The sequence below is a fragment of the Primulina tabacum genome, chromosome 5 (genome assembly GCF_025594145.1).
Source record: "Primulina tabacum isolate GXHZ01 chromosome 5, ASM2559414v2, whole genome shotgun sequence".
Classification (NCBI taxonomy): Eukaryota; Viridiplantae; Streptophyta; class Magnoliopsida; order Lamiales; family Gesneriaceae; genus Primulina; species Primulina tabacum.
The window spans coordinates 16955022-17099200 of record NC_134554.1 but is presented as its reverse complement, the minus strand read 5'-3'; the positions used below and the strand labels follow the sequence as shown (position 1 = coordinate 17099200).

The following is a 144179-nucleotide window of genomic DNA, read 5'->3' as shown; positions in this document are numbered from 1 at the left end:
ATCTAAAAATATGATAAGCTTTTCTTTTAAATCATTATCATATCATATAAAAGTAACCTCTAACAAAAAAAATTTAGGCAAAAATTTGGGTGAGACGGTCATACGGATCGTATTTTGTGAGACAGATTTCTTATTTGAATCATCCATGAAAAAAATTATTTTTATACTAAATGTATTATTTTTTATTGTGAATATTAGTAGGTTTGACCCGTCTCATAGATAAAAATTCGTGAGATCATCTCACAAGAGACCTACTCAAAAATTTTACATTTTTATATAATTATACACCCAAAATGTTTTATATATAAATATATATATATATATTTATATAGACACTTGGTAAATCATTTCAATTACTATTTTTGAAATTTCTCATTTCAAAATCCGACCCCTACCTTCAATTAATCATTATATCGTGCAAAAGTTACTATATATATATATATATATATATTAATAATCGATCTATTATAGTATTAATATCCTCTTGGACATTTGCGCAAAATAAAATTAGTCACACATAATGTGCGTGACCAAATAAACATAGTCTAATCTAATCATTTCAAAGTGAAATTAAAATGACAAACACCTTTCCGTGAAATAAATATTTGATTTGTGTGTGACAAACGAGAGGGAGCCATTGTTCTGCGGGCTTAAATTTTTTTTTTCTTTTAAATAAATAAATTGCCTCTGCTCCAAATTTCAATCCGATTCTAGCTAGCTCTAGTTTCATGCTCTCTCTTGCGCAAGAAAACAAAATCCCTCTTCCATGGAGCTGGTTTTGAGCTTGGGTGACACCCCAAAGCCATTCTCTTTACATGAAAAATCGCAGAAAATTCTGGGGATGGATTTAGGGTTCTGCATGGCTGTGGACAAGGATGAAAATAATGGTGGAAGAGGAGAAGAAACCGGTTGTTCTGAAAGTGAGAGGAGAGCTTCATCGTCAGATCCAACGGTTCAGCTCCGTCTTCTTCCTTTCTCCCCGGTTCACAGAAGTCAGCCTCCATCAAATTGCAAGTTTCCTTTCCCATGGCCTATTGATCATACCTGTAAATGCTATAACTTCGTTATTAATTCTGTACTTGAGGAAATTGTTTTTCTTTTTTGGGTTTTGGTTTTTGGTTTTCTTCTGGTTGATTAATTAATCTTCATATTCACTGTGAGTAATCTCATAGCCTATCTGGACTTGTGTTGTTTTTCAACAATTTATCTGACCACATGGACATTTTCTTTTAGATTAACGGGTTTAATTAATATTTTCACAGTGGTCAGTGAAGCTGCGAGAGGGGAGAAATGCGAAGAATGGGCGGCTACGCTTTCATCTTCTAAGAATAAATCATATCAGATGGATTATTTTTCAACATTCAAAAGTAAAAGGAGAGAGTTGGAAGAAAGCACAGCGGCGGATCTAGGGTTAATCACAAATTCAAGGGGAACTAGTGATGAGGAAGAAAACGGCTTGGCAAGAAAAAAACTCAGACTTAGTAAAGAACAATCTGCATTTCTTGAAGACAGTTTCAAAGAACACAATACCCTCAATCCTGTAAGCTTCTATTCATCTACTGACTTCTTTAAAACTTATTTCACATGTAGAAAAATTTCGATCACTTAATTTCTCTGTAAAAATACTTTCATGCTGTTAATCGTGTAGATCCGGTAATTCAATTCAGAGGTAAATAAGGGTTCGATTTTTTTTTATTTTAGGATAGGATTCGAAATTTTAATATGAAAGAAAAAACATTAATTGTCACTTATCTTCCTTTAAACAATACGCAGAAACAAAAGCTTGCACTTGCCAAGGAGTTGAATCTTCGTCCTCGCCAAGTGGAAGTATGGTTCCAAAACAGAAGGGCGAGGTGCGTGTGCAGTAGTAGGTGAAAAATATGTATAAAAGTTTGTTGATTATTTAATATGTGAAGATAATTATTTGTGTGACAGGACGAAGTTGAAGCAAACAGAGGTAGATTACGAGTATTTGAAGAGATGCTGCGAGACGCTGACAGAAGAGAACAGGAAGTTGCAGAAGGAGCTCCAAGAATTAAGAGCGCTTAAGGCTACTCAGCCATTTTACAAACAACTTCCTGCTACAACTCTCACAATGTGTCCGTCTTGTGAAAGAATAGCCACGGCCGCCGCCGCCAATAAGCCTGTACACTAAACTGCAGGCTAGGCTACTTCTTGATATCAATCAAAAACAGCTTTCAAGATTCTCGAAGTTGCATGAATGAATGGCTTTCTTTTCTTTTATATCAAAGTAAAAAAGGGTTTGAAGTAGAAATTACAGAGCTCTTTGAATTTTCATTTCAATATTTTTTTTTCTTCCTATTTTAGTTATGTACATGTGGAAAAAGTAATGATCACAAATATTGATAATAAATAAAGCCAAACTTTGTACTTTCATCACGCTATTTAAATAAACACAAAAAATTTGTTACACGGTTTCATGCCTCAATTTAGTGAGATAAATTTTTTATTTGTGTTATTTATAAAAAAAATAGTATTTTTTATGTTAAAAATATTATTTTTTACTGTAAATATGAATAGAATTGATACATCACACGAAAAAAAATGTATGATTACGTCAAAGATATGATATGAGTATGTTTTTTTGCATTTAAAGTTGATCAAGCGACTGTTTTTATTAGCTTTTGAATGCATTATGGCATGTTCACTTAACCTTATTTTAAATTCCGCCCAAAAACGAGCAGCTGATCACGTGATTCTCAAGTTGCGGAGCTTATTTCTGCCATGCGACGTGTTGTGTGCATACATTTTTGTGTTTTCTAGAAAAATTAGAGAATGAAGTAATTTTTTATTTTAGAATAAAATTTATTAATTTTGAAAATTGAAATGTTAGGAAACAAATTAAAGTGTAAAGAAAAATGTGGTATCTATAATTGGATGGCTAGGCATTATTTTAGGGATTATGTTGAGGATCGAAGTTGAGTTTAGAGGGGGGTGAATAAATTCTACTCGTTTTTCCTTTCTTTTGATGAGGTACTAAAATCCTGTTAGAGATAGTAGTTTATCTTGTTGCGTATACCTTCACCTAGATTACAATTATAGGTGCGGAAACAATCTGATGAAGTAAGTGAAAGACAATAATAACAGTAGGCAGTAGTTGTTTATGGAAGTTCGAAGATGAAATCTTCTACGTCTCCCCTTCTCCTGTTTCCAGAAGGTATAACTAAAAGACTTTGGATATTACAGTACAACTCTTGTACACACCCACTTCAGAAGGACTTACACCTTTGCCTACTGAAACTCTTAGTTACTCAACTAAAAAAGAACGTGATACAAAAGGTTCTGAAAAGACTCTTTTCAGATTACAAGCTCTTCCTGATAAAGTATAAGTGTTGTAAAAGATTGTGAAGAGTGTAAGAATTAGTAGCACAAGATGATCTTCAAAAGATCATATATTTGCTATGAAGCGTGTGCTACTTTTCTTTGTGTTGAACTCAAAGTTATCAAGGAATTTCGAGGTTGTCTCGTTGAGTGAAATAGCGTTGATCCTTGAAAAGATATTATGCGTAGAGTTCTCTTTCTGTAAGGGTTTGTTCTATGTATATATAAGCGACTGAGTTCAACGTTTATGATCAGAAGATGTCTTCAGATTTCTGATAGAGTCAGCTTTATTACCAAAAAAAAAGTTCCTGCAGGAAAGCTATAAAACAATCAGTCCTGTTTTATACTAAACTCGGTAAAGTGAATTAAATGACTCTGTATAGTATTTAATGCTGCAATTAATACTAGTACTTGCTAACTTTAACGGTAACATTTAAAGTAGTCACGTTAGGCAACATCTTCTACTGATTCTGTTTTTCCATCCTTTCTACTGCTTTTGTTTTACTAGACCAGTAGCTTCTGATTTTCTTTTTGTCTACTGTTTTCTTAAAGAGTGCTGCTGGTCTGCTGGTTTTTATTTTCATCGCCACAATTAATTCATGTCTATCAATTTCCCCCTTTGTGGTGATGCCAAAACCTAAACAGTAGGAAAGCGTTAAATAACAGATAATCAGTTAGCAAAAGGATATTATCAATGAAATTAACACAGTAAATTGTCAATCAGTTCCAATGTCTCTGTAAATGACTTCTTCATCTTGAGGATCCTGAAATCTTCTATCTGAAGGTTCAGCTTCTGATTGCCTTAGTTCTGCTTCAGATGGATCTCTTCGTTTTTCTTCCCCCTTTTTGGCATCAGCGGCAATCACATGGGCCATAAGATCATTCATTCTTCCAGACAAGTTTTGAATGTCATTCATTCATTCAGCATGCATTTTATCCACGGATTCCGTCGTTTTATATATTTGTTTGCTCATTCGTTCTCTGAATAACTGAGCACCAGTAAATTCTGATATGCTTTCACAGGACATCCGCTTGACTAAATCAGATAGGTTATTGAGTTCCCTTTGCAGAACGTCAATCTGAAACTCCAAATTGAATAATTCTGATTCAGGTGAGGGGGTTCGCGCAAGCATGCGTTGCCTCATTTCAGCAGCGCGAGTGTTCGTGAGAGTTTGAACAGGATCAGTGACAATCAGTGCAGTAGAGACTTGATTGGTGGTGAGGGAAGTGGTGTCCATCACAGCAGTAGAAGGAGCAGGGTCAGCAGAGGTTTCATCTGGAATAGCAGAGACATTTGGTTCGGCAGCAATTATGGTAGGAACAATCTCTTCATCAGGAGCAACCAAGTTGGAGACCAAGTTCTCTTCTGTTGGAGCAACGGCAGTAGGTGAAGCTGATTGTTCTGCAGTTATGGGTTCAGATTGCTGGTTCAGAAGAACTTTCATTTCAGCTTGATGAGCAGCATAAAATTTCTCTAGATTTGGCAAAAGAGATACAGCATCTGATTCTGCCATATGTTGTTCTGCGGTTGGAGAGGGTGATTGTGGCAATGAAGTAGCTGGAACTGCTTCCTGAGTAGTAGGGGACGTGGGAACAATTGACTCAATGAATTTTTCAACGGAAGCAGTTCATGCACAGACAAAAGAGATGATGACTGAAGAGGCCTTGTTGGTGATGCAGGAGTACTGAGAACAGAAGCTTTTGGTGAAGCTGTAGTCCGTTCCTCAACTGTCTGGATCTGTGGAAAGTCTGGAACAAGGCCGACTTGATATTCAATTGGCTCGCCAAATCCCTTTTCTTGATCAAGAAGTTGCTCACTCATCTGTTTCAATTTGTCAGTTAGAATCAGAATGATGTTTTGATCCTGAACAGCAGTAGGAATTGTAGGATCAAAATTTGATTTAAGAATTTTCAGAACCGATTCCAACTTCTGACATTTCAGTTGTTCGAGGATGTAGCTTCTTCTACGCAAGGCCTCGATTACATTTTCTGTTTTGGCAAGCTGAAAGACCCTCTTCTCAGCGTTCATTATTTTCCCATAGGATCCTTTCTTCTTGAAGTAAGCAAAAGAATGAAAAATTCGGACCTTGTGCCACTCATCAAAGAAATTCATGTCATCATTGGCAGAGCTTTCTATTTCTGCCAAATGAAGATCAACACCTGTGGTCACAGTTGTTCTGAGTCCAAAAAGTTGTGGTTCTTCAATCATCTTTCCTTTGCCTTTGTCGGTTGATGAAATAGGCAAAATGGGTCGAAATGCAGAAGACCCCCTTGTTGGTTCTCTAATCACTATTCCAGACATTGGTCTGAAAGTAGGAGCAGTAGATGTTGCTGGAACAGATGCAGCAGCTTGCACTGAAGTAGGAGCATTAGATCGTGCAGATGGAACCACTTCTGGAAACACCTGTCTGATTGGCACTTTCTCAATTTCAGAAATTGCTGCTGTCTTCTTGATTTTAAGAACAGTCCGTGCTTTCTTTTTTATTGGAGTTGGTAGGGATGGTTGAACATCAGCAGCAGACTCTTCTGATACTGTTTTATCAGAATCAGTAGAGATGATCACTCTTTTCCTTTTAATCTTTCGTTGAGGTTTCTGAGTCTCGGAAAGAGTCTCTCCAATCTCCTTTTTCAAGGCAACAAATTCAGCCACGGTTGGCTTGGGCCTTAAAGTGAGTACATTCTCAGCATCAATCAGTGTTACCGAAACAGCATCCTGTTCACTTGTAAAAGCGAAACCAGCATCCTTGAGCATTGTGCTGATCTGAACAGCAAATCCAGAACTTTTCTTGATGACCATGTCTTTCATGATTCTGAATATGAAATGATTCCAATCCACTTTAGTTCCCTTAGTGATGGCAGCCATCACTTGAACTTTCTCCTTTGTTAACTTGTCGAACGTGCCAGCTTTGACTAATATAGCCTTCGCCACAATATCAGCCAGAATTTGATATTCCATTTTGAGTAACTTTTTGTGGCAAGAAGGAGACAATTCTTCTCCAGTGGCTGAGAAAGTGCTAAGAGCAATAGACATTTCTAGCTTGAAAATATCAGATAGTTCAGAAGTACCTGAAAGTGGGAGGAGAAAAGTTGCGCCCAATAGTGCGGCATCAATGGAGATGGATGCATATCCTTGAGAGTGGAGGATCTTTCCTTCATGCACAGTTGCCTTAGCGTAGAAATCCAGAAGAGCATTTTTGTATATCACAGCTGGTGCTTCCAAGAAGTTTCGAAGTCCTGATTTCTCAAGGTCTTGAAACATTTTAACAAGATTCTTATCTTTGACATTGAGAACCGAAGCAAAGTTGACTTGATATGCATTAAGAGTGTATGCTCCGGCCATTTCTCTACGATGAAAGGATCAGATAAAATTTGCAGTAGATAGAAGATGATTAAGAGAAAGCAGTAGCTGAGTAGCAACAGTTTTGAAACGGTAAAAGTGAAAAATGAGAAGGTGATATTTTAAAATGAATGTACAGCCGTCAAGTAAACATAAGGACACGTGTCAGTATGTTCATGGTTGAATGTTTGAAAAGACTTGCAAAGTTTGTCAGAGACGCGAATGATTTAAAAATTTGAAATAGGCGGGCTGTCCAGACGGTTACTAAAAATAATCAGAAGAAGATTTTTCGTTTTATGATAACGTCTGCTGGAAGTTTCAGAGTGCTGAAATATTTGAGCACTGTGACAAAACCAGCAGACTTGTTGTTTTATCGAAAAGACAAATACTCTATCTGTTTTCTGAAAAAGGTATAAAAATCTTAGTCTGACTAAGATACTGTTCCCCCTCAGTAAATGCAACTAATAAGTGGATATTAAACACCAAACGACTTTTGGTAATCTTTCAATCTGAACCGTTGAAAATGAACAGTCGCAAGAGTCTTTGTGTCTTCCGAAGATTACTATAAATGCCTGCACAATTTAAACGAAGTTAAACATTCATAATCTAAAATGAAAGCTCAAGTTAAAGAAGAGTTAGAGTCTGATCCAGGGGCCGAAGCAAAAATGTTCTGAAGGAAGTTTGAAGATGTCATTCTTTACGTAATGATCATTGGATCAAACTCCTGGAGTTGTAATGTCAACAATCAAAAAGATTTGTTGCTTCCATTTAGTCGGAGATGTAGCATCGATCTTTTCCAGAGGCTTTCTAATGCAATAAGAGAGTGCTGGTTGATCGATGAAGCTGATGCCCTGTAAAGTATCTGATTATACATTAGTGCTAACAAGACCCAAGCTTGCTAGATTCTTACTAGACCCAAGCTTGCTGGAATCTTTTCGAAGCAGGCCATCCTTTTCCTGCTGAAGATACTACGATCTGCTGATATTACTGAATGCAAAAAGTTTAATGTAAAGCTTCTTGTTAAAGAGCATTTGTTGATCTACTGCATTTACTTCTGCATCGTTTAATGTATTGGAATGGTTTCTAATAAAATTTCAGTTTAAGTACTTGATATTCCCTTCTGCTTTCCTACAAATAACTTACTGTTGGCTAAATAAGATAAATAACTGATGAATGATGAATAAAATTCAGAAGAAGAGAAGTCGTCTTGATAGCTTCTACTGGAAGATAAAATAAGCCTTGTTTTGTTAATGAGACAAAATACCTTTTGCTTCTGACACAGAATCACAGAATATCATAGTAAAGTTTTTCCTAAATTAGTGCAATATATGGTAACAAATGATTAGAAAAACCTGGAGGCTGTTCAACATAGACTTCCTCTTGTAGTAGACCATTAAGAAACGCACTCTTTACGTCCATTTGATATACTTTGAAGTTTTTGAAAGCAGAAAAGGCTAAGAATATTCTGATAGCTTCGAGCCTAGCTACTGGTGCAAAGGTTTCATCATAGTCTATTCCTTCTTCTTGTCTAAATCCTTGTGCCACCAGTCTTGCTTTGTTTCTTACAACTGTTCCTTCCTCATTTAGTTTGTTTCTGAATACCCACCGAGTTCCAATGACAGCTTGGTGAGAAGGTTTAGGTACTAGAAACCAAACTTTATTCCTCTCAAATTGATTCAGCTCTTCTTGCATAGCTTCTATCCAACTGGGATCCAAAAGAGCTTCTTCAATCTTCTTTGGTTCATCTTGAGAAATAAACGCAGCATGTATGTATTCATTTATCATTTGCCTTCTGGTTCTCAAAGGCGCTGCTGGATTACCAATAACCAATGATGGAGGATGAGATTTTCTCCAAATAAAAGAATTTAAAAGGATATCTTCCTGATTTGATATGTTGAGATTGTTCTCGACGGAACCAGTAGTAGGTTCTTGAGTGTCTTCTGCTGGTATTGGCAGATCTAATGTCTGTACTTCTGGTTCCACTATCGGAATGTCTGGTTCTGGATTTTGAAGATCCTTGATGTTTGCTTCTACATCATCTTCATTGTCCAGTTCCAAGTGGATCCTGTCTAACCTGTTACTTAAATCTGACGTGTTAGATATTTCAGGAGCACTGCTGTCTTCATCGAAGACAACATGAATCGACTCTTCAACATTAAGAGTTCTATTGTTGAAAATTCTAAAGGTTTTTCTTACAGCAGAGTAACCAAAAAATAGTGCAGCATCTGATTTTGAGTCAAATGCAGTTAAGTGATTTTTGCCATTATTTAGTACAAAACATTTGCAACCAAACACATGAAAATAAGATACGTTGGGTTTATCCCCTTTCCATATTTCATACGGAGTTTGATTGTGCCTTTTGTTGACCATAGTTCTGTTTTGCGTGTAACAAGCAGTGTTAATTGCTTCAGCCCAGAAGCGCTGAGAGATGTCTGCATCTGCTAGCATTGTTCTAGCTGCTTCTTTTAGAGTTCTATTTCTCCTCTCAGCTACTCCGTTTTGTTGAGGTGTTCTGGCAGCTGAATATTCATGATGAATCCCCTGTTCATCCAAATATAACTCAAGATTTTTGTTAGTGAACTCAGTACCCCGATCACTTCTGATTTTAATGATGGAAGAAGATTTTTCATTTTGAATCCTTTTCCGAAGCTTGATCAGGAGGCTACTGGTTTGATCTTTTTCTGCGAGAAATATTACCCAAGTGAATCTAGAAAAATCATCAATAACAACAAGAGTATATTTCATTCCCCCTAAGCTCATGATAGGGATTGGACCAAATAGATCCATATGCAGTAATTCCAGACATCTTGAAGTTGACTTGCTATCTTTGTTCTTGAAACTAGATCTTATCTATTTCCCAAGCTGACAAGCAGAACAAACATGATTTTTAACAAAATTAATATCAGGTAGGCCATCAACTATATTCTGCTTTTTGAGATGATTGATTGACTTGAAATTCAGATGATTCAATTTCTTGTGCCATAGCTAGTGTTTATTACTAAGCGAGGAAACTAAGCATGTAGGAGTGTTGACATGATTTGAGTTCCAAGAGACTCTGTAGTTGTTGCCTTCTCTCTTTCCAGTTAATACAGTAGTTTCAGCAGAATCTCTAACTACACATGAGTGTTTCTGAAAAGCTACAGAATAACCATTATCACATAGTTGACTAATGCTAATTAGATTGTAACAAAGGTTGTCAACTAATAACACATCATTAATGGTTATGTTACCATGGATAATCTTACCTTTACCCACGGTTTTACCTTTTGAGTTGTCTCCAAAAGTTATCTTTGGTCCAGTGCAACTCATTATCTCGGAGAGTAGGTTTTTCTGTCCAGTCATGTGTCTGGAACATCCACTGTCCAGATACGATGTAGAGTTACTGATTTCTGTTTTCTTCTGCTGTTCCTGCAAACACAAATTTTAGTATCTGGTACCCAAATCTATTTGGGTCCAAGCCTTATCAGTCATTTGGGGACCCACATTTGTACAATTTTTGTACTTCGGGTATCTATGGAAGTGTGTGCAACAAAGGGTCTGTTGTTTTTAACATTGTGAATCCTAGTATGTTGTTCTTCCCTTCTGTTTCTGTTGTCCAGCCTGTATCTCTTCTGAACAGGTTTAGAATTATAGTACTGGTAGTTTTTAACCTTTATAGGAGGTTGTCTTCCTGAGTTGAATCCACTCATGATTCTAGAACTCTGGTCAACTTTTTCTTTAGGTTTAACATAACCCAGACCATAGTGCATTCTTCTGTTCATCTGATTTACATTCCTTTCTACTGAAACAGTAGGTACTTCTGGTTTCTGTACCACACTGGATTTCACAAAGTGAATATACTTCCCTTTGCACATATCCAGTTTTGGCTTAGTATTTGTTTAAGAGGTTCCTTCATTATTACAAAATCCGAGACCACTCCTGTCTCCAAATTGTTTTTGTAACTCTTGCATCTTTTCCAGTGAAATAGAAGACTTGTTCCAAGCATTTACCAGTAGTGATAACTTCTGGTTTTCAGAAAGCATCTTCTGGTAATCTGCTTTTGCTCTTTCATTCTCCGTTTTTAATTTACTCATCTCAACTTGTAAATCATTACAGCTGTCTACTTGCAAGCAAGTTAACTTACTGTTCTGATCCTTTAAGTTCTGATTTTCGATCTTAACTTCTTCGAATGATCGAGAAAGTCTAGAATACTCTTCTACCATGTCATGTAATGCATTAACCAGATCAGTTCGTGTGAATTCGTTAGAATCAAAATCAAATACCTCTCCAGATGTCGAGGTTGAATCAGTGTTTGACATGAGACATTTAACTTCTTCTGCATCACTATCACTGGAATGACTTTCTGAATCAGATGACTCAGAACTGGAGTCCGCCCATTTGGATTTGCTTTCTTCAGCAATCATTGCTTTTCGATCTCTTCTGGACTTTTTGTCATTCCTCTTGTGATCCTTTCTCTTCTGGTCATCCTTATTTGGTTTAGGACAATTAGCAATGAAGTGATCTATTTTTCCGTAGTTAAAGCATCCCGTATCACCAGATGGTGAATCTTTCTTGAAGTTGCGATTGGGACCCTGATAAGTTCGATGGTTCTTTCTCATGAACCTGGAGAATTTCTTTACAAACAAGGACATAGCATCACTACTGATTTGTTCAGCAGTCTTCTCCAATGTACTGTCAATGATCACAGTAGGTAATGCTTGAGGTACAGCTGTAGCAGCAGTAGAAGAGGTAGTAGCAGTAGCAGTAGCAGCAAGAGCCTTGGTAGGTAGACTTGAGGGCTTTTCTCCACTTCTTACCTCCAGTTCGAACTCGTATGCTTTCAGGTCTGCAAACAAGTCGTGCAGTTCCAACTTGTTTAGATCTTTGGACACTCTCATAGCCATTTTTTTACATTCCATTCTCTGGGTAAGGCTCTCATCACCTTGAGAGCTATTTCTCTGTTGCTATGCTCTTTACCCAGAGCTGTTAGCTCATTTACCATGCTACTGAATCTTTCATCGAACGAATTTAGAGTTTCACCAGCTTTCATTTTTAGATTTTCGAACTTCTGCATTGCTACAGACAGTTTGTTTTCTTTCATTTGCTCATTTCCCTCACATATCTGGATGAGCTTTTCCCAAATATCTTTTGCAGTAGAACACATTTTAATCTTGCTAAAGGTATTCTTGTCGAGAGTTTTATATAATATATACTTTGCAACATTATCAAGGTTGGCCTTCTTCTTATCTTCGCTGGTCCATTCACTTCTTGATTTTTCAACCATCTGCGGTGCACCCTCAATAACAACAACAGCTGTGTTAGGCTTTAATATTTTCAATGGACCATCTGTGATGACATACCACATGTCATCATCTTGTGCTGCAAGATGAGCTTGCATTCTAATCTTCCAATCATCAAAATCTTCCTTAGAGAACATAGGGATCTTGCTAAAGTGTGCCATCTGTTGTAGTTTTTCACGAACAAGAATAACCTGCTCTGATACCAATTGTTGAGGATCGAAGTTGAGTTTAAAGGGGGGGTGAATAAACTCTAGTTTATGGATGGCTAGGCATTATTTTAGGGATTATGTTGAGGATCGAAGTTGAGTTTAGAGGGGGGGTGAATAAACTCTACTCGTTTTTCCTTTCTTTTGATGAGGTACTAAAATCCTGTTAGAGATAGTAGTTTATCTTGTTGCGTATACCTTCACCTAGATTACAATTATAGGTGCGAAAACAATCTGATGAAGTAAGTGAAAGACAATAATAACAGTAGGCAGTAGTTGTTTATGAAAGTTCGAAGATGAAATCTTCTACGTCTCCCCTTCTCCTGTTTCCAGAAGGTATAACTAAAAGACTTTGGATATCACAGTACAACTCTTGTACACACCCACTTCAGAAGGACTTACACCTTTGCCTACTGAAAATCTTAGTTACTCGACTCAAAAAGAACGTGATACAAAAGGTTCTGAAAAGACTCTTTTCAGATTACAAGCTCTTCCTGATAAAGTATAAGTGTTGTAAAAGACTGTGAAGAGTGTAAGAATCAGTAGCACAAGATGATCTTCAAAAGATCATATATTTGCTATGAAGCGTGTGCTACTTTTCTTTGTGTTGAACTCAAAGTTATCAAGGAATTTTGAGGTTGTCTCGTTGAGTGAAATAGCGTTGATCCTTGAAAAGATATTATGCGTAGAGTTCTCTTTCTGTAAGGGTTTGTTCCATGTATATATAAGCGACTGAGTTCAACGTTTATGATCAGAAGATGTCTTCAGATTTCTGATAGAGTCAGTTTTATCCAAAAAAAAAAAAGTTCCTGCAGAAAAGCTATAAAACAATCAGTCCTGTTTTATACTAAACTCGGTAAAGTGAATTAAATGACTCTGTATAGTATTTAATGCTGCAATTAATACTAGTACTTGGTAACTTTAACGATAACATTTAAAGTAGTCACGTTAGGCAACATCTTCTACTGATTTTGTTTTTCCATCCTTTCTACTGCTTTTGTTTTACTAGACCAGTAGCTTCTGATTTTCTTTTTGTCTACTGTTTTCTTAAAGAGTGCTGCTGGTCTGCTGGTTTTTATTTTCATCGCCACAATTAATTCATGTCTATCAATTTCCCCCTTTGTGGTGATGCCAAAACCTAAACAGTAGGAAAGCGTTAAATAACAGATAATCAGTTAGCAAAAGGATAATATCAATGAAATTAACACAGTAAATTGTCAATCAGTTCCAATGTCCCTGTAAACCCTAATCAGTTCCAATTTTCTCTTCACTTCACCAGCTCTCTCCCGTCTACATCTCATCTGCGTGTTAACCCTAACGCCGCTTCATCATCACCTCACCGTCACCGTCGTGCACACCCTAGCCTCGCTTCCCCCCACGCGCGCGCGCCTGCTCCAAGCCTTGCCTCGCCCAGCCGCAGGCTCGCCCCTTCCGCGCGCTCGCCCATCCGCAGGCTCGCCCCACGCCGAGCGCTCACCCTCTCCCCCTCCACGCGCTCGCCCAGCCGCAAGCTCGCCCAAGCGCGCACCACCCTCTCCCGGCGCACACCACGCCCTGCACGAGACGCACTGCCGCGCACGCCCAGACGCCCTCACGCTCGCCCCTCGCCCTGTTGCACGCTCGCCCAGCACCTGGCCGCACGCTCGACCCTGCCGAACGCCCTGCCCAATCACTTGCACGATCGCACCATGCGCTCGCCCAAACCATCACCTTCGCCCAACAGCTCACCCCAACGTCCAAACTGGCCCTCGCCTAAGCACTTCCTCGATGGGCCTGTCTTCCATTTGGGCTAGGGATGGGCCAGGGGTAGTGGGCCCATCCCTGGGGTATCACCTGGCGCCGCGTCTGGGCGTGCGCGGCAGTGCGGGGCGTGGTGTGCGCCGGGCGAGCGTGGTGCGCGCTGGGGCGAGCATGCGGCTGGGCGAGCGCGTAGAAGGGGCGAGGGCGAGCGCTCGGCGTGGGGCGAGCCTGCGGATGGGCGAGCGCACAGAAGGGGCGAGCCTGCGGATGGGCGAGGCAAGGCATGGAGCAGGCGCGCGCACGCGGGGGGAGGCGAGGCTAGGGATTGTGCGAGGGTGTGGCTTGCTGGCGAGGCTGGCGACGGTGCTGGCGCGAGGGTGAGGGCGTTTGGGCGTGCGCGGCAGTGCGACTCGTGCGGGGCGTGGTGTGCGTCGGCCGAGCGTGGTGCACGCTGGGGCGAGCTTGCGGCGGGGCGAGCGCGTGGAAGGGGCGAGGGCAAGCGCTCGGCGTGGGGCGACCCTGCGGATGGGCGAGCGCGCGGAAGAGGCGAGCCTGCGGCTGGGCGAGGCAAGGCTTGGAGCAGGCGCGCGCGCGTGGGGGAAAGCGAGGCTAGGGTGTGCACGACAGTGACGGTGAGGTGATGATGAAGCGGCGTTAGGGTTAACATGCAGATAAGATGTAGACGGGAGAGAGCTGATGAAGTGAAGAGAAAATTCTGTAAGGGAGAAGTGAAATTGAAACTGACGGACGGTTGGAAGAAAATGCACAACTTTCACCCGGTAACCCGAGTACAGCACAACTAATCGAACTTTGAACCTGCAATTCAGTTCGACTCGGGAGGGGGAGATTGGTGATACCCCAGGGATGGGCCCACTACCCCTGGCCCATCCCTAGCCCAAATGGAAGACAGGCCCATCAAGGGTCGAGGTATTCTCCTATAAATAACAGGTTTGAGTGTTCAGTTCATTCATTCAATATATTGTTTTCAGCATCGCCCTTAGCTGCTCCCCCCATATATCCTTAGTCACTGACTTGAGCATCGAAGAGGCTACGCTAGTACACCCTCATGGCCCCATTCTAGGGATGGCAATTTTCCCCAGGGTTTCGGGGCTCCGCGGGGAAAACTCGAAATAGGACGGTTTCGGGGATATGTTAATGGGTTTGGTTTCGGGTTCGGGAATTTTTAAAAATCCCCGAAATATATTGGGACAGGTTTGGGAATCCTATCCCCATACCAAACCCTCCCAAACCCGCCCCGATAACATATATATATACATATACAGTTATATATATTTATAAATACAGTAATATATATATATATATATATAAATTATATACAGTAATATATATATATATAAATACAGTAATATATATATATATATACACAATAATATATTCGGGTATTTCAAACGGGTTCGGGGACATGGATTTTATCCCCACGGGTTCGGGGACGGAGATTCCCCGATTAGGTAGATCCGGAGATGGGTGCGGGGATGGGAGCGGGGATATAATTAGGGGACGAGGATGGGGATGGCAAACCCGCTCCCGCCCCGTCCCATTGCCATCCCTACCCCCTTCTAACGGTCTTCTTTGTGATTTCAGGCTCAGGACAATTTCAAAGCCCTGCGTCTGTACTAGTGACACTTATATATATATATATATATATATATATATATATATATATATATATATATATAGACATGCATGTGGCTAGAAGTGGAATGTGGAGGGAATGCACATAGTGGCGGAGCCAAGAATCCGATTCTACTCGGGCTAGAATTTTAAACTCTAAAGGCGTGAAAAGCACACTAGCTCCGCCCCTGAATGCACATACTAACGTGTTCCCTTTATTAATGATAGAGATCGCAACGGGACGGAGAAGGAAAAGAGAGGGTTTGTTGTCCCCATCTCCACCCTGAAATCTATTCCTGCCCCATACTCGTCACTATCTCCGCCTCGAGTTATTTTGAGGATTCAAAAAAATACCCGAATCCAAAAATTAGTCCCCAAAACCGTTCAGATTCGAGTGTTCCTCGTGGGTCTCAAACCTACGAGATAAATTGTCATCCATAATTATTGATTGAACATTTCATTTTATTATACTATATATTTACTTTTTTTAAATAAAAAAAACTGGTGAGACATAGTATGGGAGTTATATAAAATAGCTATTTCCACACCTCCCTGGAAACCGGCAAAATCTCGTTCTAACAAAGAATGTTGTCTCGATCAATGTTTCCCATGTGAAGCAGAGGAAAAAATGAAGAATAAAGTGTGAAATCTATTATCAATTTAATGTCGGAATTAAATGTACATTCATGGAAAGTAGCAGACAGTTGTGTGTCTAAATCATGTTATTTATGAAAGTTAAAGGCATGTAAAAATTTAAAATAGATCTGTTGTGAGACCATATCACGAATCTTTATCTGTGAGACGGATCAACCCTTTCGATATTTACAATAAAAAATAATACTCTTAGTATAAAAAATAATATTTTTTCATGGATGACTCAAATACGATATACATATAATAAAATACGACTCGTGAGAACGTATCGTACAAATTCTTACCAAAATTAAAGTGCTTGTGAAGATAGAGAAGCAACAATATTAATTAATTGTAGATAAGACATACTTTTTATTTATATATATATATATTTGACAAACAAATAATATTATTAATTACAATTCTTCCAGCCATTTTTCATTTCTCTCCTCTTTTTTACTCATGGAAACATATCAAGAGTTGTATTTTTCGTTTATATATTCTCGGATTGTAATGCACATTTCTATAAATAAGCTCATTTCAATGAACAGAGCACACCCCTCATGTAGAATATTCACTGCTTCTTTGATCCTTTCCTGGTGATCGGGAGGATCGGGAGGACCGGGATAACCAGCCTGTGTGATCCACGAGTCGACGGTTTCCATCGAGACGCCATCCAAGAATCTCATGTATAATTCGCCTATGATTGCTTCTTCTGCTGCTTAAACTTGTTTAATTTAACTAAAAGCTCTGTATACAGGATCTCGTTCCATGCATCCGGCACCCCGGGGAGGCACCAATGGCTGCAATCTTGGAAACTTAAAGGCGATCTCCTCTCTTCTTCCGAGAGATGTAGTTTCCGGTATATTGATGGATGGCCATCCTTCCGATAATCTGTCATTCTGGTGACGTTCATATATGTTACATGGGTCTTCATTCCTTTAAAAACCTTCTCCAAAACAGTCATCTTCGGCGGATAAGGAGTTAGATACGTTTCGTTCTTTATTGGCTCGGTTTCGTGGTCGCATTGCCCCCCTGAATTCCATTGCCCACCACTACAAGCAAAATGCAATACTTCATTGAAGAATCTATGGATGTACAACCTTCTATACTGAAGAAATCAATAACTAGAAACTAGATAATAGCATTCTTATTCCACGGTTTGATCTTATCGTAATGCTTGAACTCGTATCGTACAAGTGAGCATTTTGGTCAAATTACTACCTGAAATGAGATGCTGAATAGCCCCTGAAGAACACGAGAGATTTCATGGGACTGATATTGGCATCCACCCATCTTCCCCACGTCGTTAAAGCCTTTCGAAATGCTTCGTTCACGTCTAGATCACTGTAAATATGGCTCCCTTCTTGGTAATAGTCCTTCCTGATTTATATGAATGATAATTTAGCGCATTGTAATGATAGTCATGCAACAATAAACTCATCGAACAGAGACAGAATTAATTTTTTTACCCTCTAGAAGTCTTCTCATGAGTCCACCAGTGTCCAGTGTTAAACACAATTACGTCTGCATTTTTATATTTATCAGCTGAACTCTCAATCATATCAAGCCTGAGTGTTTCCTTCTTCGTTCCATTTTTAGACGAGACTTCCCACTCTTGAACCAAGAAAGGAGATACAAAAAACTCCACCCTGCATTTGTAGTCCTATAAAAATCACACAAAGTAAGAAAACTGTCAAAACAAAGATAAAGATCGTATCTCTTGAAGACGGAAAGGAAACACACAGACACACATACACATACACACTAGTTTAGCGATTTACTTCAAATATGAAGGCATAAGAAGCTTCTGCCCGAAAATGGTGCCGGCCGGATTCTTCATAAACTTTTTTCTGATCTTTTACAGAGTTCTTGAGGATGCAGATAAGAGATTCCCACATGTTCCTGTTGAGGGAATCGCCAACAAAAACTAGCCTTTTTCCTCTCAACAACTCCAGCATATGGCTGCCGTTCAACCTGAATAACATTCAAAAGATCAACAACGTATATCAATTATAACATTACAAGAAAGTGTGAGATCAAATAATTCACTGTCATAATCCAATCCCACATGAACAGAAAATTGAACTCATCAACCTGAGAACCCAAACTTTCTTTGAGACAGTAGACTGTTCCGGGATTGCGTTATCATGGGGTAATTATCTAGAAATGTAAATAAAACAAATTTAAACCAAACCAATACAAGAAATTATCAAACTGATGTAGCAGTTAGAATGTCACTCTCAGTGAATGATCTACCCATAAAATTCATTCTTCAGAGACCCAAATTTTTTAACTTGGAGACAAATAAATAAACACATTAATCACAAGAATCTGAGTATTTGAATAAAGGAAGACTAGATTTTGCCACACACCTTGGAAGAGCGCAACCTTTTGGCTTCCACTTAAGTTTGTGGTAGCCATTGTCAGGTCTACCGTTAAGAAAACAGTTAAATTGCTCATCAATCAGAGAACAAGAACCGGGCTTGTACAGCGGGTAAGAGTCGTCTCTTGCCCAATTCCCATCAAACAGATCACAATTCATCAGAGAATTTATGAGGTCATACATCCCTTGTTTCCCATTTGAAGTATTAGCACTAGTGTTCGGCTTCTTCATCAAAGAAGAAGTGAGATTCTGAATCAAACCCTTATCTGAGGTTCCTTTTCCTGATATCAAAGTAGAATTTTTCAACGAATTCGGTGGCTGAATGACAGTTCTGTTCGCAGCACTGCTCTGATTTGCCTTCAAGACTTCAACTTTGTCTGCAGACGTTTCCCCCCGAGTCTGATTTTGCTCCACGGCTTTATTTTTATCACTCAACTGGTAATTTTGAGTCTGATTCTTGACACCTGAAGACCCTTCACTTGATTTTGTTGGGGTTGCATCGTTTTGCACCGTCTCACCGACAGAAGGCTTCTTAGACAAACTCGTAGCATTATTAGACTTCAAGTCATCAACTTTATGAGTTTCCACTTCGTTTCGAGTCTGGTTTTTTGCGAGAGGAGTCTCTTTATCCAAACGCGGTGCCAAAGATGACGAGTTTTGAGATCCAGCACTGTCGGTACGCGAAAAATTATGGGATTGCGAGGGAGACGACGAGTTTGTGAAGAAATAAGAGAAAACTGAAGATACGCGAGATCTATACGACTCATCCGAGAAAACCGAAAACGAAGTGGGAGAACTCGAACTAGCCTCGCCGCCGCCTCTAGTACTTACGGCATATATGTTGGTGAACCATGGAGAAGAAGAATTTGAAGAAGGGCTGAAGGCAAGAAAAATGGTGAAGGCAATGAAAACAAAAACAAACCCATACGCAATCGCAAAGGTTCGCTTCGTTCTGAAGATTGAAAAGTGGATTTTGAAGTCGGAGAACAGATTCCCACCATTAATCGGCCCATATTTCTTTATGTCCGCCATGTGAGCAGCGAATGTCTTGCAGCAGCAGCAACAGCAAAATCCTTGAGAATATATGAGAATTTTCTTGGAGAAATGGAGAGAGAAAAAGAGAGAGATTTTGTTGTATGGTGATTGGAGTGTTATGATACAGACTACCACTGAGATAGAGGGAGAGAGTGTTTCTTTATCAGAATAAGAAATGTTTTCCTGCGTATGTATATATATTGCATGTATACGTATATATATGTACACTCATGTTAGATGATTTTTATTTTAAAAACAAAACGAGATATACAATATTAAATCAAATCGCAACGTTAACATACTAAATTAAAGAAGAAGAAAGCGAAACCCTTCCTATCACATCACACATAAAATGGTTTAAAAAACAACACATAAATTGACCATTGAAAATATAATATTCCGAAGTACTGTACTCTTCCCATAAAATAGAGCAAAACAAATACATAAAAATACAACATGACTATTTTGCAATTGTTATGATTGCATTTCAGTAATTTGGTAGAATTTCCATATTGATCTTCAAATGAATAGTGATCTCCAAAATAGAGTATGAGTTGAAGATGCTCGAACGTTGATTTATATATATATAAAAAAATTACCAATTCGAAGAAAATTCTCGAGATAATAATTTGCAATCTTCTGTCATTAAGATCAGACTAAAAAATTTTAGTTCTGAACTATTCACGCTTCAACGAGCAAAAAAATCATCAAGATTATTGATGATATAATATAAGTTTCACATAAAATATAATTTTGTAATATATTATTGAAAATCTATTACTTATTACTATGTTTTACCTTTAGAAATGACAAGAGTGTGAAGAAAAGATTGTAATATCTTATTATGTTCTTTTGTGGAGCTTAGAAAATTTCTTCGGTTTTATATCTTATCAAGTCACATTATGTATATATCAACAACAAAAAATTTCGTGATGCAGTTTTACAGATCAATTTTATGAGACATGTTTAAGGCGAAGAGTAAGTCTCTTGTGAGACGGTCTCACGAATCTTTATCTGTGAGACGGGTCAAACATATCGATATTCACAATAAAAAGTAATACTCTTAGCATTAAAAGTAATATTTTTTCATGAATGACCCAAATAAGATATCAGTATCACAAAATACGACCCGTGAGACCGTCTCACACAAATTTTTGCCTAAGGCGAAAGCCATTTCTAAAATATTTAAAATCATTCATTAAAAAATTATTATTAAAAATTTTATGAGACAATTTCACGAATCACATTTTTAAAATCATTCATTAAAAATTATTATTATTTATTATTATAAATATAAACATAAACTTTCAATGTGAATTGAATTGGACATGTTTAAGGCAAAAACCATTTCTTTTGAACAAATTTATTTCAGATTGAATAAAATTTCCCACTAGCGTTTGATATCGCCCTCGATGGTTTGATGTTCAACAACATAAATGCCACTGACGTTGGACGGAATTACAACGAGTGCCACCACCGTCAACTTTTTTAACTACAAACCAATCACTCGCGTGCCTCCACGTGTACACTTGTCTCCCGTCCTATCTATACCAATTGGAATTTCCACAGACTCTCTCCTCCTCATAACTGATTATATTAATTAAATAAATCCCATCCAAACAAGGCCCAATTCCAACACACAATTAATTAATTACTAAATATTCATTAAGAATTAATTCAATCGTCATTTCGTTTTCTTGACACAGATTTCCTAGCAATGTCAAATTATTTCTTCGTTCTTTGACATATGGTATTGTGTCATAAGTGCAAAATTATAATCATAATTAAACAAATCAAATCAATCTTTTACATTAAATAGTTCTCAAAAAAATCTACTAAATGAAATAATAATTTCTCAAATTTATTAATCTCCGTCAAAATACGAGGGATCTACATGCACCAGTGTGTTAAGATACGGATGCTTCAGTTTCAGAACGATTGATTAATTCTGTGAAAATAAAAATATTGATTTATTAGGTTTTTAAAGTTTTGCATGTATAATTTTAGGTAAAAAATTGTGTGAGACGGTCTTACATATCGTATTTTGTGAGACGGATTTTTTATTTGGGTCATCAATGAAAAAATATTACTTTTTATGCTAAGAGTATTATTTTTTATTGTGAATATCGGTAGGTTTGATTTGTCTCACAGATAAAGATTCGTGAAACGTCTCACAAGAGACATACTCACAAATTTAAGGATGCAGTGAGAGAGCCACACAATATCTTACAAATATTTCCCTCAACGAATGAATTTTTAAGGGGAAAAAAAATCATAGGAGTATACAATAACTACTTACATAATTGGAAAGGAGTAATTAATGAGAAATTACTCAATTTGTTCGGTGTGTTGATACAATAATTACTTAAAGTATTATTGATTTCTATATCTGTTGAAGAATCTACGTCTCATTCACGGCATTTGATTTCGGCTTACCGGTGGAAAATTTTCAAAATATATATTTAATTTCCAAGATACACGACAAAATACCAAAAACTAAAAAAGGTAAAACAGCAGCCTAGCCTAATCAAATCGAGTCGAATATAAAAAAAATTTGAATGATCAAATTTTTTTCGAGTTCGAATTTGTTTGAAGTTCAAGCTTGAATTCGAAAATAAGTACTCGAAACTTATTTATTTTTTATATACTTGTATAAAATAAATAAAGTATTTTAAAATTTTCTTTAATTATTTTTATCATTATTATCAGAACTTTTAATTTATTTCATGGTAAATTTTTTTTAAAAAAAAAAACAATTTTCACCGCCAATTTTAGATATAATTAAGGTTAATGAGAGAATAATTGGGAGAGTAGAATAATGAAATGTGGACCCAGTGACGCTTGTAAAAGATCATCTTCCGTACGTAACGGTACGTTTTAGCCGTCAACGGCCGTAGTGTCATCTTATTCTTGCTTTTGACTGACTTGAATATAATATAATATAATATAATATGTTTTTTTCAATATACTTTTTTACCCACAATTATATATAATAAAGTTTTTAAAAAAATATATGTGTAATAAAGTTACCGACGCCACGTACTTGCATAGGTGTAATGAGCAGGAGTTTGTTGCAATAAATAAATATTAATTTTGTCCAATGTTTCATTTATTGAATTAATATATTCATCGGCCACCTACGGACACCCACATTGGTTGGTTAATGGGTGTTAATAACAACTATTAATTTTCGCCCACCAATGTGGGCGCAAGAATTAATAATCTTGGCTGACATGACAGTCAAGAAATTCATCAGAATGAACGACGTTATTTCGAAATTTGCGACGGTTTTTCGTAAACCATCGCAACTTTGCGACGGTTTTTCGTAAACCGTCGCAAAGTGAAAAGCGTCTGTTTTTTTTAAAAAAAAGGTCGCTATTTGCGACGGTTTTTTAACACCCGTCGCTATGTGCGACGGTTTTTGAAAAACCGTCGCTAATTATCACCAACGACTATTTTCAAACGGCAAAATTATGCACCAACGGCTATATTCGATTATCGTAATTCGTTTTTTTTGTATTTTGTGTTTTTTTTAAAGAGATTGTGTTGAATAATATTTTAAATAAAAGAGTCCAACTTTTTTTCATTTCTTAATAATATTTTAATGAATATTGGAATTAAGTTATTTTTAAAATAATAAGATTATTTATTTTTAGTAATATTTGTTGTAAAATTTTAAAAATATTAGAAAGATATTGAAATATTAAAAATAAAATAAAAATGAGTAAGTGGACAGTGAGACCCATAAATAATGAAAGTTGAAATTAAATGAATGTGGGTGTGTGTTAATAATGAGGAAGTGTTAATGTAATGAATATGTGGCTCGTGGACCCCGTCATTTTTTATGAGATGGAGAGTTATTAACATGGATTAATTCTGACGGATGCGGATGCCCTAATAAACATCTCCTCACAAGTTAAATCGTTAGATTTACATAATAATAGATTTATAAGAGATAATAACCAAAAGCCAAAAGATTTCTAATTTTTGTGTATGAATATAAAAAAAAAGGTTTAATAAAAAATTATTTTATAACTCGAATAAATTTTTTTAATGAAATACAATTTTGATGGAAAAAATATTTTCTTAAAGAGTAAAATTCATTTCCATACATAAACTATTGATAGATTAACAAATTCGTCTACAAATTATTATAAACGACTTAATTGGTATATGATCAAATTTAAAAGTCAATTTGATATTTAATACTAATTACTTTTATATTAAATTATTATTAATAAATTTAATCATGCACACATTTTTGTTTTCAAACTTATTTTATTGATTATTTAAAAACAAAATATTTATATTTATTTAAAAATTATACTACGATAAATAACAATCGACTACGTACAACTAAAAACTATTTAATCATGTTGATAGAAATATAATAAAATAAAATATTTGTCATCAGAGCTCAGACTTACTGTTGTCGGATGGATGACTGAAGCAAACATAATCACCAATTTAGTTTTTCGAAATCTTTTATTGATCTTTTAGAAGACATAAAAGTGTCAAACATGAAAAAAAATTATAGATCATAAAAAAAAAAAACAATTCTCTGAGAAAAAAAAAAAGAAAAGAAAAAAGACATGTCCGTCATAGTACGACAACGCATGTAAATCTCACTCGTTATCGTGATTTACATTATGTCTACGACACAGAGGATAAATCCACTTGATTTAGACAATTCTAATAAGAGTACAACTCATACCTTAACTTATATATAAATAAAACAATATTTATTTTATTATATTATATTTTGTATCAATATATTAAAATATTTTAGTTGTGTATATAATTTTTTTGTTGAGTTGTAAATTTTAGTAATATATAATAATAATAATAATAATAATATTATTATAATATAGATAGAGAAAAAAAATTATTTTATTATATTTTTATAAATATTATGAAAATATATTATATTTCAGTATATAATTTATAAGTTGATATACAGTTGTATTAATTAATGATTATATATATATATATATATTATCAAAGAGTATAATACTTAGTTATTATAATATAATTTTAATTAAACAATAATTTTTTTTTGAAATTTTAATCAATAAAATAACTTTTAAAATAAAATTTTTATATAGTTGAATTTAAGAACAATAATTAGACATAAAATCAATTTCAATTAAGTATAAAATTGACTTTCTATTTAGATCATGTATATCAATAAATTCATTTACAATAGTCCGTGTATTAATTTGCTAATCTATAAATAATACATATATCAAAATAATTTCTGTGTTTAAGTGTTCAAAAATTAATGAGTTCAATGGGTCAGAAATCAAACCACATATCATAATAAAGAGAGCTATTTATAATAATCACATCAGTGATAGTATATTGTTGGCCGAGAGTATGATAATGAATCAAAAGTTGATTATAAACATGTGGAGAGTTCATTATTAGTCGTAACATTTGAAAGAATTATTGCGCATAGATTAACAGGAAATAAATATTAAAAACTGGTATATTAGAATTGGGTGTTGTGCTCGGTGTTGTCAACACAACACACAACACATCAGCGGAAATTTATTATTTAACATGGACGTAATTTCAACAAATGAATACTTGAATTTCAATTATGCACCTCATGGCAAAAAATTCACTAGAAAAATTATGTAAATCGTTTACACCAAAACAATCCCAGTGAGAAAACAAAATCAATTTCCTTGACACTCCAAGGAATTAAAAACACATCAAAATAAACCACTTAAAAACTAGATGCATAAACCAAACACGTATTGCTTAAAACCAAATGAATTCACTCTTCGATCAACACTCTGCGTCAGTGTTGTTCTTGAGTGTTGGCAACACCAATTGGCAACACGGTCACTTGACTGACGAACCCCCGTGCTTTGTATGCAAGTCTTCACGAGCAAAACTCCTACGGCCGTCAAGGTATATGTTTCTCTCACATATTGATAATAGACCCTTGTATATATAGTCACTTCTTTGAGCTAGATCTTCATGGATCCTTCACACCTATAAACAAGGAAACTAGAGTTTAATAGGAATCAAACGCCAATTTAAATACCATACCTTATATCTTATAGATAATTTTTCAACTAAATTGAATCATTCCTAATGATAGGATATAATAAATCTTGGAAAAACAAATATATTAAATTTGTCTAGAAGTGCCAAATCAAAATAATATCTAAAATGAATTCGGAATACAATATTCCTTTAATTCTCCCCATTTTTGCAATTCTGGACAAAAACTAACAAATTGACAAAAATACTCCAACTCCCCCTGAGTCATGACTCCCCCTGAGTTCTAAATTGCTTCTCCCCCTGAATTATCAAGACACAATAACAAAGAGAAGTAAGCATAAAACAAGTTCATTAGAAACAAAACAAAGTAGGCATAAAACAAGGAGAAACACATGAGCCTAATCAACTTGTTCATCAGTGTCTTCCTCATTATCACTGCCTTCCTGAATAGCACTCGAGGGACCAGCCTCTGAACCAGGTACATCATCGCTATCTCCCCCTTTTTGGCCAGAATGTACGCCTACCGCGAGACGCAGCCGATAATCCGCAATTAGTTGTTCAAAATAGGCAATTGTGGCATTGGATTGGCTGATCATCTTGGTTGCCGAGACAATGGTATCCCGGGCATGTTGAATCTGACGAAGACCAAAAGTAATTTGTTCATGAACCTCGGGGACCATCAAAGCGATATAGCCATTAGAGTTCGAGTGGGTCGAGGTAGGAGTGTTGCCAACACCAGGGGCAACACTGGGGGAAACACCAGCAGTGGGGGCAGCAGCATCAGTTTCCACGTTGGCCGACCAGGGAAGGTCCACTTTCCGATTACCTTTGAGGAAAGCAGGAGAAATTTTTAATGGTTCTCCAATCTCCGTTAGTTGATCATCTTCATCCGGCACAAAACCTGGAGATTCAAGGATCCCAAATATAAGAGAGGGAAAGGGCAATTTCACAGACTTCATCTGTCCTTCGGCAAACTGCATGACAGTGGTGAAGACCAACTGTCCAAAATTAAAAGGACGCCCGGTGCCTATAGAGAACAAGACAATGGTTGTGGCCGTGTAACCACAGTAGAGTTTGTAGATGGGGTCCAATTACGAATCGCTGTTTTGTGTAGCACAGAGTAAAACGAAGTCAGGTTTGCTGCAGAAAGTCGTTGAGAGAGGTATGGAAATGTAGTGACAATTCCGCCAGTGAGCACAGAGGTGATTGTATCAATGTGAGGAAGGTCACCAGTATCGTCTTCTGATGGGGTTTTGTAAAATTCATTTATCGAGGACGGAGAGAAATTGTAAATGATATCCCGAACAAATACTCTGCCGTACATGACCGAACGCCCATTTCCAATAGCGGAGACCAAATTTCAGTAGAATTCAAGTACTGGTCTTCTTGCATAAGGCATGACTGAATTAACAGTGGAGCTCAGCCTTCGTTGTTGCAAAAATATGGATACGTTATACCTTCCGTATGCCTCGAAGTCGATATTGCATTCTTCGATAAATTCACGATGAGCATAAAGAGCCAATCAGCTGACAGCCGCCTCAGTGTAGAATCATGTTGAGAAGGAGTGGGCAAGATTGTAGTCTGTGTTGTCAACATTATCTGCAGCACCTGTGTCAACACCATCAGTAGGGTCTTCAAGTTCAACTTCAGGAGCAGGGGCACTCACTGATTCTTTGGCTTCAGGGTTAGGTTCAGTCTCCTCAGGGATAACTGGAGTGCCTTCATCCCTAGTAGATCCCACGGTCTGCCCGCCTTTCGCCTCTTTCAGACTGTTCATAAAGTCTGCCAGAGATTGTTCATCCTCAGAAGAGAAACATACTTCGTTAGGGGGCTCAGAAGATTTATCAGTTGGAGGAGCGGATGAGGATGATGAAGATGATGTTTTCTTTGTACGAGTTGACCGCTTCCGATGAACCAACTCAAAATTTTCATCATCTGAGTCATCTCCAGACGAAAAATCTGGATCAAGTGTAAAATAGGTGGCCATTCAGGGTTTCTTTGGCGCATCGAAGTTAGGTTTGTACCCTGCTTGCCGCTTTGATTGCCTTCGAAACACTGGAGGTTGAGTGGGAAAAGCCCTTCGATAAATCTCGTTGTCTATGGGGTTGTCAGCATCCAATGGATTACCAGGCTCTCCAGGGAGAATTTCTTCCAATGGGACTGCTTCTGGGTCAACATCCACCATTTGCAATGGTTTTTCAGGAGGGTTCTCAGACGGTGGTGTTGTTGGAGGTGTTGTTGCCAGAGGAGAAACACCATGACTTGCCGCCATTTCACTTCATATGTCCTGTGGATCGAATTGATGATCTGCCATTTATTTTTACAAAGAGTGAGAGTGAGACAGTAAATTGAGAAGGGCAATTTTCACAGTTAAGGGATGAAACAGGAAGCAATGATCAAATTTGATAAATCTGAAAGAAAAGAGCAAAAACGAAATTGATCAGAATTCAATTAGGTTGGTATAAAAACCCTCACATCAACGGTAACAAATAATTTCAATTTTGGAACGTTGCACAGTAACGGTAAAAATTTCCGACTCAACGTTTACCATTTTCGAAATTATCTTACTAAATTGCACTTTTACTCCTTATATCCAACGGCAAAGGACAATTCAAATCACAGTAACATCAAAGACCAGCCTGAGCAAAACCACTTCGAGTTCACCCCATATCCATAAGACGTCACTTCTTTTCAACATGGTCAATTAAATTTTCCATCAATCGTCACTGATATGTCACTGAATATGATGAGTTCACGAAACAAAAAGAACAATATGCATGACTTACATATGCCTATAATATGATGATTTCTCATAAAATGTTAGGCAGTGTATAACTTTGTGCAGTGTCTGAACTTGGTGTTGGCAACACTTCTGGCAACACCAATGAGTTTCATTCAAACTTCCATAAAATTTCCTTTTGATTCAGAAATGGTAGCTCCCACTATAGAAGAACGGTCTTCAAATGACTCATCTAGGTAGCTTTTTCCATTATTATTTTTACTTAGAAGTGGTAGCTCTCACACTAGAAAAACGGTCTTCAATGGACTTCGCTAGGTAGCTTTTTCCATTTTCTTCTAACAATTTTTTTTTATTTTCCTCTTTTCTGTTTTTCTCCTTATGCTCACATTTTCCAAAGTCACTTTTTCACATTTGACAAGATCACGATTTACATGAACATCCTCAACTACTCAATGCCTTGGAGTGAGCATAATTTACTCCTCATCATTCTATTGGAAGTATGATCACTCAGAGAGTGTCTTTCGGAAATTTGCCTTCATTGTTCAGTCATTGCACAAATAAATAGGATGATTATGAATATGCAGTATGCCTAATATCCTAGTAATAGTCATGCACAAACGGATGTTGTCCCTGGTGTTGGCAACACCATGGACAACACTGAACAAATGTTTTTAAAGTACACACATGCTGAGAGATTTCCGAAGATTCGAAAATCTCTCAAAATCCAAAGGTTTCGTGAAAATATCGGCCAGCTGGTTTTCAGTCCTGACAAACTCCAATCATATAATACCTTTTTCAACCAAGTCTCGAATAAAATGATGTCTTATATCTATGTGTTTAGTTCGAGAGTGTTGAACAGGGTTCATAGAAATGTCTATGGCACTAGAGTTGTCACAATACACAATCATTATGTCACTATGAAACCCATAATCATTGATCATTTGATTCATCCACATAAGTTGAGAGCAACAATTGGCAGCTGCCACATATTCAGATTCAGCTTTGGACAGGGAAACACAGTTTTGTTTCTTGCTAGCCCATGATACAAGATTATTTCCTAAATAAAAATACCCTCCCGAGATTCTTTTCCTATCATCTAAATCACCTGCCCAATCAGAGTCAGAGAAACCTACCAAGTTTGTGTTTGTGTCATGAGTGTACCACAAACCAAATTCTAGTGTACCTGCAATGTATCTTAGTATACGTTTCACAGCTTTAAGGTGCGAAATTTTTGGATCTGTTTGGTACCTAGCACATAAGCACACACTGAACATAATATCGGGTCTAGTAGCAGTCAAGTACAGAAGACTCCCAATTATGCTACGATAATGGTGTTGTCAACACCCTCGGCAACACCATCCTTAGATAACTTGTCACTCGACCCCATAGGTGTTCTCACATGTTTTAAGCTGTCAGTAGAGAACTTTTTGATCAGATTTTTTGCATACTTGGACTGACACAAGAATATACCATCATGCAATTGCTTAACTTGTAATCCATAAAGAAATTTAGTTCTCCTACCATGCTCATTTCGAATTGAGACGTCATGCAGTCCACAAACTTACTCACAAGTATTTGGGATGAGGCACCGAAAACAATGTCATCAACATATACTTGACAAATCAAAATATCATTATTTAGTTGTTGAATGAAAAGGGTTTTGTCAACCTCACCTCGTTTGAACCTCAGGTCTATCAGATAGTCAGCTAACATGTCGTACCAAGCCCGTGGAGCCTGTTTCAGTCCATACAGGGCCTTTTTCAGTTTGTAGACATGGTCCATGTGGTGAGGATCTTCAAATCCCTTAGGTTGACAGACATAGGCTTCTTCATTTAAAATGCCATTCAAGAAAGCACTTTTCACATCCATTTAATACAATTTAATATGCATATGACATGCAACAGCAAGTAACAATCGGACAGACTCCATTCGTGCCACAAGTGCGAAGGTTTCATCAAAATCCACCCCCTCAACCAGTGTATACCCTTGAGCTACCAATCGTGCCTTATTTCGAATAATGTTACCGGATTCATCTGTTTTATTTTTGAATATCCATTTTGATCCAATAACATTGATGTTCGAAGGTCTAGGAACTAAGTCCCACACATCATTGCGGACAAATTGTTCTAGTTCTTCATGCATGGCATTAACCCAAAATTCATCCGTTAGAGCCTTATTCACATTTTTAGGTTCAATTGAAGACACAAAGCATGAGTGGCTTACCTGGGCGAATGTGGAGTTCATACACGCTAATCCGATCATTTTCCGGTAGTCAACCTTCTCCTTTTTCCTTGTTTGCACATCCTCATGTATTTCACCAATAATTTGTGACGATGGGTGATTCTTTTGAATTTTGCTGGGAATATCTCTTCCTTCATTGTGTATTACTTCATCATCGTCGTCGTTTTAATTTTCCATGGCTTCAGTTCTGTTTAGTGGCGGTGTTGTACATGGTGTTGCTTCATTGGTCTCAACACTAACCTCAACACCAATGCTGGTTGATGGCTCACTTGAATCCAACAGTCCCTCATTATCATCCTCTTTAGATTTTCCTGTTAGTCCTGCAAGATCATCAAAAACGACATTAATAGATTCAATGGTAGTTCTTGTTCTTAAGTTAAACACACGATAAGGCCGACTATTCATTGAATAACCGAGAAATAGGCACTTATCACTTTTGGAATCGAATTTTGCGAGATGTTCTCGATCATTTAGGACGTGGCAAATACATCCGAAAACATGAAAGTATTTGAGGTTTGGTTTCCTCCCCGTGATAATTTCATAGGAGGTCGTAGTGATCCACTTCTTAGAAACACACAGTTAGAAATGTGACAAGCTGTGTTCAAGGCTTCAGCCCAAAACCTTTTAGACACATTCTTTGAGCTCAGCATGACTCGTGCCATTTCTTGAAGAGTTTGATTCTTCCTTTCGGCTATACCATTTTGTTGGGGAGTTTTAGGAGCAGAAAATTCATGAGAGATTCCTTTCTTTTAACATAGGGAAGTAAAGAGAGAATTTTCAAATTCTTTCTCATGATCAGTTCGTATTCTAACAACTCTCTCATCATGCAAGTTGGTTATTCTTGCATGCAGTTTCTTGAAGACATCAAACGTATCCGATTTTTCTCTTATAAAACTTACCCAAGTGAAACGAGAAAAATCATCAACACAAACGAGTGAGTATTTCTTACCTCCCAAGCTTTCAACATCCATTGGACCCATTAGATCCATGTGTAGAAGTTCAAGACACCGTGTTGTCCCAAAGTGTTGCAACACCGGGTGTGCAACATGGGTTTGTTTACCTTTTTGACATGATCCACAAATATATGCATTATCTGAACACAAATTAGGCATACCTCTCACAGCTTCATACTTACAGAGATTTTTCAAGGTCTTGAAGCTCACATGACCCAGTTTTTGATGCCATAGATCCAGATTGCTTACCTTGGCACTTCAACAATCATTACTATCTCCCACAAGATAGCAATTATCAGCAGACCGTGTTCCTGTCATAACACAAACATTTGCATCATTAAAAACTTCACAATTATTCTTGTTGAACCTAACATGTAAGTCATCGTCACAAATTTGACTTTGCTTATTAAATTCGAGTTAAGTCCTTCAACATATAGGACATTGTGAAGCATGGGAAGCCCATCAACATTCAGGGTTCCTTTGCCTACAATTCTCCCTTTGGCACCACCTCCATAAGTTACACGTCCACTTTTTAGTTCAGAATAATCAATGAGGTGTTCTTTAGAACCTGTCATGTGACGGGAACACCCACTGTCAAAGTACCATGCTCCTGCAATGTTAGTTTTCAGCGATGTATAAATGACATTGCATTGTATAACAGTTTTTGGTACCCAAATTTTCTTAGTGGAAGAAATTTTGGATGTGGTGTTGGACAACACCTTATGCAACACCTGATTTGAATGCCACCTGAGATAGTCAGTTCTGAGTTTGTAGCAGAAAGGTTTGATGTGCCCAGTCTTACGAAAGTAGTGACAGATGAAATTATGCTTTCGCTGCTTGGGATTTGAGATTGATACATGCTTCTTGTCTTGAGCCATCTTTGCCGAGGAGTGACTTTTTGGCGGTGAGGAACCTGAATTGGATGTTTTCAGCATCTGTTCAGAGACCAACTTTGAGCTTTGTACAGTTTTCATGGGTGGATTTTCTATTTTAGTGACAGCATCGACTCCTGCACTCTTCACAAATACTGTGGTCCTTGAAATGGAGTTAGACGACTCACCATGTTCATACATACTTGCAACATAACCAAGGCCAGATCTGCTGTCCTTTCCCATAGTCAGTACTGTGTCAAGTTTTGATGAGCTTGTATTGAATTTGGCAAGAGTTTTTGATGCTTTCTCAAAATCATCTTTGACTTTACACAGTTCAAGATCCTTCCTACTCAGCAAAACTTCTAGACGAGACAAGTTGCTCTTCAACTCAGTGTTTTCTTTTGAAAGTAATGAGTTTGCCTTATTTCTTTTGAGCCAGTCATCATAAAGTTCTTCATACATCATTTGGACAATTTCCATAGTAAGCTCTTCTTGGTCAGATTCCTAAATTTTGTCAGCTTCTGAAATTTCGAGAGAGTTAGCATTGAGACACAGTGATTCTGACACAGTGTTGCGCCCTGGTGTTGCAACACCAGTGGCAACACCAAAGGGATTGACCTGCAGTTTGTAGGTTTTATCCTGGACGGCAGATAAAGAGGTGCAATCATCTCCTTCCTTGGTTTCAAAATCATCTTCAGGGTCCTCATCACTCAGTGTAGCTGCCATATTTTTGTTTTTGCGAAGCCGATTTGTGCACTCATTTGCGTAATGACCAAATCCAGAGCATTCTCTACATTGTACTGAATCAAGTTTCTTTGTTTCTGTTCGAGCTGATGAATCATTTCTCGATCTGAAATTCCCTTGTGTTGATGCAGTTATTTTATTTCTTTCATAAGGAACAAACTGTGGTCTTGATGTTGATACAATCTTCTTCTTATCTCTCATTCTTTTTAGGTAGTCACCAAATTTTTTTGTGATTAAGGAGATTGATTCCTCGCCAAGATCAGAGTCCTTTGCCTCCTGAATTAGACTATTCACAGAATCATCAGTAGTTTGTAAGGCAATAGCCTTCCCCGTATTTCTTTTCTGTAGGTCTAGATTCATCTCAAATGTTCTGAGAGAGCTAATTAGGTCTTCCAGATTGAGTGTAGAGCTGTTGTTGGATTCGTCAATAGCACAGATTTTGATATTAAAACGCTCAGGAAGAGATCTCAGGACTTTGCTAACCAGTCTTTCGTTTGACATAGGATCACCGAGACTAAAGGCCTCATTTGCTATCTCACGCAATCTCCGATCATATTCCACAATAGTCTAGTTTTCCACCATCCTTAAGCTTTCAAATTTAGAGGTCAACATCCTGAGTTTGGTTCTGCGAACACTTTCAGATCCTTCGCAGTGCTTTTGAAGAATATCCCAAGCTTCTTTGGCAGAAATGCAGTTGGTGATGAGACTGAACATGTTGACATCTACAGAGGTGAATATAGCATTTAGCGCCTTTGAGTTGAAGTTTGAGGTTTGAACTTCATCATTGGACCAGGAACTCTCTGGTTTGCTTCGACTATCTCCATCATCATCAACTATCTTTGGTGGAGACCAACCATCTAAGACTCATTGCCATGCCCTTTCTTCGATAGATTTGATGTATATCCTCATCTTGAATTTCCAGAGAGCATAGTTCGAACCATCCAAGACTGATGGTCTAAAAGTGGTGTTAGTCGCTAGTGGATCCACTCAGCTATCAGTGTATTTCCTGTAAAACAACAATAAACCAGAATCAGTCACTTAGTGTATCAAGTGAAGGCTCTGATACCACTTGAAAGAATTATTGCGCATAGATTAACAGGAAATAAATATTAAAACTGGTATATTAGAATTGTGTGTTGTGCTCGGTGTTGTCAACACGACACACAACACAGCAGCGGAAATTTATTATTTAACATGGACGTAACTTCAACAAATGAATACTTGAATTTCAATTATGCACAAGTACAAATACTTGTGTGATGCCTCATGGCAAAAAATTCACTAGGAAAATTATGTAAATCGTTTACACCAAAACAATCATAGTGAGAAAACAAAATCAATTTCATTGACACTCCAAGGAATTAAAAACGCATCAAAATAAACCACATAAAAACTAGATGCATAAACCAAACACGTATTGCTTAAAACCAAATGAATTCACTCTTCGATCAACACTCTGCGTCAGTGTTGTTCTTGAGTGTTGGTAACACCAATTGGCAACACGGTCACTTGACTGACGAACCCCCGTGCTTTGTATGCAAGTCTTCACGAGCAAAACTCCTGCGGCCATCAAGGTATATGTTTCTCTCAAATATTGATAATAGACCCTTGTATATATAGTCTCTTCTTTGACCTAGATCTTCATGGATCCTTCACACCTATAAACAAGGAAACTAGAGTTTAATAGGAATCAAACTCCAATTTAAATACCATACCTTATATCTTATAGATAATTTTCCAACTAAATTGAATCATTCCTAATGATAGGATATAATAAACCTTGGAAAAAATAAATTTATTAAATTTGTCTAGAAGTGCAAAATCAAAATAATATCTAAAATGAATTCGGAATACAATATTCCTTTCAACATTCGACATACAAAATTTGAAAACCCTTAATTCCGTTCATAGTAGTAATATACAAGAATAATCATCTCCACTACAAACATTCGAAATATTTGGAGCCATACCCGTGTGATTAGCTTGGAGGTAAAATATAAAACACCTTATGAATAGTTGTTTATTGCATTATATGATCCATACGAGCATCCAAGTATTTTATATAATAAAAAAATTAAACTTTCGATACATGTTGGATGCGATGAACATTATTTCTGACAATCTAAATTGTTTGATTACTTTAAACATAATTTAAAATTAATAAACTGATTATTTATTATAGATATACAAACATTGATATTTATACAGTATTATACCATTAAACATTGTGATATAAATTTTGCATAAAAAATTATAAATTCTGAAAATAGAAATTTTGTAAGTTTAGTGTAGGGATTAAAATTTAAACTTTGGCTGCTTTTGGTTGCGGGATAAAATAAACTAATGATTATTATGTAAATAATAAAGAAAATTATTGTCGTAGAAATGTAATATATGATAATATGTTTAGTAAGATTTTTAAGCATATGATAATTTTGAAATTTTTTATGAAAGGACAAAATTGTCCTTCCTCTTTTTTTTTGTTCTTCCACTCCGGCGGCGGCGGTCCGGCAGTCCGGCGGTGGTCCGGCGATGGCGGTGAGTCGGCGGTCCGGTGACGGCGATGGCGGTCCGACGAAGGTCCGGCGACGTCTGTGCGGTGGCGGTCCGGCGAAGGTCCGACTGTCCGGTGACTTTTATGTTAATTCAGTTAACTGCATGTATACATTATTTATACTGGGATTTATTCTCACCGGAGTATCCGGCTGTTGTCTTGTTTGTATGTGTGCATGACAACAGGTGGGACAAGATCGGGGTCAAGAAGATGATGAGAGATCGAGATTAGAGTGGTGATTCCGGACTTGGATGTAGACTTGGTTTAATACTGGAAATTTAGTAGTTAAACCTTAGACTAGTTTGAACTAGAAGCATGTTGTACAAGATTTGTATTATTATACTGGTTTGTATAATAGATTGATTCCATTACCTTCTGCATTTTAAAAAAAAAAATTTTAGACCCTGTTTATCTTAATTGATAATTAAATTCCGAAGATGATTAGCGTCCGGGTCCCCACAACATGTGGTATCAGAGCGATAGATCCTTTAGACTGAGATAGAAGAGAATGAGCGGGGTAGATTGAGTTTTCTTTCCTTGCATGTGATTGCTAGCATGAGATTTATTTTAATGTTGACTTACATTGTGTGTGCTAGCATGACATTATGCTTTACTGCTTTGAAATACATGGTTACCTGATTATCTGATTTAAGTTGGTATTATGTATTATTGAGTATGAATCAGATCTGATTCATGATCAGCAGTAAGATGATCAGAAAAAGATTTGGAACAGATTTGTAGTATTTGAGTACTAATGTTTTGATAAGCAGATATACCTCCACGGAGAATTCCAGAAAGAGGTAGTACTTCGACTGAACAGATAGATGTATCAGAAACTCAGATAGAAATACAGTTGAAAGAATTTCAAGTATTTCAGCTGCCAATCCTGAGTGGTATCGAGACGTCTGAAGATTGTGAGAACTGGTTTGATGACATAGAAATACTGTTTGATTTACTTGATTATTCAGATGAGCAGAGAATTAAACTGATATTCCACCAGTTACGAGAGACGGCCAAAAGTTGGTGGATTACAAGTAAAAGAATGCTAGAACAGAGAGGTACATTGATTTCGCGGGAAATATTCAGAACTGAATTTTATCGAAGATTTTTCTCAGTTTCGTACCGAGAGGACAAGAAAGCAGAGTTTGAGAATTTGAGACAAGGTCAACTGAATATTGAAGAATATGTTGCTAAATTCTCTACTCTACTGCGTTTTGCTCCTAATATAATTGGGAATGATGAAGCTGTAGCGGATCAGTTCATCAGAGGATTGAACTCGGAGATAGTTGCATTGATGAATATGCAGCGACCTTATCATTTTGCTGATGCCTTGAGTAAAGCGAAGAGAGCGGAGGCGAGTCTGATTAGACAACTAAAAAGGGTGTGTGCGATGCAACCCCAGACACAGCAATCCCCTCTCCGATTTGATCGCGGCAGCACGAGTATAAAGCAAGATTTGCTGAAAGCTCGAAAGAAACCATTCAAGAAGTTAAGGAGCGGACTGAGCTGTTCAACTAGCTCCAGTGGTTCCAGCCCAAGTTATACTGGAGTGTATTGCAGGATTTGCGGAGGGAGACATTCCACAGAGCAATGCCAGGGAGTGACTGGTAGTTTCCATATTTGTAGACAGCCTGGACACTTTGCTAGAGTTTGTCCTCAGAGAAGTTCCCGAAAATTTTAGGGAGCAGAAGACCGAGGAACAGACATAGGACACACCTGAGGATAGAGTGGCATGTATTGTTCTTTTGTGATTATATTGCATAGGTATTGATATATACTAATGCATTCCCTACGATTATCTTTGACTGAGTTGCATTGAGATATGCGGTATCTGTTGAGTCTGATTGTACTGTAGTATTTATTTTTTATCTTTTGGGGGAAATGTTAACATCAGATATTTCTGTGAAATAGCGTATACTACAGTAAGAGGAGAATGAAATCGAGTTGAATTATGATGTACTTGTGTTTTCTGATTTGATTGCGTTATTGATATTAATATGCTGAACAAGTACAAAACTATTATAGATTCCTTTCGGGAGATTATAAGATTCAGACCAGATATGGCTGATGAGTAGAGATTTCACGGTAAGGATTCTAGATTTAGAATTCCTTTGATATCTATGTGTTGTCTATGACTCGATCGATACAGAAAGGAACAGATGGCATCCTTATGTATTCAGTAGATGTACTGAAATCGAGCCTAACATTGACAGATTTGCCAATGATATACGAGTTGGCTGATAATTGCCAGATAAGATTTCAGATTTACTTTATATCAGAAAGATAGATTTCATAATTGAATTGATACCAGGTACTATTTATTGTTTTAGAATTCAGTACAGAATGATATTGAATGTCCAGAATGACACTGAATGAATTGAAAGAATTAAAAGATCCGTAGAAGAATACTGACCAGGAGTTACAGTTGATTTAGTGTTTTTCTTTGGCATATTTCAGTATGTTCAGAGATATTCTGATGATTTCATGCTCGTTGTATCTATGATATTTTGATATATTCGCAGCATCTGATTGATTGAATCGAATAACTGAAGATTGAATGGGATATTCGGAGAAATGTGATTATTGTATACAGAAATTTTCAGATATGAATTCTGCTTGAAACAAATTGTATTCAGAGTGATATCTGAAGTTAGTATACCGATTGTTCTTGACACAGTTAAAATTGTGATCAGTGACTGAGAACGATACCGATATCAGAAATATCAGAGAATTTAGTTTGTCAGAGTAGGCAGATTATATATCTGAGTATGTTTTGAACTGCTTGAGAATTGTTAGCTTCTAGATCAGTATAGATTAGTGATATTCCGAATCTGATTTGATAGTACGGTTATTCTGAGTCAGTGTTTGGTATAGATTATTCAAACCGAATCAGAACTGAATTCAAGAATTACGGCAGTTCAGAGATTTAATCAGAATGTTCAGAACTTAAATTCGATAATCAGAGCAGAACATCGATCCGAGTGACAGATATGTGATTTTTATTGTATGAGAATGATTATCTTGTGATGTCAAATGTTTCAGAATTGTACAACAGAATTTGATAGCGATAGTCAGAACCGAATACCAGGTAGGTATTTTTCTTTAATTTATATTATTAACTGAATTGTTTGTATCAAATAGCTCGAATCTGAAATGACAGATAGTATCAGAAACACACAGTAGTGGATTCAGTTTTCAGTTGGTGACTGTAAATGTATGATATTCGAACAGATAGTTTTGATATAGACAGATTAAATCAGTTATGATAGAATTATACTGAAATGTTGGCAGAATTGTACTACAATGTCTAAATTGCCAATAAATGAAGATAGAAAGATAGAAATCAGAAGGATTATTACAAAATTTGTATATTTCTGACTAGATATGGGGAGTATATATTTCGATGAATTTCGTAATGAGATCACTGCAATACTTTCCAGATTGAGATGTAATATGATTGTGATTGACAGATTGTTCAATCTATATCTATTAGTTTGTACCAGATAACGTACAAACATGACCAAATGACACAGATCGATGTCAGAAAAGTGGTCAGAATAACTAGAATGCCGAAGTAGAGTATATCGGATTATGATTTTGCTTGATTTTGTGCTTTTGGCAGAATGTATATCATGATTTTATCTATGGTTTATAGATTGATGGATAGTTGGAGTGAACTATCTAGATACTGGAAGATATCCAGGAACGGTAGTGCTGGATTTTAGCACTAGTGATCTGATGTCTTGTCACTTTATGAATTACTGTATAATGATAGCAATCAAACGAGTATTGAGATAGCCACAGATAAGACATTGTACAGTGAGTACTGCAGATTTCCGCTGAATGGGAATGATATTACGGTGACATTTGAGATTGAATTTGATAACAGCTGATGATATTGATTTGATATGAGCTGTTGATTGGTATATACGGATGTTGTATAGCCAGTAATTGCAAGTAATTTGATCAGAACGGTTTAATAGAATGAATTTTCTGAAGTAACCTCTATTATACATTCCTTCTATATCTGATTTGATTGCCTGTGATTTCGAGGACGAAATCATATTTTAGGGGGGGAGAAATGTAATGCCCGAGATTTTGATTATGATAATCCGAAATGATTTGGGGATAATTGATATGATTATAGACGGAAAGGATCGGACCGGGAAAGACGAGATAATGCATGAAAATGTGCGAGGAACAGTAGCCCTCGCGCATATGCGCGGCACAGATGCGCGCATATGCGCGACATGGGCAGAGGACCTCGCGCATATGAGCGAAGTGAGTCGCGCATATGCGCGATCCTGTACAAGTGAAGTCCAGAGGACCTCGCGCATATGCGCGGAGATGAGTCGCGCATATGCGTGAGCTGCCGAGAAGCCGAGTCCAGAGAGTTGGGCGCATATGCGCGGAAATGTGTCGCGCATATGCGCCAGCAGTTGGGAAGACACGCGCCGAGACTTAAGGTCTCGCGCATATGCGCCAGTTGATGTCGCGCATATGCGCGAGACGTGTTGCATGTAGGATGAGCCATTTGCTTTACATGCGTGAATGTGTATATATATATATATATATACAAAACGTACGAAATTCTTCAGAATCAGAAAAGAAACGAGAAAAGGGTCGAGGAAGTTTGCCAAAAATCCTTACGCCTTTTGTGAAAGATCCGCCCGTCTGAATTGTAATCCGACTTCAGTACTGTGTTCCTATCAACGCAGGCTACAACTGGAAGTAAGTTTTGTTACGTTTAGACATGATTTGAATTTATGATATTGTCAGAATTGAATACGAATCAGATATGATGTTTCTGCTACAGTAGACATTGTATAATTGAAGTCAGATTAAAGAATAGACTTGTTATACAATTATTATGAATTTCAGAGTTGATTTAGTTGAAATTCTATATCAGAGTTGTGTTATTATTCAGATTATGAATTGTATTGATACTGATTATGAATTCTGATATTATATCTATGATGTTGAGATTGACGGGGTTATCAAGACTGTATCGTTATGCCGTCGAAACATCAGTTGATTTAGATTGATCACATTCAGTAATGATTTCGATTGTATCGTGATATTATTGATATGAATTAGATTGTACCTTGTTCAGATATGGACCGGATTATATACCGATTTGAGTATTGATCAGAACAGGTCTTGAATTGAGTTATATACTGATATGGTATTTATATGATTGTCATTATCAGATTTGGATATGGACAAATTGGAATACGAGACTTCGTCTTCGTCAGATCGAGAAGATAAAGGTATAAATAAATGTTGATTCGGGATTGCACAACTCGAGTTAGGTTTGACTTGAGTTTCTCAAAATCACATACTTTACTTTATTGCATTGATATTTGCAGATTATCAGATTGATATGTTTAGTCTATTGAATTATAGCAGAGCCAGAGTTTGAGTCTAGGGCAGATAAGCCTAGCTAGAGCAGAACCGCTGAGTCTTTGTCAGAACCGCGTAGACTCTAGACTTTCTGTGTATCGATGAGCTTAGATGTAGATCGACGTCTATTGTAGACATTCGATACAGCATACCAAAGTCTAAATTAAACCGAGATCCCTAGATTAGAATGAGAGATGAGTCGAGTCTTAGATATCGAGACTAGAACTTGATTTACAGATTTGTATTGATTTATGTTTCGTAGATTACGATTCATGTTTTATTTACAGACTGGTATTGATACATGTTGTTTGATTATGCTACATGTAATAAGATATAATTCATGCTTTTATGTTAATTCAGTCAACTGCATGTATACATTATTTATACTGGGATTTATTCTCACCGGAGTATCCGGCTGTTGTCTTGTTTGTATGTGTACATGACAATAGGTGGGACAAGATCGGGGTCAAGAAGATGATGAGAGATCGAGATTAGAGTGGTGATTCCGGACTTGGATGTAGACTTGGTTTAATACTGGAAATTTAGTAGTTAAACCTTAGACTAGTTTGAACTAGAAGCATGTTGTACAAGATTTGTATTATTATACTGGTTTGTATAATAGATTGATTCCATTACCTTCTGCATTTTAAAAAAAAAAAATTAGACTGTTTATCTTAATTGATAATTAAATCTCAAAGATGATTAAGAAGATGATTAGCGTCCGGGTCCCCACACAATGTGTCTCTAAGCAATGAAGAATCCGATGCTGAGGAGAAATCCACTGATAAAAAAGTCAAACCTCCTTGACTGCACTATTTACAGAAAATTGCTGGCTGCAGGTGAATCCTTTAGGTGTTGCCACACCTGGCCGCAACATCTGCAAAAATTCAGCATGTTTGAAATCCACAACTTCTGGAAATTTGAGTGGAGATGATCAATCAGAAGCTGATTATGAATAACTCACTCTTGAGAGTGTGCAAAAGCTTTATGAAGAGCTGTTTGAAGATTGGACCAAAAGAAACAAGTTGAACTCAAGTCTCATGAAGGAGAACGTTGAACTAAAAGCCGTAGTTGCCAAACTTGAAGTAATTTTGAGCAAAAAGGACTTGGAACTTGGTAAGACCAAAGAAAAACTTCAAAAGGCAACTGAAACCTTGTCCAAGTTTAATTCAAGCACATCCAAGCTTGAATCCATACTTTTGATGGGAAGAGATGACAAGAAAGGCTTAGGGTTCAAAGACAGTTTGTTTGAAATAGGTGAATCTTCCAAGTCTACGGTTTTTGTGAAGGGAAAAGCTGATACATCTCCACAACCACAATCCAATTCACCAATCAAAATCTCTTCATCAAAAAGACAACCTGCTGCACCAATCGCTAAGAAAAGAAAACGCAGGTATGTATGTCATTACTGCTTTAAGCCTGGTCATATCAGGCCCTACTGTTTTAAACTCAGGGATGAACGCAAGAATCAAAAGTCGAGTCGGATGTTGCCCCGAATGTTGTCCAACACTTTCCACAACACCTCCCACCATCGACCTACAGTAAGACAAATTTGGGTCCCAAAGGTAAAAACTCATTGTAAAGTTGTTTATACCTCGTTAAAAACTAACACTGCAGGTCATTGGTACTTTGATAGTGGAAGCTCCCGTCACATGACTGGATCACGAGAATGTCTCACCAATTATGTTAAGCAAAAAGGTGGCAAAGTTACATATGGAGGGGGAGCTAAGGGAAAAATTGTTGGAAAGGGTACTTTGAAAGTTGAAGGACTACCAAAGCTCCACAATGTGCTTCATGTTGAAGGATTGAATTCAAATTTGATAAGCATAAGCCAACTGTGTGATGATAATTTGCTTGTTAAGTTTGATAAACATACTTGTGAAGTTTTTGATGAATCTAACAAGTGCATAATGACAGGTACAAGGTCTTCGGATAATTGCTATCAAATAAGTGAGGAACTTTCGTGCAAACATGTGCAAATCACCGAACTTGACCTTTGGCATCAAAAACTCGGACATGCAAATTTCAAAACCTTGAAGAACTTGAGTAAGTACCATGCAGTTAGAGGTATGCCTAATCTTTCATCTGGAATATCATATTTGTGCGGAGATTGTCAAAAGGGAAAACAGACGCGTGTGTCGCACCCAGTGTTGCCAACATCTGGGACAACATGCTATCTGAAATTACTGCACATGGATCTTATGGGTCCCATGGAAGCAGAAAGCATTGGAGGTAAGAAGTATTCTTTTGTGTGTGTTGATGATTTCTCGCGGTTTTCATGGGTGAGCTTCATTAGGGAGAAATCGAACACTTATGATGTGTTTAAACAATTGCTCACAAGAATCTCAAACTTCCACAATTTAAAAGTGAGAAGGATTAGAACTGATCACGGTAAAGAATTTGAAAACATATCCTTCTCATCCTTCTGTGACAGGAAAGGTATTCACACGAATTTTCAGCACCAAAAACCCCACAGCAAAATGGCATTGCCGAATGCAAGAACATGACTCTGCAAGAAATGGCAAGGGTGATGCTAGCCTCAAAGAATATTTCAAAGCGTTTTTGGGCTAAAGCCCTTAATACAGCATGCCATATATCGAATAGAGTCTATTTAAGAAGTGGTTCAACCATGACTTCTTATGAAATCATTATGGGAAAGAAGCCTAACCTTAAATATTTTCATGTTTTTGGTTGTGTTTGCTACACTTTGAATGACATGGATCAACTTGCAAAGTTTGATTCAAAGAGCGACAAGTGTTTGTTTTTGGGCTATGCCACAAATAGTCGAGCATATCGCATGTTTAATCTAAGAACTAGGACTATTATGGAATCCATTAATGTGGTGTTTGATGATTGTGCAGATCTCAAGAGGAAAACTGCTGAAGATGACGTTGAAGACCTTCTGGACAATCCATTCTCACTGGAAAATGCAGATGTTGCCCCAGATGTTGCAACATCTGGCACAACATGTGACATTGAAGACACTGAATCTGAAGAACCGCATTGCAATGATGATACAGTAGATGATGGATCGTGTATTCCAAGCAAAATTCAGAAAAACCATCCATCATCTCAAATAATTGGAAACATGCGTGGAGATGTTCAAACTCGGAAGAAAGAAAAGATTGATTACCGAAAAATGGCTGGACTGATTTGCATGAGTTCTACATACTCACAGGTTAGATTTTCATGTTTTATATCAAATATTGAGCCTAAAAATGTTGACGAAGCTTTGAAAGATGAGTTTTGGATTAATGCTATGCATGATGAACTTGAGCAATTTGTTCGAAATGATGTGTGGGACTTGGTTCCACCTCCTGACCATGGTAACATAATTGGTACAAAATGGATTTTCAAAAATAAAACCGATGAGTCTGGAAACATCATTAGAAACAAAGCAAGATTGGTTGCTCAAGGGTACACACAAGTTGAGGAGGTTGATTTTGATGAGACCTTTGCTCCTGTAGCCCGTATTGAGTCAGTCAGACTACTACTAGCCGTTGCATGCTACATGAAAATCAAACTTTTTCAAATGGATGTTAAAAGTGCATTTTTAAATGGTATTTTGAGTGAGGAAGTGTATGTTAGACAACCTAAGGGTTTTGATGATCCACGTCATTTGGATCATGTACACAAGTTGAAGAAGGCACTTTATGGCTTGAAGCAAGCACCACGTGCATGGTATGGGAGATTGACTGAATATCTACTCGAAATTGGCTTCAAACGAGGTGAGGTAGACAAAACTTTTTTTATTCAAAAGTCCAAAGGTGAGATTCTTATTTGTCAAGTATATGTTGATGATATAATCTTTGGTTCTTTCTCTCAAAAGCATGCTGATGATTTCGTTAAGTGCATGTCATCTACATTTGAAATGAGCATGGTTGGTGAGCTAAATTTCTTTCTTGGTTTGCAAATTAAACAAATGCATGATGACATCTTTTTGTGTCAAAGCAAGTATGCTAAGAATTTGATTAAGAAATTTGCAAATAAAAACCCAAAACACATGAAAACTCCTATCGGATCGAGTGAGAAATTGTGCAAAGATGATGTTGCCGAAAATGTTGACAACACCTTATATCGTAGCATCATAGGTAGCCTCCTATATTTGATTGCCAGTCGCCCTGACATCATGTTTAGTGTTTGCTTATGTGCTAGATATCAATCCAATCCTAAAATTTCTCATTTGAAAGCTGTTAAACGTATTTTACGTTACATAGCAGGAACAATTGAATTAGGATTATGGTATACACACGAAACCAACTCAAACCTGGTAGGATTTTCTGATGCTGATTGGGCTGGGGATTTAGATGATAGAAAAAGCAATTCTGGGGGGTGTTTCTATCTTGGCAATAATCTGATTTCTTGGCATAGTCGAAAACAGAACTTTGTTTCTCTTTCCACTGCTGAATCAGAATATGTGGCAGCTGGAAATGCGTGCACCCAACTTTTATGGATGAATCAAATGATAGAAGATTATGGGCTTAAAAGTGAATCCTTAGTCGTGTATTGTGATAATTCTAGTGCAATTAACATTTCAAAAAATCCAGTACAACACTCTCGAACAAAGCACATTGACATAAGACATCATTTTATTCGAGATCTTGTAGAGAAAGGATTGATCCAAATGGAGTTTGTTGATACAAATAACCAACTGGCCGACATATTCACCAAGGCATTGGATTTTGAGAGATTTTTCAACCTTCGGAAATCTCTCAGCATGTGTTCTGCCTAATCATTCTTGGATGTTGTCTCAGATGTTACAACATCTCGGACAACATCTCATTTGCATATACATTTCTAGGACTTAGACATTCTGCATTGCATTCATACTGTGATATGATGTGTTGAACATGTGTAGCATAATTCTCTTTTGCACCTACAATTCCTTGTTATCAAACTTCACACCTTTACATGTGAACTTAGTCACAGAAAGATTTGAAGTGTGGTCACTTGACTCTAACCAATGTGACAAGTAAACGAAGTAAAATTGAAAAATCAAGTGATGGGTCTGTGATTAGAAGGAAAGATGGAAAAAGCTACATAAAAGAGCCCAATGAAGGCTGTGCTTTTAGTGTGGGAGCTACCCCTTCTAAAATTAACACAGAAATAGAAGAAAATGGAAAAAGCTACCTAGAGGAGTCCAATGAAGACTGTTCCTCTAGTGTGGGAGCTACCACTTCTAGGTTAAAAAGATTATTAAGTCACTGAGTGTGAAGATTATCAAATTTTGTTTTCAGGAACTGTGGGTGTTGACTGGAGATGTTGCCAACATTTGTGACAACACTTCATCTGTAAACATATCTCATATTTGCTCTCATGCTTTTATCTATGTTCCATTCTGTTTTTAGGCATCCATAAGTCATGCATAAACATAACAGTGTGAATTGGGTAATGAGGTTATTTGTATTACAACAAAGACGTTTTGTGACAAATCCAATCTTCGCAGGAAATCGAATTAATGTGCACCTTGATGGTAAGTGGAGCTATAATTCGATGTGGGTTTTATGTCTGGAGTTAATTTTTGAACTGATATTGCACAAAATAATTGCGATAAACTCTGAAGGCAGTAACGGTTATTTTTCTACCCGTTGTTCTTTTTGAATAATATGTTACTAATTTTCTTACCGTTGTACTGTGCGCTCATTATTATCTCTATGAGTTACACCGCCTAATTCATCTCTGTTTACTTAATCGGTTCTCTAAATTTCACAGCGGCATCTCGAAATTTTTCTCTGAAGGAATATTTCATTGTTTCAAAATTTTTTTACTTTCCTCCCTGTTCGTAAATTTATTTTCGATCTACCATCAATGGCAGGAAAGGGATTTGACCCCTATGATATTCGAAGTGAAATGGGAAACACAGATGATGTTGCCCCCAGCACGACAACATCTGTTACAACACCCATTGTGGAATCGCCTCTACCTTTGATACTTGCTGTTGAAGACGCAGTGCCCCTGGAGATTATTCATCCAGGTGAGCCTGGTAATCCTTTGGATATTGATAACCCACCTATCATTAGGGTTTTCGATCCTCCCTCTCCTCCAAAAAGACGCTCAAAACGACAACCTGGGTATAACCCAGACCTCACGCCGGGCAAACGTTTCCGATACAAGGGTCAGCCATCTACTCGCCCCTCGCTGATTGATCCAGCAGACACCTCCGGTGATGACTCTGATGATGCGAATTATGAGTTTGTGGCCCGCAAGAAGAGTGCCCCTCCGCCTACGGAAGGCAAGTCTACCTTCATCAATGCCACTAACACCACTGAGCAAACAACCCATGTTCCTCCACAAGAGATCTCACCCTCCACTGCAGAAGAAATCACGTTGGCCCAATTTATGGCCAACCTGAAAAATCAGAAAAGTGACGCCCCTGTCGCTCCTGTTGCTCCCCAAGAAACTGAAAAGTCCACTGATTCCAGCAATTCTGCTGATACTCCTGCTGCAGTCAATGAAGCCCCTGAAACAAACGAGGCAGTGGACGAGGATACTGTCAACGATGTTGCCGACACCTTTGACAACACTGATCTTAGCGAGTATGATCTAGACGGTAGCTACAACTCCAAGTTTTATACTGAGAAGTCACTCTCCAACTGGGATCTCTATACCAACAGGGAGTTTGTTGAAGAACGCAACGCTGATATGGCAGCCTTCTCCCGAAACAATTTGATCGAGTTTCTTAAAACTCGTGGTCTGCTCTCTACCGTCTCATCTGTACTGCCCTATTGCCACAAAGCAGTGGCTGAATTCTATGGCAATCTCTCATCGGGGGTCAGTGATCCAAGATCGGCCAAATTTGGCAAGGTTTTTGTACGGAACAAGATATATAACTTTGACCCGCAAATCATTAATGATTACTACATCACACCATCTGTTATTGAAGGCCCTCCACCAGATCTTGATGAGGTAGTCTCTGTACTAACTGGTGGATTGATTGGCAAATTCCCTGCCCATCGACACAAGGTCTCAGCTGCTAAACTCACGACCCTATACTCTGTCCTGCACAAGGTTGCCACCCGGAATTGGACGCCGTCCACAAACACCACGGTGGTTACCAAATCTCAAGCACTGACTCTGTTTGCCATTGGCAATGGCACTCTTAATTTTGGGCGTATGGTATTTTACACTGTGATGCAGTATGCTGATGGGGGATTAAAGTCATCCAAACTCCCATTTCTCAGTCTGATCTATGGGATACTGGTGTCTCAAGGGTTTGTTCGCAATGTTGATGAGGGTCTGTCTGATTTCCGAGAAACAATCAAAATTGCCAAGGCCCTGTTCAAAGGAAACCGCAAAGTTGACCTTCCATGGAAAGACTCATCCAACGCACCGACTGCTATTGGACCATCTTCTGCGTCTACCTCTCGACCACCTAAACCTGGTTATGTGAAGATTACCGTAGCGGGTGCCTAGACCCATCTCGATCATGCTCTTAAGAAAATTGCCCAGGCTAAGGCCGACTTGGCCTACTATGAGAGTTTGGCTGCTGCCATCAGTGTCATGTTAGATATGGCCGTTCATGGACAAAAAGGGGGAGATGATCAAACTGGTGCTGGTCCGTCTAGGACCAAGGATGATGAAGAGGAAGAGGACAGTGAGGACGAAGAAACTGAGGATGAGGAGGATGATGTTTAAATTTTGTTGGCTTAAATGTTTCTATCTCTGCTCTTAATTGTCTATTAATATTTCTGTTTGTATTCTTGTCTTGGCTAATATCTCTAACTGTCAATGGAACTGTTGCAGGTGTTGTGTTTAAGTGTTGCCAACAATTCTAACAACACCCCGTACTAACAGTATTTTTTTCAGGGGGAGAAAATCTAAAACTCAGGGGGAGTTGATTTGATCTTAACAAGGATAAATGAGAAAATCTAAAACTCAGGGGGAGTTGATTTCATCTTAACAAGGATAAATGAGTTTGATCTCATTTTGTCCAAGAAAGGCAAAAAGGGGGAGAATGAAGGGAAATAAGATTTCGATTTTAAATGATATATTTTATTTATTTCCCTAATAGAGTTTTCCTTGTTAATTTGATTGAGCAAATATTTGATATGATTTTGCCTTCCTTAGATAATGAGATCTTAATTCAAGAGATATGGTATTAGTGTTTAAAAAGAGTTTATTCCTAATAAAACTCTCACTTTCCTTGTATTTTAGGTTTTCTTGAGGAGATATGATTCTTCACCTATAAATAAGAAGAAAAGCTCATTGATAGCCGCCGCTTCAATATCGACCATACATACACACACGTTGCAGAGATTTACAGAGAAAAATTATTCTCGAAGCCGTTGCTGTTTGGAGTGGTGATTCCCGTGTTAAGTTGAATGGTGCCAACATCTATAGACAACATCCGTAACGATGTTGACTGAAGATTGCATCTAGTTGATAGTGGTTTCCGGGATCAAGTTTTTGCTTTCTTGTTTTAGTTTTATTCTGGTTGTTTGTTTTTAGAAAGCATTTGTTTTCTCAACTTGTTGAGGAAATTGATTCTTGTCATAATCACTAGTGTTAGGTTTTTGTAAACGATTTGGTTTTTCTATTGATTAATTTTTGCCATAAGGCACTGCATAAGTATTTATACTTGTGCATATTTAATCTTGTGCATCTATTTATTTCAAATCAATTTGTGTTATAAAAGTTAATTTTCCGCTGCATATAGATGTTGTCCGAGATGTTGTAACATCTGGCACAACATTTAATTCTGATAAAACACAAATTTACTGTTTTACATCCTATACTGAAGGTCTTATTATTTGTAGCATCTGTCGGACAAAATAATCATAACACTAAGATTTACATGCAGTAAAATTACATCGTTTGAATTTTTGCACCTTACAAAAAAAATCCTAGCCAACGGTTGGATTTTATTTTCTGGTTTGTTTCGATTTTAGAATGTTTTAATCAATTAATTCATTGGCTGGTCAGTTGTTTTTTTTTATTAATTAATTTTATGCGGGTTTTTAGATTTTGAGCTAAATTTGTTCTCAAATATTGCAAGGCCGAAGGTCAATATGTGAGTCAGGCCCATTACACAGTGTGCGCGATTATGTACACGGAAAAAAAATCTATATTACCTGGTATCGTTTTTATTGTTCCAGCGAGTGATCGAATCGATTTATTTTAAAATAATGGTTCAACTGATCGTACCAGTTCAACCAGATATAATAAATAATATATTTTAAATTCTAAAGATTTTAAATGTGTATATAAAGAATAAAAAAATATTTACTAAAGTTTAAAATCTAACAAAATACATGTAATCAAAATATCAAATATAATTATATGCATATTTTTAATCAAAAAATTATTAATTATTTTATTAAAATAATATTTTGACAAAGCTCGTAATCCAAATAATAACATATATAAACAAAAATAAAATTTAAGATTTTGAATATAAAAAATAATTAAATTCTAAAAAAAAAGTCTCCTAAAAAATAAATAAATAAAATCGAAAAAATGATCCGGTTAGACACATTTTTGACCAATTTATCGGTGCATGACTAGCCTGACGGATTTTTTGACCGGTTTAACCATTAAAATGGTTTTTAGGTTTACTTCGGACCGAACTTGTCATCGGTGCACGGTCGAATCGACCAATACAATCCGATTTTGAAAACATAGTCGGTAAGCTTTGATATGTTTCTATGATTACTTTAATACATTTTTAATTTGATAGAATAGAATTTGTAGTTATTGATTGATGCCGAAACGAAGCAGCGTTAATCATAATAAAGCGTTCCATTTTATCAAGTGGATATTAAATTAAATGAAAAAACTTGTGTGAAACGGTCTCAGAGGTCGTATTTTGTAAGACGGATCTCTTATTTGGATTATCAATGAAAAATATTATTTTTTTGCTAAGAGTATTACTTTTTATTGTGAATATCAGTAGTGTTGACCCGTCTCATTCGTGAAACCATCTCACAAGATAACTATTCAAAATTAAATAACATTGAAGACAACATAATAAATGCAGTCCATCATCCTGATAAGGTTTTGAAGTTGAGAATTTCGAATTTTTTTCTCGTAAGAAAATCATTTTTTTAAAAGAATAATATATAAAAAGAAGAAAAGAAAATGTTTAGAAAAAAAAAAAATATCGATCTTATCTATACCTGATTGAACCCTCCTCTTTCACGACACAGGAGCATGTCTATATTATCTCCAAATCCACACATTCTGTACAGAGAGATCCACCAACGGGAACCCCAGCAGCTTCACGCCTGGAGCTCCGGACCTGGTTCAATCTTCACCAAATCAAACGGGTTCGGATTCGGTAGGAGCGGCAACGGGTGGAAAGGAAGAGCTACAAGAGATTTAAAGGCGCATTCTTTCTGGCCAGAATTGTTCAAGCCCGAAACTTTGGAGATGGAGCCCATTCAAGATTGCGAGCAGTTTGATCAGATTCTGGAGCAAGCTAAACTTGCCTCGAAACCCATTGTCGTTGATTGGTCAATCTCTAATTTTCTCACTATTTTCTTGATCAATTTTATGACGACTAACTATCTGACGAATCAAACGGTGCATGATGTTACGAAACTGAAAATGGTGGGATATATAGTAATTGTTTCTGACATGTTTAAGCATAACAGGATGGCTGCTTGGTGTAGAAAATGCATTTACTTGAAGCCAAAGTTGGAGAAATTGGCTGCTGATTACGAGAACAAGTGAGTTGTTCTGTTCGATTATGTCTTCAAATTTTTTCCAAATCGAATTTTCATTAATTTCGTACATTTAATGGATATCTTGAGATGGATTTGCTTGAAATGGTAGGGTGAAATTTTATTGTGTGGACGTCAACAAGGTGCCTCAACCACTGGTCAAGCGTGGAAACATATCGGTATGTCCATTTTTAGTTTTTACTCACACACACACACATGAATCTTTATTTTGGCTAATGTTTGTTGCTAACCCACATTGGTATGTTTTCATTGCGCCTTTCGTGTAGAAAATGCCGACAATCCAGGTTAGTTTATTATCTCACCGGTTTTCACATTTAATCAGTCACAAGTATCTCATATATTTGGTGCTAGTTTGTTATATATCTTGCAGTAATTATATATTTCTCACGTGTTGTGTGTGTATGTGTGTGTTTGATATGCTGTTTGATATGCTGCCCATCTATTGGTGTGCATAGGCCTCGTTTGGTACAATATACCGATGTTTTCAAATAATATCATATATTGTACCGAAAATGAATACCGAAACCGTACCGAAATTTCGGTATAACATAAATTCTATATCGTTCTTACCAAAAGATTTCGGTCTACCGAATTTTCGGTACGGTATCTGTATAATTCCGTTTATACCGAAAATTGTTAAAAACAATTGTGTTATACTCATCACGAAAAAACTAAAAAGCCCAACACAAAAAATAAGAATTGAAAGAGTAAGTGAGCCCAACAACATTAATTATAGTTTCTAAAATATATATATAAAAAATCGATATTTCGGTATATAAATTTCATATATCGAAATATTCGGTATACCGTTAAATTCGATGTGCGTTATTTTGCGGTACGATAAGTGCAGTATGCCGAAACGATCATTATTTTTTCCCACCCCTAGGTGTGCGCCTCATGAGCGCTCAAGATGTTAGTAGAAATATATCGTGGAACATCACCACACGCTGCATTAAATGTTTCGCTAGAACATCGACATAACGTCACATCAGTCGTCTCATCGCACTGCTGTATAAAATGTTCCAAAATGTTCGCGAGAACTTCTTCCAATCATTTAATGTACAATGTGACGTTCCATGAGATGTTCTCGCGGACAATACTTCTCGTACATATCACTAAAAAAAACATACTTCTATGTAAATACTTTCTCGTACATATCGCTAAAGAAACTTACTTCTATGTAAATACTTGATATATCATGTATCATCAAAGCGAAAATTATGCATTAGTTGATCAAACATATGTTTTTCATCTAATGTTTGAAATCAAGTCTTACAAATTATTAGAGGTCTAAATCATTGTGTTATCCATATATTATTAGAGTTCTAAATCATTGTGTTATACACACATATATATAGTTTAACATCAAAATTCAGAAACTATAGAATTAAAATATTTATAATGCTGTATGCTATAACTTGTAAAACGTTATTTTGATCAACCATATTGGAATCTACCTGAATTGTTGCTTAATATAAAAATACTTGGATATCTGAGTATTTTATTGCATAATTTTATATTTTGTTTGAGATATAAAATCTAATTGAATGTTTGGTTTTATAATAACCCAAATCATGGTTACTTGCCATTTGCTAATTCTTCATTTCTTTTGTTAATTTATCATAACGCATGGCGCTTGGCAGTTGTGGAGTGATGGAGAAATGAAAGCGGAGGTGATCGGAGGCCACAAAGCATGGCTTGTTATAGAAGAAGTGAGACAAATGATCCAGCAGTCTGTATAAATAAAAACAATATATATCACAATTATCAAATATTGTATGCATTTATGTAACATTACAGCATGTAAATACAAGCTTTTGTTTTTGTTTTTGGTATATTGTACATAATATCGATAACCTAGCCATGTTCTACTTAAAGAAACTCATAGGATCTGGCCTAACCAATTTTTTTTACATCTGAACACGTCAGATCGGAAAATACGCGCTTGAAACTGATATATGTTGATATTCAAAGTGTATATATGGATTTTGATCGAATACTGGGGAAGAAAACGAACCAACCAACTCTTTCCTCGAAATTCATAAGCTTTGCCAAGTAGAATTGGTTGAATCATATCTATCAGAAGCAGAAGCCAGTTTAACTCCACTAAAAGGCAAAAAATACCCACAAAGCCAACCGACCCCAAGGTAGCATTTCCCAGAAGACTAGCCATATTCAAACAGACAAATTTTTTTGTTAGTGCTTACACAGACAAATTCAAACAAGAGATGCATGAGCCACAATTACTAACAGAAACGCAACAGAAGAAAAATCTCTAACTTGATACCCAGACAAGTCGTGGTCTTGTGTCAAATTTGCCGTATTTAATCCATGATTTAAAATAGTCGAGTCAAACATTATAAAGTTCTATTCTCGACAAGAATGAAAACCTGAAGCACATTCATATTCCAAACCCAAAAACTGCCCGTATTCTGTGGAATATGATATCTCTCCATCCCCTCTCGGTATTCTCCACCACGGTTGAATTGCCATATCTGCAATATCTTAGTCATTTACATAAGAACTCTGACAGTAAATTGAAACTTAATCCAATAACGTCAAAAAAAAAAACGTTTAACCAGAGATACTTACCTGTCTTCTTCGGGTACATCAGTGTGTGTGAGCTTCACAACTGTCATCCCAGATTCAGGCTCGTCAAAGCTCAGCCGCACCTACATGAAAATCACCATTTCTTACAAGCAAATTAAGAAAGAAAATTGTTATCCATTCAACCAAAGGATGAATGATGCCATCTTTCAGCAACTCAACCTAAACTAAAAGCCACATATTCTTAATATGCATAATAATATACAAATCTAATTCGCAGTAGTAACAGAGAGTTTGAAAACATCAAAGCTCAAGATAGACGGATACTCTACCGTTGATTCGATTCCATCAGGCCAGCTACCAAATCGCCAGTTCTGAACAATCAACTTTCCCTCCAGCAACTCAACGTTTTTCCCCGTCACTGAACCATCAAAGATACTAAACTCCCCTCCCACCTCCTTACTTATCCGAGCATTGCTTTGAGTAAAACCTTTCCACCTATTCTCATCCATTAAAATCTCGTACATATCCTTAGCTCGACAATTAAACTTTTCAGTCATAGTAATTGTCTTAAACCCCTCATTTCTCTTCTCCTGCTTCTTCTTACTCTCCTTAACACTTGAGCCACTGTTACTAGCCGAAATATTACTCGAACCAGCAGCAGACCCAGAATCAAAAGCTGGTTTTTTCACTGTTACTTTCTTAACTTCCAAATCATCCTTAGCAGGCCCACCTTTCGCCATCGCATTGACAAAATCTCTAATTTTCTCAAACACAAACGGCTTCCCTTGAGCAATAAATGCTTCCTTCACCCTTTTTCCAATCGGCCCATCATCTTTTACACTAATTCTAATCTCCGGATCTTCGCCAGCATTCTCATCGGCTATGTAAGGAACCTCAACAGTACCCTCAGTATTCAAAATCACAGAACTACCGTCGGAATCTTTGACCTCAGCCTCGTACGAGAGAACCAAATTTAACTCATACCCAGGTATTATTTTCCCCTTCCGAACGTTAAGGTATGCTTCTCCTTCGAGTTTTTCGATGTCCTTGGTTTTGATGTAGAGATTTCCGTCGCCAGAAAGGATTGTTTTGTTGCTCAGGAGGTTAGTGAGGAAATTTCGGGACCAATCGAGGCAATCGGTTTCTGCCCAGTGCCAGTTGTGGACGTTGGCGCCATCGGGGCGGTCTTCCACGATCCATCGTTTGTCTCCCTCGCCAATTTTGGCCATTTTTTTTAACAGTGATGCTTGGTGTGCGCTCACTAGTTCTATAAATATAGTCAAGCCTGAAACCCTACTCTTGAACGATCGTTATATTTTATTAAACATAAAATTTAAAACAAGATATACACTGTATTTGGTAGAAAAAAACAAGAAACAAAAACAAGAAACCACTTTGAGCGAAGGTGCACGAGTCGAAAACGACCGTAATCGATTTTAATTTTCTGTTTGAATTCGATTGAATGATCAATTTCAAATTTGAGCTTAACTCGTGTAGATGTTAAATATCCGAGTTTGTGATTGAAAAATTTGATAATCTTAATAGCATATTGACATAAAAGTTTAGAATTTAAATTCTAACAAAAATATCCCTAAAATTTTATATCTTTAAAATAAAAGTATATCTACTTATATTAAAGCGTGCACGTGAGATGGGCTCTTCTCACCATAACACACACCTACGGGTTATAATTTCGATTTGTTTCCTTCTTCTCTCTTCGTTTTCCTTTTCTTCCTTTGTTTTGAAGCATTGGTTCTCTCCACCGGAACAGAGAAGAGCCGGCAACAAAGTGTGCCTACTCCGTACTTTGCTTCTCGAGTTTGCTTTTCTCCTGCTTCTGTTTGGGGTTTCCGCTTTTTCCTCTCCACCGCGGCTGCGTTCTCCTCCTGCTTCTGTTCGTGGTTTCGGCTTTCTTCTCTCCACTGCTCGGATTTTGTCGCTGTTCGGGGTAAGTTTAATTACCGAAATTTTATTTGTTCTAGGTGTGTTGGTTTTTTTTTGATGAAAATTAAGGTTTAGATGTGATTTATCTGTTTATGTACTTGTTTTCTTTTTTTGGGAGCATTTGTTTAACTGTTTTTCAATCCAAGTATTGTGGGTGTTGCTCTTAGGTATACGAACTCGAGACAAAGCTATTTGCAAGAAACCAACATTCTTGGGAATGCATTGAAAGGCTTTGATGGATTTCTTAATTCGTCGAAGAATACATCTAAGTCAACAATTTTATGCCATACCAGGTGTCATTAAATTTGTATTTTAATCCGTTGGCTTGGTAACGCAACAGTACCAGTGACAATAACACGTGGGATAGGCCGTTCTCTCTACCACAACATCGAACTGTAGTTTACAGTGAGGGTTTGTTTCCTTCTTCTCTCTATGTTTTCCTCTTGTCTTCTTTTGTTTTGGACTTGGAGCCTTGCTTTTCGGCTTCCCACCATTTCATCGACCAAAGCCCAACAAAAAAAACTTTGCTTGATGTGTGTTATCCACCAAATACGGTCACGGGAAAAATAATAAAGCAACTCTTGACGTTTTTGGTACCCGGGGTTTTATTAGCATCAAGAAATGTGAGCAAGAACGAGCTCCGTCTCATATTTGCTTTCATTTATTCACTATCCCTCCCTCATTCTTTGCCCAGAATTTCCTTTTTCTCAATATTCATATTCATGTAAGTTTTTTCGAATATTTTATGTCCGACTGCTCTTATTCACCTTAAAGATTATTTTGTTCTTTAGTTATTGTGGTTAGGTAGTGTATGAACCGATCTTTACGAATTATTGTGCGCTTCTCCTCATACTTATTGAAATTTGGCTATTAAAATTTAAAATTGCAGCTGTGGTGGTGATGGTGGTGGTATTTAGGTATATTTCAATGAATGAGCTTATTATAAGAAGTGAATTAATCTTAATGAGGGAAAACCGTCGAACCCATTATTTCTCACATTGTAAAACGAACTTAATATTACTTAAATATATTTTCTACTGATATTCTGGTGTTTAGCTGATTGGGTAACTTTTTGCGGTAGAATGGATATCTGACTTTGACTGTAGCTATCCATTTTCCAATTTAGTGTCCACCATGAATATAACCGAGTATGGTCCAAATACTCTCACATCCTACTTTGGTTTTCTCTTTACATTTTGACATCTGAGTCCATGTTTTCAAGTCCTTGGTACTGATGGCTTTGTTAAATTCTCTTCAAAAAAGCTGAATACATTCTTCTTCATCATTGTAGTGAAAACAACAGTTCCCAAGAATCGTGAAGCCTCAATATTTACATGGTCTCAAATATTTTATGTAACATTTCTAATCTCTATTTTTAAGGGTGATTCATGAAAAAAGTTGATCCAGTAAGAATATTTGAACACCGTGACCTGGTTTGTTGTTTGTTAGGCACTTTTTTCAGACATTAATATCACTAATACTTTCTGAATTATTTAACCTTATGGTCAAAATACACAAGAGGCCTTTTTCTTGATGATAGTGTCACATTTCAAGCTGGTGGTGATGGCAGCTACTTTTTCACAGAATGTTATTGGAATGCACCACAGTTGTATGTGTGGAGAAGAAAAATCAAGGCAAATTTATTAAATTTTGGAACTGGATCTGGGGGCTATGAAGAAAATCAAGAAAATCGCAATGAAAGTTTCCCCAATGGCGGAGCTCACGTTATTCCTTCTTCTAAAACGTTTGTGATATTCAGTGTTCTTTCTTTGAGAATTTTTTGTTAGCAGTGACATTATTTATAGGAAAAGACCTTGTGAAGTTGATGACAATTGAATAAAATCTTGAAAAAACTCATTCTTCTGAAAATAGTCTCTTTACCGAATTATACTAGATGTTTAATGGATTGTTACCAAGAAGTGAAGGATCTATTTTTTCCTTCGTTTGCACTCATTCCCATATACAAGCTCATTACAGGTTTAGAATCTTAATCGGCTTATAGTCTTTGTTCTACGTGCCGAAATAAAAGAATTTGTTGGCTAAACGAAGGAGAGACAATGAAATCAGGCTTTAGATTACAATATAAAAAAATTTGATCCAATTAATGTATCATCTTACTGGGACAACCACATAATCATCGCGATCCGGGACAAGTTTATTCCTATTGCAGAAATATTTGGTATCTTTCTATATAGTAGTTTTTTTAAGATTTATCTGAATATATGTAATATAGTTATTGCTACCAAAGCTATATAATAGTGTATATGTATAAATTAATCAATATTTGATATACTCATAATACATGTAGTTTTTAAAATTACATTGTTAAATAAGACTTGTACAAATATAAACACATAATTAATTATTCTATAAAAACAATATAAATACTCATATATTAATCTATAAATCTGGGTAAGACATCTCAAGAATTGAGGTGTCCCTGTCTAATAATACATAGTTATTTGAGTAGAAATAACTGAGCTTAACGAATTCAATTGGAGCTACTCAAATTCTGCCCAAACTCGATCAAGTCAAGCTTAGTTCGAGTTTTGAACGAACTGCTAGTGAGACTTACAGATAGCTCTACTGATTTACACCTCCAAACCACACACCTCGTATAAAACCTCGATCTTCCAACATAACCAAATCTCATAGAAAAACATCTAGCAGAGCGTGATGAAAGTGGACAAAATCAACATTTATATTCTCTTGCTCCTGTATCTATGACAGAACTTTAACTTGAACTCACACAAGACAGAATATGATGCAAAAACTCACAAATAAATCACTCTTTTCTCGTTACTAAAAAAATACAAGAACGTGTTGAAACAATCCTTCCTGAAATGTACCGGAGATAAGAAAAAAGAGAGCAAGTTGCTCTAGTCTCTCCAATACAGAGTCGGAGCAACGTTACAAAACCAAGAAAGAAAGCTTGTAAAACACCAAAAAAAGGCGCTTATTTATGATCAAATACAAACAAGTGTAGAATAGCAACATACCTTCAGCTCCACCGCACATTACCCCCTCCCAGAAAGCATTCCGGACAGAGGAAGAGGCAACAATGATAAACATAAATGAAGTATAATGTGTAAATATGTTGCAGGCCTTAGGTACGAATTATATACACAATCTGGCCAATATGGGAGAATTAGACACAGAAGTCGTTCAAAACTAGAGCAGCGAGGATTGAATGGGCATATGCGATTCCAATGACAATTAGTACCGTTAGTCACATGTTATAATAAAAGCTTCCCGCCTGCATTGGATTTCAACGGGCTGTAGAATTCCGTGAAGTCCAACCGAAACATGAGGAACTTCAAGTCGACATGTTGTTGTATTGGCAATTGTGAAATAAAACCCTCAAAAAGTGATGAATATTCATTTGCAGTTGCATCAACAGCTTGCCCCATGTTTCTAAGAAATTCCCCAGCTCGTCTTGTGAGTTCTTTCCTGCCTTCACCAAGCCAAGAACTGGGTTCTGAAGATGTTTTAATTGATTGCTTCTGCAATTTGGCTTTGTCCCGATATGGGCGGGAAGACTCTGTGGTTCTGGATTTATTACAAAAAGCAGGGAGAAAAACTAAGAAACATTGCGCATCCAGTTTAGTAGGAGAATAAAGGATGCAAATAAAAAACAATACCTTGATTGCAACTCATTTATGCCTTCATAAAGTCGATCTGCGTGACTTCGGAATCGCAATATGAGGTCAAATAACGTAAAGAGGGTCTTGTTAAGGTTCTGAGATCGTTCGCCTAAAAGAGACTTCTCAATGATTGAGTGAAGGTACTTCTCATGTGCACCAAGTAGATCATCCAGATCTTTAGATACTTCCATTTCCTTGGAGAAATTAGACCACGACACCTCCAGGACTTCAAACATTATGTAGTACTGAAGATTTGTGACAAAATGATTCATCTCGTCCCAGAGAACTTGGCACTTCCTTGATGTCAAAATCAACTGCAAGGTAACAGCACGTGGCAACTTAGAAAAGAACTGAGAAGTAACACGGTTTGGTTTCATGCCTTTCCAAACGCCAATCAGTGCATGCTCTATCCTTCTAAGCTTCCACAAAAAGTTAAAAATTCTGAGATATCTAGACATAACAGATTCGGTGAAGACAGTGTTCAGTGGAACTCTTGCATCATATTCTAATGAAAACACATCCCATCCTCTGTCCCCCGTGTTATGTGGCATCATTTTAACTCTTAAACTATTCAGCATATCACCATCATCGTACTGCGCATTTGATGATCTAATCGCACTTTCCAATAATCCGGCAAGCTTGAATGAGCTTATCGTGTTAGCGGGCTCAGACAGCTCAGGGCCAACAATATCCATTAGATACTGAACAAAATCACCTTGGCCAAGAAGTAAATATCTCTTGATTGCAAGGCAGTGTTCTTTGAACTTATATCGTGTATACATAACATCCAACAAATGCTTATCTATTCGCTTTGCTGCTTCTGCTACTAAAGATTCCAGCGCATCAGTCTCACCATATCCAAGATCACCTCTACTAGTAGTGGTACCAGCTGCAGCTGCCGCCTCTTTTGCGTCATCAGCCCATACTCGATCCTCACAACAAACTCGAAGGAAATTGATGGACTTTCCAGTCCTTAAGATACGTTGAGCAAGAGATTGAGATATGAAAGAAGGAAGCATGGAATCAAGTAGTCGATAACCTTCCCTCCAGAGACAATCTGCTTTCACAGGCTGACTTAGAACAAAAAATTCTGAAAAAATATCCTCGAGCTCCCCTTCCAATACCCAACTCCTCACCATTTCAAAGAGTGGGGAACACACCTGACGAAGTAGCTTTTTCATGAAATCATTAACAAGCGGATCACCATGTTGAGCACGCAAATGAATTGCACCAGCCATGGCCCCACCTTTTAGAACTTTACAATTATCAACCAAAATAGCCATTAACCTCATCTTTACCATGGGTTCAGCAAACCAAACTGACAATCTCCTCAATGAGAGGTAGTTCCCTGAGCATGCATTTTCAGAAACTAAAGGAATCGGATTCATTGCCTGCCCTTCAAGCACAACCAGTAACTTGTAATACACTGACAATTCATCTTGCAACGCAGCACAAAATGCTTGTCCTACAGTCCCAATATCCTCAGCTGGAAGGCGGTCCATACTCTCTGTTATATACCCGTTGACTTTTCTAAACAACCATCCAAGCTCGCAGAGCTTCCGGACCATTGTCCTAGTAGCCCTTGGCACCTTAATAAATTCTGGAAGAACATACTCATCGGCCTTTTCATCAAACTTCAGATATGCCCCGTCAATCCCCTGGCATGCATAGAGCACATCCCTCACCAATACCTCTTCGGAAACCTCATTTTCTTCCTTAATCAAGTCTGCAAATTCCCTATATGCCATCTCACGAAGATTTCCAGGGTCCTTTGTCACCATCAATACCCCTCCATTCCATCCTTTCTCCACAATCTCCTTAGCTCTAAAATGACGCGTATTATCCCTCAACCCCCTCGAGTGCTTCACATTTTCATTTGAACACACTATATTATCTGAATAATTGCCAACATCCTTTTTGCTCCAACTTTTATCCAATTTCCCAATATTGCTTGAACCCCTCAAATTCGACACGTTTTCACCAAAACCCCGCAAATGATCAAGACGGCCATTAAACCCTCCATCGCCCAAATCCGTACTCGATTTCACAAACCTACCAGGACGATCACTCAATACATCACTCTCATGCAACGCTGGCAACCCGCCAGCAAACACAGAATCCAGAAACCCATTAGCAATTTTATCCGAAAACTGATTTTTCTTCAATTTCTGATCCTCAGATATTCTATTTAGCAAATACAGTACAGCCCACTTATTTTTCACGCTCCCGGGACCATTTTTCAACGAGAACTTAGAGTACATATCGGTAAAAGTTAGGGCTTCGTAGGACTTACCGGTAGTGGCGAGGCGGCGCTTGATGGACTCAACAACGGAGAATTCGTCTGCATCAATGGAGGGATTCAAACGACTGGAGAGGATGCGGAGAGAGTACTTTAGGGCTTGATTGTACTCTTCCTGAGTGGGGATTGAAGAGGAAGCGAGGTTGCCGGGTGATAGAGGGTTGGAGAGTAAGCGATGAACTAGTTCTTTGACTAGATCTACTACCCTCCGGTCGTCGTCTTCCATGGTGGAACGGCCGCGGCGTCGCCGTTGTTTAGTGTATACCGAGTTCGTATTTAGAGATATTAGGCGGGGAAACGAATAACATAGTAAAACTATATTTGTTGGATTTTTTTTAATTAAATAACATAAAAACTAAACAAATTACCAAAATATAAACTAATTGTAATAATATTAGGCGCCGGGGTTTTAAACCCATCCCCTGAACTCTTCAATTTATTATAAAAATTTTGAGTAGGTCACGATTTCACGAATATTTGTTTGTGAGATGAGTTAATCGTACAAATATTCACAATAAAAAATATTATTATTATCATAAAAGTAATACTTTTTCATGGATGACTCAAATAAGATAACAGTCTCACAAAATACGACTCATAAAACCGTCTCACACAAGTTTTTATCAAAAATTTATAGATATGTTTATAAAAATGTTTTTACAAATTTTTTATAAAAAGTTATTTCAAGAAAAAATATATTATTCTACAATACGGTATGGATTAATATTCTATAAAAAAAATTTAATTGTAATTTTATTTTTCCTCATTTTTTCTTGTTTGGAATTGAGAGGTTTTTTACTTGTATTTTCTCATTGTTATTTATCTATTTATTTATTATTATTTAATGCACAATTAATGCATAAAATATAGCGATTGTATAAAATTTAAAACATATAAATTCTCATGTGAAATGTTGAAAACAAAAAGACATAATTTATAATAATAAAATTTTTAATGTCTTGATCTCGATGCATTCCGAAATTGAGTTGCTACAGAAATTCGACAATTATTTTCTTTGAAAATAGCGTCATCTGATGTATCAATTTCTTTCTATCTATTTTGATTTTCGTCATTGCCTTCATTTACGTCTCGTGCTCCACTTTATAAATCTTCATTTGCAAATTCATGAACATTCGATTCAATTTTTTAATAAAATTATGTAAAACACACATCAAACAATTACGAGGTATATTTGGTTCATTGAATTATAATTGTTTATTGGCCTCATAAGGAAGGTAAAACGATGTTTAATTTTTCACCTTGATGCATTTCGTAGTATTCTAGAATAGTGTGTGATTCCCTCTCATCCGACATAAATAAAGATAAATCTTATATCATGGTTAGATTAAAGCAATACATTTTGAGTGGTGTTCACTTCTCTACTAACCCAATTCTAAAATATAGTAGATGAGATTATATTTATAAATGTTAAAAGTATTTTCAACATTAATATAGTAGATGAGATAAATGGATTTCGTCTTGTATATTAATATTTCTAGCTATTTATTTTATTGTATTTCCAATGTACCAAGAACTTTGACACCATATGATTTGTGTCATTACTCGATATGTCAAAAAACATAATATCATAAATAGGAGTTTATTAATTACTCAGAATTAAGATTGACTCATATATGACCATCACTGATTAATATTGAAATCTCAATGTGATACGAAAATTTAAAGAGATTCAAAATTAATCATGCTCCAATCCTATATAATCAAATTATATAAAGCGTTTTCATAATAATCTCATTAATGATAATCCGGATAAGATCATTCTAAAATGAACCGCGGTAACAATTTTAAATTAAAATCCCAACTTTAATTTCTAATTGCGGACATATTTAGATAATTATATTTTAAATATTATCCTCATCTATATAACATTTATATACAAATATTTAAAATCATATAATAATAATCTTGGGATTCCAGATATTTATAAAGCATCAAATAACATGCATGCAAAAACGATATTGAAATATTTTTCTCACATTAATTAAAATCATTTGTTTTTGGGCACAAATCCCAACAATCTCCCACTTTCCGTTAAAGCAAATGAGACATGTTTTTGAGTCCCATCCCTTCAAGATGTTGTTCAAAACTTCGAGCAGGCAATGTCTTAGTAAATGGATCAGCTACATTGTTCGCAGAAGCGATCTTTTGAATTGATACATCTCCTCTCTTGATAATGTCTCTTATCAAGTGAAACTTTCGCTCTATGTGCTTTCCTCTGTGGTGGTTTCTAGGTTCTTTTGCATTGGCCACCGCTCCACCATTATCACAATAGAGCTTGATTGGTTCATGCGGGTTTGGAACAACTTCCAGATCTCTCAAGAACTCACGAAGCCAAACTGCCTCTTTTGCCGCTTCACAAGCTGCTACATACTCGGCCTCCATAGTTGAATCAGCAACACAAGTTTGCTTAACACTCCTCCATATAATGGCACAATTTCCTAAAGTGAACACCGCACCGGAAGTAGACTTTCTAGTGTCCCTATCTGATTGGAAATCAGAATCTGTATATCCAATAGGAATCAAATCCCCAATAGAATATACTAGCATATAGTTTCTAGTCCTTCTCAGATATTTGAGTATATGCTTCACTGCTACCCAATGATATAATCCTGTATTTGACTGATACCGAGTAACCACTCCCACTGCAAAGCATATGTCGGGTCTTGTACAAACATTGCATACATGAGACTACCAACTGCTGATGCATAGGGAATCCGTCTCATTGTCTATTCTTCTTGCGGTATTCTGGGACACTGCTCTTTTGAGAGATGAAATCCATGTCTAGAAGGCAAGTTTCCTTTCTTGGAGTTTTGCATCGCAAATCTGACAAGTACCTTGTCAATGTATGATGCTTGAGACAATGCCACAAGTTTATTTTTCCGATCTCGAATAATCTTAATCCCAAGAATGTAACTTGCTTCTCCCAAATTTTTCATTTGGAATTTGCTGGCTAGCCAATTCTTTATGCTAGATAAAATTTTCACATCATTCTCAATGAGCAAAATATCATCTACATAAAGAACTAAGAAGAGCACCTTTTGTCCTTTGATTTTCTTGTATACACAATGTTCACCTATATTTTGATGAAAACCATAAGATTTTATAGCTTCATCAAATTTTATGTTTCATGATCTAGAATCCTGCTTAAGTCCATAAATAGATCTTTGCAGCTGGCAGACTTTCTGCTCTTGGCCTTTAACTACGAAATCTTCTGGTTGTACCATATAAATGGTTTCCTCAAGATGACTGTTCAGAAAAGCCGTCTTAACGTCCATTTGCCATATCTCATAATCATAATGAGCAGCAATGGATAAGAGAACCCAGATAGATTTTAGCATGGCAACTGGAGAGAAAGTATCCTCATAGTCTACTCTTTCTTTTTGGGTAAAACCCTCGCCACTAATCTAGCCTTGAAAATCTCGACTTTCCCATCGGGCCCTATATTTTTCTTGTAGATCCATTTGCTACCAATAGGCTTAATACCTTCAGGTTGATCTACAAGTATCCTGACCAAATTCAAGTAAACAGACTCCATTTCGAGTTTCATGGCTTCTTGCCATTTTTCTTGATCAACATCAACCATTGCCAGCTTATATGTCAATGGATCATCGTCACCTCCATCAGTGACTGCAACTTGTGCTTCACCTATTTCACGATAGCGAATAGGCAATCTTATTTTCCTTTCACTATGTCGTGGTGGAGGCGGGGGTGTTGGACCTTGAGTATTGGTCTCCATCCTTTCTTTTTCAACAACTTTTGTTGGTATGGGGCTAATCTCATCAGCCAACAACTCTGCTAGAACTACTTTACTTCTGGGTTTGAAATCTGCAATGTATTTATGCTCAAGAAAAGTAGCATTTGTCGATACAAACACTTTGTTTTCAGTAGCATGATAAAACAGACCTTATCTTGTCCTCTTGGGATAGCCTACAAAAATACACACTTCTGAACGAGGTTCCAATATTCCAGTCTTTCCCCTTAGCACATGTGTAGGACACCCCCACATGCGGATGTGTCTCAAACTAGGTTTGTGGCCATTCCACAACTCTAGGGGAGTTTTAGGGATTGACTTAGATGGAACGATATTCAAAATGTATACTGCTGTATCCAGTGCATAACCCCAAAATGAGTTAGGCATTGAAGAATAACTTAACATTGATCTCATCATTTCGAGCAAAGTTCGATTTTTTCTTTCGGCTACACCATTTTATTGTGGTGTTCCAGGTGCCGTGAGCTGTGACAATATTCCATTTTCAATCAAATGGTTCTTGAATTCATAATCCATGTATTCTCCTCCTCGATCTGATCGAAGTGTCTTGATTGATTTGCCGAGTTGATTTTCTACTTCACCACGGAATTGTTTGAACTTTTCAAAAGTTTCGGACTTTCTTTGCATTAAATATGCATATCCGTATCTTGAATAGTCATATCAATGAAAGTGATGAAATATTCATAACCTCCTCTTGCTTTGACATTCAAAGGTCCACATACATCAGAATGTATAATATCTAGAGGTGTTTTAGCTTTTTCCCTTTTGCCAAAAATTGTCTTTTGGTAATCTTTTCTTCAAGACAGGATTCACAGACTGATAGAGTACTAAGTTTTAACACTTTCAAAGGACCATCCTTTACTAGTCTTTCTATCCTTTCTACATTGATATGACCAAGCCTTAAATGCCACAAATATGTATCATTATTTTCATCGGAAATTTTTCTTCTCTTAGGGGTTGGTTCAATGACTTTAAACATTTCAGTTTGAAGTAAATTATGTGAAATTGGCTTAATAAAAACTAGATCATTCTCAAAATAATCAAAACAAATATTCATACCATTCTTATTAATTGAAACATAATCAATATCAAAAGAAACATAAAAAAATTGTTCATGCAACTTCGAAACTGAAAACCAATTGCGTTGGAAACCAGGAATAAAATATTCATTGTTCAAAATCAAATATTTATTATTCTTAAATGACAGTCGCACTGTCCCAACTGCCGTCACTGATAATCTTTCCCCATTGCCTACTCTCATCATGAAAGCTCCCTCATCAAGATCCCTGGACGACTCTAGCATCTGCAAAGAAACAAAAACATGGTTAGACGCTCCTGAATCAATTATCCAGCTTGAGAAATCATTCTCAACAAAGCATGTTTTCATGACTAGTAAATCTAATTTACCTTGTTTCTTCTTTTGTTTCAGCTCATCAAGGTACTTCTTACAGTTCCTTTTCCAATGGTCATCCACGTTGCAATGGAAACATTTTCCCTTTGGTTTGGGTTCAGCACCCTTCCAATTCTTCTTTTGAATCTTTTTCTTGCCCTTAAACTTTCCTACATTTTTCTTCTTTTTATTCTTAGAAGAAGAAGCCTTTCCGACAACCACATTAGCTTCGGCAACATTTTCCTTGCCATTGTTATCATCTATCAAAGATTCATAACTTTGCAGCTCATTTAAGAGTTCTGTCATATTACATGCCCTATGATTCATAACATAGTTTGTCCTAAATTGGAGAAAAGCATGAGAAAGTGTCTCTAGGATCATGCCAACTTGAGTTTTTTCATCAATGTTCGCACCATTGATATCAGCTCATTGAAATGATTAATCATTTTCAACACATGCTCACGAACTGAAAACCCGTTCTTCATCTTGCAGTTCATAACTGCTTTCACAGCTTCATAGCGTGCTTGTTCAGATGGACGTCCAAACATTTGTTGTAGAGATTCCATAATCTCTTTAGCAATCTCAAAGGCTTCATGCTTAGCTCAAAGCACTTCATTCATTGCCGCTAACAGGTAGAAACGTGCACTGTTGTTTGCAACAATCTAATTGTTATATGCTTGTGACACAGTCCTTGAAGCACTAGCTGGAGGCACTGGAGGACAATCCTCCTTGAGGACAAAATGGTAACTTTCATTGATCAAGAGGATATTCATGTTGCTTTTCCATTTAGAAAAATTTTTACCAGTCAAAACTTGCGATGCAAGAAGAAGAAGAATGTGATTTGACATATTTTCTGAAAAAGTGATAAATATTTTCAATGTGCAGTTGCATAAATATCACAAAATAATTTAAAGACAAAGTATATAGAATGCATAAAAGCACATGATAATACACAAAACATTTTACTTGAAGTCTTAAAAAATTATAATCACCACAATTAAATGCCGCCGTAGGATAGGTCAAAAATTGCTAATTGTAATAAGACTTTCTCAATAAATAAAGGCTATCTAAAATATCTCATATTTCTAGCATCTTTTAATTTCTTATAAATTTTAGTCAAAAAGATAATTAACTAATTTAATCACTTTTTTTTATGAATGTAACCCACCGTATCAGATATTGAATTCATTGTTTAGATCATACTAGAGATCTCAAACAATTTTTCTTTGAGACTGGATTTTTAGATATCACCGAAATTTTTTGTGTGGGAGGTGAGAGAGAAAAAATTTGGTGAACAAAGTTGCGTGCAAAACTTATATTATTTCATATGGTACTCAATGAAATATTTATAGACTTTTATTCCTTATCACATAAGGAGTCATTCTCTATTTTAATTAATTAAAATTCCCATATTTAATATATCATGTAAAGTCAACTCTTGATAAAGCATATATGGAAAATTAAATAATGTTTACATGTATAGACATATATGGAAAATTAAATAATCATGATTTAATTTTTTTACTTAATTCTAGACCCCTATATAATATTCAATGAGAATCTTGTACATCTAATAGTCATCACTACTAACGTTATTATTTAATTAGTGAATTATAAATTTAATAAATAAATAATTGTAAACTCATGATAAACCGATGGTATAAATCTTGTTCATATAATGAAAAATGAAAATTTCGAAGATCGAAATTATCACTTATCCATTTTTGGCAGGCAGCTGTCACTTTTGTGAACTCTTTCACCAAAATAGACAATTTCACTCTCCTCACTTAATTAGCAGTTAAGCTAACTTCCACAAATTTCAGTATACAGAATCGATTTATAAACTTTTATAAGCTTTTTTTTTTATCTCCATCAAAATACAATCGCCAAATTTAACTCTTTGAACTTGACTATCTCAACGAAAACACAGAATTCGATACTTGTGTGACTTTCAATGGTTCAGAGATACAGCTAGCCATGAGTTCAAAACTTTTTGTAATTCAAAATAATATTTATTCTTATTCGAACTTACTCTAATTAGCCTCATTCTTTTCATCAAATTCTCGATCATGAATGTCAGAACTCAAGTCTGATTGCACCCATCGGATAATGGTAAGAGTGTCTAGTAGCTTGGCCAATGTTCCCCTAGGTATCATTGATAATATCTGCAAGAAAATTAAGTTATGACTAGCATACAATACCGTCCCTTCAACTCATATATCCTGGTCGAATATGCAATTATTGGTATATCGAGAGTTGCATTTGAATATTTTATAACGATGTGATGTATATTGAGTAATAACAGCGACGTGATATATGCAACTGAGGAAACACATTTCCATAATGCACGTCTTACTCTAGCCAGAGATTCCTTGCACTATTAGCTCATCAGATCACATAGGATATCTTCACCCGTAGGTAAACGGTGAATCCCCGACTACGTACAATGTATTTGCTCCTACGTATTTTGAAACTACACCCAACCTCACCACTTGATGACCCTCAATGGAGTGGGTAAACGGATCAAAGTGCGTGTTAGTACGTAGAGCCTCTACGTTGTCCTGAATCAAATGACTAATGGTGTAAAAGCATAACCGCGGATTATTTCGCTCGATAAATGATAACCACTTGGACAGTCCGAAAAAAGGTTGTTTAGTACATAATCATATGATAACTCATATGTATGAATGAACATCTTCATGCCCTTATCAATGAAACATGACGTTACATCACAGATGCTAGTCTCAAGCTCAAGCGACCTTTATCCTTATTTTAGGCGGTTGATTCTACTAGGAACCTGCTTAGAATATATGATATAATGATATTCGTTGAGAGACAGAGCTCATGATACCTATTATATATTCAATGATTTTATCTATACAGCATTGTTATAAAAATAAAGTTAAATGTCATAATTGGATAATTTTTACATAAGAGTCAATAAAGTTCAGACCACAAATTTGGCTCAATGGACATCTACTCTATCATTAACAATTGTCGTAAAACGAAGAAGTATAATTATATGAAATCCATATGCTTATTATTTCTTAGATTCGCCAACAAGTTGATTCGATGGAACAATCTTAAAGCATAAACGTAGAGAAGAAAAATGAGTAATTCATGGTAATTTTATTGAAGAATCATTGTGAATGATTGTGGGTAGAATAAAATTATATTACAGAATTTTTGAATGAATGAGTTTATTTATTTATTAGACGTGCAATATTAAGGCATGCACGTAAGTAGTAGGTTGGGTGTTGTTATTAGCGGTTAAAATGACTTCTGCATGCGAGTTTCCAGCGACACTTAACATCGGATTCAAAGCTTCCATATGCCTTCAATTTATCCTACACAAAAGATTCAAGAAAAAAGCAGAGACATTTCTTCATTCTTGAAAGTCTGAATTTGGTTTATTTTGTAAGTTTTTCGTTTTCATATTTCTTGAACATTTATGGGATCTCGGGCTTCAATTGAATTACATGTAGAATTTTCTGAATGTTAATTCATATTTGTTTTTGCTTTAATTCTTTTTTCAAGAAAGTCTTTGATATAACATTTTTAGGCACCAATATATTATCTGTTATTTTCTGATAAATCCATGTCCATTGGGTTTATTTAATTTCAATTTTTTATTTGAATCTGCATAGGACAATATCTGATGATGATCTCATATATTTTCTTGTTGCAGCAAAAATTCTCAGACAGTTGCAAAATTTTAATTAAGGATTCTAGTCTTTGGTTTGGCCAAAATTGTGTGGCTGTGCCTTCCAAGATTGAAGGATGTTGTGCTGTGGAGGTGCAGAAGAAGAAAGTTTCAGTGGTCCTCCGGCAAACCAATATACGGCCCCGCCTAAATCCGGAAATCCATATCCCGGTGGCACAAATACTGGAGGTATACATTTTGACGCTCTCTTAATCTCTTCTCGTTTATATATCATGATGAATTACCGGCAATCTTATTCTTATATAATGATTTAAATGAAATTTTATCATGCTTATCTTCTGAAAATCTGTGATCATTGATCATTGTAGCGGTTGTTTTTGCTTCCATTTTTTAAGGTAGCGAGAGAGGAGAGCCAAAAATTTCTGCTGCAAGAAATGGAGCTCCTCAGAAAGTTTTACCTATTGAGACTCCAGCACTGTCATTGGATGAACTAAATAGATTGACTGGCAATTTTGGAACCAAATCGCTGATTGGTGAGGGCTCGTATGGTCGAGTTTTTTACGCAAAGTTAAGAAGTGGGCAGCAAGCAGCAATCAAAAAGCTTGATACCACTTCAGCACCAGAGCCCGAATCTGATTTTATAGCTCAGGTATTTGAATATAGCACTTCAATTTTTTTCCCTGCTTTTGCACTTGGATGCAACAATGGTGATTTTTGGCCTAAAATAATCGGTTGCATCCAGTTATCCTTGGTTTCAAGGCTCAAGAACGAACATTTCGCGGGGCTGCTTGGGTACTGTCTTGAAGCAAACAATCGAATCTTGGCATACGAGTATGCCACAATGGGTTCTTTACACGATGTTTTACATGGTAAGTCGAAGTATGTCTATTCTAGATTTTGATGAAGAATTAATTTAACCGTTGCCCTGTTACGTTACAGGTCGGAAAGGGGTGCAAGGGGCAGAACCTGGTCCAGTTTTGACCTGGAATCAGAGAGTGAAGATTGCTTATGGAGCCGCAAGGGGCATCGAATATCTGCATGAGAAATGCCAGCCTTCAATTGTCCACCGTGATGTTAGATCCAGCAATGTGCTTCTTTTTGATGATTTTGTAGCCAAGATTGCTGATTTTTGCTTGACAAACCAGTCATCAGATACAGCCGCTCGACTGCATTCAACTCGAGTCCTCGGAACGTTTGGCTACCATGCTCCAGAGTAAGTTAATACTGAATCATATCATACTAATACATAGCCCAAGCACATGCTTTTTATATGCATAATAGTGGTTGAAGAACAACTTCGTTTATAAGAGAAATTCTAGTTGTGAAGAATCTAAATAAGATATCACTGGAAAACAAGAACTAATGTTCATAGGAAGAGTGATCAATTCAGGAAAAGCCAAAAAGATTTCGTTAAGTGACCACCGAATTGTTCCTTCATCATGAATACTATAGATGTATACTGTTCATGCTGTCACAAATCTTTAAATATCCGTAGTAGAAACGACTGAATTTTCTTGAAGTTTTAAGATATATAATATGATGCTAAAGGTATGCCATGACGGGACAAATAACTCAGAAAAGCGATGTATATAGCTTTGGGGTGGTTCTCTTAGAACTTCTGACTGGGAGAAAACCAGTAGACCACACAATGCCTAAAGGACAACAAAGTCTCGTTACATGGGTACAGTTTGTCTTTTTTCCCCCTTTTTTGGAGCTAAACAAAATTTGTCTCTTACAATCTAATCGATCTTATAACAACTACAACTTATTAATCTGATTTTCTTCAGGCTACTCCAAGACTTAGTGAAGATAAAGTGAAGCAATGTGTTGATCCCAAGCTAAACAATGATTATCCACCAAAGGCCATTGCAAAGGTTTTACTCTAGTGTACTACATACATCAGAAACAGATTTATGATCTGAAATCTTCTTTGATTTCTTATCTTTATGATTTTTATCAGATGGCAGCTGTTGCAGCCCTTTGTGTGCAATACGAAGCTGACTTCCGGCCGAATATGACTATCGTCGTCAAAGCTTTGCAGCCGCTTCTCAACTCCAAACCAGCTGGCCCTGATTCTAATTCATAAGAATTGTGCTTGTATGATATCTTGAATTGGCCCAAGCTCGGAGCAATACCAAGTCTTGTTTCTTGGTCGAAAGAACCAAACCTCAGAACATTGGCATTATTTAATTTATTGCGATAATACTGTGTGCTGCGATATGTGATGCCTGCTGTCTAGATTAGTGTGTTGGTAAAGTTTCTAATTTCCAATATTTCAAATTGGGGTGTAGGAAACTTCTTTTTCTTGAAATCTTTGTTGATATTGGATTTAATAATTAAATCAGTTATGTGATTTTGCCATTTAAACATGTTTGGCTGAGTTTAAAGTTCATTTTATGTACAGTATTTCATGAATGTACTTAGTTATCGAGGGACCACTTAAAATTAAGTGGTCCCAAAAACCGTCCCAACAAAACGATATTTTGAGTTCGACATCTTAAGTTGTAATTTTCTTTCTCATATTAAAAAAAAGATGTGAAACAAACCAACATGTCAATTCTTGAGAGTTTGGCTAATAGTTTGATTCATTTTACAAATATTTTCTCGAACTAGTATCCTGTATAATAGAATTTGATATTATTCTTTTCATATTCCAATATCATTAGATTATGTGAGTCCCTTAAATTTTTATGAAAATTGACATATATGTTGATGATCAAAGAGCCAACATTTCACTACATCATTGGATGGAGAGAAATGATACAAGTGTAACATAGAATAATCCAAAATTTGTCGAGTGTTTTTTACCTTATTAGTATGTTTTGCAAGAATTGCATTAACTACTAAATTATTTTTACCGAGTAATTAAATGTTTGAGGAGGAGAATTTTTTCAAATAATATGGATCTGAACTCATGTTCGAGATTAATTATTTACATGATTTATTCCAATATTTTGAAATATTTAAAACAAGAAAATCTAAAAAATGTAATTTGTTAGATATTAGAAACAAAGTGGAACTTATCAAAATCCAAAGGTAAAATTATGATTCCGTCTAATAAGTTCTTGGAAATAATACCAGATTTCTACAAAATCTCTGGAGATCTTAGAGAAATAAAAAAAGGTACAAAATTAGGACAATATGTTATTTATGTACCACAAAAGATAGAAAAAAATCCTTGAAAAACAAGAAGAAATTCTTGTAGCATTAAAGAATATTCAAACAAGAATCCAAACTCTAGAACAAGAAACAAATTCCAGTAAAAGGACTTCGGTAGGAAGGTTACTACAATTCTTTGTTACGGAGTCCTTATTACATCAAAGAGAGATGACCAAGCTGATGCCAAAACCTTTAACTGACGAAGAAAAAATTATCGATCTAATTAAAAATGTCTCAGAGAAGATATTAATATGATGATAAATTCAGAATGGATTGTTCTAGAGGATCTTCAAGACCTTGCATAATATTTTGCAAATCTCATAGATGTATCTAAAGATGAACACAACTAGGATGAACAACCACAATAACCTAGTCATCTTCTCATGAACCAACAAGAAAAAGTTTGAGATCTCATGATACAAATATGAGATGACCCCGAACAGATTTCCATGTTGGTGGAGAAGCACACCCAACGAGAACCAGGTTAAGGAGAAATCAAATTTCATTTCACCAAACACCCTATGGAAAATCTTTTTAGAACCTATATATCCTTATATAGTTATGCTTAATCTTCATATACTAGATTTCAAAAAAGAGAAAATCTCATAGATCGTTAGACATCGAATATGAGAATCGCAACATGAACAATTCATCTCAACGTAGAATGACCTATTAAACTTTTAGAAATGAATCTTATGGGATCAATGAAAATTGAACGGGACATGACTTCGATAGAAACCAAAGAGTCAGTCATAACCGGAGAATCTCTCAATGAGATAGCCGAAAAAATGACTACTTATTTAAAGCACAATTTATAGAGGTATATTATTTCAATGGTCAAGACACATAGAAGAAAAATGAATACACTCAAATTTTGTATATTCTTGAATTACATGACATTTGTTTATTTGATGAATATATTATGTTACTCACTATATATAGATGGAATTCAGGGGTCGAATAGCAAAGCAACTTTTCTTTGTCAAAGTGTCAAGTCCATGGAGATAAATGCTAATTAGGGAATATGCCCCTGACAATCCAGATACTTTGACATGAAGATCCTCTTTCTCAAAAGAAAAGTAGCAGAATGGTGTCATACGACAATATTATAAAAGAGTTACAAACGATTAAGGGGTATTAATAAACGTACTCATTTGTGTTGTAAAGAAAATGATCTTCCAACAATTATTGAAAGTAAGTCACAAAGGTAGAAAGGAAAAGCTTTAGATCTCATCTTTATGTCAGAAGTTGAAGAAGCGAAGTAAGTTTTTGGAAACCAAGAACGGTATGGTATAGACAACAGGACAAATCTTATAAATATGAGCGAAGAAGTGGACCATCAAGAAGTAGAATGTCATTCTAAGCATCGAACATATCTCGAAGCACAGGAATAACACATACGAAGAAAACTTTGAGAAGAGCTGACACCCGAGCTAACGAAAGTTTTAAAGATTGTAATTGCTGGACAGTGAAGCAAGATGTAACATATTGACCAAATGTCCAGAAAATGAAAAAAGAGGAATAAAATGCTTTGGTCCTACCCTGGATATTGAAGAAGCAGTTTATGACCAAAATCTTGTTCAAGTATACCAGTTTGAGGATATATCTTCATACGAAAGTATATATGAAGTAGAAAAATTCTTGAGTTAGGAAGATTCTGATAGGAAAAAATCAGAATCTGATTGAAGACGAGATGTTTCGACACGAAACACAAGAAGAATTTTCTGATTTTTTTAGTCAGACAACCATATCCAATAATGGTCCAAAATATCATGAGAGAAAATCCTAGCATACAGAAGTATCAAGGATTCTATGCAGGACATGTAGAAAAGTTCTTAGGAAATCTTGGCATAAGAAACAAAAATCATCATCTAATCTATAAAGTTTCCAGATGAGAAATGACAATCCAATAGAAATTACGTGAAATAGAATGGAGATACAATTAATTCCTTCTGAATAAATTAAGGAGGAATTACAAAAACTCAAAATAGAAGTAGCACGAACCATGTCTTAGATTTATATCAGAGCAATCCATATTATGATAAAATCTAATTTTTAAAAAAGAATAGATTCACCCATTGATATTGCTATATGAGATAAACGAATGTGTAACATTCAAGATTCAATACTGGGAACAATCTCAGGGAACTTCAAAGCTTTGGTATTGCATCAGAACTTTAAAGAAAAAAGACTGATGAAATAAGGTAATAGACCATATTCTATCACCTCAAATTTTATATGATCTATCCAATACACATCATTCAAAATTTTTATTATAAATGAGTTTATTGAAATACCAAAAATATTTGAAAAAGTTATTAAGTTAATTTATCTAGAAAGAATCGAGTTTCTTTTAATACATAAAACATATATCCAGATCCAAGACAAATCGAATTTACAAAGAAGTCAAAGTCTTAAACTGGAGCCAAGAAGATTATCCTTTCAGGGTGATAGAATAACGAGTAACAGGTGTGGAAAACCCCTGTCCAAGAAGTCCAACCCAGAACAAAGAGTTTATCAACAATAGGAAGACTTAGATGTCCAAAAGGATGGAGGAAAAAAAAAAGAAATGACTTCAAAGTTTTTTAGGATTTGTTAATTTTGTTGGGATGTTTATTCAAAATCTAGCAAAAAACAGGAAAGTGTTTAGTCCATTACTGAAAAAAGAGACAATATTTATATGAACAAAAGAACACACAAATGACTTACTCAACTAAAAGAGATTTGTAAAAATATTTCAAAAATGATTATCTCTCAAGATGAAGATGATATATTTGAAACATCTACTCATTTTTTTAAAGTGCGGAATATTTTTTTTAAAAAAAAAAAAAAAACTTAAATTCATCTAAAATCATACGTAAACATAAACGAATAAAAATCTTAAAATCATCATGTATAAAAATATTCATTTCCTTTCAATTTCATAAATTATAATGCGGAAAACATGCGGTCCTCGGGTTGTGTCGTCGCACCAGGCCTGCCTACTCAGAGTTCGGTACCTCCAGTCTCCTCATCATGAATCTCACCTGCATCACACACGCCTAGTGAGTCTAAGGACTCAACACACCTGTACCAGGAATAACAAGTACATATACATAGCACACAGCAGTGAAAAATATCATACTCAATATATATTTCTTGAACTTAAAAATCATAACGTAAACGTGTTGTGTAAAATCATATCGTGTCAAAGCATGTCATCTCATATCATCATGTTCGTAAACGTGTCGTGTAAAATCATGTCGTGTCAAATCATGTCATCTCATATCATCATATACGTGTCAAGACAGCTCATCGTGTCATTATAAACTTAAACATTTTCTTTTAATTGAATTCAGTTCATTAGTTGTGACTTTCGTATCAGCTCTATTCGATGGATCCATCTATAAAAACCGTGGTACCCAGCGGCGGGGGACATCAGCGACAGCATTACCCGCCCACTGAGCCCGGGCCTCAGCTCATCATATCTCATGTCATCGTATACATATACATCGTCAGTCACAACCAATTTCCATCATTCAAAAATATCATCATTTTCATCACTTAATAAAAACATGCATATGCGTAACTTTTCCTTTAAACCAAGCATGCAACGTATTTATCGTAATTCCATAAAAATCATGAACATGATGCATAAACATTTAAAATGTCATAAATTTGTGCTCAGGGCGCTGCCAGGACTAAAATCTCACCCCCGGTACAAAATGACCATTTTGCCCCTGGAACCCAAAAATTATCATTTCACCCATGGACCTCTAAAATTGACCCAAACCTTACCAAAATCCGTAAAATGTCCCAAAACATTCTTATAAGCGTTCTTAGACGTAAACTCGAGCTCATACTACAACCTAATCGATTCGTTTTTAAAACTTGGACCGGGTTCCCGTTTTTAACTTGGATCGACTCCAAACTTAACCAAAAATTTCTTAACTTGAACCATAACTTAAACATTTCATTCTTAAACATTTAGAACTTAAATTATGTCTTTAAACCCAAAATCTTTCGGCCACTGCCTATTGTTCTAAATTAAAATCTCGGCCACCACCTCTTTGTGCAATCATCAAACTACACATGGCCCCTACCCTTACACTCTCACGGTCCTCCCTTATACTCCCACATGTCCAGCCCTTAAGAATCACCATTAGGCTCTTAATAACCTCTCTAAACTATGCCAAACCCAAACAAAAAGGCTACTGCACAACTAACCGTAGGAACCGACCGCTCCTCTCGCACCACCTCTCGAACAAGTTATGTCTCCACGGACCGAGCTTCTCCATCGACCATGTACCTAAGGCTCACCCTCAACCTCATACCAGACCTTACAGGGACTGAAACATGGCTGGTTTCGAGCCCATGCACAGCCGAGTCCTCTCTAACTTAGATCGAACCCACTTCCACCCCCTCAATATGCACCTACACCGAACAGCCCTCAAGAACCACACTTAGATCTATCAAACTTCGACCCCAGGCACTATTCCTCCTACCTCTCGACATCAACAGCTTTTGATAATTCCAAACAGCAGCCCCCTTACACACAAATTCAGTAGAAAACGTGAGCACAACCGAGAATGCAAGGAACCTACATGTAATTTGAAAATCTTTCATGTACAATGGGAGATCAAAATTTGAATGCAAGAACACCTACCACAGTATATAAAATACGTGTATGATGCAGAAAAAATAATACAATGCGTGCCTTGACGATTGAAGAACAAGAACAATGCAAAGGGAGATCCGGTTGAAGCTTTTCTTTTGCAAAACAAGAGAAACCGACGCCTTCAATTGTGGAGCTCTGAAACCGAGGGTGGGGAATGCTGAATGGGGAGAGGATCTGAATGGAGAGGGACGTGTATTAGCTGTGGGGGGTTACAGGATGTTAAGGGATTTAATTAGGCTTAATGAGGTTGCAATTAAAAAGGTTAATGGGCTCTAACCTTGATAATTAAAGGTTTAAAAGGATATTTAAGTCCGATGAGCCTAAAAGTTGACCCGTTAAATTCAAACACACTCCCAAAAATATTTCGGGTTGAAAAGATCTTGAAGATATTAGCCGAACTCTCAGAAAGTCCCTCGATTCAATAAAATTTGCTTTCTGTTAAAAATAAAATCCTGCGAGTAAAAATGCTCGATAAAATTTTCCTTTTGAAAAATACCCTTAAAAACACCTTATTTTAATAAATAAAAATTTAATCATCTAATAAAATAATTTTTCTGAAAATACTCCGATCTCCGATCCTCGTTCGAGCGTGAAATGCACCTAGAAACCCTAATGCATGAACTTATAAAATTTCATTAATTAAATTCTAACATGCATGAATTATGCATAAAATGCATAAAAATAATTAAACACAAATTAATGAAATAAACATGCATTTAATGTTTTAAAACAATTTAATAAAATACCAAAAAAATTTAATAACTTGCATGTATGTGGTTCTCGTGGACCTTCAGATTTTCGGGACGTTACAATATTATTATACACAAATATCAATGATCATTGGTGGACAACAATTTTACCAAAGCTCACACCGGAAAGAGGACAACCATGTAGGTATTGTAGTGATCTATTCTCAAAAGTATAAGTCATAAGATAACATATCAACGAGAATGAATTTTATGCAGTACAAATGATCATTATTTTATTAGCAAAGAAATTTACCTTAAAGATTGATAACACACATGTAAATGCTTTCTTAAAAAATAAAATTTAATTAAAACCTGAAAAACTAGATTAATAATGTGTCCAGTTTTATGTCAAAATTATATTTTTTATATTGTGATAATTAAATCTCATGAAAATATTCTTGCAGATTTCTTAACAAGAGATGGACAACGCTGATATCAATGCCTATATAAAAATTCAGAGGAAATTGAGAGAACGCCTTGAAATGTTTCAAAACGCGTTCAACAAGCTTGCCCAAAATGCAGAAGTTGCAGGTAGACTAAGAAATTGTCTCTGATTGAATTACAGGATGTTTACAGGCTTATTCTCAGCTAAGGTCTGTAATACAAATACATATCCTTCAAGGCATTGAGAAGCCACTAATTTCCAAATGGAGAGTTTTTGAATACATGACTATATACCTGGAGTAGCAGATTCAAATACCCATAGCACAAATGTTAAGTCGAGATCATCTCCATACAAGTCGATCAAAACAAAAATTGAGACTCCAGATCTTTATATCGAGTCTTTTTGTCAACCCTTCATCTTGGGGACTGAACAGTGAGAAATCAACCTTAGACCTCATACAGACAAGAGTAAATCTAAAGTTGGTATTAATGAATATGTTGTTTCTCTATTTTAGGCATATCAACAGAACTGAGAGAAATTGAAAATAAGAATAGACATTAACTCAGCCACAACTCGGGTTGACGTAGCATGAAAATATCATAGGGTATGAATGAAACCAAATTTATATCCAAAGAAGGTCAATGCATGGTATAAATTTGGGGCTCTTGCCTCAGTTTATACTACATCATCCAACTTCCCAAAAATTTTAGGATTACCTAAGTGGATCCACGAAGTTGTTCATGAAATATGGACAAACAACGACTATTTGTCCAGAAGAGACATTTTAGTGCTATAGTTTTTCACTACAGCACCAGAACCAGCCTGAAAAGGCTCACATGAAATCTTTCATTTTAACAAGCTAATGAGGACATATGTATACATGTCAAAACGGGCTGACGGGACGGGCCAGCCCGCAACCCACCGCAACCCGCCATTAGGCGGGGCGGGGCGGGCCAGCCCGCCATTTTGGCGGGCCTCTAAATGGCCAACCCAGCCCAACCCACCTTGGGCCGCGGGCTAGGCGGGCCAACCCGCTTATTATTTTTTTTTAAAAAAATACTAAACAGTATTAAAATAAACATAGAAGAAAAATATATTTCAGTCAAATATTTTCATAAAAAACTTAAAAACATTGAAATAAGACATTGAAAGCATACAACAATCAACATAATACATAAAAAAAATAAAGTGTTTATTCTAATTCACACAAGATTTCATCGTACACATGTACTAAAAATTAACTCATGTAATATTATGTTTTCAATAATACAGATAATTACTTTATTTACTATATTATTTTGATAATTCTGGATTAGTTCGAGTTAAACATTAAAAAAAGGGAGGGGACTGAAGAGTATAACATCTTCAAAAAAAAATAGAAGCATATAGATTTTACCAGAGTGATTGAAGTTAGGCACATGAGAAAAAATAAGGAAGAAATATGAATTTTTATATAAAACTTAAAAATATAAAATTCTACCCTAATTTGGCGGGCAACCCAAACGGGCTCAACCCATTTGGCCCGCAACCCAAACGGGCTCAACCCGTTTGGCCCACCTCCAAACGGGCTGCTATTTTATCAACCCAACCCGCTCAATTTTATGGCGGGACGGGCCGACCCGACGGGCCTGACCCAATTTGACAAGCCTAAACATATGCGAATGTTAAAAAATTTATCAAGGATTCTTCAATAAAATAAACACCCCTTGTTGCTTCAATAACTAAAAATGACATCTCTACCAGAAGAGCATGAAGTCTATGGGTCTGTCTAATCGAGATGGACAAAGTCAAGTTTCCATTTAAATTTTTATCATAATTCTGTAAATGGATCTTTTTATTTAAACACTATGACATGAAAAACAAAAAGTTTTGCAAAAGATCTATTTGAGAAAAAAAGAAATATTCTACGGAATAGACAGCTGTTGGAGGGCAAAGATACTCGCCGAAAATTCTATAACATGGTTTATGTAGGAATATGATCAGAAAGTATATGCTCAGAATACCGAAACCAAAAAAGCCAGAATTTGGGAAAGGTTTTCGGCCAAGATCTAACCGAAAGCATAACAGATAGATGAGTCCAAGTGGTGGAATACATAAAAAAAACAATTTTTTCATGGATCATATAAAAACAAAAGTTTTCCGACAAAGATAAAACAGACATTTGAAGAGTTTGAGATTGCATCGGACTTAATAGGTAGCGCCAGCTATAGAGAAGAAGATAAAAAATATTTTTTTCAAGAATCAAAAAGGATTTTAAATTTGCAAGCGTCTGAAGTAGGTAGACAAATTCTAATCAATTATTGGATGCATTCAAAAAGTCAACAGCCAGCTTTTCAATTTGTGTTTTCAAACACATTCAATTCTGATGTCTCGACATTAACTATGTGCATAAGCTAGGTATAATTTTGATCTCTCTCACATATAACAGGTGAGTCTAATTTGAGTTGTGAGCATAAAAATGAGCACAATTTATGAATAACACATAAAAAATCGTATTATGTCCAAATAAAATTATTGTAATTAATATTATAATTATAAAGAAACATTTCGATGTTAAAAAACCGTTTTCAATATACAACTAATATATATATATACATATATTTATATATCTATTATCAGTTCACTATTGAAGGAATCTACGTCAGGAACTATATATTGTAACTACATAGTTAGACTATGAGGAGTAGTCTGTAAAATCTGGTGGATACAACCCGACGACACTCAGGTCAAAGAAGTAAACTGTTCAATTTATTTTATGGAAGCATGATAAACCATATAAAAAAATCAATCATTTGAAGCATGATATATAGGCAGAAAAACTTATGTAACTATATGTCTTTAGATTATATGTTTTTAAGAATAAACACGATAGCTGTAACAATATCAAGTTTCATAATTATGAAGATCAAGCGTAATTCTCGAAAATTTAAATGATCAGAAGATGAAACAAATATTTGAATGAACAAAGAGTTTGAAGAAAATTATATTTGGCGATGAGATATTACTGGAAGCTCGCCGTGATTTTATTCGGCAGGTGCAACTTTCGTCTTCATAAAAAAAACTGTATAATCCGATCATCATTTTTTCTTGCCAAAAAAAAAAGAATCTATCGCTGCGAAATTTATCCGTGAGCAAATTAGCATAAGAAAACAAAATATACCGAGTCTTAAACAGCGGAATGTGAATAGAAGTTGTCTTTAGGCGTTGTCCGTCTTTCCCTTCCCGGGCTTTCTTGTGAAAAAATCATAAATGAATCTGCCTCAAGAGTGAGTGATCCTCTTGGAATCAATCGCAGTAAACAACAGAAGGGTGGCGTTTTCAGTTTAAAAAGGTAACAGAACTTAGAAAAGAAACCAATAATGGAAGTGGACAATCAAACTGCAACGATGGAGGTGTGGAACAGAGAAACGGTGCCAACGGTGATGAAGATTGTCTGCAGCAGACTTCCTCAGAGAGACCTAATTTCCCTTTTGCTTGTCAGCCCTCGGGTTAATCGAAATCTCATTGCTCATCCTTCGCTATGGCTGGTAATTTTTGTGTTTGTGGACCAATGCAAAAGTGCTAACTATATGCACTCTATTCGGTGTACTTAGATGCACCAAGCTGACTGACGGAGGTTTGCGAACAATATTGCTCAACTGCTCCTCTCTTCAGAGCTTAAATTTATACGCCCTTTCAAGGTAAAGGAACACAATTTACATACTTCCTCTTACAATTTTCTGAGTTCACAGTAAGAATTTGGATCGGTTGGAGACTGTATCTTACCTTTGTACAGTTTTACAGGGGTGGCATACAAGAAGATTTCACTTTTAATGCATCTTCATTTTTTAGACCTCTGTGGCGCTCAGGTATGATATAGTCTGCATAGTTATTTATGACACAAATTTTTCCGTAGTCAAAGATTCTAATATTGAATGTTAAAAAAAATGCTTCTAATAGCGCATGTCAGAATATGTCTGATGAAGGACTTTCTTGCATAGCTAACTGCAAGAGCTTGATTTCTCTCATTTGACGTGGGTATGTGAAGTGTAAGAACCTATCTTTTGTCTTTTTTAGAGCAAAAGAAATAAACCTGATGACTCATGATGAATTCTTGACTTTGTACAAACAGGTGCGTGTGTATAACTGATCAGGGTGTCATATCTATTGCCCAAGGATGCACGTTTCTTGAATTTTTAAGGTGAGTTTTTCGTTAACGAAGCAATGCATCAGTCTTGCCCATTATAGTGGTTCCTGCTTTATCTATTAACACATGATCTGCTGATTCTTGATTTCTTGGTTCTGCCTATCTTTTTATCCTCGACCATGCTCACAGAGGTTCTACTCTTGTCAGTACCATGGGTATCTTTAGAGGTGTCTTTTTTTGTACTTTTTACAGTTTATTATAATTCTAAGGAAGAAAATAAGAGCAGAAGGCGCAGACATGTATTCTGAAAATATCTCAAGTAATGGACCACATATCGAACTACTTGACTTACTATCGTTCAGTAGATTTTTGCGATCAAAGTTTAGATAAAAGGATATATCTAGTAGTGGAGAAAAAAAAAAGGAGGGAACGGGACCGAAAATATTTTATTGTCAAAGATCAAGAGTTAAAAAGAAATTGAAAAGAGAAGGGATGTGACCGTTCCTGCTGTCTCCCTCTTCCTTCTTCCTCTCCTCACTTACATATCTGCTGTCCATATTAAAGTTTGGATACATGTGGTTGCCGTTGCAGCTTGTTTGGGATAGTTGGGGTGACAGATAAGAGCTTGGAGGCCCTTTCAGGGTGTTGCTCAAATAATCACAACACTTGATGTCAACGGCGGCCTCGGCATAAAGGTACGTAGTCTTTCATTATTACATTGCGGCTACTTGTGCTGTTATGGTGACAATAGTTCACAATGTTCTTTATATGCCTATATATTTCCTCGCAGAGACGAAGCCGCGAGGAGTTGATCCAGTTGTTTCCTAAAATTAAGTGCTTCAAAGTCCACAGCTAAGTTGTCACTGTCGCCGCTGTCAATGATTTCTTGCTTGAAAGTCACCATTTTGCTCTGAGATTGAATTATATGAGAAGACAATATGTCAGCACTCAATTGAGCTACGAGTTATTTAATACTTTATTATGTTGTTTGGTGATGATGATATGCACAAAAAATCAACCGAATTTAAAATTAGCACACCTATCAACCGAGAGTACCGTCTTTTGTGCACAGAAAGTAATCCCAAAATTGAACTAGGAAGAAGGAACATTAAATTAATCGGTCCGAATTTTGCCCCAAGCGCAAAACAATAACCTTTCCAGTTCCCACTGTGTAAAGTTCCAACCTGTTACCTAAAACTGAATTTCAATTTATGGGAAAACTTTGTCTTCAAAATTGTAAATCTAGATGCAATTTCTATCCCCAAAAGTCAAAATAAAAATGCGTCCTCTTATTCACAACCACATGCAGAAGATACGACATACGAGGTATAAGTTTATGCAGGCAAGACGGGACCACACACAAGGAGCAATTATTGTTTCCTCGCACCTAGATTACATGTAATAGCATGTAATTATGTCCCCAAGGTTAGAGTAAGCACTGAGCCGGATAGTGTTATTCTTCTCCGACCATTGAATCATACGTATCACATATTTTAAAAGATATATCCACTCCATGTCTCGAGTATCCAATCATTATTTGGTTTGCCACATCACAGAGAGAATTCTCCAATTAGCATTAACTCACATGCCTTTACAAGGGAACCCATTCCATATATTCAGGAATCAACCATCATGTCTAAAGAATTTCTCCTTATGTAGCATAGAAAACGCGGTAATAAGATATAATTGGAGAGAAAAGGATCGTTGGGCAGGTCAAAGGAACCACAGATCATTTTTCATTGAAAAAAACTGTTTCCAGCAGAGAGGGAATTACAACCTGGTTCACTTGCATACCAGACATCACTGTATACATATTTCTATTAAGGGAGGAGTAGGAAATTAAAATTGGTATCATAAAGATTTTCTATGAGACAAAGGTGGCATGATACAAGTGACTCTCATAACTACAGATCCCACAAAGGGATACACCTAGAAAATTAAAGCTGAGAACAATCTAAACATTACATTGGCTTTCTTCCAGCAACAAACTTTCGAATTTTTCTTCGGCCAGACCTGCACGATGCAAAGTGAGCACACCAATCACTAGATATCCAAATCTTAGAGGAAGCGGCCGATACAACCCCTGTTGGCACAACAAGATTAAGAAATCGCATTGGTGCAACTGTGAGAGGGTAATTTTGAATTTCCCCTATGAGTCTAGAGGTGTTATTGTATATCACATACGTGTGTATCGTCGGGGAATCACTACATTTGTCCCCACTGCATAGCCATGTTCAATTCCTACCAATTACGGAAGCAAAAATGTCCAAAGAGAATTAACCAAAATAGCGTAATTCATGGTTTGTAATCGAACCATTTTCAGGATCAGTTTGGTTAGAAAAATATAGTATAATCAGAGGGTTTTATAAATCAAGTACTCTCATATATTAATTAAAATAATGACAGGTCAAGTGCTGTCCTACAGCAGATCTTCCCAAGACCCATACGAATTCCACAAACAAAAATAGGATACATTGTGACATATCTAACAACTGACAGACCACTTCACGCATAGGAGAATCACCCTTAAGTCTTAACTGGAGTGTACATATTACCAAGCCTCCTCCACAATTTCACAACATACTGAAATTGGATCCCCAAGTCAAATCTTTGACAAAAAAAAGGGTCATATCTTTGGGAAAAAAGTTTCTGGAAATAAAATCAAAGAACACTGGGAAATCTAAGAAATTTCTATACAATGTTGAACAGCTTACCTATCGTTAGCGTCTAGTCCTAGGCTTACAACGGAACTCAGCCAAGAGCGCTATATGATCAGAAGACCATTCTGGAGAAGGAAGAGCAGTATCTTTACGCAAGCTATCCTCATCCAGGAGCTCCAACAGAGACTCCACAGACAAGGAGTCGGCTACAGGGACACATACATTTCCATTAATCTCATAAGACAGCTTAAACAAATTAGAAACTGTCCAGTTATGCTAGGTTGGGGAAGGGGGAGAGAAGCAATGACACTATAAGAATACAAACTACCAAAACTTATTTCAATGAAAAACTTGTGCAACTCCTAACATACCTGAGTAAAATATGTAATCATGAGTACCAATGAAATCTCTTGTGCAGTTCGTAAATAGTGGCTCATTTGTGGTGGGATCCATTCTCCTCCTTTGTTCCAGACCAAGACCGACACCAGCTCTTGCAAATGATGAATATGCACTTACCTAGGGAATACATGCCATGAACACAAATATTGAACATGAACACAACAATAGGCTACAACGTTAAATATTTAAAAGAGAATAACAAGGTCATACCAGTGGCAGCTGATGTGTTAATTTGGCAGCAGGGCGAAGAATGCCAAGTGGGTCAACAGCTAATTCAGGATGAAGTGGATCCACCTTCCCCATAGCAAGGAGCGAATGAGGAGCACTGTATTTCAAACCAAAAAGTAAAAAAAAAAAAAAAAATCCAGTAATTGAAGCTAAAACTGATGGTCCAAGATAAAACTGCATGTATCAGATTATATTATCGAAAGAGGACAACAAATCACCTTCCAGGAACTGAATTGAAATCCCCACACACCAGCATTGGGATGTCTGCACTAGCAGCAATTTTTTCCAGCCCTTTCAATAGAGTGTGGACCTGATATTGACAAGAAAATAAAAGTTACTTTGCTACATTAATTCCAAAGAATGTAAATATGTTACTTGAGAGGATGGCCTCAGGCAAGAACCTGCCAAAGTCTGACATCCTTCAACTCTTGATGCACATTTACATGTGTGTTTGCCTGTTTCAGAAACATGAGAGATACAGATCAGGAGTCCTCCCCCTAAACAACCATCTAAATCAAGGGTGTAAAGGAATAATAAAATATAGCCATGAATAAAAGGCAGGAATAATTAGGAACACACTAGAAGACAGCATCGAGAAAGCAATTTGAGAAATTTACGGGAACGACACAACAATTGGCATCAAACAGCGTAATGTATCCGAAAGAATCTCTATCAATAGATTTGTTCATTGAATCTTTAACAGGACAACAAAGAATCTGAAAATAGTATGATGTCTAATTCCGAGGAAATTATCATTGATTTACCTTCTTCTCGATGTAACGAGCAACAAGAAACATTTTGTACTCATTTCTTACGCTGATGTATACATATTTATAATTATATATCTCCAACAAGCCCCGAGCTTGTAATATTTGATTCAAATATATTTTTAATAGAACACGTTAATGCTGAAAATAAAATAACAAGTTAAAATCATAATAATAAATAGAATTCCAAAATAGAAATCTTACAACACAAACAAGCTGGCGCTTTCCGGGGTTATCAATGCCCTGGTTACCGAACTTGGCTTCAAGAACCAAAATTAGTGCAACATTATCCTGCGTGGAAGAAAAGGGAAATTAAATATTTGTCCACTAAAACTGAGATGATATCAAACCAAAAAAGTTAAAGAACTATCATAATCATCATACAATATTTAATATTAAACTAGCTGTAACCCAATAAGCTAAAAAAAGCCTTTAAAATCTGTAAGTATGGTACCTTGACCAATCGACTCAAAGCATTCTTCTTTTGAGCGCTAGGAACCAAAGCATCAGTTAGAGATTGTGCAGCTTTGTTGAATTCAACCTACATTCAAAAATGCCAACGATGAAGCTGATACAAAGGAGCTCATGACACATTCTTTACGTCACATTAGTTACCTCATATTTCTTGACATGTGAAAATCTATCACGGCGGAAGAAAGTAGCACAACCATCAAGGGTGTTGATATTCCTGCTAAAAACCTGCTAGCAGTAATAGCATGGTGAATCAATAACATGTTGACTTTATCATCTAAATTAGTTCTAGTTTCCACCAACCTCTGTTGTTTTCCTTTTAAACAGAGCGTGATAGCCATGCTTATCCAGCTCAGGCGCAAAGAATTCCTCAAAATGATCACTTTGAACCTGGCCAAAGAAAATTTACACCAGAAAAAAAAACCGTTAAGAAGGAAAAAACTTTGTGAAAAGGATCGAAAGGCCTTTAACATGGTTCAAATCCAACTACTGTAGGCCGGTCAACTTGCTGAAGAGCCATCATGTATTTACAGAGGGCTTATAAAAAATATTTTTTACTAATAGATTTACAAAACAAATGCACACAACAGTCCCTTTTAAAGAGTCATCCGTAAAGATGAAAATATTTTTATGTTTTAAGCATCTTTTGACTACAATGGCTAATCTAGCTAAATGGCTTTTTAACAAATGCAATCAACCATTCCACGAAAAAACTGTCATGTTTTACGTTTTACTGCCTATAATTTTCAATCTCCACGGGTCTAAATCTTTTCACATGTTCACAATCATAATGAACTCAAATCCGATATTAACATCTAAAATATTTAAAAAGAAGAAACACACACAATTTGTGTACCTCCTGAAGACAAACAATGTCTGCATGATAACCAATTATTTCTCGGAAGAGGTTTTGTCTGCGGTAAGTCCATGAAAGGGCCCAGGATGGGCAATAGCTGTATAATTCGCTTGTAGCATAAACATCAGATAAAATGTTGTATGAAAGCACAGTAAATGTCCCTGCAGATGAAATGCGACTATCCAAATCTAGATGCCCAGGAACATCTATCCCAATAACAGAAATCATGTGCCGTGGAATAGGTGATGGAGCTGGAATCACACGGGAAGTTGATAAGGTACTAGCAGGACCCACAGATAATTTTGTTTCTGCATCTGCTACAAAGCACTCAAATTTAAGCACATGACCAATATCATCAGCTGTTGGTGTATATGTCTTGGATCGTCCAACTTCAAACCATGTTTCACCACCACTCCTCTGAGTAACTGCAGCAGGATACATCGCAGTGGTGCCATTTGACAAGCTAGAATTTGATTGAGAAGTTGGCAAATTCATATTAATCATACTTGATGCTGTGCTACCAGTGCTATTGAAGCGCCCAAAAATCTCTTCCTCCTCATTTCCATTTTCATTCACAGCAGTAGCAGCACGCTCATGCAGAACTCGATGGTGTTGCCAGGCATCAGAAAAACACTTTGGAGAGCAATGGTAACTCTTTGCAACAGGAATTTTGGCCTTAACACATCCAAGGCATTGTAATGTAGCTTGCTCCGTAGGATGAACCGTACAAACTGCGACTTTTTTATCACTTTGTACACGAAACCTTAATAGAAAACCAAATATTAGCAAGAAAAACCAGTACTCCATTGTCAAATGATATTCTATCATGTATGCAACTTCTATCCAAGTATTCATATAAAGGGGTTGTCTAAAAATAGTCATGGTAAAAAAGGTGCCTCAGACCAAGCGTGATATCACCAGCAGTATTCAATTACTACCCTGAGATTAAATAAACCAGAAATCTTAATCAACACAAACAAAAAAGGAAATTTCCCATAAATAAGATCAAAGTTTCTCTGGATGTCACAGAAAGGCTGAAGATAATATTTATCAGTAACTAAATTTTCATAAATAAACAACATTATCAGTCATAACATTATATTTCACATCAACATCAACAATACCTGCTCTCGAACTGTTTAAGTTACCCAAATAAGTTTCTCTTTATGAATCAATTAAAAGCAAGAAAAATAAAGCAATTAAAAAATTGGCAAGTGGTAGTTCAAACCAACATCCACCCGAATTAGATATTGATATAAAAACTATAATGTAGAGCATGACAATCAGTTGTGAAACACATGGGACGCGTTTGCATGGTTTGCCGCCACCGTCGTGGAACCGCCATAACCCTGACAGGAACAAGCTGCGACAACAAAATTCCAAGCTAAATCAGATGTGTAACTATAATGGCATTTTTCATGGAATATCGGCGATTTTATGGGTGTCGCGGAATGAAATGGCGATTTCACGGCTGTTGCGAAATGTTTTAATTTATTTTATTTTTTCAACGTTTTACCATTTTTTTTCCTTTTTCCATTAAAAATTATCCAATTACCCAAATTATCCACTTATTTTCATTTTTATTTTATAAAAATCCCATGACAACAGCGGCAACCGTTCCGCGAAATGCCAATTGAACTGGAGTAGCAGCCTCTGTGACGCCCACGCGTCCATATCGGCAAACGAGCACATTCAGTTGACCCGTGGAAAAAAACTTAGTTTTCCACCAGGGCATTAATGTGTGCTGACATTATACCAGACAAATCTTATTAGAAAGTTAGACCTTTCCAATTAACACATCAAAGACAAAACACCAGATATAAACAGTGTAAAAAATAAAACGCGACGGCAAGCTGTTAGCGCCAAACAATAATGAAAAGCCCGACACTAATGCCATTCAAATCCGGCAAAATATGGAGAACAAAATCTGACGAAAAAGGGCATTTGAAAATGAGATAGGATATAAGATCAGCTCCCATACAATGCATTTAAGACACATTCTTGTAAGTTATAACCATTGTTGTATTCCATAAATTTCCAAATAATTTCAGAGTTGCTTACATACTACTGAATTTTATACTCTCCCAAAAAATATCTGCAGATTAAGATCATTCAGTAGACGATTCTCCTCCAAAATCACAATTAATGTTAAATACAAACAAAAGGCAGAGAAAGATAGAAAAGCCAATCTCAGAACCCACTAAATCCTCACCACTAGTTAACACACTAGAAAGCATTCAAACAACCTACATAATAGTATGAATTTTTTTTAAAAAAAATCAACTTAAGAAACCCTCGTGTTCATAGCTACACATGCATGACCACAATAAGAATCATAATAAACAACAGAGCCCACAGAGAAAGCAAAACATCATCAATCATTGGGGCAGCGGAAAATTTTTACACATAAATCAAGCTCAGAAAAACTAACCATTTATATCTTAAGAAACTCCCATCAATAGGGTTCAACTCAGTGACATCATCGGCAACAACAGAGTTATCGGGGCGTTTCAAAAGCACATACGGCGTCAACTCGCATCCTACTATGGGTATATCGGACGGCAGGTGCACCCTCAGCACACTCAGCATTTTCCACTGAACTCTTGATTATTCAATTTCTCCCTGTCTTCTTCCTCCGACTTCGAACGAAACCCTAAACCAAGGAAATGAGCAGATTTATGAAGCAACAGAGGGCGGTCTTGTGGCGGATCCGCCATCACGTGGTCGCAACGCCAATCGCCAGCCTTGCTCTTTCAAAACCCAAATAAATTGCAAAGGAGGAGATCGAAAGATAGAAAAAAATCTCTACCGGAAAAGGGAAATTGAAAATCTGGGAAACCTCGAATCAGGAATAGAATTCACAGATATTCAACCAATTCGATTTTAATTAATTAAAAAGGAGAGAATCAATTGATTGGAGTATTAGGGTTTTACAAAAGTGTGTGTGCGCAAGAACAAAGCTCATCTCGACACATTTTTATAAGAGGGGAATATGTCTGCGTACATGCATATTACTATACGCTGCACACACTTAATAGTTAAATCCTTTCTACTATAAAATCTTGTATATATTTTTTTATGTTTTTTTTAATGATTTGTGATAATTTCTTGGTGAACTGGACGACATTATTATAATCTCGTCTCAAATTTATAATCTTTATATATTAATAACAATATATGGATTATATTATAATTAAAACATTTAAAAAAATTTAAATGGGCTACTCGAAAGCCCATGGATCTGGCAAACTTTAATGAAAAAATAATAATAACATAGTAGGTCTCTTGTAAAACGGTCTCACGAATTTTTATCTGTGATAACCCTATCGATACTCACAATAAAAAGTAATATTATTAGCATAAAAGTAACATTTTTTCATGGTTGACTCAAATAAGAGATTCGTATCACAAAATACGACCCGTAAGACCGTCTCACATAAGTTTTTGCCATAATAATAAGATCTAAATTTTGTTTATTCAATAATTTCATAAAAGTACCTATTGAAAATAATATATGACATACCATGCATAATTGAGGCCTTCATAGGAGAATATATCTCTTGGTTGCTATAATCTGATTTTGACAAGTTACGGGAAGATTTAATGTTTGGTAGGTTGCAATATTTATTAAATGTTCAATCTTATTAATTTCAATATGGACAATTTTGTTTCATTGATCCAATTTCATTTTGCCTGCGACGAGGCTTGAAACTCCCATTAAAAACTTCATTCCTTCATTTAGAATACAATTTCTGCCGTACCATCTTTAAGTGTACAAAGGGTTTGGCACACGGAAACTTTCATCAACGGAGAAATGAAGAAGCATCGTCCATGGAAAAAAGTGAAAATGTTAGCGTTAGTCATTTTTCAAGAGTGAATCTCACTGGCCAACTAAAAAATCGTCCAAACTTTTATGCGTTGAATTTTTTTCTTTCGTCCTCGTGCGTCCTCCATTAGACGGGAGGAAATAATGATCTATGCTTACCGGATAGTGTTTTAGTTGCTGATAAACAAGTAAGAATTGGCTCAACCAATATTTATGGAATTTGACTTAATAAAAACCATTCAGGTTCGTTGTCAATTAGACAGATGAAATTGTGGATATCCAATGATACTCGTTTAGCTATGTATGTTATGACCCTTGAGCGAAATATGATTGGTGGGTTAGAATTGTGACCCAATTATGATTTTTAATTGTGTGATTTTGAAGCCTTGTCTACCAAAATTGGTTTCTTGGTTTTCGTCAACTTGAAGTGCTCGTTAGAGAATTTAGTCTCCATCTGTTTATGCAACAATTTTTTGCAAATGTTAACATAAACAATCTTGAATAATTGAAGCAATACATTTACGAATAATTTACTCTCGTGTTTCAGTTATAGGAGGAGGGAGCATGTTCCTGTCTTGTTACGTTCACCATTGTGGGCGGGCGCGAGGCTCGTGGGGGTAGCCACGCCCGGGGCATTTCCTGGTGTCTTGGTAGACTTAGAGTCATTTCGCATTATCCGTATTATATCTCATTCCATGGCAAGGCATCACTTGACCCCTCGACCTACAAAATCTCGTTCTTTTTGTTTGTATATTTCAAGAACATCTACAAATCTTAGGCTCTTCGCTTTTGATCATTGCAAAAATATATCTCAAAACTTTAGGAACCCTATAACCATAGGATAGGTTCTATCCCAGTTCCAGCGAGTTCTTGACAAGTGTACCTAGGCCTAGATCAATAAAAGAGAAGCTAACTTCCAATAAATTTTAAATTTTAATCCCCTCTCCCATCTACATTAAAGGAAAACTAATCGACGATACCATAAATCAAAAACTTCAAGAATGTCAGGATGAGGTGATTAAAGTTATGTCAAAAAGATTTTCACATGCACAAGTATCCGTGCGACGGAGCCAAATCAAGAAAGAAAAATTTACTCATAGAAGAGCATTATTTAGGAGGTTCCATGCAGTAAAATGTGCATACGCAGTGGTTTCCTGTGCATCTCCCCCAACCTTGCGGCTTCAAGGAGCATTTCTGCATGCATTTGTATGAGTTGCATTTTCTTGATCTCGTCTTCTCATGGCACCTGTGCTCCGGAATCCAAACAGAATGTCCTTCAGTCAATCCCCAGGCTGCACCCAAAAATACATTAAAAGAGAACAAGAGGCATCAGCATCCGAGCAAGTATGTAGTAACATAACTGTAACTAAATAAACGAAGACTAAACCTGAAGATAAGCTAAGAATGACGAGGAAAAATATTGCCGCAGATGAAATCTTCATCCCAAGTTCAGTTGAAAGACACCACCATCGATGTTCTAGCTCCAAGCCCAAGTATTCTCTTTAAAAGCATTAGCTCAAAGAAAAGCACCACTGTTTATGGAAGAAAGGGCCGGAAGTAATATAATATATGCTAAAGTAACAGAATTTGTACTTGTAGAAAAAGGAAGTCTTCAATGGTACATTAGTTTAAAATATTAAAAAAAAGGCATGCGAGTATTTAAATATGGTAAAATAATATCAGTAAGCTTGTTCAATAAAATCACACACCATGCATGCTCGACGTATCAAGAGAAGACGTAATCGTGTAACGTATACGTATGTCGTAGCAACTCAGTTAGTGAATGCTTAGCAGGTCCTTTACTCCAGCACAAGTTCTTTTCTTTACATCCACTCCTAAGTTGAAGCTAGCTACACTAACTCATTTGGTTTAGGATCCTAACTGGTTTGAATCACATGAATGACGTTGAGCTATACTTGCCCAAATTCAAAACCCGATAATTGCAAATTTATATGGGATCAACTAATCAAGAAACTGTGTAATTTTATTGAATAGTTCATTAATAGCTAATACTAAATTTATATCAGAGTCCAAACAATGGCTTGAAAAATAAAGAAACCGAACAAGGTGCACAGCATACACGCCTATTTTCAAGAAAAGATATAGAGGAAATACATCCAAATAAAAACAATCTAGATAAAACCAAATGATTATTATCAAATGATCGAATAAACCAACTCAGGAATACAACGCTAGCATGTTTTACTTATACGGTCAGAAATCAATCTGTTCCAAAATTGGTCTAAATTATCAATTTCAAACCTGTCCATTACACAATCAATGAAGGAAAATAGAGGCTAGTCCGATGCAACAATTTCCAAAAAGAAAGACAAAAGAACAAGAAAATCCACAGAATCCATCCAACCCTCAGTAACCACCCTTGAGATCATTGACCACATCGTATGGAATAGGAGTGACAGTTTCAAGAGTTGCTCCCTCCACCATGAAACCAGGTTTGGGTCCCTCTGGCTGCCTCTTGGTGCTAATGATTTTACCTTGTGCCTTCGCCTCGGCCTTCAATTGGTCGTTCTTTTTAATCCTTTGAAGGATTTCCTCGTGGCAACGTGATGGCTGAACATGCTCAACACGGACATGTATTCTCTTCTTTATGATTCGGTTACCAACCTGCAACGAAAATAAACACCACATTTCAGAATTGTTATTTCCTCATGCCAGCTTGTGGTGAAACTTAACAGCATATCAATGGAGAAAGCATAATAAAATTTAGAACCATGGCTTCATTATTTGCTGCATTTTTTGTTTCTACAGCTCGAAAGATACATAAAACACATAGAAGAGAAGGCATATAAACGGCTTTCTCAGTTTCGGCAGCAAATGCCTACAGTTTCAATAGTCCAATGCTCAGGCCAATTGCATCACATGGTTATATCGACTCTCTGAATATAAAATGCTTCACATAATTAAAATTACATTAAAAATTCCTAAAAATGGGAAATTCTCAATCATGCAATAACAAAAAAAAAATGCATAGCTAAATGTCCAAAGGAATGAACCTTTATCACCAACACAAACTACTCTCGACTGGAGGTGGGAAAAAATACCGAATTTTCGGTATGCCGAGATTAACGTACCGAAAAAATGCCGAATCTACCGAAATTTCGATATACCGAATATTTCTGTACGGTACGGTAACAATACCGAATTTTTCGGTACGGTAACATATTCAATTTGAAAATTTCGGTATATATCGGAATAGCGAAAAAATATACAAAAATTTTAAAATATATAATATTTTAAAATAATAAAATTATAAAAAATTTAAAATGTAAGGTTTTTTTCGGTATAAAACGGTATATACCGATATCGTACCGAAATCTCGGTATACCGTAAAATCTCGGTATACCGTACAATTTCGATATAATCGGTATGCTAGTTATATGCATACCAATTTTCGGTATACCAAAATTTTCGGTACGGTAACGATATGAATTTTCTTATACCGTAATTTTCGGTACGGTATGCGATATAACTCTCGACAAGTTACTTTGATACCCAAACTCAAGGAATTTAATACTACGAAAATTACGATTATAGCAAAATATATAAAACAACACACAAACGCCAACATCGAGAAAGACAGTCTTAGATATCCAAGGAGAGCGAATACAGCAGAACCTCTCAAGCCTGGCGAAGGCGAGAGCTCTTGGGCGGCCAGTGCGAATGTTTGGAGAAACAAACCTCGCGTTTGTCATCATCGACATAAAACATTTCATCCAATTGCGCAACGAAACAACCTTTACCTAATTCAAACGTGACATTTCTAAAACAATCCTCACAACAATCATTTTCAACACGCTCAAGCAACCCACAAACCTCCAATATGAACGAAAAAGCCCCAGAAAGCAAATTAAAGTACCACATCAACAAACAAAGTAGAAATACAGCAAACACATAACATAAAAGCAGACGCCATGTTCTTACCTGCTTATTGACTTCAACACCGATCGCACGCTTGGTGACGTTCCAGACCCGACCCGTTCGCCCATGGTAGAACTTGTGGGGCATACCTTTATGGATCGACCCGTTAACTTTGACATCAACGTAGTCTCCGACTTTGTAAATACGCAGATAGGTGGAGAGATGGGTCGGACCCTTCTTGCGGAAGGGGCGAGAGAAAAGATCCCTCGTGCGTGCCCTCAAACCGTGACCCGCCGGCATTTTCCTGTGTTGTGTGAAAAGTGGATACCCCCGGAGCTGAGGTGATGACGTGACTAAATATTACGGGGCAGGGGCACTAGGGTTTTAGAATTTTAGATTAATGGGCTTTGAGTGGACCTCCAGCCCAATCATGTTTTTAATTTCTACTTTTGTATTATTATTATTATTATATATTTTGTTACTATTTTCGATCAAAAATTATTACTTATCGGCTATGGCTGTACGTTCTTCAATGGTACAGATGATAATTGGTCGGGACGAAGATGTATTTGTCGTTTCTATTTTCGTCCTCAAATTATATATCTGCTTTGATCTCCGATCATATTCCCAATTCTACTTAATCGAGGAATTCCCATCCCCGACATTGTGTTTAGCCTAATCCCCATCCTCGCTAGAAATATTTTTTTTAATGAAATTTCAAATATTTATTGAATTGATACAAAAAAGTCTTTAATTTTAATTAAAGGGTATTTTACAAAAAATAAATGACATGCGTAAAACTAATATTACTTAAACAATATATGTATCATAACATTAATAATTCATAGTTCAATAAACAGAAAAGATATAACTTGTCAGCATCATCATATTACTTTTTTCTTTCATTATATCACACCACTTAATGTAGTAATCAATATTATTGTTAGTGTATGACTTCCGCTCCTACAAAGTAATAAGACATATAGAGAAAAAAATTTAAAACACTTTACTACATTAATAAAAACAACTTATTACTTACCTCTTTATCATAATCGTTTTCAAATTTTTGATCTTTTGAAGCTATAGAATCTAATAATACAAAATAAATAAAAAATATTATAAAATTAAAAAAATAAAATATCATAAACGCTTTTGTTTGGAAACTATTTAATACTTTGACTTTCACTTCATAACCATATCGAGCACACATCAAAGATTCCATAATTTTAGAATGAAGCCGATTACGATGAGCACTTAAAACTCTTTTACTAATATTGAATGTTGATTCAGAAGCGACATTCGTTGCATGAATGACCAACAAATTCTTTGCAATATCATGCAAAATCAGATATTTGATCTCATTCGTCTTCCATCAATATAAGATATCAAAGTCACTTATATTTCTCGGCCAGAGAGACTCTTCTAAACAATAATCCAACTCCAATTCTCAAGTTCAACATTAATATTAGAATCCATGAACATCTCAAATATTTATCAGCATAACTACCACGTTTAAGAACCAGAGGCCTTAAAGATAAAGATTGTGAATATTTCATTTCCTGAGATTGTTTGAATTTCATTTTGTACTCTTCAACAACGGCGTACAACGTTTTCTTTAGTTTTAAATCTCAAATAAAGACGTATCACCATAAACAAGAGGATAATAGAATTGAATTGTCTTCTTTTTGTACCACGGATATAAAATGTCCCATTTGCCAATAAACATTTCATCACATCCCAATACTTTTCAAACTTTAATGTCATATTTGTTGCCATTGTGTTCATCACATAATCATTCTAAAGAAGTCAATCATCAATTGTCAACTTAATATCACAAATAGTTGAGAAGAAAAGATTTATACCTGAATACTTGGTCCATGGAAACACCTTCGTGGCATATAAAAAATCTTCAATTTAGACTCCCAATTTTGACCAATCTTCTTCTTCTGTGAGAACTATTTTATATTAACTATCATGGTGTTTCAAACAATCAAACACATCTTCATATTCCAATGTTGTGTTAAACATTAAATATGTAGAGTTCCAAGTTCCAATTTCTTAGTGTAACCTTCAATTGCCGAGCTGTTTCAATAAATTTTTCATCTCTTTTTAAATCCGACACTTTACTGAATTGTTTCAATACTATCACTGATTAATTATAGTTCATCCCTGACAACCAAATTCAAAATATGGGAAAAACACCGCATGTGAAATAATTTTCCTTCTAAAATAAGTGAATTCGGATGAAGCTTATCTAGAATAAGCTCAATCATATCATTATTAGTTGTGCAATTATCAAGAGTTAAAGTAGATAATTTACAATCTAAATTCCAATCTAAGAAGCAATCAACAAGGACATTTGCAAGGACCTCGGCAGCGTGTAAACATGACACCTATATAAATCTAGTAAAAAAAATACAATAAATTTTAACAGTGATAGTAATATTATTAATGATAAATAGAAGTACAAAGTCAAAGAGATAATAAAAAAGTTACCATACAATCCAACTTGTAGTTTCCATGAAGAATCGATGAAGTGTGAAATGATTCTCGTGAGTCCTCTTTTTTGATTACTTGACGTCCACATATCAATTGTCCACGCAATACGACTAGCATTTGAATCTAATAATTTCATTGTTTTATCTCTTTCATGTTCAAATATCTTCATGATGTCGTTCTTAATTATGTTTCAAGAAAAAACTTTAAGTAAAGGTTGTAAGGCATTAGAGCGGTGTAAGAAAAAGTGGAACATAACACTTCATATCAGAAAAAGAATAAACGTATAGGAAATGACGACGATCATAGCCTACAATTTTGAAAAAGGTACATGCACAGCCTCAAATTTAGAAAATTGAGATACAATTTTGAAAAAAGTTCATGCACCCCCTTAAATTTAGAAAATTGAGACGCTCATGTGCCTCTTCTTTTGATAATAAGGCTCCTGCAATCACTCATTGATGATATGAGAGGCCTATAAATACCGGTGATTGAAGTTCCTAAGCACACACTTCATAAAAACAAAATACACTATCTACAGAGTGTGTTGGAGTGCTTAGAAGGCTTCAATCGGAGGAAAACAGAAAACTTACAAATTATTCGATGGCCGGAAATAACGGTCGATCTGCTTCCGCATATTGTTTTATCATGTTTATAAATATGTTGAAACATGAATTTTGAAAAAAATTCTAAAATATGGTATCAGAGCCGTGTCACCTCTGTCTTGAAAATTTGTTTTCATTTTCTGAAAATCCGATTTCATAAAATTTGAAAAATTTCTTTCTAGAGTTTTGCGTAAGAAACTTGAAGTTCGAGGTCGGACGTAATAATATTAAGAAACTTATCTGAGAATTTTGTTCTCGGTTGCACCTTGAAGTCTTGAAAATTAAATAAAGTTTTCGATTTGAAAATAAAATGAGAATTTTTTAGAACAAATTTTTTAGATAAAATTTTTGAGAGCAACGAATTATTCAGAAGATGAAGAAGGTTTGTAGAAGATAAATTATTACATGCATGTGATGTGTTGTAATATTAAAAATGAAGACCAATGAATTGCATGTTTGCATTCAATAATTTCAATGCAATCAACTTCAATGCAACGCGATGTGTTAAAATTATTGATAAAGAAGATCCACACAATTAAAAAAATTGAATACATGTTTTCAAATTGTGTCGGTCAATGCATTCAAATTTATTATTTTTTTAAAAATAATAATAATAAATGATTTGAAAATAAATTTTAATATTTTCAAATTCAGTGCAATATTCAATACATATTTATAAATTAATTTTGCATGTTAGATATTATGTGAAACATTTGGGTATTTATTTGATATGAACATGCAAATTTAATATTATGCATGCATTTATTTTTGAAGTTTTTTAAATGCAAATTGTATTGAAAAATATTTTGGTAAATCAAGATTCACATTATGTTCATAGTAAATTATACTGAGTTGTTTATAATTTACTATCTTTAATTATTTAGTATGTTGGACTTATATGATACAATCATGAAATATTCATGGTGTTATCGCATGCACAACTAAATAACTATTTTTCCCTAATGTACATCTCACACTCTGGCCAGAAATTTCATGCACTACTATTTCGTTTGATCACATAGGATATCCATACCCGTAGATGAGCAGTAAATTCCCGACTATAATACACTGACTCCTACACATTTCGCAATTGCACCCAACCTCGCCACCTTATGACTCCCGCGAAGTCGGTTAACGAGTCAAAGCAAAATCCTAGTGTGTAGAGCCTCAGCGTTGTCCCGGGTCGTAAGGACTAATCATGTACAATCACAACCACAGATTTTTCCTCTGGATGATTGATAACCACTTGGAAAGTTCGATGGAGAGATGTTTGGTACAATCATCGTATGATTACTCATCTACACGATTGGACATCTCTATGCCCTTACCACGAAACACAGTACACAACATCACATATGATAGTCTCAACTTCAAGTGGCCTTTATTTTTAGGCGGCTGAATCGACTATGAAAGAATTTAGAATATACAGTGTTTACAAATGAATTTCAAGATCGAATTACGATTCATTCGTATCAAAGTATAATCAAAGACTTTATCAATGCTTATTGCATGAGTATACATATAAAATAAAATGAAATAATAAAAAGTTAAATTATAGTAAAATAAAGATTATTTATTACTCAATAAATTTTCTAACCAACTGTTGTTTTGCATGACATATACTCTAACAAGAAGATTATAATTAAATCTTCTTTGTGCGTTGCTTGAATTTTCTGGTCCGGTTTAAATTTTAATTCACTTCTTTTGGTTACATAATGAAGCTTTTTTTTTTTCCTTAAGTTCCTGCTCCCACCTTCTCCCTGATGTGGGGTCTGCAGATGCATTTTTAATCCCTCAATTTATTTTTCGCTCGAGCTGCACGCGACTCTAATAGGGTATCTGTTTTTCCTGGTTACAAGACCGCTGTTCACGGTTTGTTTCAACCTACCCGTGCAGGCAGTGCCTGCACGGGCAATGAACGGCCCGGATCACTCCACATGAGTGATCCGGGCCCACCTTCCTGTAAAAAAAAAAAAAATTGGCTCGAAAAAATCCGAGCCGTTGGATCGACCCCTGCAGGCAGTGCCCGCAGGAGGTAGGATCGACCGAACCGCTGTTCACTTAACTGTTGTTTTGCTCATTTGGTACTTATAATATAATATAATATTCTGGCGAGTTGCTGAGACTTAATTGGTTGAAATTAAATGATGTTGCATTTGTATGTGAAATGCTCAGGATGAGCTGGTAGTTCAGAAGCTTATGATGTTGCATTTGTATGTGAAATGCTCAGGATGAGCTGGTAGTTCAGAAGCTTTCACTTTTTTAGGTGGCATTCTTCATTTTACCTTGACCAATATTTCTCTGTCTTTGCTGGCACACTGTACGGAGGAAACAAGATTTTGCATAAAGATGAAATGGTAATTAGCAGGCATAAATCTGGGCCCTTTTTCTACTCCAGAATTACAAACAATTAGTAGACTTTTATGATGGCAACGAAATTCCCTTTATCATACACATTGCTGAAGTTGTATTTATGCATTAAACTTTTGAAGTGAGCATTATTGCATCCTCACGTTTTTGGACGGAGGATGACTTTTTAAGTTCATTTTTAGTCTGTATGGATTGTATGTTTTTCGGTATAGTTTACATACACCGCCTACAATTTTCGGATTCGGATTCGTGAGACTATAAAAAAATCATTTGATCATATTTGTACCTGCGTGTGTTCGCCTAATAGACATAATGTTGTGCATCGGACACTTAACAATTCATGTACTCGTGATATACTCACCTGGTACAAGCAGTCTGTGTATGGGCTGATCATCATGCGTAGATGATTGGATTTTTCCCTGTCGCGTGTTAGACGACTGGATTTGCATGTAAAGTACGAGTTTGCCTGATACTTGGTAGTAGTACCTATACACATCTCTTTCCTTTGCATCGAGTCATGAATTGCGAAACCTCGTTTTAAGATTTTGACCTAAAAAAATTAAAATACAATATTATGTTACCAAACTCGATGTTTTAAAAAGGCGTCGTCTATGATCATTTAGGCGCTAGGAGGTCATTCACTGCCTCGATTTTTTGTAAAAGTAACCCCTCTAGGGTTTCCGTATTAATAAGTTGCCTAGGTGGTGACCAGGCCGTCTAAAACCGTACAGGAGGATTAATATATATATATATATATATATATATATATATATATAGCAAGGGTGTTTCCTTGACATGTCGCATACCATCGTGGTTTTTTTAATAGTTACTCAGACCAAAACACGAGATAGGCAAACTTATATGGTATTTTAGCTATATATTATCCCATATTGAACGGCTTATGAAAGATATTAGATTTCAACTTAAATTTTTTTTTTTTCACCTTATTTAATGAGTTTGTTGTGTTGTGTCTTGATGTCTATGAATGAAGTGCGTCTGTCGCTGCTGAAACACATGTTTTCGTACATTGCTTTTAATTATATTACAGTCAAATTATTATCATGGTATTTAATACCTGAAAATGCATTAATTCATATTGATAGTACTTTTTTTTTATCCCCTTAGTCAAGGTCAATTTTTTTTAGGGAACAAAAAAGGGCATGCAGCTGATTACTTGGCTTCGGAAGCAGTAAAGTACCAACGATGGTACAAAACTATCTGGACCAGCAGACATAGATGAAATCATTGAAGAAGACAAGATGAGAGAATAAGCTATTTGAGAAGGATTATAGTACGCTAATCGTTCTATGACGGGTGATATTCCCCCTCCCCTCTCTTGTAACCATTTTTTTTTTAATATTATGGATTCTTACCATTTTCGTTGTGAGAAATTTATTTGATAATTTCACATCCTCCTCCTATCTGTCGCAGTCATATTCCAGTCCCGCTGATTGCGGGTAGTTTTCTTAATTTATATAGGTAGCTTTGTTGTTGTTTTTTTTTTTTTGTAGTTTCTTTTTCCGAGATAAACAAGTCTCAAGTCGACACTCAAGTTCCGTCAGTAATAAGGACAGTTACATAATATTTTTGTAGTTTGATAACAATATCTCATACTTAAAAAAAGAAAAGAAAAGAAAAAAAGAATGAGAATACATAGCTACTTCACAATGATAACTAATGGGCATGTGTGGTGTAATGAACTATAATATACCAACCGACAATTTAAAAGGAGTTGTACCCTTCGGGAAAAAGAAAAGGGCCGATTTTCTTATATATATAGACTCACCCCTCCTAAATGCCTGCCTTGGAAAAATTCTGCAATATCCAATATTATTTTATTCATTCGTATCGCTATACATAATATATATAATTAAAATGTTGATATTATATGTTTAGTATAACAATTAACTAAAAAACCAAAAGATGTTCAAAAATAAATAATAGTTTAAAAACTCCGATCCCCTTGATTGTAAATACACAGCCACAAAATATCATCTCCTCCAATAATTTATCTGCATATATATATATGCTTATTCTTTGTGTAGTAAAATATAGCCAAAGAACTTTGTCACACCTGTAAGGTTGAAATATGAAAAATTCAAACTAAAAATTAAACAATGTTTAATATATTTTTAGAAATTCGATTGGAGCTGGTCTCATTTTAGTTACTTATGAGAAAGATCGAATTCTATGTATTAATCAAAGTCCTTCAATGAATTTTGATTAGTCTATTTTAAAATAAAAGAAAATTGTAATGATTATTTCAATAGACGTTAATAGTAGCAATTGTGTGACATACAAGTTAGTGAAGAAAACAAAATTATTATAATTCCTCAATTTTCCTCGGATCCATGTTCATGACAGAGACAAATAGAGCCTGCAGACCATACGTTGCCTGAGAGAACATATATATAATAATATATGCGTATGTAGAGATTAAATTAAAATAGCTTTGTTACTCATGAGATTGAATGAGTGCTCAATTCCGAGAAAACAGTTAGGTTCAAAGATGTAGATCCAAACTCACGTGATCTTGCATGCCAGGCCTGGATTCATACCCGAACCGATGCTGAGAATTAGGGTTGCTGCTAGTAAAAGATGTAAATGGAGTCTGCCCCTGATACTGATGCATCGGCATCATCATAGAGCGTTCCCGAGAACCGAAAGACGATGAACTATGAGCGTCCGGGATACGCCACAGCCCCAAAGGGCTCCCATTAATGGCCGATTGATGCGAATTAAACGAGCCATAGCCGCTGCTGCCATAAAGCTTGCTGACGGTATTACCTGTACCGCTTTTGCTACAGCTGTTCCATGAGTGATAAGACAAAGGTAGGGAGAGGACCGATCCTAGGCGAGAGTAGTTCATCGGGCCGTAGACTTGTGCCTCGGACTGCAAGTGGGCTCGTTTCGCATGCTGGCGCTCCCTCTTGTGCGCGTTCTGGTGGCCCCCCAGTGCTTGTGAAGTGGGGAAGTTCCTGCAGCAGTAATGGCATTCGAATTTCCTGTTGCTACTGATATCTGAATTGTTTTCCTTACTTCCGATCATGTCCTTGTTTGCATCACGATCCTCTTCTCGATCATTATTGTTAACTTTGTTGTTCTCATGGGGGTCTTCGCGAATACAGTTGTTGCCTCCGAATTCTTTGCCGAAAAGCCTAAGGGCACCAGCAGAAGACCCCTTCTCTTTGACGAGCGGCGTGGGGCGAATAAAGGGCAACTGGGCGAAGGAGTCGACGTTCATGAAATCTCGAGTCTCGCGATCCATCTTCGACTCCAATGGAAGTTACTACACAAGCTGGAGTTAGAGAGGCCGGGTGTAAATTTATTTTGAGCACTTTATCTGCAGAAAGCAAATCAAAATCAGCCTAGAAATGAAAATGGGAGTGAGCAGCTAATGGAGAAAAGCGAATGTGAAAGAGGAGGGGATTTTCTTGAGTGTGGTGGTGGTGGTGGGGTAAAAAACGGGGAGTGGTCATTGATCCATTGATTAATATTGGAGCTAAACCTCAATTCTTTTGATGAATGAACTGGGGATCAAGATAAGGTCCCCCCATGCAGCAACTCTTTCTCCGAGTTTTGATAGCAATATGTGATATAGAATATAAATGGACTTGTTTTCAGCTTCAATTTTGGCCTTTCCCTCCATTTACTTTTAAAGATTTTTATTTATTTATTTATTTGAACTTCGATGCATGATATTTATTGTTCCAAGGATAGAAATGACTGTCATTGTCCTACAATAACGACCACTCCTATCACTACTTCTTTATGAGTATTTTTTTCTCGTTCTGTGTAGAAAAGAGGGTAAGGAATTGAAAATAAACCCTTATATTAATTTCAGCATAATTTGCCTAAAATAAACAATTTAATGTGAACCATCAAAAGGTCAGATTTCATTTTACATATCACCCCTTTTCTCCATCTGTCACACATATATATAATACAATCTTTGGTCAAATATTGAAATATTTACCTCCCTAATTACTTTCTGATCAGATTGATATATAGTTAAAAGCAATGAATGTCGTGCATGATGAGATCATTAATAAGTCATGTTGGTAATTAGTTATTTGAATGAATTAATGAAATGAGAGAGATGCGAGGAGAAAAAATGTGGAAGGGGTTGGGTGGGTCTGAGCAGGGATGAGGTACAAATACTTCTTAAATACTTGTGTAAGTATTTGTTGGAGCCATTCTGTGCACTGGTCCTAAGAAATCCAACCAAGAATATTGCATACAACATCCATTAAATTTTGTTTATCCAACTTATTGAAATATGAGCACTTATATTATAATACGTATACAACATTGCAATTTTCGGAAATTTTAATCATTTTTCATCACGTCAGCGATACATCGGTGACATATCAACGCTGCATTGTAAAAAGACTGAAATTGCAAAAAACAAAGACAAAGATAACAGACTAAGTGAGCTGTACCTGTGGTCGATGGGGCCTGAAACCAAAATTTAAAAATGAATTATAATCTTGTTATTATAAATAATGCTAATTAAAATTCAGTTAGCAAATAATAAATACAATAAATAATACGTAAATACACAAAAAATTACAGTATATTACATAAACAAACAAGTCAATACATATTTGAAATATTTACATAAATAATAATCGTCTAGCTATTTTAGAGGAAAAATATATTTCAAATTTGTATAATCCAGTTTCAGATCATATATTTGTCAGTCAACGATATAGCTAGCTCATTTAGTCTATTTTGTGACATTATCAATCGAAGATAAGTGTTTGTTAACTTCAACTTCGATAGCTTCTGCTATTAGTATGCTTAACAAAATCTTATAGGCAATATAAGTATTTGAGAATAAATCATTCAGTTTTACTAAACACTGTAGCATCTTAAAAAAATTTTGAAACTCTATACAATACTTCATCAAGCTAGTTAAAGATTAACTCGTTAACTTCTCTAAACTCAACAAATGCCCCAAAATCTCTTGATATTGTTTAAATTGTTCAAAGCGAACTTGAAAAGTAGATCGAGTTTAATCAGTTAATTATGAACAAAAATTATTCAAATGACTCCTCTTTTTATTTAATATTGGGATAAAAAAAACTTATTTCAGCAAGTCATCAACTCAAAATATATACGTTAGACCTCCTCAAAGACCGAGCCTAGAGACGGTGACCTCCTTGACCTCATAAAAGGTCCGGCCCTAACTAAGTCTAACAATCAGCAATTATAAACACGATCAAAGTTGTTCTATATATGGTTTTTCCAGGAAAAAGAAGAAGGAAGAATTGATGGTCCAACCCGATTGCCTGCATGGGATATTTTTGCTGTTACAATGTTAGCAATGCCTTAATTAAAAGAGTGGGTAAAACCTGCATGTGAAACTGTCCCATGTATAAATAATATTAATACCATTTAATTCATAACACATGATGAGATTCACCGTTAGGTCTTCTGCTGCAGCACGTCCGTACACGCGAGCGACTTATTTTGTAGTTAAGTCCCCTACCTTTTTATTTTAATCTTTATGTACGGAACTGATTATTTATTAATAATTGCTTATAATTCAGGCCATGGTTTTATTCTCGAACCATAACATAGTTTTTTTTATTCGGCTTTGATCATAAATTTTTTTTATGTAATAATTTTCTTATGAAAACCATGTTTTAAAATTATTTAGTTTTGTAATAAATTTTTTATGCACGGAAAATGAATTATTAAAATACTTTCTCAAATCGAACGTAAAATATTTTTTTTTGGGGTCAGGTTTTATAAATTTTATCACGTACAACACATATTAATTAATAATTACATTATTAAAAACATTAAATATTTTTTTATAGTTAGGTTCACCATAATTTCTCTTCAATTTCATATTAATTAGTGCATAACGTTTTACTCTTTGACCAGCATGCTTTTAATGTAGTCTAGTATAAATTTTTATTTTAAAATAAGAGACATAATTTTTTTAAAAAAATTTCCCTTTACACGAATATGTAATTATGCATAATCAATTAAAATTGCTCAAATTAAGATTTTACACATTTAGATCATATAATCATTATAATTTTTCATTATGTAGTTAGCTACATATTCATATTTATTATTTCTTTGGGTACTGCATCATTATAAATTCGTACACTTCATTTGTCACACCTTAATTATTGTCCCAACGGAAATAATTATATAGTTGGTTGGTATTTCATATTTCTAATAATAATACCAAATTAGTTAAATTTCATGTCATGTCTGGATTAAGCGCACTAAAAGACATGCTTCAACGCAAATGGCGAGTTAGTATTGATTACATAAGAGTGATACATAAGTACTTTTAAAATACACACCATGTACATTTGCGAAAAATCAAGTGCATGGAACCAAAAACGATTAGAACTTATTTACATTATAACATGAAGTACGTGCGACCCACGTAAATATCAATTATATAATAAATTTTTTAAAAAAATTTGATTTTCTAAAAAAATAATTTGAATCATTTTTTTTTATTTATATATGTTTATTATATTGGCATATTAGATGAATACTTTAAATAAGAACTTATATATCTTACTTTCAAAATTGTTTTGTAAATTAAAATTCAATATATTGATTTTATGTTATATAATAAATGATAATACGAATAATACATAGAATGAAATGGACTGAAACAAATTTTTAAAAAAACTTATATATCCAAACACCATATATAAGGCAAAATAATCTAAAAATCAACCAAATTATGGATTTTATCGATGCATAAATCGTAATTTACATAAGTGAAGCACTCTAATGACAAACAATTATCAATTTAAAATTCTTATGACCAAGTCATCAAAATAATATCAAAACTTATGAAATAATAATTTTGATAGTAAAATATAATCCATAATATTAAATTTAAATAATATTTAACCTCATATGGATTTTTTAAACGCTTTTTTAGAATTTTATATCACAAATAATTAATTTTATATAAGAATCAATCTTTTGTAGATTAACATTGATGACTATTAATTTCTTGTTAAAAACAATTTTAAATAAATAAATCAACATATGTAATGAAATACACAATCAAATAAGATTATATGGTAAATATCAAATAAAATCTGATATGGTCGTTTGAGGGACAAGCATTGAGCTACAATAGCTCAGTTTTTGAAATATTGATAACTGAGAAATTACACCGATTTTTGTTTGGAACATTTCATGTTCGCAATCTTACTTGAATTTAATGTTAACAAAACTTGTTATTTTGTTACTAATAAACTTACCTAAGTGTGCAGTTAGCTGAACGTAATTGAAGCTATCGAAGAATGCAAACTGAAAGTACCAATTGATTAATCGAACTGAACCAGTACAATTGATGAATCATAAACCAGTTCAACTGATTGTTCAGCTGATAGGTGGTTCAGAAGAAGACCTTCAGAAGCCTAGCCAGCTGATTAAGAGTTCAACTGATGAAGAGCCCAGCTGATCAGTTCAACGAAAAGAGTTAAATTAATTCAACTGACGAGTCAACTGATTTCACCAGCCCAACTGAAAATCAGTTCGGATGATCAGTTCAGAGCATCAGTTAGAACCAATCAATTGCAGAACATGACAAGCTTATTCAAAGGAATCCAGTTGTATACAAAGGTACAAAAGCAATTGTCCAGTTAAAAGAAAATAATAGACGTTGCATCAATATTTAAAACCAAAATGTTCCAGAATGGCTGTCAGAAAGTACAGACATTGTAACGTACCCTAATTTTTACTACTTCAAAATTTGAGGAAAAATTTAAAATTTTCTTAAACATAAAATCTATAAGGTCGTCACTCATCATTCAACATATTAATATTTGAAATCAACATCACAAATAAATTTTCCAACAACATACTTGTTTCAAATGTCTCATATCCAACATAAAAGAAGAGTATTTTAAACTTTTCATAAAAACATAAACTTAGTGGTCCTCGGGTTTAGCCTTCCGCTCAGTCCAAGCCTGCCCCTTGGTCGCCACCTCCTGTCTCCTCCTCAACATACTCACCTGCATCGATCAAGTCTAGTGAGTCTAAAGACTCAACACGTATAAACTGGAGATAGCAAGTACTACATAATAAAACCACATAAAATTTCAAAATATAACATACATACTTGAAAGTTGAACCTACATCATAAACTTGAATTTACATAAATACATAATTAGACGTGCCATCAACTTAAACTTTTCATAAACATACTTGCATACTTGAATATACTTGAACATACATAACTTCAATATTTTTCGTAGAGGATGTTTCAAAGCAAGTGACCCATAACATAATAAATGCCTGATCAGACAAACCACAGTACTGAGCTGACAGAAACGTATCCACTGCCACATACATAAGATCCCCGTTCATAATTTAACAGGCTGGTTGGTCCCCGTTCATAATTTAACGCTTTCCAACCTCGATCTAACCCCTTCATAATTTAACGGGTGGATTGGTCCTCGTTCATAATTTAACGCTTTCCAATCCTAAACATAATTTGGTCACAAAACATTTAGCATACCTCAAAAACTTAAAATATTTTCTTTGCACGTCATACATACTTACTTGGTGTCGAGGGATTCGTTGGACTTTGACTGGGGCCGTTGCTGCAACATACTACATGAAATTTCATAATTACCTTGCATAACTTAGAAGTAAATATCATGCTTACTCTCAAGCTCAATAATTTCTTAGGACATTCTATAATTTCCAATGACACGACTTTGATAAATCCTTGCTCTAAACCATAACATCAAACCTCAAAATCATAAATAAATTTTCCTAAAATACGTGAGTACACGGACCCCGACCCCGGGTCCGTGTACAGGTCCGTCTAGGTACTGCCAAGTAATACTCAAAAGGAATAGGAGGCACAGACCCCGTGCCTAGGTCCGTAAGGGGTCCGTGTTGGCTCGCAAAAATGGCTAATCGAAGGAAACAAAGGCACGGACCCCGTGGAGAGGTCCGTGTCCGGGTCCGTGTACCTGCGGTGGCATGAAACTTACGAAAATTCTGAACGTGATATGCTTAACTCCCTCGACTCGACTGCACAGACCAAGAATCAACACCACGAGCTCATCTTAGGCTACTAATTCAATGACCCAAGCCTAAACAATTGTCCCAAAACAACCAAAATCACAATCAACCCAACAAACCCGTGAACGAGACTTTTTGACAACAAACGGTTCTATACGACATTCAATCTCCCAAGCGCCTATCGACAAGAAACGAAGCTTCATTATACATCCCAACATCATAAATAATATACCTATACGCAGCAACGATCACCCGTCGATCCCCAACGAGGCCTGCAACATAAAACTTCAAGAACACAATTTACGTAAAAGTTGCAGTTTGAGCAGTCCCACGAAAAACGCCATAACTTACTCAATTTTAATCCAAAAATCTCGAATTTTATATCAAATCGAAGGCATCAAAAAGTTCTACGTTTTTGTTGTTGAAAGTTTTCCCAAAATATGAACCGAAATTTCGCAGTTTTTACCAGAACCATAAAAACGAAAATTGTAGATCTAAAAATCGTTTCAAAAGCTGTCCCAACGTATTTGCTCAAACTTCTACACATCATACACATGATTTTAAGAATAAATAACAACACACGCATAATATGACATGATCGATACAGAAAAGAGAGATTATACGTGCCTTTGACGATTAAATAATACCGAAACGACGACACTGAAGCGGAGACGGAGCGATAGACGATCCGAGACGAAGGTGGCTCGATTTTCTTGAAATAAACTCAACAAAATATTGCTGGAAATTTCAGAGGGAAGGAACGATTGCTGAAGAAGAAGTTGGAGAGGAGAGAAATGATATAGAGGTTGATGGAGGAGAGTTTAAAGAAAAATTCTCTTCTCTCCTTAGTCAAATAAAATAATAAACATGTGTGTTTTGTTTATAATGAAGGGGTGTGTGTATACGTGTATGAGTGTGTGTGGAAAGGTGTTGGAATAATTGAATATTTTAATATGTGTGTGTGGTGTGTAATAAACCACCTAATTAGTAATTATAAAGTGTTTTTTTTAAATAAATAAATCATGCTAATAAAAATGTTAACAAATCAACAAATTAATAAAATTCTAATCCCATAATAAATTTACTAAAATCTCCTAATTGATAAACTTTAAAAGTTTAAAAATCCTAAAATGACTTAATATTTAAATTAGGCTTTAAAAATATTAAACTTCATAAATTATTTAAAATGCCTCAAACCTAACATAAAATAAAATACCACAATTAAAGTCACTAAAAATCATCCCGGTCTCTTTTCCTCGATCACGCCTCGAATAATCTTCTGAAACATAAAACTCAAGAAAACATTTTAACGTAGATCAATTAAACATAAATATTAAAATAATGAAATTTCATAAATTAAATAAATGCATAGATTTTACGTATACTGATTTTTTTGGGCTTTACAGTTTCTCCCCCACTTATAAAAATTTCGTCCTCGAAATTAAGTCTTACCGAACAACTCCAGGTAGCGAAGTCTCATGTCTGCTTCAGCTTCCCAAGTGGCCTCCTCCACTGATTGATTCAGCTACTGGACTTTGACTAGCTTAGTCGTCTTGTTCCGAAGCCTACGCTCTTACCTGTCTAAGATTTGAATCGGTCTTTCCTCATAAGACAGATCTGGAGTCAACTGCAATGGCTCATGGCTCAGAATATGCGAAGGATTAGCTAGATACTTCCTCAACATAGAAACGTGGAACACATTGTGCACTCCGGACAAATTCGGCGGTAAGGCTACACGATAAGCTAGAGTTCCAACTCTGTCAAGAATTTCGAACGGCCCAATAAATCTCGGACTAAGCTTGCCTCTCTTCCCAAATCTCATAACACCCTTCATAGGTGCTATTTTGACGAATACATGATCACCTACGGCAAACTCAAGATCCCTTCTTCTCTTGTCAGCATAACTCTTTTGACGGCTCTGGGCGGTCTTCATTCTGTCACGAATCTTGACTACCACATCTGCAGTCTGCTGAACTATCTCTGGACTAAGTTCTGATCTCTCACCGACTTCATCCCAATGAATCGGTGATCTGCACTTTCTTCCATATAGTGCTTCATAAGGAGCCATACCTATAGAGGATTGAAAACTGTTGTTGTAGGTAAACTCCACTAGAGGTAACTTCGACTCCCAAGTCCCCTGAAAATCAATCATACAGGCTCTCAGCAAATCCTCCAAGATCTGTATCACAAGCTCAGACTGACCATCTGTCTGCGGGTGAAATGCTGTACTGAAAAGCAACTTCGTCCCCATGGCTGCATGTAAGCTCTTCCAGAAAGACGATGTGAACCTCGGGTCCCTGTCGGACACGATCGAAACTGGAATCCCGTGCAAACGGACTATCTCCCGGATATAAAGCTCTGCATACTGAGTCATGGAGAAAGTCGTTTTCACCGGTAAGAAATGTGCTGACTTAGTGAGTCGGTCCACAATAACCCAAATGACATTAAAACCCCTAACTGATCTTGGCAACCCAACGACAAAATTCATAGTGATATTCTCCCATTTCCACTCTGGAATAGGGAGTGGCTTAAGCATTCCTGCTGGCCTCTGATGCTCTGCCTTCACCTGTTGACAAGTGAGGCATTCTGACACAAATCTGCGGATGTCTCGCTTCATCCCTGGCCACCAATACAAAATCTGTAGGTCTTTGTACATCTTGGTACCTCCTGGATGAATAGAATACGGAGATGCATGTGCCTCTGACAAAATATCCTGTCTAATTGAATCAACACTAGGCACCCACATTCTATCTCTGTATCTCACAATACCATCAGACACTGAATAGAGTACACTGCCTTTGGCTTCATCTTTCAGCCTCCATTTCAATAACTGCTCATCTGAAGGCTGACCTGCTCGGATACGGTCTAACAAGGAAGATTGGACCGTCAGATTTGACAGCTTAGGAGCTCTGCCCTCGCGATAAACTTCCAAGTCAAACCTTTGATCCTCAGACTGAAGAGATCTCTGCACTGATAGCTGTGCTAAGATTGCTACCTTTCTACTCAAAGCATCTGCCACAACATTAGCTTTCCCTGGATAATAGCTAATTTCACAATCATAGTCTTTTACTAACTCCAACCACCGTCTTTGTCTCATGTTAAGTTCTTTTTGCGTGAAGAAATACTTTAGACTCTTGTGATCAGTGAATATCTGACATATCTCGCCGTACAAATAATGTCTCCAAATCTTCAAAGCAAAGACCACGGCAGCTAACTCGAGATCATGAGTCGGATAATTCTCTTCATGCACTTTTAACTGTCTGGAAGCATAAGCTATAACCCGACCATTCTGCATCAATACTGCGCCCAAACCGAGCTTAGAAGCATCGGTGTACAACACAAAATTATCTTGTCCTGCGGGCATGGCTAACACTGGCGCTGTGATAAGAGCTTGTTTCAAGGTATCAAAGCTCTTCTGACACTCGTCACTCCATATGAATTTGACATTCTTCTTGGTCAATGAGGTGAGTGGCACTGCTATCGAAGAAAATCCCTGAATAAACTTTCTGTAGTAGCCTGCTAAGCCTAGGAAACTGCGGATCTCTGATGCATTTTCGGCTCAATCCATTCTTTAACTGTCACCACCTTAGCTGGATCCACCTCAATACCACTGCTAGATATTATATGTCCTAAAAATGCTATTTTCTCCAACCAAAATTCACACTTACTGAATTTTGCATACAACTTGTGTCTCTGCAAAACCTGTAACACTGTTCTCAAATGCTGACTATGCTCCTCATGGCTCTTCGAATATATAAGAATATCGTCAATGAATACTATGACGAACTGATCGAGGAACGGCTGAAATACTCGGTTCATGAGATCCATGAAAATAGCTGGAGCATTTGTCACTCCAAATGGCATCACTAAGAACTCGTAATGCCCATATCTGGTCCTGAAAGCTGTCTTGTGGACATCTGCATCCTTCACTTTCAGCTGATGATACCCTGATCGAAGATCTATCTTAGAGAACATGGTAGCTCCCTGTAACTGATCAAACAAATCTTCGATTCTAGGCAACGGGTACTTATTCTTGATCGTTACCTTGTTCAGCTCACGGTAATCGATGCACAGTCTCATGCTCCCATCCTTCTTTTTCACAAAGAGCACTGGCGCGCCCCACGGTGAGAAACTCGGGCGGATAAATTCCTTGTCTAAAAGTTCCTGAATCTATTGCTTAAGTTCTAGCATTTCTGCTGGAGCTAATCTATACGGTGCCTTAGAGATTGGCACTGTGCCTGGCATGAGATCAATGGCAAACTCCACCTCTCTATCTGGTGGAAGGCCTGTGACGTCATCTGGAAAGACGTCTGGGAAGTCCCTGACTACTAGCACGTCTGCTAAAGATGGAGTGAGCACTTCAGGTGCAGATGCCATGCTGGCTAAGAAAGCCTGACAACCCTTGGAAATCAGTCTCCTCGCCTGAATGCAGGAGATCATGCGAGGAAAACTCCTCCAACTGGATGGCTCAAATAAAAACTGCTCCATTCCCAACGGTCTAATCAGTACTGATCTTTTCTGGAAATCAATCAGAACTCTGTTCTTAGTCAGCCAGTCCATTCCCAAAATAATATCGAACTCTGTCATTGGTAGCAGGATCAAATCTGCATACACTAAATGGCCATGCAATTCTAGATCGATATCTCTGACCACTCTAGTAGCTAACAGTTCTTCCCCTGATGGGACTGTCACTGAATAATTCACGTCGAGGCCGATGGTCTTGATATCCAAGTGACTAGCAAACGTCTCTGAGATGAATGAATGGGTGGCTCCTGAGTCTATCAAGGCCTGAGTAGCTATTCTCTTAATGAAAATACTTCCTGAGAGACGTTAGCACAACACGAAACTTATATCACAGAATTATTAACAGTAACCCAAAGCATAATAGGACTCAATATCCCAAGTCACACAAGATAATACTAGCACACTAATAATCCCAAATAAAAATTTCCACATGCAAGTCAAAATAATACTGAGTTTAGGTAGAAAAGTTTACTAGTCAGTAGTGTAGTGTCTGGGTTCGCCTCCTGAGCATGCATGGCGAATACCCTACCCTGAGTTGGCTGCTTCCACTGTGGGCATTCTTTCAACATGTGGTCAGTAGCTCCACATTTAAAACATTTACCTGACCCATACATGCATTGCCCTGGATGCTGACGGTTGCACTTAGGGCACACTAGAAAATTAACGGGCTTCTGAGGCGCTCTCTGCTGCTGAATGAGACCCTTGCCCCTCGGCGGTCCCTGATAAGGCTTCTTCCTTGGTGGTCCCTGATACGATTTCTTAAATTGAGGCCTCTGATACTGCTGCTGCTGCTGCGGTGGAGCCTGATAGGACCTCTTGCCCTGCTTGTCTGCCTCAATGTCTCACTGGTCTTGCTCTGCCGCCAACGCTCTAGATACGGCGACTGCATAAGTAGTAGGGCCAGCTACCCCCACGTCACGGCGCAAGATCGACCGCAGTCCATCCATGAAATGCCTCCGCTTTGCTTGGGAATCATTCGCAATGAGGGGTACGAAGTAACACCCCCTCTCAAACTTTCTGACAAAATCTGCCACACTACTGTCTCCCTGTCTCAGCGTCATAAATTCCCTGGTCAGACGAGAGCGTACCTCTTCAGTGAAGTACTTGGCGAAGAACACTTCCTTGAATCCCATCCAAGTCAAAGTCTGCAAATTCACTGCCACTGACGCACTCTCCCACCATAGCCTGGCGTCCCCTGACAGAAGGAACGTAGCACACCTGACCCTATCAACATCGGTCAGCTCCAAAAAATCGAAGATTACCTCTATGGACTTGATCCATCCCTCGGCTATCATCGGGTCAGTAGTACCCGAAAACTCCTTCGGACTCATCCTCCTGAACCTTTCATATACTGCCTCTGGTCTAGGCCTCTCCTCGGGGCCTATAGTAGTCTGGTTCCTCGCAAACTGTGCGAAAAATTGCGTCATACCCGCAAGCACCTGTGCCTGCATATCTGGTGGTGGAGGAGGAGTGGCCCTCCCTCCATCATAAGTCTCTCTGTCCTCATCCCTTGCTCCACGGGCAATCAAACGTCTAGGAGGCATACTGTTTTAAAATTTACCCAACATGCATGAACATAATATAAATTACATAAGATGCACATAACTTAAATTTTTAAATATGCCCATGCTGAAATCATGATTAAATACTTACTACATAACATAATTTCAAAACTTTAAAACTTACTGACTGGAGATGAGACTTCGTGAGCTTCTTGTGACTGGCAGTAGGCATAACCCTTTACAAGAACACGGCTCTGATACCAACTGTAATGCCCCAGATTCGACGATTGTCCTCACTGTACCAAGACGAGTCTTTCCAGCGTGCTTATGTCCTCACTCACACGCACCCTAGGAAACTTCCCAGGAGCTCACCCATCCCAAAATTGCCCCAAGTCAAGCACGCTTAACATTGGAGTTCTTATGTGATGAGCTGCCGAAAAAAAGATGCACCTTCGTGATATGAGTAGTACAAATCAAATCTTTTAAGCCCTCTTCAACTGTACAGTCCATTACATTGAACAGTCTCGGAATCCCTCTCATTCCCGTGTGGGTCGGTTCATTCATGTTCCCTCCACCTAGAAGCCTGCCAGGAGCCGCTCATTGTCCGTGCAACTGATGGCACCGGCGATCACCCCCCGCCCTCTTCGGCCCCAGGCCTCACATGCCCACCAGCTTCCGCTTGGTTCGTCCCCGAACCACACCGTACAAAGAGAGGTCGGCTCTGATACCAACTGTAACGTACCCTAATTTTTACTACTTCAAAATTTGAGGAAAAATTTAAAATTTTCTTAAACATAAAATCTATAAGGTCGTCACTCATCATTCATCATATTAATATTTGAAATCAACATCACCAAATAAATTTTCCAACAACATACTTGTTTCAAATGTCTCACATCCAACATAAAAGCAGAGTATTTTAAACTTTTCATAAAAACATAAACTTAGTGGTCCTCGGATTTAGCCTTCCGCTCAGTCCAAGCCTGCCCCTTGGTCGCCACCTCCTGTCTCCTCCTCAACATACTCACCTGCATCGATCAAGTCTAGTGAGTCTAAAGACTCAACACGTATAAACTGGAGATAGCAAGTACTACATAATAAAACCACATAAAATTTCAAAATATAACATACATACTTGAAAGTTGAACCTACATCATAAACATGAATTTACATAAATACATAATTAGACGTGCCATCAACTTAAACTTTTCATAAACATACTTGCATACTTGAATATACTTGAACATACATAACTTCAATATTTTTCGTAGAGGATGTTTCAAAGCAAGTGACCCATAACATAATAAATGCCTGATCAGACAAACCACAATACTGGGCTGACAGAAACGTATCCACTGCCACATACATAAGATCCCCGTTCATAATTTAACGGGCTGGTTGGTCCCCGTTCATAATTTAACGCTTTCCAACCTCGATCTAACCCCTTCATAATTTAACGGGTGGATTGGTCCCCGTTCATAATTTAACGCTTTCCAATCCTAAACATAATTTGGTCACAAGACATTTAGCATACCTCAAAAACTTAAAATATTTTCTTTGCACGTCATACATACTTACTTGGTGTCGAGGGATTCGTTGGACTTTGACTGGGGCCGTTGCTGCAACATACTACATGAAATTTCATAATTACCTTGCATAACTTAGACGTAAATATCATGCTTACTCTCAAGCTCAATAATTTCTTAGGACATTCTATAATTTCCAATGACACGACTTTGATAAATCCTTGCTCTAAACCATAACATCAAACCTCAAAATCATAAATAAATTTTCCTAAAATACGTGAGTACACGGACCCCGACCCCGGGTCCGTGTACAGGTCCGTCTAGGTACTGCCAAGTAATACTCAAAAGGAATAGGAGGCACGGACCCCGTGCCTAGGTCCGTAAGGGGTCCGTGTTGGCTCACAAAAATGGCTACTCGAAGGAAACAAAGGCACGGACCCCGTGGAGAGGTCCGTGCCCGGGTCCGTGTACCTGCGGTGGCATGAAACTTACGAAAATTCTGAACGTGATATGCTTAACTCCCTCGACTCGACTGCACAGACCAAGAATCAACACCACGAGCTCATCTTAGGCTACTAATTCAATGACCCAAGCCTAAACAATTGTCCCAAAACAACCAAAATCACAATCAACCCAACAAACCCGTGAACGAAACTTTTTGACAACAAACGGTTCTATACGACATTCAATCTCCCAAGCACCTATCGACAAGAAACGAAGCTTCATTATACATCCCAACATCATAAATAATATACCTATACGCAGCAACGATCACCCGTCGATCCCCAACGAGGCCTGCAACATAAAACTTCAAAAACACAATTTACGTAAAAGTTGCAGTTTGAGCAGTCCCACGAAAAACGCCATAACTTACTCAATTTTAATCCAAAAATCTTGAATTTTATATCAAATCGAAGGCATCAAAAATTTATACGTTTTTGTTGTTGAAAGTTTTCCCAAAATATGAACCGAAATTTCGCAGTTTTTACCAGAACAATAAAAACAAAAATTGTAGATCTAAAAATCGTTTCAAAAGCTGTCCCAACGTATTTGCTCAAACTTCTACACATCATACACATGATTTTAAGCATAAATAACAACACACGCATAATATGACATGATCGATACAGAAAAGAGAGATTATACGTGCCTTTGACGATTAAATAATACCGAAACGACGACACTGAAGCGGAGACGGAGCGATAGACGATCCGAGACGAAGATGGCTCGATTTTCTTGAAATAAACTCAACAAAATATTGCTGGAAATTTCAGAGAGAAGGAACGATTGCTGAAGAAGAAGTTGGAGAGGAGAGAAATGATATAGAGGTTGATGGAGGAGAGTTTAAAGAAAAATTCTCTTCTCTCCTTAGTCAAATAAAATAATAAACATGTGTGTTTTGTTTATAATGAAGGGGTGTGTGTATACGTGTATGAGTGTGTGTGAAAAGGTGTTGGAATAATTGAATATTTTAATATGTGTGTGTGGTGTGTAATAAACCACCTAATTAGTAATTATAAAGTGTTTTTTTTTTAAAATAAATAAATCATGCTAATAAAAATGTTAACAAATCAACAAATTAATAAAATTCTAATCCCATAATAAATTTACTAAAATCTCCTAATTGATAAACTTTAAAAGTTTAAAAATCCTAAAATGACTTAATATTTAAATTAGGCTTTAAAAATATTAAACTTCATAAATTATTTAAAATGCCTCAAACCTAACATAAAATAAAATACCACAATTAAAGTCACTAAAAATCATCCTGGTCTCTTTTCCTCGATCCCGCCTCGAATAATCGTCTGAAACATAAAACTCAAGAAAACATTTTAACGTAGATCAATTAAACATAAATATTAAAATAATGAAATTTCATAAATTAAATAAATGCATAGATTTTACGTATACTGATTTTTTTGGGCTTTACAGACATATTTCGAGGAACATATTCAAAATGCAACGGAAACAATAATCGAGTCTTACTGTACGATCAAACTTCGCGCTTATAAATAGAAGATGAAGTTCATTGAAGACCATAGAACAATAAGAGTTTGTGAAGAAAAAGGGCACGCAAAAAGCCTTATCAGCTTATAAGAAGTAATCAGCCCAGTTGTGAGGGAACAGTTCAACGTGTTATCAGCTTAGTATAGTATCCCTTTTCACTCAGTGTGTGAGAACATCATCCCGGTGTATTTATTGCTCAGTTCTCACACACACTCACAACGTCTTTTGCACAAAGACGTAAAACTTGTGTATGTAGTCTTTGACACATAGACATTAAACAAGTGTTGGTTGGAAGGTGATGCCTTCAGTCTAAGCTAGAAGTTCAGTTAGGTAGTAGGGTAAGTCCTAAGCTGAGTGGGTTTGTACAAGGTGTTGTATAAATCAAAGTCTTCTAGTGTATCCTACCCGATGAGGTAGAAGGGGTGCCGACATCTATGAACATATCTTGTGTTATTTCTTTTTAACTGCTTGTTTTTTTTTAACTGATTTGATCAATTTAGCTGATATCAGTTCAGTTCTGTCCATAACTGAACTGATATAAGCCAGAACTGATCTCATGTAATTTTCAGTTATTCAATTGCACAAGATATAAAATCGACTAGTTTTCTTATCGAATGATTATTTCAAGTATTTTTCGCTTGGTTTAAAACCAAACTCGATCTAATTCATTGGTATTTACATTCTTAGATAACGAGCTATTGCAGCTCTTTGAGAATATTGTGTTTGAAGCACCCTCAAAGATGCCCGAACCGATCCATCAAGTTTGATTTTCAAACCAAGCGGAAAACACTCAACATAATCTCTCGTATTAAACATTTTGAAAATCATTTAAAATATATTCAAGTTGAATGTGTAAAAACGTTTTTTGTTCAAGTATCTTATCAAACACTTGATGTGAAATATTTTGGGTATTTGAAAAACAAATAAAATGCTTCAACAATATATCTTAAAAGCAGTAGCAATAATTAAATACAATAAATAAATAGACACAAATTTGTTTATGGATGTTTGGAGATTAAGAACTCCTACGTCACACCTTCTTCTAACTAAGAATGATTCACTAGAAGACTTTGATTTATATAACTTCTTGTATAAGCCCATTTTAACTTATGACCTATCTACTGCCTGAAAGTGCTAGCACACTTGATTGTAGGCCGCAACCTCACAATCCGCATAATGTTTAATGTCTTCAATTCAAGACTACAAACACAACCTTTAATGTCTTTGTGTGAAGACCGACTCAACTAAATTTTGAAGTTCAACTCTCATGCATATCTATGAGTGATTGTGTGTGAGGAATTTTACAGTATATGTATATATCTCAAATGTATCATCACATTTGGGCTTTCTCTCATTCTAGATAATTTCATTGCAAATTAGAACATAGAGGATTGCAGTGGTGTAAAATATTCAGCTTGGGCATGCTCGAGGAAAAGCAGTTTATTCATTAAAATCAGATCATGTGTGATGCCACATGAAATAGACTATGGATAAATTTAGTTTTTCATCTCTCTACTTTTATCAATTTCAATTTTCAAAAATATAGGAGGAGAACTCATTATAATTTTAAGGGGGAGATAAAGTTTATGATTAAATAGTTTTTAAAATATGTCTGTTTTTATCATTCACACAAAAAAAACTTATGACCTATCTACTGCCTGAAAGTGCTAGCACACTTGATTGTAGGCCGCAACCTCACAATCCGCATAATGTTTAATGTCTTCAATTCAAGACTACAAACACAACCTTTAATGTCTTTGTGTGAAGACCGACTCAACTAAATTTTGAAGTTCAACTCTCATGCATATCTATGAGTGATTGTGTGTGAGGAATTTTACAGTATATGTATATATCTCAAATGTATCATCACATTTGGGCTTTCTCTCATTCTAGATAATTTCATTGCAAATTAGAACATAGAGGATTGCAGTGGTGTAAAATATTCAGCCTGGGCATGCTCGAGGAAAAGCAGTTTATTCATTAAAATCAGATCATGTGTGATGCCACATGAAATAGACTATGGATAAATTTAGTTTGTCATCTCTCTACTTTTATCAATTTCAATTTTCAAAAATATAGGAGGAGAACTCATTATAATTTTAAGGGGGAGATAAAGTTTATGATTAAATAGTTTTTAAAATATGTCTGTTTTTATCATTCACACAAAAAAAAGAAAAATATGTTAGATGAAATTATTGTTTATCCAAGTTTTGTGATCATCAAAAATGAAAAATTTTTGGGTTGAGAAACACAATAATCTTGATTTTGATGATAACAAAACTATTTTTTGTTAAAAGAAAAATGATTTTTTGTATATATGCTTGAATTTTTATAAGTGATGAAAATATGAAAAGTTGAAGGAGGGGAAGTAATTGTGACTAATACGATGATATGATGATTATAATGATATGATGATAAAGCCGTTTGTGATTTTGATACTCGAGCAAAAAGTTATGTCATTTTTCTCACAGTTGCTGCAAGCTGCTCGAAAATTAAATTTGGCATATATATGTTAGAAAATATTTGAAATTTCAAATTTTAAAGATCAAAATAGTTTGAAATTCTGTTTCAAGAATAAAATTCTGTGATACAAATTGATAAAATCATTTGGGGAACAAGCATTGAGCTACAATAGCTCGGTTTTTAAAATATTGAACATCAAGAAATTAAATCGAACTTGGTCTTAAAACCAAGCAGAAGACGCTCAAAATATTAACTCGTATTAAACATTTTGAAAATCATTTAAAAGATATATAAGTTGAATGTGTAAAAACGTTTTTGGTTGAAGCATTTTATCAAACACTTGATGTGAAATACTTTGGGTATTTTAAAAATACATAAAATGCTTCAATAATGTATCTTAAAAACAAGAGCAATAATTAAATGCAATAAATAAATTGATACAAATTTGTTTATGGATATTCGGAGATCAACAGCTCCTACGTACACTACAAAAAAATACTCTTACAGAAGCGGTTTTTTTCAATTTTAAGAGCGATTTTTAACCGTTTCAACACTTTTATCACCGGTTGCAAAATCGCTCCTCTTGTTGATGCCCTTATATCTTATAGAAGCGGTTTTTTCAACCAGTGGTACAAGTTGAAGAACCGCTTCTATTGTTCATTTTAGGTTCGGTTTGATAATGCTCGTATCCGTCACGCGTATTTACAACAGTTTCGAACCGTTTTTGTAATTGTGTATTTAGGAACCGTTTCAAAGTGTTATAAAAGGCGTGAAGTGTAAGAACATTCTTACACCACTCCTACATGCCATGGATATAAGACCGATTTGCAACCGCTATTGATGTTGGAAATTAAAGTGCGGTTTGAAACAAATTGTATATATTGTAAATATTACAACGATTTTGAACCGCTCCCGTAGCTGTGCATTTAGGAGCTGCTTCAAAGCGTTTTAAAAAGAGTGAGGTGTAAGAACGGTCACTGATCCTAGACGCCATCAATATAAGAGTGGTTTGCAACCGCTATTGATGGTAGCAACTGAAGAGCGGTTTGACACCGATCATACACGTCGTGCATATCACAACTTTAAGAGTGATTGCAAATCACTCCTATATGTCATCGATTTAGGAGCAAGAAATATAGGACCGATGTCAAACCGCTTTGGAAACAGTTGTCAATAAGAATGGTTTTCCTCCGTTTCTATACTTTGTCGATACAAGATTAGTTTTCAACCATTTTTAAATATATGAATTTACGAGCAGTTGTAAATCACTTTTGAAAAGATACTGGATGCAGGAACTTCTTAGAACTGTTCCTCAAGCCAAAAATATTAGAACGGTTTCCAATAATTCTTGAAATTAATAATTTTAAAAACACTTCCAAACCAATCATGAGGCGATAAACTTGGAGCAATTTAGGACAGTTTTCAACCAGTGAATTTAAGAGTTGTTTCAAATCGTTCATAAAACATAAGATATAGAAGCAATGTTTGAGCCGATGATTTAAAATGATTTTAATAAAATTATTTGGAATTGCTCCTAAATCGAATTTAGCAATAATTTACTATTTTATTATATTTTATTTAAAACAAATATACATTATTTCGAAACAATTCATCAACCAATAAAATAGATAGATAAATATTCATCAAATAAACAATAAAAAAACTTCATATTTAATATTTCAATCCACAAAATGAATGCTACCATTAATTAATAAAGCGCTGTTATCCACACAAAATATCAATAATACTCCAATTTCTAATATAAAATAACCCAAAATATTTCAAAATCAATGGATAAAATAAATATATTTTTCAAATTTCTTCTAATCACTGTCCGACTCTGACATTGATGGAGATCTTCGACTTTCATGCGCATTTTGTGTAGTATTTGTCTGTTGCTGCATAATATCTGCCATGATAGCTGCCATCTAGAAAAAAATTAATTTAATACTATGCATTTATATAAGTACTTTAGAATCAATTCATTAGTATTCAATATGTATTTACCTATGTTGGTAATAATTCTGGCTCATGAGATATTCCAGCACATCCGGTTATCATACTTTGAATGACTCTTGTTTGTTTTTTTCCTTCTTTCTTTTTCGGCCTTCGAAGAAAGAACGATGGGAAAAGAATCAACATAAAATATATTATACTGTACAAGAAAACTCAAACAAGTGTATTAAGGTTGAAGAAATTTGGTTCAAAGAGAAATTCGGTGTATGGAAATGTTTATATACTGCGTCGATGAATCATAAATTTGATGTGGGGTCAGGGTTGGTGAGATCATGAGATTGTATTTGATAAATAAGATTTTTTTCTCATTTGGATGCTTTAACTAGTACGTCCATCCATGGTCATTAATATCTACTTAATATACAAAAACTATGTTAAAAATATTAATTTGTATTATATATATAAATCAGATTAATTCGTCTCAGGAAAAAAAATCTGTGAGATAATCTCATAAGAACTCTATTTTTTTTAAAAACAGTCTTTTAATATTTATTTTTCAGAAATAAAATATGTTGGGGATCGATAAGGAGTTTAGAGGGGGGGGTGAATAAACTCTTTCCTTTGTTTGACGATTTTGCAAAGGGTGCTAGAATCTTGTTAGAGATTAGAGCTGGTCTTGTTCGAATGTAAATCCAGCAGATCACAATAAGTGCGGAAACGATCCAATGGAGTACAATGAGAAATAATAAAACAGTTGGCAGTAGAACAGTTGTTGTTTCTAGAAGTTCGAAGATAAAATCTTCTACGTCTCCCTTCTTCTGTTTCCAAAAGGTATCACTAAAAAACTTTGGATATTACAGTACAACACTTGTACACACCCAGTTCAGTAGGGCTTACCCTTAGCCTACTGAAACTCTTAGTTACACAACTCCGTAAAAACGAATACAACGAAGTTCTGAAAAAGACTCTTTTCCAGTTTATAAACTCTTCTCAATGATATAGTAAAGTGTTTAGCTTGAAGAGAGTTATGAAAAAGTAACAGCACAAAATGATCTCAGAAGATCAGATATGAATAATAAAGTGTGTGCTGCTTTTCTGTACGTTGAGCTTAGGGCAATCATCAATGAAATGCCCGACTTTTCCATAGTTGAAACACGCCATGTCACCAGGTGGTGAATCATTCTTAAAGTTTCGGTTAGTACCCTGGTAAGCTCGATGATTCTTCTTCTTGAATCTGTAAAACTTCTTCACAAATAGAGACATTGCATCGTTGCTGATCTGTTCAGCAGAATTTTCAGATATGCTTTCAATGACAGTAGCAGGTGATGCACTTGGAACAATTGCAGTAGTAGCAGTAAGAGCCTTGATAGGTGGATTTGGTGAGGGCTCTTCTCCACTTCTGACTTCGAGTTCAAACTTATAGGCTTTTAAGTCTGCAAACAAGTCGTGTAGTTCTAACTTGTTCAGATCTTTAGATACTCTCATAGTCATAGTTTTTACATCATATTCTCTGGGTAAAGCTCTCATAACTTTGAGTGCTATTTCTCTGTTGTAATATTCTTTCCCCAGAGCTGCTAGCTTATTAACTAAGCTGCTAAAACCTTCATCAAACTCATTCAGAGTTTCTCCAACTTTCATTTTGAGAGTTTCAAATTTCTGCATTGCTACAGACAACTTATTCTTCTTTGTCTGTTCATTTCCTTCACAGATTTGGATGAGTTTTTCTCAGATCTCTTTTGAAGCAGAACACATCTTGATCTTGCTGAAGGTGTTCTTATCAAGCGTTTTGTAGAGAATATCCTTCGCAACATTGTCTAGATTGGCTTTCTTTTTATCCTCGCCAGTCCATTCACTTATGTGCTTCTCAACTATCTGAGGTGCTCCCTCAGTAACAGCAATAGCAATGTTAGGCTTTAAAATCTTCAGTGGACCATCTATGATGACAAACAACATGTCATCGTCTTGAGCTGCAAGATGAGCTTGCATACAGATCTTCCAATCATCAAAATATTCTTTTGAAAACATGGGTACTTTGCTGAAGTGTGCCATATCTGTTGTAAATATTTAGAACAAGAAAAATCTGCTCTGATACCACTTGTTGGAGATCGATAAGGAGTTTAGAGGGGGGGGGGGGTGAATAAACTCTTTCCTTTGTTTGACGATTTTGCAAAGGGTGCTTGAATCTTGTTAGAGATTATAGCTGGTCTCGTTCGAATGTAAATCCAACAGATCACAATAAGTACGGAAACGATCTAATGGAGTACGATGAGAAATAATAAAACAGTGGGCAGTAGAACAGTGGTTGTTTCTGGAAGTTCGAAGATAAAATCTTCTACGTCTCCCCTTTTTCTGTTTCCAAAAGATATCACTAAAAGACTTTGGATATTATAGTACAACACTTGTACACACCCACTTCAGTAGGGCTTACCCTTAGCCTACTTTAACTTTTAGTTACACAACTCCGTAAAAACGAATACAACAAAGTTCTGGAAAAGACTCTTTTCTAGTTTACAAACTCTTCTCAATGATAGAGTAAAGTGTTTAGCTTGAAGAGAGTTATGAAACAGTAACAGCACAAAATGATCTCAGAAGATCGGATATGAATAATAAAGCGTGTGCTGCTTTTCTGTATGTTGAGTTTTGAAGATAAATAGTTTATGAAAGCTCAAAATTCACGTTGGAATAATCGTTGCGTTGATAATGATAATAACGTTGTTTTCTATAAAGGATTGATCTTCTTATATATAGAAAGCTTGAGTCCAATGTAAACAAAACGACTTCTTTTGACATCTAGTAGAATCAGCTTTATCACCTAAAAAGGGTCCTGCAGAAAGCTTTCAGAATAATCAGTCTTTACTTTATACCAAAACTGATAAGGCATATTAAATAACTTTGTACATCATTAATGGTGCAATTAATGCTAGTACTAGGTAATGTAACGGTAACATTTAAGATTGTAACGATCAAGTAAAAGACGTTATGTTATTTCTATTTAAGCTAAGTTCTGCTTATAAAGCTACGTTCTGCTTCTGGTTTTTCTAATCTGATAAGTACTCGAAGAGTACTGCTTTTGTAATGCCCGAGATTTAATTGCTGTAATCAGAAGTTGATTAATTGACAGAATTGAGGTTATAGGAACTCAAATGAAGAAGCAGGACATCGTTACATTATAATCCAAGAGGTTGGACCGAACATCTCGCGCCCGAGCGGTAGAAAAGAACCGCCCGAGCGCCAATTTTACTTCTTGGACAGAATGTTTGGCGCTCGAGCGGTAGAATATTACCGCCCGAGCGCTAGGAGATGATCGGCTGAGTATCTCGACAGAGACTGCCACGCCCGAGCGGTAAGTTTTAACCGCCCGAGCGCCGAACAAGTGCCCGGGCGGAAATTCATGAGCGCCCGAGGGCGAGACGTGTTGCACCAAAGATGAGCCACTTGCCCTTGCATGCATGATATATATATATATATATATACAATTGCTTTTCCCTCATTCTTTAGCAAAGAATCGAGAAAAGGTTCCGAGGAAGGACTTCGATTTATGATTGAAGATTTTGGAGATCCGTCCGTCCGAATTGAAATCCGAGTACAGCACCGAGTACCTAGCGACGACGGCTACAACTGGACGTAAGTTTTGTTACGTTTAGACATGATTTTAATTTGTGATATTGTCAGAATTGAATATGAATCATATATGATGTTTCTGATATAGTAGACATCATATAATTGAAGTCAGATTAAAGAACAGACTATTTCTGTAATTGTTATGATTTTCGGAATCGATTTGACTGAGATTCGATATCAGATTTGTATTATCATTGAAATTATGAGTTATACCGGTATTGATTATGAGTTCTGGTATTATTTCTGAGATGTTGGGATTTACGGGGTTATCGAGACTGTATTGTTATGTCGTCGAAACCTCAGTAGATTGATATTGATCAGATTTACGATTGACTGAGATTGTATTGTTGTACTGTATGTCGATTGACATTGATCAGATAGTATGTTGATTTAAGTATTGATCAGAACAGGTTCTGAATTGAGTTACATATTGATATTGTGTCTGTTCGGTATTGTTATTACCAGATTGAGAATGGAAATAGTTGAATTCAGGACTTCGTCTTCGTCAGAGCGAGAAGATAAAGGTATAAATTAATGTTGAGTTGGGATTGCACAACTCGAGTGAGGTTTGGCTCGAGTTTCCCTAAATCACATACTTTAGCTTATTGTATTGATTTGATTGATGTACTTGTTCTCTAGATTTATAGACTGCAGGTATTAGACGAGTAATCTTGTGACAGAAGTGCCTGATAGTGGTGGGATCGCCACGGGCACATTGCACGATGTCACAAGATAGTGTATTGGCGATAGTGCCAAAGTCTGTCACCGGATGATTGGCTATCGATGTGGATAGAAATGTGGCTTCTTCTATTACTGGTGATCGGTACTGTATCGATGTGGATAGAATCGTAACTCTTCTATTACTGATGATCGATATCATATCGATGTGGATAGAATCGGAGTTTCTTCTATTACAGGTGATCGATACTATATCGATGTGGATAGAATCAGAGCTTCTTCTATTACTGGTGATCGATACCCTATCGACGTGGATAGAACTGGAGTCTTTTCTATTACTGTTGGTCGATATGGGAATGACAACTTCTGGAAATCGGGATCCCTAGACTAGGATTGAGTCTAGTCTTAAATGTGGAGTCATGAGTCTAATTGACAGTTTATATTGAGTTATGTTGATTATGTTCCTGAATATGGTACATGATGAGTTATGTTCCTGATGATGGTACATGTTTAGAATAGGATTTATTCTTGATACGGATTTATATTCTGATTTGAATACATGTTAGAGATATCTGTTATATGCTTTTATATTATTTTTATGATTGCATGTATACATGATTTATACTGAGAATGTAATTCTCACCGGAGTTATCCGGTTGTTGTCTTGTTTGTATGTGTGCATGGCAACAGGTGGGATAGGATCAGGGTCAAGAAGAGAACGAGACTGGACTAGATAGCGTGGAGATCCGGGCTTCGAAGCAACTTAGGATTCAGCACTGATTTATAGTTGAACCTAGTTGAATTCTTGTAGATAATACAAGATTTGTATGTTTATGTTTAATATGTAATTTGAATTGAATTACATTACGTTTCCGCTTTGTATTTTTTTTAAAAAAAGTTAAACCCTGTTTATTATAATTGTTTGAATTATTCCTAAAGACGATTAAGGAATGAATTAGCATCCGAGCCCCCACAACAGGTGGTATCAGAGCATTAGGTTCCAGAACAGTAGGTTCTAGAACTGTAGGTTCTTGAGACTGAGATAGAAGCTAGTGAGCGGGGTAGATGAGTTTTCTTTCCTGCATGTGATTGCTAGCATGTAATTTAATTATAATGTTGACTTACATTGTGTATGCTAGCATGATATTATGTTTACTGCTTTTAAATACATGTTACCTGAATACCTGAGTTGATTTGGTAATGTGTTTGATTTGAAAATGAATCAGAACCAATTATTGATCAGAAGGTAAGCTGATCAGGAAGGGACTGAGATTGATTTATCTCATGTGATACTAACCCTGGTGGTAAGCAGATATACCTCCTCGAAGAATTCCTGAAAGGGATAGTACTTCGATTGATCAGATGGATGAGACAGAAACTTTGATGGAAACACAGATGAAGAGGTTTCAATCGTTTCAACCGCCGATTTTGAAGGGTAATGAGACGTCATTGGAGTGTGAGAATGAAAGGGGATCGGTTACTGTGACCGGAAGCGCAACGGAAGTTTAAAAAATCAAATTTTTCATCAAAATTTTCGGCCACCCCTTATAATGTGTAGCAAATACAATAAAAACAAAAATGACATTCATAGTGTGTTTAGAATTTTACCTATCAATCACAAGGATTGATGTATGGCTCCAACTAAGGTGTAAACACCTTAGCTCTTCAATGGTAGAAACTATCTTCAAGCTTCCTTTGAGCACTCCTTGCTCAACTATTAAACCCACTACCAACTAGGTAGATCCCCTCTTAATTTGCACTAGAAAACTAAGAGGATTTTTCAATGAGAAGTGCAAGATTTCCTCAACCAAAAATTGAAGAAAATGGAGAGAATTTTTGTGTGTAAGTTTCGGCCCTTGCATCTCAAAAATTGGGAGAGGAAGACTTGTCTTGGTCTTGCAAAAAGCAAAAGGCAAAAGGAGTATGCCAAGCCTTGATATTTGAAAAAGTTGTCTCCAACTCTTCACCTCCCATGCATGCAATATTATAAAGTGTTTTTAACAATTAAAAAATCATGGACTAAATTTGATTATCTCAAACATATTTGAGATTAATTAAACATTATTTGAATTTACCCAAGTCCCACTAGTTAAATAATTAATTTAAATTGAGCTCTACAAGACTCAATATGATTTAATTAATTCAACACTTGAATTAATTTAATTATTTGGACTCTACTAGGTCCACTACTGTTTAATTAATTCAACACTTGAATTAATTTAATTTAGTCCATAATAATGTTTATGAAAATCACAATTTTCAAATACATTATTCACTTGGCCAACTTTTAATTTAGGAACACTTCCATAAATTAAAATTCACATTTCTCTCATAGAAGTCATACTTCTATTTTTCTTTACGCTTATAAACTCCTTTATAAGCCGTTCAACACATTGAACTAATTTCTCCTTTATAGATGTCATACTTCTAATTTTTCTTACGCTTATAAACTCCTTTATAAGCCGTTCAACACATTGAACTATTTTTACTTCTCAACGGGATCTAGAAAGCTAGTACTTGTGTGGCCCTCAATGGTTCATTGATACAACTAGCCGTGGGTTCACATCTCCATGTGATTCGGACTAAACATGTCCTTATATGAGCATACCCCAATTGCTCCATTCTTACTTATCAACTCCTTGATAACAAGAACGTCAGAACTCAAGTCTGATAGTACCCAACCAATCATGTTAAACGCCTAGCAGCATCGCTTACATGATTCCCTATGTATCAAATGATAGTGCCTGCAAGAACCATTCAATTATGGTTAGCGTACAGTACGGTCCCTTCAACTCATATATCCCGACCGATTCATGCTGAAGTTTACCACAAAAGGATCAAATGAGCTAGGCAATGATAACAGCAACACGTCGGTGGTCAACTCCGAAGGCAAGATCAGATCCATGCCAACGAGCTTGTTCACGAGCCCAATCAACTTCAGGCCATGCTCATGGACCGAGGCCCCATCTCGCATGCGCAAAGTGATCAGCTCCTTGACGGTAGCATGCCTAAGAGGCCGTGTTTGCTCACCAAAGAGCTCCTTGAGATGCAAATGAATGTCAGCAGCACTCTTTGCATCCTCAAAACGCCTCTGCAGCTCATCATTCATAGAAGTCAGCATATAACACCTGGCTATCAAGTCATGGTCACACCATTCCTTGTAAGCCTGCAATTCCTCAGGAGTGCAGTCAGTCGAAGCCTCAACAGGGGGCGACTCAGTCAGTGTATATGCTACCCTTTCCGAATTCAAGACGATTTTTAGGTTTCTTAGCCAAGTGAGGTAATTAGGTCCAGTTAATATGTGTTTGTCGAGTATTACGGATATCGGATTGCGAATCGAAAACATTGTCAATTTGTATTGAAAAGTAAAAACAGATAAATGTTGATGACTATTTTAAAATATTTAGTAAGATATGAATTTTGGACTTTTACTTCATAAATATTTGCTCCCACTGTTTTGACATCTTTCACTACCCTCTAGTGAAAACGGGAAACTCCTTTCCTCAGTAGGTACGTAAGGTCCAATTAGCGAATTATGATCCCGAATAATATCAGCCAATCACAATTCCTAAAAGGTAGTTTCCAATTGCATCACAATGCAACCCTCTACGTAACCTTTTGTCTCACGTTTGATTAGGACCCAATAATATGACGTCGTTCATCTTCACGTGTCAAGCCTTACCCATCGATGTTGAACCTTAATGGACGGTCGCCATGAGTTCCCCCAATAATATGAGCCAAAATCATGGGAGTTCCACGTAGTTCACATCACCATGTCAATGGATGTCACAACTTTCCGGCACCCAAAGCTCCCCCAATAATATGAGCCGAGCCCCGAGTATGGGTAGCGTTCATCATGCACCCATTGTCGATGGAAGACAAGGAAATTATAAACAAATTTATAATTCCCCTTTTCGGGCTTGATATTAATTTTGAATCTTATTCAAAATGAGGGTTTTTAATTTTGAAAGGTCTCATCATTAATTTTATTTAAAAGCTCGCCATGTTTGATCGTATGTTTGCCGGATTCATGCAACTTTGTTATTATCATAATAATAACGCACATACTCATTATTTATAACATATCATGCATATATTATAAACAGTAAACAAAACAAGGATGATCAATTGCCCCAATACTAACGGACCGTGTGAGCTAAATACGGGCCTAGGTCCAATCCTAGGAAAATGCACGGGATGCAAATGCAACTATTACATAAGCTTCCAATATTTACATGTCTTCGATCTTCATAATCATCATGGCCACCATCTTCCAATCTTGATCATCCACTATACTAATATTTACAAATAAATATCCATGGCAAATAGGGATACATCTCATGGGGTGGGAACGGGCCATAAACCAAGCTCACTTTAAATTTGATAATTATTACAATCATTCAACACAAAATATCCTAGCATACACCTAGCAAATTGGACTTGGGCTTTTGATCATCCTTCATGCACAATATCACATATCATACACTATCAATTAATTATCACAATAATTAATTGATCCAATATTATATATCTTGATCCAATCACTAACCGCCACGATTATAAACTAAATTAACAAAGTATACAAACACCTTTGTCTACTTTCCAATTAATTTATTTATAACCGAATTTCTTATAAATCACAATTTACTATAAATAATTAAAGTCCAACTTCAATTATTTATTTTTATGAGAAAAATTTGCAACTTTTGTAATTTTAAACTTAAGGGCCCAAAAACTTATTTTTCACCAAAAACATTTTGGCCATTTAAAATTTGCAAATATGTTAGCCATCCAATGGCCCAACAACTCAAGGCCCATGACACTTTGATAATCCAAAACACTTTTGGAAACCCTAGTCGTCATCGCCGTCGCCGGATTCCGGCCAACTTACCAAAAATTTTTTTTTTTATTAAAAACATGGGGCTGTTCGGGCAGCCCAAGGGGCTGCCCTAGCTGCCCGTTTCGGGCAGCCGGGCTGCCCAAGCTGTCCGAAATGGGCAGCAACTTGCTGCCCAAAATTCCCCCGAAACCGGCCTTGATTCGATGCAAAATTTTGTTCTCATGCGGTTAGAAATCGATCTCAACATAATATCTTGTAAATGCTACACAAAATCGTAACCATAGCTCTTACCACTTGAAAGGGGATCGGTTACGGTGATCGGAAGTGCAACGGAAGTTTAAAAAATCAAATTTTTCATCAAAATTTTCGGCCACCCCTTATAATGTGTAGCAAATACAATAAAACACAAAAATGACATTCATAGTGTGTTTAGAATTTTACCTATCAATCACAAGAATTGATGTATGGCTCCAACTAAGGTGTAAACACCTTAGCTCTTCAATGGTAGAAACTATCTTCAAGCTTCCTTTGAGCACTCTTTGCTCAACTATTAAGCCCACCACCAACTAGGTAGATCCCCTCTTAATTTGCACTAGAAAACTAAGAGGATTTATCAATGAGAAGTGCAAGATTTCCTAAACCAAAAATTGAAGAAAATGGAGAGAATTTTTGTGTGTAAGTTTCGGCCCTTGCATCTCAAAAATTGGGAGAGGAAGACATGTCTTGTTCTTGCAAAAAGCAAAAGGCAAAAGGAGCATGCCAAGCCTTGATATTTGAAAAAGTTGTCTCCAATTCTTCACCTCCCATGCATGCAATATTATATAGTGTTTTTAACAATTAAAAAACCATGGACTAAATTTGATTATCTCAAACATATTTGAGACTAATTAAACATTACTTGAATTTACCCAAGTCCCACTAGTTAAATAATTAATTTAAATTGAGCTCTACAAGACTCAATATGATTTAATTAATTCAACACTTGAATTAATTTAATTATTTGGACTCTACTAGGTCCACTAGTGTTTAATTAATTCAACATTTTAATTAATTTAATTTAGTCCATAATAATGTGTATGAAAATCACAATTTTCAAATACATTATTCACTTGGCCAACTTTTAATTTAGGAACACTTCCATAAATTAAAATTCACATTTCTCTCATAGAAGTCATACTTCTATTTTTTTTTACGCTTATAAACTCCTTTATAAGCCGTTCAACACATTGAACTAATTTCTCCTTTATAGAAGTCATACTTCTAATTTTCCTTACGCTTATAAACTCCTTTATAAGCCGTTCAATACATTGAACTATTTTTACTTCTCAACGGGATCTAGAAAGCTAGTACTTGTGTGACCCTCAATGGTTCATTGATACAACTAGCCGTGGGTTCACATCTCCATGTGATTCGGACTAAACATGTCCTTATATGAGCATACCCCAATTGCTCCATTCTTACTTATCAACTCCTTGATAACAAGAACGTCAGAACTCAAGTCTGATAGTACCCAACCAATCATGTTAAACGCCTAGCAGCATCGCTTACATGATTCCCTAGGTATCAAATGATAGTGCCTGCAAGAACCATTCAATTATGGTTAGCGTACAGTACGGTCCCTTCAACTCATATATCCTTACCGATTCGACAACCATTGGTTTATCGAGAGTTTGTCAATGAATCGATACTATCTGTCATGTTGTAGTTGCATCGATGGTGTAATCTATGAAACCCCTTTCATAATTACCACCATACTCTGATGAGAGATTTCAACCTACATACACATGATAACACATAGGATATCCATACCCGAAGGTAAGCAATGAATCCCCGACTAAAATGCATCGACTCCTATATGTTTCGACAGAGCACCCAACCTTGCCACCTGATGACCCCATGAGAGTCGGTAAACAAGTCAAAGTGTAATTCTAGCACATAGAGTCTCAATGTTGTCTCGGGTCATAAGGACTAATGGTGTACAACCATAAACCAGGACTTTTCCACTCGATAAGTGAGAACCACTTGGAAAGTCCTTTATGGAGGGTTGTTCAGTGCACTCTACCAGGAGCACCTATCTGCATGCTCGGACATCACAATGTCCCCTACCAATGAAACATGGTACTCACATCGCAGATACTAGTCTCGAACTCTAGCGGCCTATATCCTTCTTAGCGGCGGCTGAATCGACTAGGAACTGTTTAGAATATACAGTATTCCAAATATGAGTTTCATGATACTCATCGTATGAGCATCTCATATTCTTTCTACTATTTGTATATTCAAGTTCTTTATCTATGCAACTAGCATGGGTATACAGATAAAGATTTGCCAAAACAATAATTTCAAATATTATTAAAATAAAGATTTCTTATACATAGAGTTTCATTGTGAACACTCGGCCAACACTTGGCTCGACGGGCACCTACTCTAACAGAGAATTGGTTAGATGACATAGAGATACTGTTTGATTCACTTGATTACCCAAATGAACAGAGAATTAAACTGGTGCCCAATTAGTTACACGAGGTCGCTGGGAGTTGGTGGATTACAACCAAAAGAGTATTAGAACAATGGGGTACGGTGATTACGTGGGAAGTTTTTAAAGCTGAATTTTATCGAAGATTCTTCTCAAGATCGTATCGAGAGGACAAGAGAGCAGAGTTTGAGAATTTGAGACAAGGCCAACTGAATATTGAAGAATATGTTACTAAATTCTCTATTCTACTGCGTTTTGTTCCTCAGATAGCTGGGAATGATGAAGCTGTAACTGAGCAGTTCATCAAATGATTGAATTCAGAGATAGTTGCATTGATAAATATGCAGCGACCTTACCATTTTTCTGATACTTTGAATAAAGCAAAAAGAGCTGAGGCGAGTCTGATTAGACAACAAGAAAGGTTGTGTGCAATGCAACCCCAGACACAACAATTCCCTCTCCGATTGGATAGTGGCAGTACGAGTGGGAAGCAAGATTTGCTGAAAGCTCGAAAGAAACAGTTCAAGAAGTTAGGGAGCGATTCAACTAGCTCCAGTGGTTCTAGCCCGAGTTACACCGGAGTTTATTGTAGAACCTGTGGAGGAAGGCATCCCACAGAACAATGCAGAGGTGTACTTGGTAGTTGTCATGTTTGTCGACAACCAGGACACTTTGGTAAAGTCTGTCCTCAGAAAGGTCCCCGAAGATTTCAGGGAGCAGAATCATCTGGTGGTAGCGATCGAGGAACAGACCCAGAACACACGTGATGATATAGTGGCAGGTAATAATCTTTTATGATTATGTTGCATATGTATTGACATATACTAATGCATTCCCTACGATTATCTTTGACTTAGTTGCATTGATATATGTTATACCTGTTGGGTCTGTATTACTGTAGTATTGATCTTTGTACCTTTTGAGGAGAGGAATTGATATCAGTGAATTCTGTGATATATTGTATACTACAGTAAAAAGAGAATGGGATTGAATTAGATTGTGTTGTACTTGTGTTGTCTGATTCTGACTACATTACTGATATTGATATGCTAACAAGTACAGAACTATTATAGATTCTTGCCAGGAGATGGTAAGATTCGGACCTGAAATGACCAAAGAATGAATGATATACGGTAAGGATTCTCGATTTTGAATTCCTTGATATCCGTATTATGTATGATTCGATGATTATCGAAAAGAATGGAGTAATTCCTTATGTCTTCAGTTGATTACTGAATTTGAGCCTATCTGGAAATGATTTGTCAGTAGCAGGAGAGTTGCTATAGTCGTTCCAGATGAAATTCCGGATTTGTCCTATATATGGAAAGCGATTTCAGCCTTGATTTGATATCAGCGTATGATTGATTGAATCAAACTGTTGAAATTTGTATTGAATATTCTGGGAACTGAGATTGTTGTATACAGAATTGTTCGGCTATGAATTCAGATTGCAACAGATTGCATTCAGAGTCTACGATATCTGAAGATAGTATACTGATTAATTGTAGCACAGTTGAGACAGTGATCAGTGGCTGAAAACGACACTCAGTGCTGATGTTGAAAATTACAGCAGTTCCGAAGTTTGATCAGATTGTTCAGAACTTGATTTCGATAGTCAGAACAGTGTGTCAATCAGAACATCAGGTAGGTAATGCTTTATTTTATATAATTAGCTGATTTGTTTGTGCCAGATATTTCGAATTTGAAATGACAGGTAGTGTCAGAGGCACACAGTAGTAGATTCAGTATTATTCTGGTAACAGGAAATGTGTGATAATTCGAACGGACAGTTTTGATGTAAACAAATGAAATCAGTTATGTCAGAATTTGCATTGAAATGTCTAAATCGCTGACAGATGAAGACAAAAAGATAGAAACCAGGAAATTGGTTATACAGATTATCGATTCTTGAATAGAAATGGGGGTACATTTCTATGAATTTCGTGACGAAACTATCGAAAATCTTGCTATGACGGTGATATGATGTGATTATTATTGAACGATTGTTCAAATCTGCATATGTTATATTGTACAGGATGACGTATAGATATGATCAGACGACTGAGATGTATGTCATAAAAGGGGTCAGATTGTATTGAATGCCAGAGTGATTATATCATACCGGGATTTTTGATTGATTTTGTACTTTTGGTAGAGTATACAATAAACTCGTTCACTTATCGTCTATAGATCGATCGATAGTTGGAGTAAATATCCTGATACTGGAGGATATCCAGGAACTGTAGTGATGGATTTTAGCACTAGTTGATACGATGTGTTGTCATTTTGTGAATGATTGTACAATAATAGCTAGTAGATGAGTATCGAGATAGCTCTAGTCAAGGTATTGTACAGTGAGAACGGTAGATTTCCTTCGTATGAGAATAATATCTCCGAGATACCTGAAATTGGATCGGATAGGATCAGAGATATGATAAAGAAATTGAAACTGATTTAGAAGAAAATAAAGACAGCTCAGAATAAATAGATTGAATATATCAACGTCGGATGATGACTGTTGATATTTGAAGCTGGAAGATTGAATACAACCTTGATTGGAATTATCAGAGTTGATAGGAGATGTTAATGTTGATTTGTTATGAGCTGTTGATGGGTATATACGGATGTTGTATAGCCAGTATTGTAAGATTAATTCTGTTAGAGCTATTTCGAGTGGTATTATGAGATTATACTTCTTGAATGATTATTCCAGAGTAAAATCAGAGATTCGTGAAAGAAAGATATTTCCGGATGAAGAATATTCCGCTGTTGGAAATACAGTACAATCATCAGGGCAACGAAGAGGCTACCTGAAAGACTGAGCCTGATATGAGGTAGCGATGTTCAGAGTTATTACACTGAAAGGAGTTATGACTGATTCTATTATACATTTCTTTCTTTATCTGATTTGATTGCCTGTGATTTCGGGGACGAAATCATATCTAAAGGGGGAGAAATGTAATGCCCGAGATTTAATTCCTGTAATCAGAAGTTGATTAATTGACAGAATTGAGGTTATATGAACTCAAATGAAGAAGCAGGGCATCGTTACATTATAAGCAAAGAGGTTGGACTGAACATCTCAAGATGTTGGACCAAACATCTCGCGCCCGAGCGGTAGAAAAGAACCGCCCGAGCGCCAATTTTACTTCTTGGACAGAATGTTTGGCGCCCGAGCGGTAGAATATTACCGCCCGAGCGCCAGGAGATGATCGGCTGAGTATCTCGACAGACACTGCCGCGCCCGAGCGGTAAGTTTTAACCGCCCGAGCGCCGAACAACCGCCCAGGCGGAAATTCATGAGCGCCCGAGCGCGAGACATGTTGCACCAAAGATGAGCCACTTGCCCTTGCATGCATGATATATATATATATATATATATATATATATATATATATACATATATATATATATATATACAATTGCTTTTCCCTCATTCTTTTGCAAAGAATCGAGAAAAGGTTCCGAGGAAGGACTTCGATTTATGATTGAAGATTTTGGAGATCCGTCCGTCCGAATTGAAATTCGAGTACAGCACCGAGTACCTAGCGACGACGGCTACAACTGGACGTAAGTTTTGTTACGTTTAGACATGATTTTAATTTGTGATATTGTCAGAATTGAATATGAATCATATATGATGTTTCTGATATAGTAGACATCATATAATTGAAGTCAGATTAAAGAACAGACTATTTCTGTAATTGTTATGATTTTCGGAATCGATTTGACTGAGATTCGATATCAGATTTGTATTATCATTGAAATTATGAGTTATACCGGTATTGATTATGAGTTCTGGTATTATTTCTGAGATGTTGGGATTTACGGGGTTATCGAGACTGTATTGTTATGTCGTCGAAACCTCAGTAGATTGATATTGATCAGATTTACGATTGACTGAGATTGTATTGTTGTACTGTATGTCGATTGACATTGATCAGATAGTATGTTGATTTAAGTATTGATCAGAACAGGTTCTGAATTGAGTTACATATTGATATTGTGTCTGTTCGGTATTGTTATTACCAGATTGAGAATGGACAGAGTTGAATTCAGGACTTCGTATTCGTCAGAGCGAGAAGATAAAGGTATAAATTAATGTTGAGTTGGGATTGCACAACTCGAGTGAGGTTTGGCTCGAGTTTCCGTAAATCACATACTTTAGCTTATTGTATTGATTTGATTGATGTACTTGTTCTCTTGATTTATAGACAGCAGGTATTAGACGAGTAATCTTGTGACAGAAGTGCCTGATAGTGGTGGGATCGCCACGGGCACATTGCACGATGTCACAAGATAGTGTATTGGCGATAGTGCCAAAGTCTGTCACCGGATGATTGGCTATCGATGTGGATAGAAATGTGGCTTCTTCTATTACTGGTGATCGGTACTGTATCGATGTGGATAGAATCGTAACTCTTCTATTACTGATGATCGATATCATATCGATGTGGATAGAATCGGAGTTTCTTCTATTACTGGTGATCGATACTATATCGATGTGGATAGAATCAGAGCTTCTTCTATTACTGGTGATCGATACCCTATCGACGTGGATAGAACTGGAGTCTTTTCTATCACTGTTGGTCGATATGGGAATGCCAACTTCTGAAAACCGGGATCCCTAGACTAGGATTGAGTCTAGTCTTAAATGTGGAGTCATGAGTCTAATTGAAAGTTTATATTGAGTTATGTTGATTATGTTCCTGAATATGGTACATGATGAGTTATGTTTCTGCCCATTTTCTATTACTGTTGGTCGATATGTTTCTAGTTCTGATTCGTCACTATCAGTTTCTGCCCATTTGGATTTGTTCTCTTCAGCTAATAGAACCTCATGTTTCTTTTTGTAGGTTTTCTTATCATCTCTGGATCTTCTCTTATGCTCATATGATTTCTTTCTTCTGTCAGTTGATCCTTGACTGTCCTTTTTAGGTTTAGGACAGTCAGCAATATAATGACCTGTTTTGCCACAATTGTAGCAAGCATTTATTTCTTCTTTGGAATTGTTTCTCTGGTATTGCTTCTGAAAGTTTCCTTGGTTCTTTCTCATGAACCTCCCAAAATTTTTGATGAATAATGACATAGCATCATTGCTTAACTGATCGGCAGATTTCTCGACTGAACTGGTTGATTCAGTTCTTACAGCTGCTAGAGCAGTTGTAGCTGTAGGAGTAAATGGTTCTCCTTCTCTGCTCTGCAATTCAAATTCATAAGCCTTTAAATCAGCAAATAGTTCATGAAGTTCGATCTGGTTCAAGTCTTTAGATTCTCTCATAGCCATAGTTTTGACATCCCATTCCTTTGGAAGACCTCTCATCACTTTTAGTGCAACCTCTTTGTTAGTATACACCTTTCCGAGTGCATTTAATTCATTTACAATACTGCTCACCCTTTCATCATACTCATTCATTGATTCTCCAACCTTCATTTTGATATTGTCAAATTTCTGAACAGCAACAGAGAGTTTATTTTCTTTTGTTTGGTCATTTCCTTCATATAACTGAATCAACTTTTCCCAAATTTCTTTTGCTGTTTTGCACATCTTTATTTTGTTGAATGTTGCTTTGTCCAGTGTTTTGTATAGAGTATCTTTGGCCACATTGTCAAGATTGGCTTTTCTTTTGTCCTCAGTTGTCCACTCTTCTCTGGGCTTTTGAATTCTCTGTGGTGCCCCTTCAGTTATGGCAATTGCTGTATTTGCTTTTAGAATCTTCATGGGTCCGTCTGTTATGACATACCACATGTCATCATCTTGTGCAGCTAAGTGAGCCTGCATTCTGATTTTCCAGTCATCGAAATCTTCTCTTGAGAACATATGAATTTTATTGAATGAAGTCATGCTAGCAGATTTATAGATCAGAAGTATTCAAGAACAAGATTCAACCGCTCTGATACCACTTGATAGGATCGATTGACGTGTCAAAAGTGTTTAGAAGGGGGGGGGGGGGGGTTGAATAAACACTCTCAATTAATATTGGTCTTATCGAATTTTTGAGTTCAGTTTGGTGACAAACTGATTCTCGGAATCTTGTTGGTCAATATCAAACAGTTAAACTGAGATAGTTGCGGAAGGTAACTGACTGACAGATAGAATACAGAACTGAAATAAAATACACAAGGATTTTTTCTGGATGTTCGGAGAATTCAATTACTCCTACGTCACCCCTTCTATCACAAGGATATGATTTCCACTAAAAGACTTTGATCCAATACAACACTTGTACAGACCCACTTCAGTTAGGACTTACCCACTGCCTAAACTGAAACTCTTAGTATTACAAAATGATCTCTGTGCGTAACTGATCTTAGCACTATTGAATTAACAAATATTACAGAGTGCTAGTTTGCTCAACGTGTAGCCTTGATTGCTACGAATAAATCAAATAAGAGTGAGCTGAGATTTTGACTGAGTAATAGCAAGTTTTGAATGATGTATCGTCACTTCTTTTTTTTCTTCTGCCATATTTATACTCTTCTTTTCCAACGGTAATCTTGAGATAAATTTGAATCTTTGTATCCGTTGGTTTCCACTTGATTATTCCTTCGATATTGTTTGCTTCATTTATTGTAATTCGGCGTCTTAATTGCTTTGTCCGGAATGCGTTGTTTTAAGTAGTCTTGGTTGTTGTGCGGTGCTCTTGTAATTTGTTATGTCTTCTTTGTTCTTTCCCGAGACATCTTCAGTTGAGAGACTTTGAGGCATTCGGCTGAATGTTTTAACTGATCAGTTCCAACTGATCAGTTTAGTCTGTATCATTGTATCAGCTGATTTCAGTTGATAATTTCAGTTGCCGAATTTGCTTGCGCGTATCAGTTGATTCATATTTTGTTAATCGATT

At 36.3% G+C, this 144179-nt stretch overlaps 9 protein-coding genes, 1 long non-coding RNA gene and 1 pseudogene across 20 annotated transcripts; 5 read left to right on the top strand and 6 right to left on the bottom strand.

The window, feature by feature from the left end:
• The first annotated feature begins 623 nt into the window (after positions 1-623).
• LOC142544885 (homeobox-leucine zipper protein HAT14-like) lies at positions 624-2353 on the top strand. Its single transcript, XM_075651911.1, has 4 exons — positions 624-1046; positions 1263-1540; positions 1774-1853; positions 1936-2353. The coding sequence occupies exons 1-4, from the start codon at positions 767-769 to the stop codon at positions 2153-2155; spliced, it is 858 nt and encodes a 285-aa protein (XP_075508026.1). The 5' UTR covers positions 624-766; the 3' UTR covers positions 2156-2353.
• A 14172-nt stretch (positions 2354-16525) lies between these two features.
• Positions 16526-19757, bottom strand: LOC142547145 (protein trichome birefringence-like). Its single transcript, XM_075655266.1, has 5 exons — positions 18545-19757; positions 17954-18146; positions 17642-17835; positions 17394-17552; positions 16526-17224 (listed from the first exon to the last, which is right to left on the bottom strand). Exons 1-5 carry the CDS (start codon positions 19585-19587, stop codon positions 16870-16872), a joined length of 1944 nt encoding a protein of 647 aa, XP_075511381.1. The 5' UTR covers positions 19588-19757; the 3' UTR covers positions 16526-16869.
• A 31446-nt stretch (positions 19758-51203) lies between these two features.
• On the top strand, positions 51204-53624 carry LOC142547143 (thioredoxin-like 3-1, chloroplastic). Of its 3 annotated transcripts, XR_012820597.1 has the most exons (6): positions 51204-51563; positions 51705-51779; positions 51886-51952; positions 52061-52239; positions 52681-53082; positions 53118-53624. XR_012820597.1 is itself a non-coding variant. In XM_075655264.1 (5 exons), exons 1-5 carry the CDS (start codon positions 51262-51264, stop codon positions 52709-52711), a joined length of 654 nt encoding a protein of 217 aa, XP_075511379.1. In that variant the 5' UTR covers positions 51204-51261; the 3' UTR covers positions 52712-53624. The 3 variants fall into 3 exon arrangements, 2 of the variants coding, with proteins under 2 accessions (XP_075511379.1, XP_075511380.1); XM_075655264.1 differs by having other exon boundaries at positions 52681-53624; XM_075655265.1 differs by lacking the exon at positions 52681-53082 and having other exon boundaries at positions 51208-51563; positions 52061-52078; positions 53438-53624.
• On the bottom strand, positions 52571-55669 carry LOC142547142 (uncharacterized). Of its 4 annotated transcripts, none has more exons than XR_012820595.1 (5): positions 54674-55669; positions 54387-54466; positions 54185-54289; positions 52939-53870; positions 52571-52893 (listed from the first exon to the last, which is right to left on the bottom strand). XR_012820595.1 is itself a non-coding variant. In XM_075655262.1 (4 exons), exons 1-3 carry the CDS (start codon positions 55571-55573, stop codon positions 54196-54198), a joined length of 1074 nt encoding a protein of 357 aa, XP_075511377.1. In that variant the 5' UTR covers positions 55574-55669; the 3' UTR covers positions 52571-53870; positions 54185-54195. The 4 variants fall into 4 exon arrangements, 2 of the variants coding, with proteins under 2 accessions (XP_075511377.1, XP_075511376.1); XR_012820596.1 differs by having other exon boundaries at positions 52571-52937; positions 52983-53870; XM_075655262.1 differs by having other exon boundaries at positions 52571-53870.
• A 328-nt stretch (positions 55670-55997) lies between these two features.
• On the top strand, positions 55998-58176 carry LOC142547144 (uncharacterized). 2 transcript variants are annotated; one of them, XR_012820599.1, is made up of 3 exons: positions 55998-56292; positions 56456-56823; positions 57018-58176. It is a non-coding gene; the product is annotated as an uncharacterized LOC142547144 (long non-coding RNA). The 2 variants fall into 2 exon arrangements; XR_012820598.1 differs by having other exon boundaries at positions 56456-58176.
• Positions 58177-59111: 935 nt separating this feature from the next.
• LOC142547147 (gamma-tubulin complex component 3-like) lies at positions 59112-62541 on the bottom strand. The gene is made up of 2 exons (XM_075655268.1): positions 59930-62541; positions 59112-59837 (listed from the first exon to the last, which is right to left on the bottom strand). The coding sequence occupies exons 1-2, from the start codon at positions 62455-62457 to the stop codon at positions 59525-59527; spliced, it is 2841 nt and encodes a 946-aa protein (XP_075511383.1). The 5' UTR covers positions 62458-62541; the 3' UTR covers positions 59112-59524.
• Positions 62542-70686: 8145 nt separating this feature from the next.
• On the top strand, positions 70687-73436 carry LOC142544884 (putative protein kinase At2g41970). Its single transcript, XM_075651910.1, has 8 exons — positions 70687-70828; positions 71100-71303; positions 71471-71724; positions 71818-71944; positions 72015-72288; positions 72624-72756; positions 72863-72949; positions 73036-73436. Exons 2-8 carry the CDS (start codon positions 71192-71194, stop codon positions 73159-73161), a joined length of 1113 nt encoding a protein of 370 aa, XP_075508025.1. The 5' UTR covers positions 70687-70828; positions 71100-71191; the 3' UTR covers positions 73162-73436.
• A 5518-nt stretch (positions 73437-78954) lies between these two features.
• LOC142544195 (F-box protein At3g58530-like) lies at positions 78955-85142 on the top strand (annotated as a pseudogene).
• Positions 85143-85855: 713 nt separating this feature from the next.
• Positions 85856-92538, bottom strand: LOC142547141 (carbon catabolite repressor protein 4 homolog 1-like). Of its 5 annotated transcripts, XR_012820594.1 has the most exons (13): positions 91964-92538; positions 89533-90295; positions 88980-89066; positions 88821-88907; positions 88660-88746; positions 88410-88496; positions 87840-87893; positions 87657-87748; positions 87421-87535; positions 87183-87327; positions 86866-87017; positions 86336-86392; positions 85856-86234 (listed from the first exon to the last, which is right to left on the bottom strand). XR_012820594.1 is itself a non-coding variant. In XM_075655258.1 (12 exons), exons 1-11 carry the CDS (start codon positions 92119-92121, stop codon positions 86872-86874), a joined length of 1821 nt encoding a protein of 606 aa, XP_075511373.1. In that variant the 5' UTR covers positions 92122-92538; the 3' UTR covers positions 85856-86234; positions 86866-86871. The 5 variants fall into 5 exon arrangements, 4 of the variants coding, with proteins under 4 accessions (XP_075511373.1, XP_075511372.1, XP_075511375.1 ...); XM_075655258.1 differs by lacking the exon at positions 86336-86392; XM_075655257.1 differs by lacking the exon at positions 86336-86392 and having other exon boundaries at positions 85856-86164; positions 91964-92537.
• Positions 92539-95491: 2953 nt separating this feature from the next.
• On the bottom strand, positions 95492-97588 carry LOC142547140 (large ribosomal subunit protein eL21z/eL21y-like). Its single transcript, XM_075655256.1, has 2 exons — positions 97301-97588; positions 95492-95983 (listed from the first exon to the last, which is right to left on the bottom strand). Exons 1-2 carry the CDS (start codon positions 97535-97537, stop codon positions 95726-95728), a joined length of 495 nt encoding a protein of 164 aa, XP_075511371.1. The 5' UTR covers positions 97538-97588; the 3' UTR covers positions 95492-95725.
• Positions 97589-104947: 7359 nt separating this feature from the next.
• Positions 104948-106348, bottom strand: LOC142544883 (zinc finger protein GIS-like). Its single transcript, XM_075651909.1, has one exon. The coding sequence runs from the start codon at positions 105974-105976 to the stop codon at positions 105212-105214; it is 765 nt and encodes a 254-aa protein (XP_075508024.1). The 5' UTR covers positions 105977-106348; the 3' UTR covers positions 104948-105211.
• Between the last annotated feature and the right edge of the window lie 37831 nt (positions 106349-144179).

What these genes read in the sequence shown, in the direction of transcription:
- LOC142547141 (XM_075655258.1), bottom strand. Translation starts at nt 92,121, where the DNA reads ATGCTGAGTGTGCTGAGGGTGCACCTGCCGTCCGATATACCCATAGTA. An exon ending in CACATGTCAAGAAATATGAG is followed by an intron (nt 88,747 to 88,820) that starts GTAACTAATGTG and finishes TTTTGAATGTAG; the next exon opens with GTTGAATTCAACAAAGCTGC. An exon ending in CTTTGAGTCGATTGGTCAAG is followed by an intron (nt 88,497 to 88,659) that starts GTACCATACTTA and finishes TCTTCCACGCAG; the next exon opens with GATAATGTTGCACTAATTTT.
- LOC142544883 (XM_075651909.1), bottom strand. Translation starts at nt 105,976, where the DNA reads ATGGATCGCGAGACTCGAGATTTCATGAACGTCGACTCCTTCGCCCAG.
- LOC142544885 (XM_075651911.1), top strand. Translation starts at nt 767, where the DNA reads ATGGAGCTGGTTTTGAGCTTGGGTGACACCCCAAAGCCATTCTCTTTA. An exon ending in ATGGCCTATTGATCATACCT is followed by an intron (nt 1,047 to 1,262) that starts GTAAATGCTATA and finishes ATATTTTCACAG; the next exon opens with TGGTCAGTGAAGCTGCGAGA. An exon ending in AACACAATACCCTCAATCCT is followed by an intron (nt 1,541 to 1,773) that starts GTAAGCTTCTAT and finishes AACAATACGCAG; the next exon opens with AAACAAAAGCTTGCACTTGC.
- LOC142547142 (XM_075655262.1), bottom strand. Translation starts at nt 55,573, where the DNA reads ATGGCCAAAATTGGCGAGGGAGACAAACGATGGATCGTGGAAGACCGC. An exon ending in CTGATGGAATCGAATCAACG is followed by an intron (nt 54,467 to 54,673) that starts GTAGAGTATCCG and finishes ATTTTCATGTAG; the next exon opens with GTGCGGCTGAGCTTTGACGA. An exon ending in GATGTACCCGAAGAAGACAG is followed by an intron (nt 54,290 to 54,386) that starts GTAAGTATCTCT and finishes AAGATATTGCAG; the next exon opens with ATATGGCAATTCAACCGTGG.
- LOC142547140 (XM_075655256.1), bottom strand. Translation starts at nt 97,537, where the DNA reads ATGCCGGCGGGTCACGGTTTGAGGGCACGCACGAGGGATCTTTTCTCT. An exon ending in GTGTTGAAGTCAATAAGCAG is followed by an intron (nt 95,984 to 97,300) that starts GTAAGAACATGG and finishes TTTTCGTTGCAG; the next exon opens with GTTGGTAACCGAATCATAAA.
- LOC142544884 (XM_075651910.1), top strand. Translation starts at nt 71,192, where the DNA reads ATGTTGTGCTGTGGAGGTGCAGAAGAAGAAAGTTTCAGTGGTCCTCCG. An exon ending in TTTACACGATGTTTTACATG is followed by an intron (nt 71,945 to 72,014) that starts GTAAGTCGAAGT and finishes GTTACGTTACAG; the next exon opens with GTCGGAAAGGGGTGCAAGGG. An exon ending in AACAAAGTCTCGTTACATGG is followed by an intron (nt 72,757 to 72,862) that starts GTACAGTTTGTC and finishes GATTTTCTTCAG; the next exon opens with GCTACTCCAAGACTTAGTGA.
- LOC142547147 (XM_075655268.1), bottom strand. Translation starts at nt 62,457, where the DNA reads ATGGAAGACGACGACCGGAGGGTAGTAGATCTAGTCAAAGAACTAGTT. An exon ending in ATAAATGAGTTGCAATCAAG is followed by an intron (nt 59,838 to 59,929) that starts GTATTGTTTTTT and finishes TAATAAATCCAG; the next exon opens with AACCACAGAGTCTTCCCGCC.
- LOC142547145 (XM_075655266.1), bottom strand. Translation starts at nt 19,587, where the DNA reads ATGGCGGACATAAAGAAATATGGGCCGATTAATGGTGGGAATCTGTTC. An exon ending in AAAGGTTGCGCTCTTCCAAG is followed by an intron (nt 18,147 to 18,544) that starts GTGTGTGGCAAA and finishes AATGTTATTCAG; the next exon opens with GTTGAACGGCAGCCATATGC. An exon ending in CATGAGAAGACTTCTAGAGG is followed by an intron (nt 17,553 to 17,641) that starts GTAAAAAAATTA and finishes CATATAAATCAG; the next exon opens with GAAGGACTATTACCAAGAAG.
- LOC142547143 (XM_075655264.1), top strand. Translation starts at nt 51,262, where the DNA reads ATGTCTATATTATCTCCAAATCCACACATTCTGTACAGAGAGATCCAC. An exon ending in GCTGCTGATTACGAGAACAA is followed by an intron (nt 51,780 to 51,885) that starts GTGAGTTGTTCT and finishes TTGAAATGGTAG; the next exon opens with GGTGAAATTTTATTGTGTGG. An exon ending in GATATGCTGCCCATCTATTG is followed by an intron (nt 52,240 to 52,680) that starts GTGTGCATAGGC and finishes TCCCACCCCTAG; the next exon opens with GTGTGCGCCTCATGAGCGCT.